This window comes from Scleropages formosus, chromosome 16 (genome assembly GCF_900964775.1).
Source record: "Scleropages formosus chromosome 16, fSclFor1.1, whole genome shotgun sequence".
NCBI classification, from domain to species: domain Eukaryota; kingdom Metazoa; phylum Chordata; class Actinopteri; order Osteoglossiformes; family Osteoglossidae; genus Scleropages; species Scleropages formosus.
Window position 1 is genome coordinate 13081387 of NC_041821.1, and position 143580 is coordinate 13224966.

At 44.7% G+C, this 143580-nt stretch overlaps 5 protein-coding genes across 15 annotated transcripts; 3 read left to right on the forward strand and 2 right to left on the reverse strand.

Annotated features, from left to right (window-relative positions):
• Positions 1 to 1537: 1537 nt before the first annotated feature.
• On the reverse strand, positions 1538 to 25342 carry naa15b (N-alpha-acetyltransferase 15, NatA auxiliary subunit b). 2 transcript variants are annotated; one of them, XM_018737927.2, is made up of 20 exons: positions 24951 to 25342; positions 15821 to 15905; positions 14441 to 14545; positions 13232 to 13389; positions 11814 to 11948; positions 10649 to 10802; positions 10110 to 10229; positions 8262 to 8357; positions 7388 to 7494; positions 7071 to 7143; positions 6820 to 6989; positions 6373 to 6525; positions 5748 to 5876; positions 5438 to 5651; positions 4352 to 4545; positions 4137 to 4245; positions 3913 to 4011; positions 3277 to 3420; positions 3087 to 3184; positions 1538 to 2605 (listed from the first exon to the last, which is right to left on the reverse strand). In XM_018737927.2, the coding sequence occupies exons 1-20, from the start codon at positions 25002 to 25004 to the stop codon at positions 2405 to 2407; spliced, it is 2598 nt and encodes an 865-aa protein (XP_018593443.1). In that variant the 5' UTR covers positions 25005 to 25342; the 3' UTR covers positions 1538 to 2404. The 2 variants fall into 2 exon arrangements, with proteins under 2 accessions (XP_018593443.1, XP_018593444.1); XM_018737928.2 differs by lacking the exon at positions 24951 to 25342 and adding an exon at positions 24739 to 24942.
• A 1746-nt stretch (positions 25343 to 27088) lies between these two features.
• ndufc1 (NADH:ubiquinone oxidoreductase subunit C1) lies at positions 27089 to 29490 on the forward strand. The gene is made up of 4 exons (XM_018737876.2): positions 27089 to 27220; positions 28556 to 28659; positions 28939 to 29011; positions 29202 to 29490. The coding sequence occupies exons 1-3, from the start codon at positions 27175 to 27177 to the stop codon at positions 28996 to 28998; spliced, it is 210 nt and encodes a 69-aa protein (XP_018593392.1). The 5' UTR covers positions 27089 to 27174; the 3' UTR covers positions 28999 to 29011; positions 29202 to 29490.
• A 6948-nt stretch (positions 29491 to 36438) lies between these two features.
• On the forward strand, positions 36439 to 41832 carry LOC108925692 (protein MGARP-like). The gene is made up of 3 exons (XM_018737851.2): positions 36439 to 36525; positions 37679 to 37784; positions 41387 to 41832. Exons 1-3 carry the CDS (start codon positions 36439 to 36441, stop codon positions 41830 to 41832), a joined length of 639 nt encoding a protein of 212 aa, XP_018593367.1.
• Positions 41833 to 49405: 7573 nt separating this feature from the next.
• elf2b (E74-like factor 2b (ets domain transcription factor)) lies at positions 49406 to 76365 on the forward strand. 9 transcript variants are annotated; one of them, XM_018737915.2, is made up of 10 exons: positions 58013 to 58108; positions 58280 to 58386; positions 61903 to 62087; positions 64938 to 65106; positions 72619 to 72732; positions 73043 to 73210; positions 73377 to 73463; positions 73576 to 73768; positions 74078 to 74443; positions 74857 to 76365. In XM_018737915.2, exons 3-10 carry the CDS (start codon positions 62013 to 62015, stop codon positions 75431 to 75433), a joined length of 1749 nt encoding a protein of 582 aa, XP_018593431.1. In that variant the 5' UTR covers positions 58013 to 58108; positions 58280 to 58386; positions 61903 to 62012; the 3' UTR covers positions 75434 to 76365. The 9 variants fall into 9 exon arrangements, with proteins under 9 accessions (XP_018593429.1, XP_018593436.1, XP_018593430.1 ...); XM_018737913.2 differs by lacking the exons at positions 58013 to 58108; positions 58280 to 58386 and adding an exon at positions 49406 to 49849; XM_018737920.2 differs by lacking the exons at positions 58013 to 58108; positions 58280 to 58386 and adding an exon at positions 49406 to 49849 and having other exon boundaries at positions 73380 to 73463.
• Positions 76218 to 86958, reverse strand: LOC108925729 (nocturnin-like). 2 transcript variants are annotated; one of them, XM_018737923.2, is made up of 3 exons: positions 86510 to 86958; positions 78258 to 78512; positions 76218 to 77881 (listed from the first exon to the last, which is right to left on the reverse strand). In XM_018737923.2, the coding sequence occupies exons 1-3, from the start codon at positions 86736 to 86738 to the stop codon at positions 77046 to 77048; spliced, it is 1320 nt and encodes a 439-aa protein (XP_018593439.1). In that variant the 5' UTR covers positions 86739 to 86958; the 3' UTR covers positions 76218 to 77045. The 2 variants fall into 2 exon arrangements, with proteins under 2 accessions (XP_018593439.1, XP_018593440.1); XM_018737924.2 differs by lacking the exon at positions 86510 to 86958 and adding an exon at positions 79975 to 80337.
• Between the last annotated feature and the right edge of the window lie 56622 nt (positions 86959 to 143580).

Below are 143580 nucleotides of genomic sequence, written 5' to 3' on the forward strand. Positions count from 1 at the left end.
TACCAAAAGTCTGCTGCTTCAAGCCCTGGGTGGGGTATTACCAGTATTACCATAGTACCCTAAAGCAGGAAGCATTTACGAAATGGGATATTGTATTGAACCAGACCGATGAAGCATTCTGTTGTCATTAATCTGATTTGAAGAGAAATACCTTTCAAGAAAAATCAGACACAGAGCACTTTGGGAGATACACTTCAGATGCCACCCCAAGCAAGTGTAGGGACAGCTGGTAGTGTAGTAGTTGGAGTGACTGCCTTTGGACCCAAAGGTTGCAGGTTTAAGCCTCACCTCCAGCTGTAGTACCCTTGAGCAAGGTACTTACCCTGAATTGCTCCAGTAAAATTACCCAGCTGTATAAATGGGTAAATAATTGTAACCTTAACATTGTAAGTTGCTTTAGAGGAAAAAAAGTATCAACTAAATGAGTAAGTGTGGGCCAGTAAGAAAGCTACAAAGGTCTTTTCCAGAACAGCTCAATTAAAAATATGAAAACATAGCTCTATAAATCCTCAATGCTGTGGCAGCACTAATGTCAAGTGTGTGCTATCCATTAACAGCATTTTCTTCATTGCGAAACACTTCCACACACGCAGCACCAAACAAGAGCAGCAAGAAAAAAGAATTTAGAGATGAACACCTGCTCTTCACTACTGAGAAGGTTGAACGGGAAGAACAAAATAAGGAAAGAGCTACATACAGAGTCAGCAGTTGATAGTCACAATTTCTGGTTTGTGAAAAAATGATGAACTACAGGGTTTCACGACCCAATCAGAACGCCAACCTGTCCATCGGCATTTTCCATCTGATTTGAGCAATATTAAGGCTTTTTCAGTTAACAGCTCATCTCCATTGCATGCAGATAGACCTTCTTCACTCCAGATCATTACAGCTATTGACAGCCGTGCTGCTGGCTGGGTCTCCAACATGGTCAGACAGTGCTGCAGAGTAGCTCCAGGCTGCTACCACCAGCTGGATCCTTGGCTTCTTTTCCTCACAGTCCACAAGTCACTCAGCAGGCAGCTGCTTTCTCACTTCTTCATTGTAAAACGCACAGGCAGAATGCAGGATGCATTTTTCAAAACAGTTTTATTGCATTTTGTATTTGGTACCTCTTATGTGTTTGACAACATGGGTATTAAAGTTCAGAACTGAAAAGGAACAAGCCGATTCTGCTCTGGAGAGAGAGGAAAAAATATATATATATATTAATTGGCCCCAATTCTGGAAATGTACAAAGGCTGGGGCTCATCTGAAATGTCTGAATGAGGATTTTAATTATTTTTTTTTTAAACATAGGGCTTCTAGAAGTATTACAAAGCCAAGAACAACAACAACAACAAAAAAAAAAAAAAAAACCAACCCTTGGCGCATGTAAAAGATGCAGAGGTATCGCTTCTCAATTATTGTGCAGCCAGGAACAGTGTGCAGAATTAGAGAAAGCAGTCTGCACACAATGGACCGCACACTTCTGTCTTTAACCACTGGGGGGGGACACTACTGTTGCACTCCTGAGGTCTGCACACTTTGTTATTGACCATTGTGTTTGTGTGTGTGTGCGCGCACGCACCTGTGTGGTCAGGAAAGGTTGTCAGTATTAAGAATTCCATATGATTGACATTGCCTGCTTTATTTGAAGACTCAAAGTCTCATCTGAGGACCATTACAGAAAATAAAACCTGGGACCATCTTATTGCTTGTCTCAGTCCAGACAAACACAGAAAAGGAAACCATATACTGAAATCGTAAAGGATGGGTTGACATAGACCACGCTTTACCATAAACCACTGACGCTACTTTCACACAGCAACCCATTAGAGAATTTTAGGGGGGAACCAAGAGCATCTGCTACTCATACCTCACTCCATGCGTTCTTGACCCCACGCTCCCATCTTTGTTGTAGAAGGTCTTCTGCAGCTTTCAGTGGGGCAGTGGGTTACGTGTGTGTGTGGGGCTTCTTCAACACCATACCAAATTAGCTGCCCTCCCTCCCAAGACAACAAGCCCTCATTTCAACTCAGCCAATTGTATATTGGCACACACCTATGTGTTCAGACGGTTTTAAGAATTTTCAGTCTAATTTTTTTTTATATAAATTACTTTAAAAACACAGGAAGTAGATATTAGAACTCTTGTCACCTCCATCAGAATCAATCAGTTGTCCACCATCTCCAGAGATTTTTTACCGTTTGTTTTCAGTTAGAGTTGTCGTCAGCAAGATTAAAAAAGTAAAATGGTCATTTTTCTTTCTCCTTTTTCTTCCCTCTCTGTCTCCTCAACACATCTCATTGTGTTCAGTCCTGGTCGCAGTGCTGCGGGGGCGACAGAAAAAATGCCGGCAGGGTCCCCGCGTCGACTCATAACCCCCACCCCACCCCAAAAACAAACGCCTCGTGTCACCACCCCCTCACATGTCATTGGCCAGCTCCTCGGCCTCTGCGGACACATCGCCGTTGACAGCAATTTTCATATTCTCCTCATAGCCAGGCGGCATGAAGGCCAGTGCGTAGGGGAAGATCTTGTGGCACTCTGCCCGGTAGGCCTCAGCTTTCTCCTTGCAGTCACTCAGGCTTCCATCACGCAAGCTCTCCAGCACTTCAGTACAGATCTAAAAGGAGGGACACAAGTGGGAGACACGAGTCAACAAAGACTACATTCAAATCCACAGCTCTGTGTACAACTCCATAGTGATGTACCATTTGACAAGGTAGAGCATGTGGCCTAGAAGACAAGCAGTTCCTTTTGAAAGTGTTTGTAGCTTTCCTTGAGGAGCTCTGGTTTCCTCCCACAGTCAAAAGGCATGCATTTTTGGTGAACTGGTTACTCTAAGTCACCTGTACTGTGTGTTACCTTACTCACACTGTATATGTGTGAATATCTAACAAGTCACCTTGGATAAAAGGGGTTAACTACACACTAGTACATCATTGTACATCACATTGGACAAAAGCATCTGCTAAATGAATAAATATAAATGTAATTAAAATTTCCAAAGACCAGTGTGAAGACAGAGTAGAAGGTGTAGAAGGTGCCTTGGGCCTGCTGCTCTGGATAAATTTCAATGAAGTCCTAACCTTACTTAGACTTACTTGAATGCTCCGGTTGGAGAGGGATTCATCCAACGCAGTGGCCAGTTCCACTGCCTTCTTTTCCGTGGACGGGTCAAGGTAGAACATCATTTTGGCAGCTGGAAGGTAAAATAAAAAGAACACAATTCACTCCTAAAAGCCACATGGACCAAGTGAAGCCATGTCGCTTTGGAGTGAAGAAGGCACGCACCTGCTAGTCTGTGTGGGATCGAATTGGAGTGCTTATTGAGGAAGGCCTCGTTGAAACTCTTGCCATTGCTGTCGCCAAACAGCCTGGTGATCTCCTGCTTCAGGACGATTCGCACGGCCTCCGGCAGGTCTTTGCTCTCAGACACTGCAAGCAGGAGCACAGATGTGGTGAGGGGTGGAAAAACTTCTGAAAATCACACCGTTGGTCTAATTACACACCATCGTCATCCTGTAAGGATTCTATTTCAGTTACATGTTTTTATTTAGCCAGCGCTTTTCTCCTTAGCGACTTACAATGATTTAGCATTTATACAGCTTAGTACTTACTTACTGGAGGAATTCAGGGTAAATACCTTATTCAAAGCTACTATAACAGGAGGTGGGATTCAGACCTTCCAACTTCAGGTTCAGAGGCAGCAACTCAAAACAGTATTTTACCTGGTGTCCCAATTTGTTCCCAGTTCTGTTAAACCCTGTTTTTTTTTTTTTTTTTTTTTAAAATAAAAAGTATCATATACAAAGAGCATCTCCAGAACAGTTAAGTATACGGTTTAATTACCAGGGTTTTAACCCATGGACAAGGATGTTAAAGCACAGTGATAGGCAGTATTGACACGGGCCGGCAGCCAAGGCTCACCTGCTTTGAAGAAACGCACTAAACACTGGTGGAGCCACGGATGGTCTAGGTCTATGGCGAACGCCCTCTTCACCGACTGCAGCATCAGCAAGAACTTTTCTGTTCGCAAATCAAAGGAGGCCATTTTAGTCAGGGCAGCCTTCCCATTCACAACTCACCTTTGATGACAAAAAAGCAGCTTTCCATATTCTTGCATCACTGTTCTTCAGCTTTGCTCAGCTCACCTTTTCTAAAGTAGATCTCAAATGCCAGAAGATGAGTGTCTATCTTATTTTTCACTAGGTTCTTCAAAGGGGTCAAGAATTTAACAGCTTCTTCCAGTGGATTTTCTACCTGTGGAAGGAGACATTTAGAGGCTTAAATATCATATCACAGCCAGCAGCTCACTGATCATGTGTAATCTTCAGTAATTCTACTCAGTGTGCTCTGTGTGTGTTACCTTTGCCAGTTTCTCTGGTATGAGCTCTTCCTTAGGGCCACCAATCTCCTCGTCATCATCCTCCTTCTTCTTCTTCTGGTTCTTCAGCTGCTTCTCCTTCTCCGCATTCTTCTTCTCCTCCTCCAGTTGAGCCTTCTTCTGTGCACGCCGCTGCTTGTTCCGCAGCTTCTTCAACTCTTTGTCTGACAAGTTGGCTGCATCCGCATGTGTGCGCACAAACACACACACACACACACACATATATATAAATATATAGGCTACTCCTCAGGGAGGTGAAAAAGCCCTGTAGCTTCAACCTATTTTTTTAAGCCACTTGGAGACAGACTGTAATGTAATTTTAAATATATTACACAAAAAAAAAAAAAACTTTAACAATGCACACACACAAAGAATCTAGCTGGAAGGGGTGAGGACCCTCTATATAACAGGGCTGAAGTCCTTGACAACAAACTGAATTTCAGTGTTATGCTGCTAAACAATGGCAGCAAATACAGCTGCAATTGGCTCCATAGTACTGTGAAACATTTAATTTTCAAAATAAAAGTTACTGGAAATTTAAACAATTTTCTATGAATCTGCGGTGCTGGAGTGCTTTTTTCCTTTTTAACAAATTTATTACTCTATGTTACCATTTATTCTTTGCGACTCATTTCTTTATTATGGCTACCATTATTTACTTTTAGCTGTTCTACGATTATTCACCATATAGAGTATTCATGGTAGCATATTAAAGTAATATGGTGTGGCATGGCCTTCTGGTAAATTTCACTTGGAAGGTCTTTGTATCTAGTACAGGGAGAAATTTTCAGGAGTATGAAAAGACACAGTAGAAACATTCAGAGGTGCACATCTGTGACAGATAAAATCTGGTGAGAATCCAACTTTTAAATCTTAATTGTGCCCTATTATTGAAAACTCCAAAGAACCCGGAACTTAAAATTCATCAGTTATAACAGTGGCGAATGAATGTAGAGTGGAGAACCTCCATGCTAACAGTCTAACCACTGATGATGTGGGTGGGGGGTATCAAAGAGAGGTAGAATGCGTGCAAAGACACCCGTCAGAATTATCGTCAGTCCCTCTCACCTGTGTCAGCCTCCAGCTCCTTGTTCTCATCTGTCAGTGGGTTGTCATGTAGCGCCAAGTAGATCTCAATGGCTGTCCTAGAGGCCTTGTAGTAGAAGGGGTGCATGCGCAGTACATCCTCCAGCTTGAGCAGGTCCACATAGGAACGCAGCGTCATCTTCCTCATGCAGTAAGTGTGGAAGTCAAACTGGTCATCTGTGATCTCCACAAAGTGCTGGAAGTGCGCACATTGAAAATGCATGTTGGCAGAGTAGCTTGGTGAGACGAAGGGATGACGGTGCTGCTGAGGAACGGCAGAGGAATAACTTACCCTCTCGATCTCATGGCACTTCTTCAGGGCCTCACCGTACTTGTTCATGGCCTTGTAGGCCAAAGCGCATTCGGTCTGGAACCACATGCACTGCATCTCATTCAAGTTCTCCACTGCCGAGGCTCCTTCCTGGGGCATGGGGAGAGACTCGGATCAGCATAGGCTTTTGTAAACAGTAGAGCTTTAAGCTTTAAAGATGCAAGGAGGCACAGTGTAAAGTCAGTGTTTCAGGCAAGTTTTAGTTAAACCTACAAAGACAAAGTTGGCATCAAGTACTCTGAGTATAATAATTTAAGAAATTTTTTTTTTCTTTTTTTTTTTTTTACAAGTTAAGTTTAGCAACTTACACTGTTATTCTACCTACAATTATTCACCCATTTATACAGCTGGCTAATTTTACTGCAGCAATTCAGGGTAAGTACCTTGCTCAAGGGTACTATAGCCAGAGGTGTGATTTGAACCTTACATGTACATTTGCACACATGTATTCTGGGCTTTTTACAACCACACGGCTGACAACCTGTCTTGGTAGAACCTCTCCCTGTCATAATATGAAAGATTAATGTATAGAAAGTGATACTAAAAGGATCTGTCCATAGGACCATGTAGGCCCTGCATTCCTCACCCGTGTAAACTTTGAGCACATTTCTTCTGCTTCCTTCACCATCCCTGCCTTCAACATGTACTTGGCACACTTGGAGTTGATGAAGCGGTCAGCTGTGTCCAGCGCCTGGGCCTCGTCCATCCACCGCACCGCCTCCCTGATGTTCCCAGCATGCTGCGGAAACAGGCAGAACATTAGATTGAACCACAGGTGCCGTGGGTATATTTGAGCAAAGTTATAAATATTAAGTGATCTTATTCGGTTAAAGCACAGACTGCGTCCTTATGGATGCGAAGAAGCTTTGTAGCAATAAAGAACTTTTTTTTTTTTTTTTTTAAATACCGAATTTGCTCTTCCATAATACCTGGAAGACAGATGAAATTGCACCCTATAAAAATTGAAATATGATGGATCATGTCAAGCAGCAGACACACAGAGAGAAGAGGAAGATTTTCTGCTTGCAGTCACCTTGTAGATCTTGGCTTTGATGAGGAAGAGCTCGATGAGTGTGGGTGTACTGTCAATGGCCACGTTGATGTACTCTAGAGCGAGGCTCGGCTGTCCGATCTGATCGTAGTGCTGCGCCAGGAAGTACTGGACCCACAGCAGGGTGGTGGGCGGCTCCTCCTTCCCATCATCTGCAAAGACCACACCCTCATGCCTGATTTACCAAGGCCAGGACGTAACATGCAAAACTTCAAGGAGAAATCTGTACTTACCATTTGGATTAAACATTCGGCAGCTATTCAAAGACGTTTCATAGCCAACTACTAATTCCTCAATTATCGACACCTGCAGAGACCAAAAGGAAAATGTAATTCATCGCTGCAAATGAATCCCACAGAGTCTCTCGGTGCAAATTAGTCTAACTTATGATAAGCATATAATTACTTGCATAAAAAAAGACAGACACAAATGTGACCGCAATTCTAACGTATACCAAGCAAATCAAACAAATGGGAAAACACACAAAATACATTCAGAAGTCTTCTTAGGAGAGTACAAGGTGGAGATTTTATGGGAACTGAACATTCACCTTCTCCTTGTCGTGATACAGGGACTTCAAGGTGGTGAAAACGGGCGGACAGCCCTTGCTGAAGTTCATTCTTAAATATCTATCCAAACACTCCCGGAATTTTTCACCTGATCGGACAAAGACGTTCGAAGTTCAACAAAAGAATTCAGGTTAAACAGCAGGTGTTTCAACCCATTTTCAGGTGGTTTTGCAGTGCACAGGATGTATGCTCTGCAAATACATTTCTGGACACAGTGAAAAGATAAATTATTGGACTAATTTCATTTTCTTTTTCTTACAGTATGTAAATTAGGTCAGGAAACCCATTCTACCTGGATGTGGCTGGGCAAATATATCACCCTGAACACTAACCTTTGCTGAAAAAGGGTATAAAGAACAGAGGTGAAGGAAAATGCAATGAAGATGGTCACTCACCACACTGGGGTCAAGTCACTGTCACATTTAAAGCATACTGGTCCTATTACATAACCATGTGATTCAATGGCCAATAGTAACCTTGTTCTCAGGCTGATGCAATTCACACAAAATCCTATCATATACTTTAGTTCAATGATAAAGCCAAAAAAAACTGCTGCAAAACATTTTTTTTAGATATTCAACTTTAAGGGAAAAGTACACTATGCAATACATTATACGCTTAAGTGAAGCAGAAACTTGTTGATTTACTTAAGATGCTCATGCCAAGAAGTCTGTCCTCATAACATAACATGGCTTGGTGCATGCCAACCTCAATTTCTTTAATATATACATCATTCTCCAGGCATTAATTTGTTTAAAATACCCACTACACTGCACAGTGATTTGGCACTGCACTTGTATAATTGTACATCAGTAACGGAACAGAAGCACATAGCATTGCAAATGGAAGGCTGACCTGTTAAGAAGTTGAGGGGAAGTCTCCTAGGCACCAGGCCTTTAGGATATCTCTCCCAGGCCTCCTCATAGATCTTCTGCTTCTCTTCTACGCTGGCTGAGAGAGGGGGAAACAGGAAAAGAAAAAAAAACGAGAAGTGTCATAGTGTTGATTGGATATGTGGCACCAAGCGGTGATGAGGGTGGGAGTCTCAGGTTTGTGTTGGGACCACTGATCAATGACAAATCCCGAGCCATTAACATACAGTTGGGACACTCCCAATAAAACAGTTGGTAGCACAGTGGTTAGAGCTACTCCCTTTGGACCCAAAGGTGGCAGGTTCAATCCCCACCTCCGGCTGTAGTACCCTTGAGCAAGGTACTTACCCTAAAATTGCTCCAGTAAATTACCCAGCTGTATAAATGGGTAAATGATTGTAAGCATGTAATAATGGTGACCTTAACATTGTAAGCTGCTTTGGAGAAAAGCATCAGCTAAATGAATAAACGTAAATGTATGTTTGCAAAAAAAAAAACTTTGCACTCACAAAGATCGCACTGTGCCCAGTTTGTCAGAAAGAACGTTACCATGGAACATGCTGAAGCATTTCAACTTAAAACCTTTGTTTTCAAAGAACTTCTTTATAAACCTTGAAGCACTAAAGGGCTGCAGGAACTTTGGTCAAGAAGCCCAGAAGTGAGCTCCCTCTCCACAAAAGCCCACAAGACGTCACAGCAATGGCAACCCGGTACCTGCTGAATGCATCGGAAATGGGCACCAACGCCAAGAGGAAGGCAGGAAGTGTTCTGTGAAAAACCATCAAACGCCCATCACCAACACCGAGAACAAAGACTGCTCTTTTTACAGATTAAAACAGCACGTATAGAACACGAAACAGGGCTAATGAGTATGCCAAAAGACTCTTGGGATACTTACCAATGCTCATCCAAAATTCAAATTTCACACGGAGACTCACCTTAGAATACACTGATATTTATTCATTTACCAGATGCTATTAAGCCAATAAACAAAAACATGTTTATCATGCACTTATGAGATCAGGGGAGAAGTGAGTCTAAAAGAGTTTTGAGACCCTTCTTTAATGTAGAGAGATATTCAAAGAGACTAGAATAAAGGGATAAGGGAGACTGACAAGAACTACTTGAGTTACACAACTGAACGGACCCTAAGCCACATTTTTATTGTGCACAAATGAAAATTTGAACAAGTCACTGAGGAAGTGTAGAAACAAAATAGTGAGTATGAGTGCAAGGTGACCTTGATCTGCTCAGCACCCAAACGACACCCTTCCCCCTGCAACACAAAGCATCTTCGCCAGCCATTGCCATAAAATTAAAGATCCGCACCTCCGAGTTCAAGACAAATTACACAGCCACGATGAAACAATGGAGCCCGGAGTCAATGGTCTAATTAGGCCTATGTGCAGTTTCACCTTTTCCCTGGAAATAAAAAGCCAACTGGGGCTCCAACCAAGTGAAACCTCAAATATATTTTCATTACTTCGCTTGATGTTCTCCTCTCCTCAAGCCCACAGTAACATTCACATTGTGCAGCAGCCTTTCTTTAGTAAGGTCTCACAGCCCAGAACTCACTGCGATCTTCCTGATTTTCTGAATTCAATTCCCAGCCGTAACACAAAAAGATTAACACTGGTATTTCCCATATGATCACATACAATCCCCCTTCTCAGAATGAGACTGAACCCAAATGAGAAGAAACTGCTAAGGTCACAGCCTGAAACTTGTGTTTGGATAGACTGGTGATTTTTTTTCACCTCTTTGGCCAGAAGTGGAAACCTGGGAGAAGAACCTGGTTCCTTCCATTTTCACACGCGTCCCCACCTCGTACCTGGCTTCAGCGCATTCTCTAGGCCGTGGTAGTAGGACCAGTTCTCCGGGTTTCGTTCCTGCAGCTGATGGTACACCTCAGTGGCCTCTTCCATTCGTTCCAGGCTCAGCAGCAGCTCTCCTGCAGACAAAGCCAACAGGGAGTTACAGCAGTACAGATGGTACAATGGCTAGAATACCACCTTCAGGGAGAAACACCTGAATGCCAGGTGAATCAGGTCCTCCAGTGCAAGACTGAGACAGTAAGATCAGTAAGGACAATGAGGAACTGGAGGAGGAAGCATGATGCTTTTTTCTGTTTTTAATGCAAATTGTTACAAGCTAGATTGACACCCCCACAAAGAACAAAACATCCCAATGATACATGAGACTTCAAACATTTTCTGCATCCCGGCTTTTTTTCTCTGAAGCATGGATCAAGTGCTCCTTTTTTTCCTTTACGCATGTCACAGGGCTTCCCCTACAGCTGCACAGGCCTGATGGTTCACCCGGTCTGAGTTTTACAAGCGGACACATGAGGCGAAAAGAAAGAAAAAAAACCTTTGGTCTCCTCCACAGCCAGCTTGTCGCAGATTTGCTTCTCATAAGTGGTGAGGTGCTCCAGGGCTTCTTTGTGGAGGCCGGCTTCCCGGAGGACGCGGTTCTGGTACAGCAGCAGCTCACTGTACTCGTAGTCCACTTTGTCCGGTGAGGTCTACGAAGCAAAGACTCGTGAACCGCGAGAAACAAAGAAGAAACAGCTATGTCACAGGTGAGGGTTTTCAGAACAGCCACGCATAAAAATTATTGAGCTTATAAATTATTACAAAACAAGGGTTCGGACACAGAGAAACTAATCAAGAGCACTGCGGCGCTGCTCACGAATACTAAAAGAACTGAAATTCAGATGTACTGCTTCTTCTAAAACCATCTACTACCAGTAACTCACATAAGGGGCTTTAAGGCACAAGCATTGTTACCAAGAAATTACTTATATAATCACAAACAATTGTGTTTTGGTACCAGCCTACCTGCCTATTTTTGGCTATAATTACAGTGTGCGAAGCAGAAATGAATAACTGGAAGGGACAATTGTAGGAAACGGTTGGTTTTATCAGGGTCTACAAGCAGGGCAGCTCATTCTAGTGGTGAGGGCGCAGCGATGGAGACAGGCTGATTATCACCACTGAGGTGAGGTCATCACAATACCCATTGTACCTACGCTGCTGTGCCGGTTGGCAAATCCTGCTCTCAAACAGCCAACGTGTAATGGGATCACTTTCATATGCGAAAACCCTTCGAATGACGAGGGTTATTTATAAATAAGGAAAAAAATATCTTGTTTTCAAAGGGAAGAGAAACAGAGGCCAATTTAAAAGCGGACCGCGGGAGAGGCCGAGAGGTACGCCAGGGCAGTTGGGGGAATGTGGCAAGTTTCCTTCCCTGCAAGATTAGCTTCTGCCCTTTTGCTACTTCAATAGATAAAACACCCCCCAGTATTTGGGTTCAACACCTCAGTGTGTTGCAGCAGTTAACTACACAGCTGGGGAGCAGGCAGGCGTGAGGAGTAACAACTTGTATGACAGCACCCACGCCTCGCAAAAACATCAACAGAGATTCATAAGTGAATGACAAATACATCATTTCTACTCTGAATTCCAAAGCAAAACACTTGAAATGCAGCAAGATGCCTAGCTAAGAGTCCCACTGAATGGCAAGACATTACCTGTTGGGTTTTCCTAAACTCTTCTATAATTTTGGCCGCCATTTCATAGTCTTCCAGAAGATGATATGCTATTGCATAGCCAATCCAGGAGGCTCTCTGTGCTGGCCGGAGCTGGAGCAGTTGGTACCGGGTCTCCTGCAGAACACGGGTTCAAAATGCACAGCATGGCTTTAACAAACAACATATGGATTACTTGGAAGTTATGGCTAATGAGCTTGACATTATTCAAATTTTGGTTTAATGACATCAGGCCACTGAAACGTCTACATGTGGTTTGGAGGGGAAAGACTTCCATCTTTTTACAGTAAGCTGTTAGGGTCAATATTTTGACTTTTTCCCTCCACAGCTCTGTGAAGCAGAGGGGGCCTGGGTCTTCAGCCACTGCAGTTAATGGGAAGCAGGCATTGGGATGTTCGGAGGGCAGAGGGAGACAGCGGCACATTGCTGAGTCACGATGCTGAGGACTAGGTCCACACGCAGAGGAGAGGTGTTGCAAGCAGGAGCACTGTCCTGCTACTTCTCTCGCGCTTTCCCTCACATACACATGTCACAAAGCCCTACACTCTGGTCTAAATTTCACATTGTGACAGAACAGTCCAGCCACGTCCCACAAATTCCATTGTTCCAATGGATAGTCTGTGCCATGCCTGAACTTCTTTCAATTCTTTTCACAAGTTTTTAACTGACGGCTCAAGCCCAAGAGAAAAGGCTGCATCAGTTTGTGTATAATATTTTAATTGGTAACATATGAAGTTGTCCAACCTTAAATTCCACTCCTATAAAAGGCCACTTCAGAGTAACATTCCTGCAAAAATCAATCAAGCAGTCAATGCCTGGGACTATAAAACACAGCAAATTTAATAGAAATGCATGACACTGAATCAAGCCCACAAGCTTAAGGGCATCCTACAGTTATGAAATTAAAGGCCAATAACACAATACTGTGGGTACTGATACCGATGCACATTAGATAGTATAGCACGAGTAACTTCAATGGTGCTTATGATGAGTAGTTAGTAGATTTCAGGCCAAACAGCCATTGCTGTTGGAATGCAGATATAAGTGCTTCAGTAAAAATAACCCAGCTGTACGAATGGGTAAATGAGTCTAAGTATCTTAACACAACGGGGGCGCAGTGGGTTGGACCACGGTCCTGCTCTCTGGTGGGTCTGGGGTTCGAGTCCCGCTTGGGGTGCCTTGCGACGGACTGGCGTCCCGTCCTGGGTGTGTCCCCTCCCCCTCCGGCCTTACGCCCTGTGTTGCCGGGTAGGCTCCGCGACCCCGTATGGGACAAGCGGTTCTGAAAATGTGTGTGTGTATCTTAACGCAGTATGCCACTTTAAAGAACAGCATCAGCTAAAGAAATAAAGGGTATGTGTTCGGGTTTACATTCTTCTGCAAACATAATCTGCACACACCCTGTAGCCTTCAAGATCCCGCATCTGGATCTGCAGCAGGGAGAGGTCCCTCAAAATCTGGAGATTGTCTTTGTCCCACTTCAGCGCATTTCTGTAGCATTTGATGGCTTCATCGTATTTCTTGTCCGACCTCTGGAGCAGGCCGTAGACGTGCCAGCCTGGAGCCGTGGTTAAGGAGAGCGTTTCAGCCAGCGGGTGCACGATGGATGACGGTTAAAATGGAACCTGGAAAAGCCCAAACTAGCAGAGGCAGCAATCAAGGGGGTCCATGTTAACCTGGCAACTGAAAGTGACAAGTGAAGAGAGCGTAAGCTGGCATCAGCATGTTACTTGCACTTCTTGTCTATGCAACAGGAACTGCTTTGATGCAGCAACGTGTGAACTAGGGAGAGGTGCTCTGGATTGGCCACCATCTGCTCTCTACGGCGCCCGTGGATGAGGGTGGGAGGGAGCTGAAGCTGCTCTGTCAGCAGTTTGCTGTGCCTGTACCATGGAAGCACATGCCTGTGCAAGAGCCCTGGCCGCTCTCCAGCAACGTGAACGTCGCCTCGCCCCCACTCCTGTGCAACCCTACTTGCCCCCCGACCATCCTGAAAATCACTGGCTCTTTTGTGTTCAAACTGCCTGTGGTCTCACTATTAAGGGTAGCTGAGCTCACTCAGTTTAAATAAACCAGTAAACAGTTCTACCTTCCTTTCCACAAAAGTGTCCATATATAGAGGGGTCAGCAGGTAGCATAATGCTTAGAGCTGCAGCTCTTGGACTCAAAGATTATAGGTTCAAATCCTATATCCTGCTGTAATACTCTTTAGCAAAGTACCTACCCCGAATTACTCCACTAAAAATGGGTAAATCATTGTATGTATAACATCGTACGCTACTGTGGAGTAAACTGTCAGCTAAATAAACAAATATTGAAGTGAAACCTACAGTACAGGTGGTCTGCGATTTATGATGGTGAGCTGGTAATAGATATTCAATAGAAACCGTACTTCAAATTTTGATTTTTCTCCCCGGACAAGTGATATGCGAAGCGATACTCTCTCGTGATGCTGGGCAGCGACAGCGGCCCGCATCTCCCATTCTGTCCCGCAGAGGTATGTATTCGGTGTATTAAACGCATTTTCGACTTATGATGGGTTCCGGGGAATACAACCCCATCGTAAATCGGGGACCACCTGTATTTATTTATCCGCAAAAAAAGGATACAGACATGACTTTTGAGGTCGTTGCGCAGGCCCCGTCGAACCAGCTCGTAGGCCTCCTCCTTCTTGCCCAGGCAGTTGAGGGTCAACCCCTTCATTGCCAGTGTTTCTGGAATGGGATGGTTGGAAAGAATGAAACAAGGGGTCGAGTCACAGTGGGGAAAGAGCTGGACATTACTGTGGAAACACAGAGCATGTTATCTTTACCGCATAGAGAATGGGGACAGTACAGTTTAACTATTGTAGAGGTGTAAGCCTTGGTCCACCGCAAACATGGTGTGTATGCTGGAATGCACTGAGAGACACTGTTGGGTATATCCACCACAAAGGAAAACAGATCTATTTTGGCTGCTGCTGTACGGGTGTGGCGTGACGCTGTATGGGTCCCACGGGCAGGGTGCCGCTGTGCTGTGACACAGAGCAGACCAGTGTAATCGCCCGTCAGGTCCTGGGGCTGCGGTGTTGCACTCCAGCAAGGTTGGCGTGCGCATACGCTCACGCACACACACCAGAGAGCCAAGGATGTCACTTAAATGTCCAACAGGAAGGAGCAGTGAATAGTTCAACGATAGGAGCCGTGTGACAAATACAGATGTCACCACAGGAGGCACAGTGTAGTCATACGGAGATCTGAGTCCTGTAGCAAGTCGCTCTCAGGCGCGATCAGCGATCTGCCAGCTCTGCACAGGTCAACAGCAGGGGCTGCAGGGACCAGCACTTTGAGTCTAGGCTTCAGCCGCTACCGTACTCTTAAGCACGGTACTTCAATGGCTCCAACAAAATGTCAAGCTGTTGTGGAGAAAAGTTTGGGATGAACTATATAATAATGTGGGGGATCAGACCACCACAGCAGCACCCGTCAAATTTCAAGGAAATGACAAACATCCGGGTTTATCTGGTTTAAACTACATCAATACTGTAGAGCTGAAATACTGCAGCTTCTGTAATCACTGACATTTAATTCATATTCATTTTCCTCTCCAAAGTATGAGTGAATACAGGGGGAAAAAACTGCACTGCAGGGAGTCATTAGTTCCAGAGAGAAAGGTGGTTTCACATGGCACCGATGGGGTGGGATCACGGTGCGTTGGTTTTCAGTATCATCGCTTGCCATCCATTCACGAGCTCCTGCAGCATCAGCAGTGTGACTTCAGAGCCACTGCGCTGAGCGACAGCCAGGTTGCTGCAGGTACGAGATTCGACGGGGACGTGAGCCGGGACCTGAGTGTGCGTGAAGAGCTTTTTGACCCATGATGCCCTATCGCAGCATGTGAATCCACAGCTCCATAAAAAACTAAAGCCTCCACCTAAACAATAGCTGGATCCAAGCGTTGGGTGGGAGAACTCTTTAAATGGACCAATAGGAGGCGCCGCGCACACTCACCTCCATGCTCGGCAAACTTGGGATTGGAGAGAATCTGTTTGCAGAACTTCAGGCCATTGCGGTACTGCTTGTGTTCGTAACATCTCTGCGGACGGGAAGATTTAGGATAAAGGTAAGTTGCACCTTCGTGAAAAAGCACAGTGAACAACAGACAGAATTCAAATGTATTCATTTGAGCCCACGGACTTCTCCAAGAGTCGTTTACAATGCTTTTTGTCAGTTCTCCAGCAGGATAATTTTTAGTGGGCCAATTCAAGGCAAGTACCTTCCTCGAGGGTTCTACAGCAGGAATTGGGATTCGAGCTTTGCCCTTTCAAGGTGGTCCAAAGGTGGCAGCTCTAACCACTCCATCACCTGCTGCTCCGTAATAATCATTCTTTTTGACCTCAAACTTCCAGTCGCCACCTGCCGCAGGTCACTGCTAAGATTTGAGTGCTGCTCTGATACGCAGAGCCCAAACTAGAAATACACCCCATTTCGTTCGCAAGTTATATTTAGATTATTGCATAACCAGCAGAACAATTTCTTTCAGGTTTAAGCGGATTGCAGAAATACAGCAGATGGCATTTTGTGGCAATGAACGTCACTAATGGCAGTACGCAGAACTCTGCTAGATTTCGTGTGTGTGGCTGCTGTCTCTGAGCACTGCTAGCAGAGCGCCATTTCTCCCCATGGCCCTTTACACAAGAAGAGCTGCATACAACAGAACATGTTGCCCCAGGGTGTGACAGTTGCCCAGGAGAGCGATACACCCCGATCACGCGCAAGCGCAAGGCAGGCCTCCTCAGTGCTGAAAAGGGCCACTTGGAACACATAAAGCAACATCGCGCAGCTCGGAAATCTCAAGTCATGACCATGTGCTCTCCATTGTGAAAGAAAACAAAATGCTGAAAGGGGCAAAAAAAAAAAAAAAAAGGGGTGAGACTATTCCTGGTCCTGGAACCATTAGGCATTTTTCCATATAGCTGACCCTCGCAACACCAGACAAATGTCACCACTCTCCTCACTAAAAGGCCATCCTGGCAGGTAAGGGGTGTTGGAACGGTTTCCATGGCAACAGGCTACAAAGGCAGGGGGGGCACAAGGGTCGGGTGTGGGTGATCTGTGCCCAGGGGGCAGCTAAGCATCCGGGCAAATGGCAGGAAGGGGTCACCGCAGTCTCACAAATGTCACCTTATCAATGACGGCCTAAAGGGCGAACAGAAACGAAAAGCTTCATTGACAGCGACGTCCATTTCATTCCTCATGATCGACAATGGCAAACAAATCAAGGGTTTCTTCTGCCAAAATCAAGAAAGGTAAATTAATTCATAACAATTCAGGCTGAAATCCACACAAATGATGTCTATAAAAGGCCACTCTGCCAAAGGCTGCATACGGGTAAGAGTGAGGGAGAGCAAACTAAATTATTGATATATAACAGGTACTGAGTTTATACACACCTGACAAAGGTAAAGGACCCCATAATTTGGTATCAGTGCGACAATCACGAGACAAAGCACTGAGATAAATGCAGTCTTCTAGCAGCTGGAACAGAAATTACAGAAGCCAAATCTGCACATATCCAGCTTCACCAGATCATTATTCATTCAATGAACTGACACTTTCCTCCAAAGTGACTTACAGGGTTATGCTACTTATAATTATTTAACCATTTATACAACTGGGCAGCTTTTACTGGAACAGGTCAAGGTAAATACCTTAATCAAGGGCAGTACTGCAGGAGAAGGGATTTGAACTTGGCTCCACTGCGTATAAGGTGGTGACTAACCACTACGCCCCCTGCTGCCACCTTGGGTTGCAGCACTGCCATCAGCGCCAAGCACACTTCACAGGTCCCAGCTGTGATGACATTCCTAATTTCTTGTAGGAACTAACAACTGGAGAGGCACAGAAAATAAAGCCGAGAGATGTTTAACATTCAGAAAGGCAGCATAGCAGCTCTGCTGGGGAGCCAATTAGTTTATCCAAGACCTAAAGGGGCTCTGGAGGGACTAAACCTGTACAAACTGATCGCTAAAGACAGCGAGAAGCCTTTGGGCCTAGGAAGAGTCGTAAGAGACAGCGCGACCCGCGCGATACAGGAGGATCTCAAAGCCGCCCGTATGAGAGCTACAACGTTCGCACCCGGGGGACAGTAATCACCCTTCCTGGTATGCATGGCAGTCGGTTACCAAGGCTATCTGTCTCTGCGACGAGCCCTAATTAGGACATGAGATGTCAGACACCCGGTGCAAGGCGGCGTCTGTGCCTCCGCAAACACAACGACACCCTCTGCTACGCTGCCGAGCGCCGGAGTTCCGCAACCCGTTGCAATCGCACGTTACCCCACCGACACACTGCAGGGCGGCCGCTTACCCGCGACCGCACAGGAGTGTAGCGATGGTGGGGAAAGCGCCTCCGCATGGAGCGCATACTCCAACCGTGTGCACTTTCCCCACTGACCGACCGAAATATGTCGGTCCCCACTTATAAACACAGCCGCTAATGAGACCTTTGGGAAACAGTGCGTAAGTGTGTTTGGGCCAACACACCCCAACATCGAACAATACACAACTGGCCTTCACTGCAGCGACACAACTTTGGGGACAACGTTGTCCTTTGTTTGCGAACGGGGTGCGACACCTGAGGTCCCCATACAGGAGGAGCACTCAGAACACCTGCAGGCCAATCTCGTGCCCTGACAAGGCGGCCCCTTCCCGCAACGGCCTTTAGGAGAAACGAATCAACATTTGGTCACCCCGACTGCTTACCCCGTCTTGGTGGGCTGGCTCAAGTAGAACCCCAAACAAGATGGGCCCTGAAAACATACCGGACGTCCAACTCAGTCACCTCTGTCCTGAGCTAAACTCTCTAAAAGGGAGGCGGGACACACACTGCTACTGCTGCAGAATCACATTAAAGCATAACTCGTTTTGGGCAACGGTCCTTAGACCATCATCTGGTGGTACTGGTTAAAGCTGTTGCCTTCCAAACTGAAGAACTAGGGTCTGAACTCCCACCTCCTGCTGTAGTACCCTTGAGGAAGGTTCTTACCCTGAACTGATGTGGTAAATACTACCCAGCTGAATAAATGGGTGAACTAGCGCAAGTAGCTTGCTTTGGAGAGAATGGTCAGCTAAATAAATACATAACAATGAAATGCTGAAGCTTCACTTTCATATTATTTCAGTAACACAAGGCTGGTTTCCATTACTGTGCTGTTTAAGGTAAAAATATATTGTAAAATTAACATCAAGCGACATTAAACCATTTAAAATTCATTCTCTCCAATTTTGGACCAATTCATACTAGGAACATGTACAACATTCCCTGGCATTGATCACCGACCCTTAGAGCACCAGACACGAGCTGTAAACACTGTGGAGACAACGTGAACCAAGATGGTCCAACGCGCCTATTCTATTCGAGTGCGCTTTACTGCCAACTAATGACGACATACTGAAAGTTCAGAAACTGATTAAGAAAATGCAACTAAAGACAAACAAACTGGAAAAAACTGAGAACTTTTGAAAGAATGTTGGAAACACAAGGAACAGCACGTCTCATTTCAGATGTGCGATATGGGATAATCAACTGCAGCTTTCCGCGATTTGGAGCCTCACGCGCCAACCAAAAACACGCGTTTCAACACTTCAACATGCGAGGCTGCCTAGAGGCCAACCACTTTGGCGGGAAGATTCCAACATCTTGTTGACATTTTAAAACTACAGTACTCGGCATAATGACATGCAATTGACACGGAGCCCTCCTCGGTGCCCGGACCCGAGTCCATCCAAGCAGGACTTTCGAACCAAACTGCAAAGACTTGAGCTTCTCCAAAACCCTTCCATTACTCCCCTTCAACCATTTATCGATTTCACGTATTCAGCTGGGGCGACGATGATGTGAAGCCAACGCTGGGAAGCAGAGGGTGGACAAGATGTCGGTCCATCGCAGGGTGCTCGGATACACACTTTGATTAGTTCATAAAGCCTCAGGCAAAGAGCAATTCCAAGTCTTTGGAATGTGGGAGGAAATCAGGGTACCACCCAGAGAAAACTTTGTTCCTTTGCTCTTGTCAGTTAACTCCACACTTGCATAGCTGGAGCCAGATTTGAACCTGCAGCCCTTGATCCATGTAACAACTGTAACAAGTTCCTTTACATTATTGTATACTTTATGCTTCTTCAGACTGCTGGTAGCACGGTGGTACAAGCTGCTGCATTTGGACCCAGAAGTTGCAGGTTCAAATCCCACCTCCAGCTGTTCTACCCTTGCACAAAGAACTTACATTAAATTGCTCCAGTAAAATTACCCAGCTATACAAATGGATAAATAATTTTAAAAAGCGTAATACTGCACGCCACTTTGGAGAAAAGTGCCAGCTAAATGAATAAACGTAAATTTATGTAGCACTTTGCAACAAAGAAAAGCACAATCTGCAGTAAACAAAAGTGCATTACATAACAGGCAAAGTTGTAGACACAGACATGTGACTGGATAAAGTTTATCCAATACTGCTTTTTCATAGTGTACACTGTACAAGTAGCTGCATATAAAATTGATTGGAAACGCAAAGGTGATTCATGACAGATGGCACGATACAAGTCCATGAAGCAGTCGGGAGATTAAAAGGTCTCAGAGAAATGTGTTTTGAGACCCTTCAAAAAGGATTCAGCATCTCTGAGGGACAGAGGAGCTCATCCCACCACATTGGAGCCAAAACCAAGGACGTACTTTTGAATCTCTTGAACCGCGGATTGCCAAGTGGCCAGAGGTGGATAAGCCCAGTGCTCTTCCTTGGGAGTAAGTAGCGATCATGTCTAGCAGGTATTGCGGTGCTGACTAATTGACCCGTCTTGTAGGCCGTAACGAGCGGTGAACTTAATGTGGGCAGCTACAGGAAGCGTATGGAGTCGAGGAGGGGAATGCTTTGACACGACACGTCAAACACAATGAGGAAGCACAAAGGGGAATGCTTTGACACGTTAAAAAACACGCGTTGCGGCATGCTGGCGTTACACGAAATTAATTTTCTATTGACCATTAATGTGTTAAGGCAAAATTATGGGGGTAAAATAAAGATTTCGGTATTGGAAAAATCAGCTGAGCATCTACTGTGGCAAGAACACGACAACAAGTGCCCGGGGGCTCCATTACCCAAAATAAGTTCCAGCTCGCTATGTAGGTGCACTTAAGACTGTACAAGACAAATGGGTCAGAAACACTGCACCTCCCTTTCTCACAATGAAAGTGTGGCTCAGATGGCCCGCTGGATTTTATTCCGGAGAACGTGACTGACGGCCCACAGAGGAGCACACGGAGACAGGAACCGTGGTCACGGAGCACTCGGCTGAACCGGGCCGGACGGACGGTGGTTAAAAACAAGGTTAGCGGAGATGTGCATCTGTAGTCATTAGCGATGTGTCAGAACACAGCGTGTCGCCTGCCAACTGTAAACAATGTTAATGCGGAGAAATCCCCTGCCTGAATTGTCAACACGCTTAGCAAATCCCAGCGAAAACCGTGACGAAATGATCACTTGAGCATTTTGTTTAATGTAGGCACATAACTAAATAACATGCCACTGTCAGCTGACCTGGGGAGTCAGAAATAGAGGATGGAGCCGCCTTCCCCCATCTCCGAGCGCATTCAGCCAGGGCTCACCTCAAATCCGATCACTCCAAATAACAGCCCCGTTAGGGACTAAAAAGAACTAAATGTGTGAAAATATTTTTCCCCTGCCTGGACAAATTTAAACCTCCCTAAAGGGTTGCCTCGATGTGCCACTTACATTGCACATTATGGGACGCTGTCATATATAATACGATGTTCACAGTGACACCAGACCAAAATCCAAATGTTCAATTTCAAGTTTCCTAAACTATCAAGGTTTAACGATCTCTTTCCTCTTGCACATTAAATCTAAGTTCAGCCTCAGACTTTATTTTATTTTTTTTATTCAAATTTGGTCATAATACTTAAGCATTTAATCATTTTCATATCTGCTTTTTTCCCTGTTGTTTTAGCTGTACTTGCTACATCTAATGTATGTGTACACGTGTTGCATATGATTGTCTTTTGCTTTTTTTTAACCTTGAGAATGTGCTCAGACTCTTCAGGATGGAGCGCTATATAAGAATAAATTGTATAGCATATTTTCTTGGTACACATTCTGACTTCTGAAACTGGAATAAGAAATAATACTGGGTGACTACTTTCTACCGGGGGGAATGGGGGTGTAACGGCGGCAGAGTGGCGCAGTGGGTTGGACTGGGTCGGACTGGGTCCTGCTCTCCAGTGGGTTGGGGGTTCAAGCCCCGCTTGGGGTGCCTAGCGACAGACTGGTGTCTCGTCCTGGTTGTGTCCCCTCCCCCTCCAGCTTTACGCCCTGTGTTGCTGGGTTAGGCTCTGGCTTGCTGCAACCCCGCATGGGACAAGCGGTTCAGACAGTGTGTGTGTGTGTGTACTTTCGACATACATACACCTTGCCATATCTTTTAAAATTTTGGTAAATTCTATACTGAGTGTTTCTACATTTTACTTGTCTCTATCAAATACAACAAAAACTGACAAAACTAAAATAGTAACAAAAATAACAAATTAGAAAGACCAAGCATCATACACTAAGACATCATGAAGCTTTACCTTACATGCATTCAACTTATGTGGATTCAGCTTTATAGAAATTTTTTTAAAAAAAAGATTTCCACACATTAACAACACTTCGAAATCAACCCTCTCCTGGGCGACTCATAAAACCGCAAGATACCCCAGCAGCACCTCGGGAAACATAAACTAGTGAACTGTATTAGTCATTAATTGAACTGTACAGTACGTATTAAAAAATCTTGATTGGTTTAATACACAATGCATTTTCATGGACATATTTACTATTATGTGTGCTATTGTTTCGCCGGAGCAGAAACTTAGGGTTGCGTCTCCCACAGGCTTCACAGGGTGAACGGGTTATAAGCGATTCCCCCCAGTCAATCCGGCTCAATCCAATTCAATCCCCCAATCCCCGCGTAAACGGCGCCTCCATTGTGAACCCTTCACATTTCATAAACACGGGAAATTACCGTAACGGTTTATTTAGCTCATGCCGTTCAAGGCGACTTACAAGTGCTTCGTAATCACCTTTACCCTGATCTACCCATTTACACAGCGGGGGCTTCTTGCTGGGCCCCACATCCCACACGATTCACAGGTGAGCACACGGAAGGATGTTAAGGGACAGCTGGGAGCGTAGCGGTTAGCGCTACTGCCTCGGATCCAAAGGTCGCAGGTTCGATCCCCACCGCCGGCTGTAGGACCCTTGAGTAAGGCGGTACCTACCGTAATTGCTTCCGTAATTACCCAGCTGTAGAAGTGGGTAAATGACTGTAACCTTAACACCGTAGGTAGCTTTGGAGAAAAGTGTCAGCTAAATTAATAAGTAACGTTAAGTGCGGAGGCCTGGGCCGCACACGCGAGCCTTTGTCAAAACCCAACTTGCGCCGCACCGGACCGAGAAACCCCCAGGGAAGCGAGCTGATCCGTACCGGCAGGTGGCGCGGCGGTTAGCGCCGTTGCCAGGCTTTAGGCTCACGCAGCCCGGACCGCTCCGCTCTGCTGCGAGTCGCTCTAAAAAGCTGCTTTTCTGTAAACGTGGCCTTGGGCGAAGCGAAGGTGCCACAAAAAGGAAGGTTAAATAGAGCAAAACACACTCATCATGATTATGACGACAAGAAGAAGCCGCGGCTCTGCGAACCGTCCGAGGGAGAACTTTTCCCAACTGACTGATGATCCATCCATCCATCCATCCATCCATCCAGCCAGCGCGAGCACTTCCTCCGCGTGGGAAGAAGACTGAAGAGGCTCTGCGTTCACATTTGAACCATTTAGTATTCAGAGTTTCGGGAGAGGCGCTCGTGACGGCGGCCTACTCAGCTGTCAAACCCTCCGCTCCGCTCCGCAGCGGCGCGCGCGTCCCAATGAATGGGGACACACACACACACACACACACACGCACACACACACGCACACAGGGCGGGCGGGCAAAGCGGCGCAGTTGCAGCGCAAACACGGACATGACTTCCCGCAAGGCGGCCCGGGTCGAGCTCAGTCAATTCAGATGCAGGCAGGGAGCGGAAGTTGGGGAAAGTGCGGCCAAGTAGAAGTTCGCAAACGCGAGACTAGTCTAGTGTAGCTAGGCGGCTAACAGGCTAGCGAGCAGGCCTGAGCATCGCCTTCCTCGAGCTTTCTCCTCTCCTTTCAAGAGTGTCTGACTGAGTGAGTAGCCATGCCATGGTGCCCTGTCCTGTCGTCGTACCATCTTCATCGTAAGCCCGTGTGCGGCGTGCTGCTACACGCACGGGACAATGAGCGATTCGGAGGATGAAAGATATTATTATCGCGGGGAGAGGTTCGCGAGCGCACGGACGGACGGGACGGAGCGCAGAGCTGGAGCGAACGAACCGGCCGAGTGACACTTCTCTCACACAGCCGCGCACCACCAACGGAATTAGCTGCGGCACATACACCGGAGCATCTCAAATGCGACTTTATTTCGATGACAGTTTGCTGAAAAGCAGCGCCGTGACTGACAGCAGTGCCGAAGCCACTTTCGAGGCGAGGCGAGGCGAGGGGCGTCCTGACACAGCAACAAAAGAAAAGCGAACATGCCGAGTCCGCAGTTTGACTGAGTCGAGCCGAAATGTGCGGGGACAGGAGCACAACCCGTTCCCTCGCCCAAGTTACGGCACCCATATTTATCGTGCGAACAAAGAGCTGAACTCCGGCTGCAGTGCAGCGTGGCCTCCGTCCCGCTCCAACTCCAAGTGAGGCGCAGACCGGCGGCTGCTGCTCAGAGCTGGAGGAGCTACGGGACACCGGGACTCGGGTCGGGAGCCACAGGGACTATTTAACCGACGGGTTCCGGCGATGAGCCATACCATAGCATGTTTGCAGGAGCAGGGCGATCGCGGTGCGCGTACACGTGCAGGTACACGTACGGGTAGAGCTAGAGGAGCGGCCTGGCCGCGCTCGTAGAGCTCCGGTGGCGCCTGGCCGGATCCCTGTCACTCGCACCCCCGAAGTGCAGCGCCGTTCCTTCGCGGAGCAGAGCAGAGCAGAGCCGCGCCAGCGTAGGAACGTCTGGACTCACCAGGATCCTCTTGAAGAGGGCGTTCTCCTTGGGCGGCAGGGTGGCTGTCGGCATTGTTCGGGCTGCGGCGCTTCCTGGAGCTCAGCACATGTGACAACGAGCTCCCAAATCCGTCCGCGTGCGCGGCTCTCGGCCCCCTTGTTCTCGGATCTGCGCTCGCTCCCTCGATCGCTCCCCTTTTTCGGGCTCTCCTCTCTCACGTGGTGACTGGGAGACCCCCCCCACCTCCGCCACCTCCGCCGCCGCCGCCGCCACCACCACCTCCGCTGCCGCCGCCGCGTGCCCAAAATGGCCGATTGGCTTCTCCTCCGGGTCACGGCTGCGTCTGCGTGCGGAACCTCCTGTGTGGAAGGGCGCACACGGCAACCTGAGAAACAGGTCGCGCGACTGACCACGCCGGCCACGAGAGGGCGCAGCGCGAGCTTCTTCACTGTACAGGGACTATAGAGCCGGGCGCGTGCGGCCTCTGGGATTAATAAAGTTTCCTTCATTCATTGGTTCAGAATAACAGTTTCACTTATGTACTCAGCCGATGCTTTTTTTTTTTTCCTTTTTAAAAGGGGCTTACAATGTTAAGCTACTTAGAGTTATTCACCCCCAAGGGTGATTTAGGATAAGTGCCTCACTCACAGGTACTACAGCTGGGATTAGAACCTGCAACCTTTGAGTCTAGGGGTAGTAGCACTAACCGCTATGCTGTCAGCTAGCTTGGTACTGAAGGGGTTAACTGCAGTTTGTGCAAGAACATAGAACAAATCGTGCAACCAACACAACATAAAGTAGAGAAACAGTCAACATGCACAAAAAGAACGGGGAACTGTTGACTCGGCTCGCTTGCGGAGTCCGTTCTCCTGTTTGTCATTTTCCTCCATATCCACAGGCCAGCAGAAATGTTTACTTCTGGATCATTTTGCCACGGTTCTGTCCAAAACGGAGAACCCCGAGGGCAGGGAACAGCTCAGCTATAAACAGTCCAGTATGTTTGGCAGCAGTGGCACAGTTTCGGAAATGTAACTCCTTCGCTCCTGGTTTATTTACCTCTAGTATTATTGAGTCTAAAAAAGAATGCTCAAGTATATGAACACCTCTAGTTTAAACAAGTGATCAAGTTAAGCTAATGTTTAGGAGCAATTTTTGTAGATTTATATATAAACACGTTATTTTGTTTGATTATGTTTTCAGTATGTATGCTACTGGGCAAATGCCCTCCCATTCACTTCTAACTAACAGTTTATGAACTAGAACATCAACAGTGATTTTTTTTCCTAGACTGAATTCATGAACTGATCACTTGGGGTTGGAATGGGATTTTTTAGGAAAGAGGGGGGAAAATATTTTTCCGGTGTCAATGTCAGGCTACTTTTGGATACGCTGTAACAACTGGACCAATAAGATTTATTTAAAATTGTATAATAACAAATAACATTATGAAGGGTTTTTTTTTAATCAGTAAACCATAACTGCCTGTGGCAGTATGATTAACCGGAAACAACCAGTTCCCCAAAAATCTTCATATAATACTCTGAACTATTAATTTACAGTCAGTTTGTGTAAACAGTACAAAGCAAAGTTTACATTAAACTTATTTATATATACATTTATTCAATTAGCTGACAATTTTCTCCAATGTCACTTACAATGTTAAGTTACTTAATATTATTTACCCATTGATACAGCTGGGCAATTTCACTGGAGCAATTTCGAGTACCTTGTTCAAAGGTGCTACAGCTGGAGGTGAGAATCAAACCTGCGACCTTTGGGTCCAAAGGCAACAGCAGCAAATAAGCAGCTCTTATTCTTTACATACTTCTTTAAGAATAATCAAACACTAAATTTGTTTTAAAATTATCATATTACATTGCTTAAATTCTTTCCACAAAATGAAAAATAACATTGTGTAAACATGAAAGATGTTAATCATACAGTACTTTAAGATGTGAAATTTTAACTTAAGGCTGCATACAGTGGACCGATTCCTTCATACAGAGAGATTAAAAAATCCAAAAAGTTATGTAATTTATTATGCAACCGCGGCAACAATCCGAATTGATCTTTGGTTCAACACGGCTTAAAATAATCCTTCCCCTAATTTATGGCAATCAGTTGCTCTGCGATCCTTTCTTAATGACTGCCCATCTCTGTTGAGCCGAGCCAGTCTGATTAATCGAGAGCTGATTCTTGCGGAGTGGGTACTAGTAGACGTAAAAACATCAAGTTTGAAACCATGTCTTTAAACCGGGTACTGCTGCAGTCGGCGACTGTTAGCAAGGGTGAGTAGAGCAGAAATATAATAATAAATACATGCTCTTTCAAAGCTACTTGAAGCTTTTGTATTTTTTCAATTAAATGAGGCTTTATTATTTGCACGGTACACCCGCAACACGCACTGCGCGCAGGCCGCCGCCGGCTGTCTCTCTCTGACCTTCGTCTTTTTCAGCACCTTCACCTTAGTTTCACTGCAGAATGATTCAGGTCTTTTCCAAATTTTCCGCATAATAGACAAGACATTGCAAAGTACTAAAAAATGGAATCGCTGACTGTTCATATTGGCCTGGCTAATACCTTCAAGTTAAGCTTTGTGATCATCTGTTATTCATAAATCACGAGTTCTGTAATGAAATCCCAGTTTGTTCAAACGCTTTAACAATTACTAAATGTTAATTTTAGGCTCTGCCTTATGTCTCTGTGTCAAGCTTTGTTATCACATGTTTTCCCGCCCCCCCCCCCGGGAGACCAGACTTTGCTTTCTGGGAATAAACACTTGTTAATAAGTAAATTACCACCCGCGTTATTGTTTTAGGCGGGAAACCTGTTAAATGTAAATAGTTGCATTATGGGGAAAAATGTGAAATGTGGGTGTGCAACCGTGGGTGTACTTCTGGAGGAAATGATGGGGTGACCGTGCTTGCCTGTGGTTTGGAGGAGAGTCTAGGGGCTTTAAGCAGGCTGGGAAGGCTGGCTGTAGGCCTAGGTTTTGAAGGAAACAAGGTCCTTGGATCAAGAGCATTGTTTCTCTGGTGCTGGTGTTCAGATAAACCGCTTGAGATGAACGCTGTCTCTGCGTTCTCTTTCACCCCATCTAAACCCATGACATTGCGGGCCATGGTATCATGGTTATGTCGAAACAAAATTATGCTTTGTGTGATTATATATATTTGATAGGCTAAACCCAGTTCTGTGACACAAAAAAAACATGTACAACCTGTGGTGTTATTGCCCACCTCTTATCCATTTTGATTTACCACACTGAAAAAGCAGACTCGTTTTAGCTAAATAGAATATAAGCCTATAAAAAGTTTTCCCATACACTTATTCTCCCCTCTTTATTTCACACACACTTCCTGAACCGCTTGTCCCATATGGGGTTGCGGAGAACCGGAGCCTAACCCGGCAACTCAGGAGGGGGAGGGGACACACCCAGGACGGGACACCAGTCCATCATAAGGCACCCGAAGCGGGACTCGAACCACAGACCTGCTGGAGAACAGGACCCGGCCCAACCCACTGTGCCACCGCGCCCCCATTCTGTTTATTTCAATTATATTTTAAATTGAAACTTGGAATTAACGTGATGGGAATATGTATTTTCTTTTTTGTTCCCCCAGGCATTACCCGCTGTTTTTTTACTGCAAGAAAACCAGATAACACCAATCCAAACTGGCTTCGTGTGGGCTTGGCATTTGGAAGTACAGCTGCCATCTGGGCACTGGTAATGTCAAACTAATCAAGTGTAATAAATTGATCCTTAAAGTAAGAAATAAGTTGTCATGTGCTGTGAAAATCACTCAATTCACCTAAACAATTAATATATGAATTTTAAAAAAATTACAGTAAAAACATTGTATTGCTCTTTGTAATAGTACCTAACGGTAGCTGATCTTTTGCATAAGGTTGTTTGTACAGCAGAACTTTTTTCCTGTTTTTTTCAGTTTGCAAACAAAGTCAAGATACAGTACTGTGTGAATGCCATTCTTTCTCTCTTTTGTAGCTTTTCAAACAGCACAGCGATGATGTGTCTGAGTACAAGAGAAGGAATGGACTTGAATGAATAACTGGCCTCTGTGAGTATTGTTTCCGTATGTTTTTCTGCTTCCCTTAAAAGTAGATCATATTCTGTTGTAAAATGTTAATGATTCTGTACATAGTAGTTGCTTGGCAGTAACAGAAAATGTATTCAGATATGATCATTTTTATGTTCTTTATAAAAATAAAATTTTCTATTAACCCTTTTTCAACTCCTTATTTTTGCAGGACCAAGACTCGTTAACATCAGAACACTGGGAGTGTTGTGACCATGTTTTCCAGCAATATTTGATTATAGTAGTCCACTGTATATTTAATGGTATAATGAAAAGTCCAGGATATTATGTCCAACATTTGTTTATTAAACAAACTTGTAAATACATTGACTACTTGGTTCTGTAGTTTTGTATCTTTGTGGAATATCATGGAAAGTGTACGAAAGAAGTGCACTAATCAGTTAATTCTGATTTCAGTTTTTTTTAACATTTATTTGGTGAATAAACTTGGCAAGTATGGCAGCCCAATCAGATGGTCAAAGTATTGTTGCCAGTATGAGGTCTTATTTTTCAATAAACTTAACAGTATTCGGTATAGTTCAAATTTTGGTAGTACTAGTGTAAATACAGAAACCTAAGAGTAAACTGACTTTTTTTTTTTTGACTTATGTGCTGCACAAAAAAATTGTACTTTTTATGGTAAATGTGTTTAATTGCTTGCACTATGAGTGCAGTGGTACACTAGATGAAGTCACATGTAAGGGGGGTGGGCGGTAGCGTAGTGGGTTTGACCGAGTCCTGCTTTTTGATGGGTCTGGGGTTCGAGTCCCACTGGGGGTGCCCTGCAACAGACTGGTGTCCCGCCCTGGGTGTGCCCCCTCCAGCCTCACGCCCTGTGTTGCCAGGTTAGGCGTGTGTGTGTGTGTGTGTGTGTGTGTGTGTGAGAGAAGTCACTGTGGGTTTTGATTTCAGTTCAGTATGTGCAGGTTTTGTATGTTTTCCCTGTGTTTTTATGGGTGTTTACTAGTTGCTCCATTTTCCTCCCATAGTTCAAAAGAAGTGTTTCAGGTGAATTTGTCTAAATTACCCTTAGTGTGTGTGTGTCTTTTGTTAGTGAGTGTGTGTTCATTGCTTGGCTCTATAAATAGAAAGGTTGTAGGTAGTTTATTATATTTAGCACTGTAAGTTGCCTTGGCCAAAGGGCATCACCTAAATAATAGCTAAGAATGAATGTATGCTGCTTTGGAGAAAAGCTAAATAAATGCATGGTTCTGGTTTTAAAAAAGGTTAAGAAGTGAACACCATTTTCACTTTTAATTAACATGCTTAGCCAGATACACTCACTGGCCATTTTATTAGGCACCACCGTTCAACTGCTCATGAATGCAAATATCTAATCAGCCAATCACATGGCAGCATCGCAATGCATTTAGGCATGTACACGTGGTCAAGACGATCTGCAGAAGTTCAAACTGAGCATCAGAATGGGGAAGAAAGATGATTTAATTGACTTTGAATGTGGCATGATTGATCGTGCCAGACAGGCTGGTCTGAGTATTTTAGAAACTCCTGATATACTGGGATTTTCATGCAGAACCATCTCTAGAGTTTATGTAGAATGGTCAGAAAAAGAGAAAATATCCAGTGAGTGGAAGTTGTGTGGGTGAAAATGCCTTGTTGATGCCAGAGGTCAGAGGAGAATGGCCAGCTTGGTTAGAGCTGATAGAAAGGCAACAGTAACCACTCGTTACACCTGAGGTGTGCAGAAGAGCATCTCTGAAGGCACAACATGTCGAACCTTGAAGCAGATGGGCTACAACAGCAGAAGACCACACCGGGTGCCGCTCCTGTCAGCTGAGAACAGGAAACTGAGGCTACAATTCACAGGGGATCACCAAAATTGGACAATAGAAGATTAGAAAAATGTTGCCTGGTCTGGTGAGTCTCGATTTCTGCTGAGACATTCAGATGGTAGGGTCAGAATTTGGTGTAAACAACATGAAATCAAGGATCCATTCTGCCTTGTATCAATGGTTCATTGGTGGTGGTAGTGTAATGGTGTGGGGAAAAATTTTCTTGGCACATTTTGGGCTCCTATCTGAGTATTGTTGCTGACCTTGTCCATCTCTTTATGACCACAGTGTACCCATCTTCTGATGGCTACTTCCAGCAGGATAACGCGCCATGTCACAAAACTCAAATCATCTCAAACTGGTTTTTTGAACATGACAATGAGTTAACTATACTCAAATGGCCTCCACAGTCACCAGATCTCAATCCAATAGAGAACCTTTGGGATGTGGTGGAACGGGAGATCCACATCATGGATGTGCAGCCGACAAATCTGCAGCAACTGCGTGAAGCTATCATGTCAGTATGGATCAAAATTCTGAGGAATGTTTCCAGCACCTTGTTGAATCTATGCCATGAGTAATTAAGGTGGTTCTGAAGGTAAAAGGGGGTCCAACCCGGTACTAGCAAGGTGTACCTAATAAAGTGGCCAGTGAGTGTAATTCTATGTTTACACGTAATGAAGTAATATTAAATAGCAATGAACAAATTTTTCTAAGTAGCTTTCGATAGCTCTCTATGGACTTCAACGTGACAAATCCAGTGACTGAGCATTACGAAACATTAATGATGAAGAGATGAATACAGGGGTGACTTTTTATTCTGACATCTGAGACAGCAGGTTGGGTAACATACTGTTAATTATGTTGACGTTACGCAGAATGATATTCTGTAGAAGAATCTGTGCACTCGTATTGATCTCTTAAGCTCACGTAAGGCGTAAATGTTCATGCACTATAACTTCAAGATCAGGCCCAGCTAAACCTTTAAGCAGCTACTCCTGTAATGTAACGTCTCGCTAAAAAAAAAAAAATCTAGGAAGGTGATCAGGAATCACGAATATTCAGATAAAGTTTTATGCAGCTACTCGTGTGATGAACATTGGTTCATATGGTGGAAAGAAAGTAACTAACCGTACTTAAGAATCATGCATCTTCACCTACGTCTCTTTCTCTCCTAATGTAATGCACACCTTGTATTTTCTCCGAGATGTACGTCGCTTTGGAGAAAAGCGTCTGCTAAATGAATAAATGTAAATATCACAGGCCCTTCCCAGTAGTGGTCGGAAGCGTGCAAGTTAATTTCCCACGTTAAAAAGCAAGTATCGTCCAAGAACGGCAACGCACCAAAACTAGTGAAAACGATCTAATGGGATGATGGTGTTTTGTCAGATGTGATGGAGGCCTGTCCTGTCTGAGCAGAAAGGTCACTCAAGCTTGTACCGCTCACAAGTACTTCACTAAGCTCGTTTTGACAACGGTGCCAACTTGGTTTTAAAGTCGAGTCAAATTTAGCAGAGCTCTTGGAGTCACAGCGCAATCGCTGAAACTTAAAACTACCTGTCTGCTCCGCGCTGCAGGTAGAGAAAGACGGCTCTGATCTCCTTAAAGACGCCAGAGGGAAAAGATTTTCCCTCTTCTTTTCCACGCTACTGTCACGCGACATAAAAATCGCTCTCCTTCGTGCACCTCCAGTGGAGTAATTCCAGATACGCGCAGAAAAGTGTCACACGTTCATAGGAAATACATTTTCCGAGATGCATGTATATCACTCTCACAATGTCCAAACAATTTATTGGCAAAAATGATTAATATTTTCAATGAGACTTTTCAATGTCTCGGGGCAGTTCAAGACGATGCAGACCTACATAAGGCCTGAACTGCCATCAGGGCGTGATGCAGGCAAGAGATGACGGTCAGAGCGCTTGTGGTAATCAGTGACACTTGTGAAGAGTTGTGTAACCACGTGTGCGTGTGCGTGTGTGCGTGTGCGTGTGTGCGTGTGCGTGTGTGTGTGTGTGTGGCTTCGGTCCGCAACCTTGACTGATGGAGGAGGGCTGGCGGGGGGCGGGGAACAGGAGCGTGTCCCGCAGCGCTGGGCACTCACTCACTGACTCTGCCCAAGCACACATCTCATCCTTCAGCTGTGGGACCAAGTCAACAGACATGTTTCTCTGCAGGGCCGCCTGGCACAAACTTAGGCCTCTGGCACAGAAGTCTGTCGGAGCGCTGCCTAAAAGCGGTAAGTAAAACAACGTATTGTTTGTTTATTTGTTTGTTTGCTTGTTTTCAGATGATGCTTCTGTCCAAGGTGGCTTACAGTCTCAGCATAAGTACGATTCACTGGTGCTTTTAAAGGTACAAATCTGTATTATTATGAGATTAAAAATGAAGAAGACACATTTTCTGCCAGCTGCCTGCAACGAGTGAAGTTTAGGCGCTGGAATAAATTTACTTTGCTTCTTTATATTATCTTGTACATTGACTCTGGTAGTTCATAGTATGATGGTGTGATACAAAAAACACAACTGAAAGGAATTTATATATCTTTTATCTATGTGAGGCTTTTACCTACGTAAGGATTTTTTGTTATTTTTTTATTTTACAAATACTTGAACAGTTTGACAAGACAAAAGATGTAGCCGAATGTTTAGAAAATAGCCAGCCTTTACTCAGCTTTTCACTTTCCCCAACAAGGAGGGGAACATGGTTATATAACAGTGGAGAACGTACTCTTGAACACATTCGAGATATTTCTTTCCGAAATGTTGCCTGCCCGTTTAATGTTGAAAAGGATGTCTGCATCTTTTTATTGTATTTTTGTTTTTTGATGATCTGAGTGAATGCTGGGCGACGCAATGAGGTCGGGGGCGAATGCAGAAAGCGAACTCAGACATTGTTTCTGATCATTACTCAGAGTAGATACAGTATATATTGTAATTTATTGATTTTTCTTTTTTCCAAAAAAGTAGGTCTGTAAATATATTAAACACATATTTTACATAAGTATATTCAGGATAAATAGATAGATCCTAGGGGGGCGTGGTGGCGCAGTGGGTTGGACCGGGTCCTGCTCTCCAGTGGGTCTGGGGTTCGAGTCTTGTGACAGACTGGTGTCCTGTCCTGGGTGTGTCTCCTCCCCCTCCAGCCTTACGCCCTGTGTTGCCGGGTTAGGCTCCGGTTCCCCGCAACCCCGTATGGGAGAAGTGGTTCCGAAAATGTGTGTGTAGATAGAACCTAATATGAGCTATGTGTTATTTGGACTTTCACTGCAGCATATTTTTTCTGGTATTGATACAAGCTGATGACAGAGGGCTGGAAACTACTGACATAAAATAATACAAGGATTTAGAAATAAAACATTAGACTTATTTTGCAAACAATTTACTTTCCCTGTCTTTTAAAAAGCCATCCTTACACACCATAGGCTTTCTCACCCTCCAGGCACTTGTGTATGGCACACATTTTTAACTAATTACAAGCTCCTAATCAACGTGCTCCATTCATAGGCCTGTTTCTGAAACGTACGTGGTTTCTTCCAGAACCCCAGAAGAACAGGTTAAGCCTCCTAGAAAATGACAGAGCTCTGGTCCCCTTAAAACCCATCTGCTGAAGCTTAATCAATACGCCTGGCTCATGTACTTCTGGTCCTTTACACAAGGAGTTAGAGAGCACACTTGCAGCAATTGTTGGGGGAACTTTTTATCCTTCCTGTACCAAATGCATTTTACAGCATATGGTGTGAATTAGGGGGTGCGGTGGCGCCGTGGGTTGGACCACAGTCCTGCTCTCCGGTGGGTCTGGGGTTTGAGTCCCGCTTGGGGTGCCTTGTGACAGACTGGCGTCCCGTCCTGGGTGTGTCCCCTCCCCCTCCGGCCTTATGCCCTGTGTTACTGGGTTAGGCTCCGTGACCCTGTATGGGACAAGCGGTTCTGAAAATGTGTGTGTGATGTGAATTATTTATGTTGTCAAAAATGCATTTAAAAATTATTTTCTGTTAATAAAACTGAAGTGTGATACCTGGCACTTGCGAAGTGAGGAGCACAAGATTCACAACAGAGGAGCGTATAACCCATTAATGCATTTAAGCATTCATTAATAGTTAGAAATTAAGGTTAATGCCCCTGTACCCACCACAAGGTACCAGAGAACATTAACTTGGTCCAGAGTGGAATTTTACACCAGGCAATATTGGAGCGGAGTTAACTGCAGAGCCGTCTATAGCCGTGCCATTTTCCGTGCTTTAGCACGACACAGGAATTTTGGACGGTGTGCAGAAACCAACCGTGCAGAAGCAGATGAGCTTTGGCAGTTATATTTGTGGATGCCTAAATGCATTTCTCACAATCCACTAAACACCGGGAATCCTTTGGTGGACAAATCAGACGAGCCTTCCAGCGCTGCACTTCCCACCTCTCTTATGTCACTGATTTGGCTCTGTTGTTCTCAGCTTGTTTTCTTTGTTAGAAACGCTCAGGTGTTTGTAAAGGAGTTGGGGGACACGTTTTCATACATTTGGAGGCTTGTTCACCCTGTCGTAGATTTCGGTGGGAAAAAAATAAATAAGTAAAAATCAACCGGATATTGTGTTGCTTTGAGAAATATATTACAGTCTCATCCAGGAAATAACTGTGGTGGCCATGCAGGAACCACCAGGAATGTATGAGAAGTGGAAAGACAAAAAAATATCCTGATTTGCTGTCACATTCTGTCATAGGTAATACTCGGTAACAGAAATATATTAATAGCCACATAGTTATCTCCATAAATGATGATGTATTATGGTGTAATGTAGGCTTAAAAATTAAATCACAGCAGGACCATTTGTTCCTAGAAACAACTGGACATTTGAAAGTATTCAATTGGTCAGAAGGAGCAAAATTCACATATAAATGGAAACCTTATTGAATAGCACAGAAGGACTTTTAAAGCAGTGGTTAGAGCTGCTGCCTTTGGATCCAAAGGTTGCAGGTTTGAGCCCCACCTCTATCTGTAGTACTCCTGAGCAAGGTACTTACCCTAAAATTGTTCCAGTAATACTACCCAGCTGTATGAATGGGTAAATAGTTCTAAAATAGCTTAACATTCTAGGTTGCTTTTGAGAAAAGTGTCAGCTAAATGAGTAAAGGTAGATAAACTAATGTGTTCATTGGTTATAGTGCATTAAGCTATGACTGAGAAAGTAATCAAAATGCAGTTCACTGGGAAACCCTGCTGATTGTAAAATTAAATTTTACAGTAGAGATTTCAGGCAATATCTGCCTGTATTCTTTATTAGATATTATAAAGCAGGTGTTTATTTGAGGGGGGGGGGGGGGGGGGGGTGTGTGGTGGTGCAGTGGGTTTGGCCAGGGCCTCCTCTCAGGTGGGTCTGGGGTTTGAGTCCCGCTGGGGGTGCCTTGTGACGGACTGGTGTCCCATGCTGGGTGTGTCCCCTCCCCCTCCAGCCTTGTGCCCTGTGTTGCTGGGTTAGGCTCTGGTTTGCCATGACTCTGCTTGGGACAAATGGCTTCAGACAGTATGTGTGTATTTGTTTAAATAATCAGCTAGAGTGTGTTTGTGTGCTGGGTTTAGAGCCATGACCTCTTTGTGCATCCCACAGCAGTTCCAGTGCGATCCATGGCCTACGGGCTCCCAGGCGTCTCTGGGCAGAATGTTGCCTATGCTATCCTCTGCGGTGGATCCCTCACTGCAGCCCTCGTCTACGTGAGTGCCGTATTTCTCATCATATGCGCAATTACTTTATTTCCCGTCATCCATGTGAGTGCTTTACTTCTCATAATCTATGTAAGTGCTTTATTCGCCATCATTATCAGTTGCTCGGTGACTGCATCTTCTTTTGATGAAATATTAAAATTGCGGGAAATTGGAAAAACTGGTGACAGAGGTGGTCAGTATTTCTACAAGCACACTCTGGAAACAGCCGCACAGACACATCTGTGTTTCCTGTATTTTACTGGAAAAACACTTGTGCGCTTTCAATCAATTCTGAGCGAGCCAAGCCCATCGATGAGCTCCGCCACGTGACATCAGCTCACGAAGGCTGATGTGAACATTTATTCAAGAGACACAGGAAAAGATGTTACACCCCGTGCATATTTTTCAACGGCTGCACACAAGGACCCAGTTCACTCACCACTCTAAAACCACAGAGAACAACACCCAGCATAGCCAACATACATCTTAACGCCCTAAAACCAAGACACTCAACTGACCTAACCCACCCACCAAACCGAAACTAATCCCACCAACAAAATCCAAACCAATAAACCAGATTTAACACACTAACAAATAACCAAATCGAGCCTAACCAACTAATACGAAACACCAAGCCACACCCACCAACAAAACACCTAAATCAAGCCTAACCCAACAAACCACACCCAGCAAATCCAAACCTACAGGCCACGGCACAACTACCAACAGAAACCAACCAAGCCTACTCCCACCAACACAAAAACTAACCAACAAACCACACAGACCAGGTCTAACATGTCAGCTCAGAAGCATCCACCCATACCACCAGCAAAACCAAGCCAACAAAGCAAGCCCAACAACCAACCATCAAACCACACCCACCAACAAACACCAACCCAACAAACCACATCTGATCCACCACCAAACCAAAGCTAACCACCAAGACAAAAAACACCATCAGCCAACCCCAACAAAGCCAAATCAACAGACCAAGCCTAACCAACATCAGCATCAACCAAACCAACGAACCACACCAGCCGGGCACCAACATGAGTATTTCATTGAGGTTATCAAATGGGCAAATGGGTTATCAAATGGGATGTACTCTGCTGTTCTATCTTTCGAAAGTAGAGATCTGACTTTTCCCCCATTCCTCTTTCAGGCGTACAAGACTATGATATCTGACGGTGAAAGGTTTACTGACAGGTTGGCTGAGATGAACGCCAGGCCGAAAGACCCGTGGGAACCCAAACCATGGCCGGCTACGGGTAACTGCCTCTCATTTTTCACTCATTATATTTTACATGTCTGCTGCTAAGTGAAAACAACACTTGTGGCATCCTTTCTGTCTTTAAGTTGAATTCCACTCTTCTGGAAGAGACACGTTAAAGCTAGCTCTCGTAGCTGGGCCGCCAAGTGCAAGTTGAACCGAGTAACGGCTCGTAGGTGTATGAGGATCTATTGAAAACCAGGCAGATGGAATTAATCGAATGAATTCATGTGAACTGCGCAAGTCACTCTTGTTTTTGGACTGCTACTGCGTGAACTAGCGAGACACCGCAGCGCACAGCTGAGTCTCTTTCGTAAAGAGGTCTTGAGAAAAAAACAGCACAAATCTGTTTTCAGGCAATGCATTTTAAAAATACATTGAATTCACCTGTCACTTTAATATTGTGTTTGTACACCTATTCTGAATACCAGACACACACACACACACACACACACACACACACACACACACACAGTCTACAACTGCTTGTCCCAAGTGAGGGTCACAGTGAACCAGAGCCTAACCTTGCAACACAGGGCCCAAGGCTGGAGGGGGGGACACACACTCAGGACAGGACGCCAGTCTATCACAAGGCACCCCAAGCAGGGCTCGAACCCCAGACCCGCCAGATAGCAGGACCCAGTCAGGCCCACTGCACCACTGTACCCCCCATACCAGATACAGAAGAAAGAAATTATTCATTTAACTCATTCATGGTACTTGTGTGTTTTTTTATGTTATATTGACTTATTTACACAAGACCTTAGTGGCCACTGCATCACCAGTGAGATTTACCTTTGTCCTCTGTCAAGGAAGCATCACTGAATTGTTGTTGGCGTCACTTTCACCCTTCCTTCGTGCCTGATGTGATTTGGCCTTAAGGAGAGTCGCGGCTTGTCATTAATTGCATGTGACGCTCGTCCTTTCAGACAAGCTAAAACCGGCATGACTGCACCGACATCCTGCCTTCCTTAGATCCTCCCTGCTGCGTCTCAGCAGCCTGGCTTTTTTCCACACCACTTTCTCGGTGCTGCTTGTCCTGTAGCTGCATGTCACGCATGGGGCTATAAATTGCATGGGCTGAGACCTGTCTGCAGTCAAGCCAGCAGTGGTTGGCAATGATTTTCCCAAGATGCAATGTGTTCACGGGGCAGGGAAACGGAATGCATGTTGCACCTTATCACTGTGTTCCTACCTGAAGCATAACAGGTGACATTGCCCCCAGGACAATGAGTGTGTGTGTGTGTGTGTGTGTGTGTGTGGAAGCACTGTGAGAGGCTGGCATCCCATCCAGGTGTTTTCTGCCTCTGGACCTATGTGACTGTATGCTCCCCAAAGTTGTTTGAAGGTATAAGAGTAAATTAATTCACTTCAATGTCAACATGGCATGAATGGCATTAATTGTACATGTTTTAAGTGTTTCCAAGACTGGGATAAAGTGTTTTATGTTATGTGGAAAATGTATGATGCAGTATACAGTACTATGCAAAAGTTTTAAGCAGTTGGGGAAAAAGCTGTAAGGTGAGAATGTTTCCAAAAATAATTCTCTTAATTAGTAAACTTCCTACAAATCTTAGTAACCATCCATTATCAACAGCTGCTTGGTGCAGTGGGATTGGCTGGGTCTGCTGTCTGGCGGGTCTGGGGTTCGAGTCCCACTTGGGGTGCCTTGCAATGGACTGGCATCCTGTCCGGGGTGTGTCCCCTCCCCCTTCAGCCTTATGCCCTGTGTTGCCAGGTTAAGCTCCAGTTTGCCACGACCCTGCTCGGGATAAGTGGTTTCTGTGTGTACTTTCTTTTTTTAACAACATACAAATCCCTTACTGTAATAGTGCAAATTTTTACAAAATGAATGCCTGTAAATATAAAATATGCTCTTTTCCATTGACACTAATGCAGAAAACATTAAATAACCATCTAAAACAAATATTTTTGTAAAACATCTAAGTGCCTAAAACTTTTGCACAGTACTGTATGTGGTGAATTTTTGCTGTTCACAGATTTATTTCCGTGCTATTTTTTTCCAGGTGCAGAAGGTGGTGTGTCCACTTTCAGCTTAAAACTCAAACATTATTTTTTTGTTTTTCAAATTCAGCCGCTTTTTCACCATACGCCTCCCTTCACCTCTGTTCAACTTTTAACATAACTTCTCCTTTTCTTCACTTTATATCTGGAGGCAGCTTTTTTAAATCAGTGAACTTTGTCTGGCATTTATCTGCTAATTCTCTCTCACTTGAACCCTTTCCGAAGTAGAGCCCTAAGGTCAGGTCACTCCAGGCAAGTATAAGGTTGATAGTTTGGGTAGAAATTTTTCCTGCTTTAGTAAGCGCAATATTGCTGACTGTAACACTGACTGACATTTCACTTTTACACTGTCATTCGCTTCCATTAATCACTTGTCCAATTCAGGGTCGGGCTGGTCCGGACCCTATCCTGGAAGCACGGGTCGTAAGACTAGATAGAGCACAATCTAAATGGAACACCAGTTCAACACGAGGACACCTTCACTCGCACAGTCACGCACTGAAGCCAATTTATATCCTCTGCTTCACCGGAAACACATCTTTGTTGTGAGAGGAAACCAGAGCACCCAGAGGAAAACCACATGAACAGGGGCAGAACATGTAAACCCACATAGACCGAGCTGTATACAAACCGACGCCCGAACAGCCCATTCACCATGAGGCAGCAGTGCTACCGTGCCATCCATTTTAGTTTTACCATGTTTATTTTTTGAAGAACACAGAGTTAGTAAAGTAAAACTGGCATTTAATGTGGAACAAGACTGTGTTTAATCCTGATGTTTGTTTCAAGGTACGTGAAGGGATTGCAAGGCCTAGTTACTAAAAGCTGGGACTGCACACTTCTCTCTTCACCCGCTGTTTACATACTCCTGGCGTTTTGTTCTCTCAAGGTCTCTGAGTACCTCCCTAAAGTTTGTCTATATCTGTTAACTTTTGCCTATAAAAACTTTAATATTTGGCAAACCGCCTAAAAAAAACTTGAGATTTCAGTTGCGTCAGTAAGCTGCCGTTCAGCCTCATCGCGTCAGGCAGCAGTTTTGTTTTCAGTCCTTTGTGCTATAAATACATAGGATATATGACAGCTATAAAAATGTTTGGGTTAACAGCTGGGAAAGGGTAATACTCTGTGCTTGTGTAGCTTCTTTGGAGACACACACACACTGTCTGAAACTGCTTGTCCCATGTGGGGTGGCGGCGAACCGGAGCCTAACCCGGCAACGCAGGGCATAAGGCTGGGGGGGAGGGGAAGCACCCAGGATGGGACGCCAGTCCGTTGCAGGGCACCCCAAGCGGGACTCGAACCGCAGACCCACCAGAGAACGGGACCCGACCAAACCCTCTGCGCCCCCCTGCTTCTTTGAAAATCTTTTCTTAAAACCTTCCAACACTTTATTTCTTCGGGACTAATGGGCTAGTTCACAGGGTAGCAATGCGTAGTGACGCATGCAGGTACCACGCCACCTTCCTGCCTCACGATGCGCTACAGTGACTTTTTTGCTGAGTAATCGCTTTACCTGGGAGCTGCACCTACAGGGGGAGCTGTTGCTTTATTGGTTTTAATTGGTTACCTTTACAGAAAATGCCCATTCCCTGCCCGTCGCCGAAGAGGCAACCGAAGCTAATGAAGAGACCTCTGTGCTCGCACACACCGAGAGCTTATCGACCGCGGCTGATGTGGCGGAGACGGCTGGGTCTTATGTTACCACGGTAGCCGAGACCGAGAGCACAGAGGTCAGCGCTGTTGCTGAAGTGGCCGAGGCGGAGTCTCCAGGTGTGGCGCCAGAGACTGGGATGCTGTTGGCATCAGAGGTGGCCACAGAGGCCTTGACAGAAGCGGTGTCGGAGGTGGCGGCCGAGGTTGTACTGGCCACGGCCGCGGAGGAGCCGTCGGCGGCCGAAGCGGCTGCTGACCCCATCGAGAACAACGGTACGACTCCAACGCAGGAAGCGGAGCTCCCCTTGGTGGAGGTCGCCCCAGAGGAGGCTTCTAGAGCAGATACTCCCGTTGATGTGGAGGCCTGAGGGTCTCACCTGTCAAAAAAGAACCAAAAACACACCACCCAGCCCATAATACAACATTCTTCCATAAGGTGCAGTAGTTAAACAATTCATACACAATTCATATGGCTCATATATAATTCTTTGGTGTTTTGTCAATCATCCTTAAAGTTATTTCCTGTTTTATAAATAGAGAATTATAAGTAGACTACACTGCTAAATCAGCAAAAAGCTGAATATATACACACACACACATACATTTTCTGAACCGCTTGTCCCATTCGGGGTCGCGGCGAACCGGAGCCTACCCGGCAACACAGGGCGTAAGGCCGGAGGGGGAGGGGACACACCCAGGATGGGACGCCAGTCCGCCGCAAGGCACCCCAAGCAGGACTCGAACCCCAGAGAGCAGGACCCGGTCCAACCCACTGCGCCACCGCGCCCTCCAAGCTGAATATTTAGTTAAAAAAAATTATACCAGTTTTGTTTCTGGATATTAAAAAGTACATCCATACGCCCATAGAATTGATACCATCTTCCCCAAAAGGCTGAAGTTTCTCGTGACTTTAGAATCTAATACCCCATTAAATGTGCTTACACCTCATTTTGAAGAAAATGGGAAAAATTACCCTTTTCTTCATGTCACTGTATAAATGTATATGTAAGTACCGTATACACCAAACAGCCGGCAGAACTGTACTCTTTCAGCCGCTGCACCTTATGGTGAAATGTGTCCAAGTTCCGCTAAAACCCTGTGTACCTCTTTCCTTCGCTGCTCAGCCCTCTCCTGAAGTTTACAGACCCGAGTATGTCTTCTACCTTCATGCGGTACTTGCTAGCCGTGAACATTCACCTGCCTTTATGATCTGTGCACGCTAAAACCTTAGAGTTCAGCTGTTCCGCTGGATATTTTTAGTACTGGTGGAGGCACTACCTGGCTCAGACAGGTAATAAGATTATGAAATGTATTCTGCCTTAAGCATCTTTACTGCCACCATCACTTCTTTCTTTGAGGTTTGTTGAGGCGCCTTGTGACCCTGCCTTATATTTAATTGATTGGATGCGGTTGTAATGTGCCTTTGTGTCTTTACCTCATGTAATGAGACGATCAGCATTAAACTCCACAGCACATGTCCTTTTTTTTGTATTTGCGATGCATCGTTGACTTGCCGAAACACTAGTACAAAGCTGCTGCAGATTTTTGGTTGAAAATGGACATGCCCATTCAATGAACGAGAAAACCTTTGAGTACAAACAAACATGTTGTGTTAATATATCTGAATCCATGGCCACGGACCGGCTCTGCTTTCCGCTCCTCTGTCGTTTTACTCTGACTGGGCATTTGATTAGATATGGACCTATATAGCTTTTAAAAATAATGTTTCAATCATTCTAAATTTTTTCAGTGACGTGTATGTAAAACTGTTCTGGTCTTGTAAAGCATAAACAGTTTCCTTTCTTTACCCTTTCTCCTTTCCCATGTGTTTCATGTGATTTTGCTGCTTCCTACCATGTTGTTTACCACTAGCCTCCTGCCTAAACACCTTGTCTGCATATCAACTTTCACTGTTGTTTTTGCAGTCAACCATTTATTATTTATTTTTCTAACTTATGGCTTTATCCAACAAAAAGAAGAACACAGTGAGAACACATTGAGATACTGACAGTTGACCACAAATACTAACCAGCAAACTCAGGTCTGGATGTTTCTCTGGAATTCAGAAAAAAACTTTTGAGAAACCCAACAAGACAGGCAAAGTTTTCTGTGCTGCAGGACAGGGAACAGCAGCAGGTATCCTATGTCCCATGACTTAAGATGAATATAATATGAAAATTAAATTGTTCTCTGTCGTTTCATTCCATATTTATCAAATATTGCTGTGTAGTTTCATGAGTGTCCCAGAAGCAGGTTTGGATGCTATCCTCAATCACAGATTAACATGATTTACAGCCTTAGTCCCCTTCCCTCCACGAAGTTCCTCCCTGTATTTTCCTCAAATTGGTACCAGGCATGTTTTAGATGTTATTGTCTTTTTGAAGTTGCTTTCATATGCTTGTCATAGCTAAACATGTGAACTACTCAGAGCTCCTCTCCTTGTGTTAATGAAACCGTTATATAACAGCTCTCATATGTAAAGAATCTGACTCAAACTTAAACAGCAGCACTCATTTCATTTTAGCTTTCATGTATGTAAAGAATAACTCGTTTCTGTGTTCATCATCAAGATCATGATCAAATGATCACGAATTTTGAAAAGAGCAGCAAGTCTGCAACATGAGCAGAAATATGTAGTTAATTATATTACTTTGAGTAAGAAATCTCTTAATTTAAACATCTTAATACCAAACCTTAAACCACCTCAAGTCACAGGGAAAGGATTTGTCTTGAACAAGGTTGAAACTGCAATTATTTGGTTAGGTAGCAAAGCAATGGAGCTTTTGTAAGAAAAATGACAAGCAAACTGCAGAAATTGTTGAATCCTGGGTCCTTCTGTTTCAGTGGTGAAGTCTGACTTGTCGAGTGCCATGAAAATAATAGCAGGTTCAACGGTGGAGATAGCGGCTGCCTCTGTCGGGGAGAGCGGGCTGGTGTCATCTGTCAATGTGCTGGAGGACAAGTCACGAAGTGTGAACCTCCCAAAGCCAGTTACCTCGGGGGACTCTGAAGACATGGGCACTGTGCCCCCAGAGGAAATTGATGGCACGGTGCTATACGCAAAGCCGTTGGCAGACTTAAAACGTGAAAACGAAGGAGGGTCAGCAAATCTGGGAGAAGAACAAGAGAAAGTTTCTGTGACAGAAGGGCTGGCAGTGAGAAGTGTGACAGATCACCAAGATGCAGAAGATGCTGTTCTAAAGACCGAACTGCCATGGCAGGGGGTGGGCTCTAGGGTGGATGAAGCCACTTTGGGGACAGATAGACCGGAGAATGACATACTGCAAGAAGCGCCCAATGAGCCTGTGGAGAATCCAGCTACCATCATAGAGGAGAATATCGTTGAACTGGAAGGGGAATTTCATATGGGCTCGGAAATGGAAAAACAGGAGGTGGCAGAACCTCATGGCTGGGAAGAGGACCTGGAGATCAAAGCAATAATGCTGGCAGGAGGAACCACGGAGGGGGAGCTTGAAGCATCAGCAGAACAATCAGCAATGGCTGCAATGGAAGGAGGAGAACTGTCACCGATGCAGACTCCAGCGGAGGGAACACCGCAGCCTGCTGAGATACAGGAAGACAGAGGAGAGGAATCAGGGGGAGACAAAGCCTTCTCCACTACAGACAATAGTAACCCGGACTTGACACACAAACACTGTTAAACTTCATTACATGGAAGATTAGGGCTCCAGTGACTGGTGTAAAACTTTAATTAGAAATAAGGAAATAATGCAGTAATACTGTATCATATTTGTGTGCTCATTCTTTAATTTGATTGCTGCACAACTGTACTATTAGTGAAAATAAACAATTAACCTGAACACATACTGTACTATCGGTGACAATAACATCAGTTTCAGTGGTTTCTGGCTACTTTGAGGAAAGTCATATGTTTAGTGATGTTTGTCCTTTAGAATATATGTCATAATTACAAACAATCTGTAGAGCTTTTAGTTTCAGATGACACAAATGTTTTCAAGTGTTCATATGCATCAGCTTTGTGATACTAAAATGAGTTTGATTGGGTTCAGTGCATGGAATTCTCCAGGAACAATGATCAAATACAATGATCATTGATTTATCAGTTAACTGTGCAGCCTACAATCCGGACAATACTGTAAACACACAAATGTTGATTTATGATTAGAATATGGGCAGCACATCAGCTGGTAAAAGTGGTTTATCTTTACTTCCATCTACAGGCAAAAAGCCTGATAAGGTCATACAAGGTGATCTACAGTAGTAGGAAATAGAACATAACATCATTGTCCACAGAGATAATCATTAAATCACTCTTTATTATTTTACACTTACATTTATTAATTTAGCTAATGCTGTTCTCCAAAGCAACTTACAATGTTAAGGTTACAATTATTTACTCATTTATACAGCTTGGTAATTTTTACCAGAACAATTCAGGGTAAGTACCTTGCTCAAGGGTACTACAGCCAGAGGTGAGGCTCAAACCTGCAACCTTTGGGTTCAAAGGCAGTTACTCTAACCACTGCTACCAGCTGTCCTACATTTTAACACATATTAGTCCACTTTTACACCCAGGTGTTTCACTCAAGTAACTCAGACAAAAACATTAGCTGAAGTTACTACACTCGGGGCTTTCCAGGGACCTGAATCAACAACCTTCATCTTAAAAGCCTGTATGTTACACACCTTCTTTCATTCACTCCTTAGTTGTTACATAAATACAAGTCTCATTTATCTTTCCATAGAACACAGAAGAAAATAAATTGGGAAGCTATTCAGTATTTTCAGGAACTCAGATTTTATTGCCCGATAGCCTTCCGTGTTAGCGTGGTGAATTTCTACATTTACATCTATTATGAAATGTTGATTTCTGAATGTTATTAAACATTTCCCCAGCATTCCATTTTTCTCTTGTTTCCTGCAGTGAGTGAAAAGAGCTCCTTGATGAGGAAAATACTGCTGTAAGAAGTAATGTGCCTTCTGGACATTCTGCCTTGGGCTCAACCACTACTTATGCTTGTTATGATGACCGCTTTATGGATTCCCTGCTTCTATGGCCTGAATCTAAACGAAGCACATGAGGAATTCTCCAGTGAAGAAATTTATATTGTGGCAGAATATGTGTCTAGCCACTAAATTATTTTTACATGAAATTAGAGCACTTTTACAATCCACACACACACACACAGAAATCTGAAATATATAACACTTCTTGTAGAAAAAAAATATTTTGCTTAAAAACACATCACACACTCACACATCAGGAAGGTTACACTTGTGTTTTCACATGACTGCATGAATGTTTTATTAGATCAGTCAGTCAGAACAGGTCAGCAATTCGAAGCTCTCACCCTTGTTCAACGTTGTATTTCTCACGTGCTACACTGTAATTTGGATTGTTTTGAGCAGCAGAATATCAATACTTAGAAGTGTGCTGGAGAAAATTCAGGAAGCATAATCTGCATATTTCCAACAGGAATACGAAGAGGAATTGTATTGTTCACATTACACGTTTTCTCCATAATAACTCAGCATCACTGACCTGTGAAGGTCACATTTTCGTACATATGGTACTCTTTTCAGCTCTTCGTGACAGTTGCTGTCCCCCATGAATACAGGTATTTTTGAAAACTATTGGACATAATAAAAGTTATAATTAGCGATATGTACAATGCATTAATTATGAGACCCTGCATGATATACATAGTCAGAAAGCCAATACAGGCAGTCCCTAGGTTACGAACGTCCGATTTACATACAACCTGTAGTTACGAACCACCCCGTTGCTGACCAGAAACTTCTTGTTACCATTAAGTAACAATCAAATGAAAACTTCATAATTAAGCCTATTATTTGTAATTAATTATTTATTATTTATATGCCAAAATGAGACACCCCTGGGTGATTGCCTAAAATTGCTTAATTCCGAAACCTTAACCTGAATGCTAACCCCAACCCCACTCCTAACTCTGCCCCTAATTCCAACCTTAACCCTAACTCCACTCCTAACCCCAACCCTAATCACAACCCTTGTCCTAACCCCATCTCCAATCCTATCCCCAAACCTCAACCCTAACCTATCCCTAAAATAACCCTAACCTAAACATAACCTAACGCCAACTTATCCCTAATGCAACCCTAACCTAACTGTAATGTAACCCTAACCCTAAAATAACCTAACCCAACTCTAACCTAACCTAACTCTAATCTAATCCTAACCCTAACCTAACCCTACTCCTAACTCTAACCCTAACACAAACCCTAACCCTATCCCCAACTGTAACCCTAACCGGAAGCCTAGCTCTAGCTCTAACCCTAGCCCTATCCTAACCCTAACCCTAGACCATAGATGATTCATATACTCTCAGTTTAAAAAATCTCCCATTCAAAGATTACCCCTGACTCTGAACACAAACCTTCCCTTGATACATAAACCCCAAACACATCACAGCACACACCACAAAAGTTTCAACCCCACCTGCAATTCCACACTAGACCCACAAAGAGGAGACATAACTCCAAAACAAATAAAAAAATCCTCTAACAACACATGGGAATCTCGGTCCACCTCTCTCCCACAACCGGACACCCCATACGCAAACACACACATACACAACGCTTTTATACACCTCCCAGCAACACTTCTTTTACCAGCATCACTCCATCACACACAAACACACTTAAAACAAAAGTGATTGGTTTCCACCTGGAGAACACGGTGTTGCCAGAGCAACTGAAATACCATTGTGTGTACAAAGCCCATAATTTTCCTCAATCTAACCCTAACACTAATTCTAACCTAAACCAAAATCCTAACCCCAGCCCTAACCACAACCATCACCCCAACCCTATCCGAAACCCCATCCCCAACCCTAAACACAATCCTCACCCCAACCTAACTCAAAATCCAACCATAACACCAACCCTAACCCTAAGTGAAATCCTAACCCCATCTCCAACCCTAACCACAACCCTCACACCAACCCTAACCCCAAATCTAGCCGTAACCCCAACCCTAACTGCAACCCTCACCCCATCTCCAACCCAAACCCCAACCCTAACCACAACCACCACTCAAACCCTAACCCATTCTCAAACCCTAAGACCAACCGTAACTCTATCCCCATCCCTAACCCCATCTCTAACCCTTTCCCCAACCCTAACCCCACCCCCAACCACTGGGTCATGTACTGCAAGTTGCTTTGTAAATAAACTGTTTAACTCAATAAGAACTTATTCTGCTAGTAACATGATTTCCCATTCTTCTATGCAAATAGCGGTCAGTAAGATGCTAATTAGCACTGTTGCCAGTCTCACCATCTTATTTTTACCATGCAACCAACCTCCAAATACTATTAAATGGTACAATTGCTCGCTGTGAATGCAGTGCATGTATAATGAATTAAATAATTTTTTTTTCCCACTGAGAATAGGATCTCTAGTGAACATTTCCAAGTAAATCTGAACCGCTTGTTTAGCGTTGTGATGCAGTTTTACCAGTAGATGACGCTAAAACAATGTACTGCAGAGAGAGCCAAACAATAGATACAGTACGAATTGAAAACTAGTAATTAATGTACGTGTCTTCTTCGTTCTTTACATATGTTGCGATGTGTAAGTTGCCGTTTCAGGTGCACCGCACTGCTTGGGGTCGTTCACAGAATCTGTCTCGCACAAACAATATAGCGTATTTTAGTTAGAAATATTTTCGAAGAAATGACTCAGGTATTAATTATCGGCATACTAGTAACAAGCCTGGGCGTACATATAAATGCAACTATATACGAAACGTTCAATTTATTCAGCTGTGGTGAGACGAAACACCAGCGCGTCTGATTTCTGGTAAAGGGGCAGTTGCTGGGCGACGTGACGTCACGGGTCGCGTGCCACTCTGTGGTAGACTGGCAGGCGAACGTGAAGGCGGAAAGGCAGGCTCGCGCTCTCAGTAAGTCAGTCAGTCAGTCAGAAAGACAGACTGACAGAGAAGCAGGCAGGCAAGCAAGCAAGCGAATGCGCAGGGGGGCGGGCAGGCAGAGCTTCGAGAGGGGCTGACCTGGATCCCCAGCTCAGAAACACACACAATCAACACTGTCCTACTGCGCGCTCCTTGCGAGGTACTTACCAAATCTGCAAAAGTGACATTTTCAATAGGAGGAGCAAACGAGAACGCGCAGTGGAGTGGAGGAGGTGCAAGCAACCCGCTCGCCTGCTGCAGCCTCGCTCGCTGGAAGTGCTGCCTGCCGACGCTGTTTTTGCTCTCAGCGGCGGGGAGGTTACAGTCAGTCGGCGTATTAAGGAGAATAACTGCATAGCGGCGGCAGCAGCAGCTGCCATTGTTGTGTAGCTTCCCGGGGCCTGGCGTTGGCCGTTCCGGACAAAGCAGGCACGTAGTCCGAAGCGAAGGTGAGGCGCTCCATCCATTTTCTGGACTGTTTTCTTTGCACGAGACTCGGGCGACATGCGTCCAGGTGTTAAAGCTGAGCTGCGTGGAAGTAGGAATAATATTTAATATTGCACTCGTGGATGGCTGCCAAAACAGCTGAGTGCGGGACGTGATAGTCATGATGATTATGACAGTACATGCATGATGATGTACGGAATAACACACTAGTTAACCAGCTGCGCTTCTTTAAACGGACTGCGGTGCGCGACCGAAAGTAGCGAGAGCACCGCGGAGAGTTTGTTAGCAACTGCATGATTCGCGCGGTCATTCAGCGCTTCGCTTCCACGCGACACATCGATGATCTGAGATCTTCGCACAAACAAAGCAAAGGGGAAGTTCGTTTTTGCTCCGCTTCTTTTATTAGTCCCGTAGGCAATGTCGATCCGCACTACGGTTCGCAGTGCTGCGGATTGTAACTAAACTAGCGCCAAAGGCGTTTAATCGGCTAGGAGCGGCTCGTGATCGCGGACGTGTCGCCGTCACTCTGTGTCGCCCTCGGCCGATATTGACGCGGTTTTAGTGGGAAATTCCGCCGTCCTCCGCCTCAGGCTCGAGCCTAATAGCTGACACTGTCCGCGAGCGGAGGGCCGCGCCGCGCGGGGCTGGAATACGACGGGGCCTCGGACATGGCAGCGAGGCCTGTGCTCTTCGGCACTAGTTTGACACCCGTTCAGCGGCTGCTAGCCAGGCTAGTAGGAGCTAACTGGCTAACTGCGAAGAAAACTTGTAACGCTCGCCAGAGGAACAAATAATATTATCCAGCAGGTAAACATTCGCGGTAAACTTCAGCTTGCACAGTTTAATTTAGTTGTAGCTCCTTGAGTCGAGTTGGGGGAGCTGCCGCCGGGTGAGTAGCGCGAAGCTACATGCTAACTAAGGACACTGTTTGACTGTTATCTTGGGCTCTGTCTGCGAAGTTCTCAAACCGTGGGGGTTGTTATCAAAAATTAGTGAAGAGTGTCTGTCTCTGTCGGGGGGGGGGTCGTCGCCCTAACAGTACATAACCCGCCAACTTCCTCAACGCGAAATATGAACCAGCAGCTATCGAGAATGTTCAGCTATTTTAGCCATATGCGGAGGCAACGCGTTGTGACTTAATAATTCGTTTAACTCTGACTTTTAGTCGCCTGACTTTTCCTTCCAAATGAATTTAATGACTAATGGTAACGGGTAGGGTATAATCTAGAGCTGTTTTACTGTTGTTAGCCCGAGTATTCTGGTTGTATTTCCTAGGGAAGCTAATCGTGTGTTTAAAATAAAAACGTGTAAATGCAAGTGCGTCGCAGTGGGCGTGATGTTGAATGAGTTACTGACACACTTTAGTTGCGTGGAGTGCTGTTTTGAGCGAAGCAAAGCGACGCTTCTGCGCGCGGCCGCCCCGTGCTACTCACTACTGGCGCTGCACGCGCTCAACCCGCGCAAACCTCCGTGACACTCCCTCCGCGTAAATATTTTTTTATTGAACGCTTTTCCCTCAGAAGCGGTTTACAGGCTCAGACAGACAAGCAACTGTAGTTGCCATTTAAACAGACGAACGACGTAGATCAAGGGTGCAGCAGCGGGAGTGGGATTTAAACCTGTAACCTTCGGACAGCCCTTGCCACCACTCCACCTACTGCTGCTGATACTGATTCAGATACAGACCTTCTTATTCCTGATTGTGTCCTAAAGGGCAAAGCTTCTTAGACATTAAGTGACTTAATTTTTAACGGGAACATGACTCTTTCCACTGCGGAGTCTAAAACCCAAACTAATCATGTGCCTGAATGCTTTTTACAAGTGTGACAGTTCACATGCATGCATTGCCTTCCTGCCTTTGTTGACATTGAATATTAGTAACTATTATGTGCAATTTATGTATCATCAAAGTACATAGATGTGAACTTCAGCCGTTTAATCATTGATATAATTTGAAGCTTTAGTGTGCTTATGTTAATGGAGGGGTCAAGATGGAATAGTGGGTAATGTCAGTGCCCCACAGTTCTGAGCTGCTTGGTGGTAGGGGGCTCAAATCCAGCTGAGCGTGTGGCGTCTGTGTTTGCACCCCAGTAAAACATGCATGGAAGAAGGCAATAGCAAACCACTTGCATTCCCTCCTGTGGTATGGAAACCATGTGAATGGTCACTTCACTTGACGTCGAATTGATGGCACGTCCATTGTGCTTAAATAGATACAAGGCAGAAGTGACATTACTTTCGCTGGGAAAGGTGCAGTTGGATCATTAATTTAGTCCTAAGGATAAAGACAGCAGGGTCTCATAAGTTCAAAATGTCATTGATTTAGGTACTGTTTCATTTATTAAAATCAGTATACTCTCAAGCCTTGATTAAAACTGCAGTTTTTGTCATTGTTTCATTGCCTACTTAAATATAGTGCATGTAAGAATTAGTGATCAACCACTACTCATGTAAGGTAGCTATTCATGATTACTTTAATGGGAATGGTATGTGCCATGCGATAGGAACAGATGTGACCCTTCAAAACGTAATATTCACTGTAGTGTTGCTGTGTTGTAATCAGCTGAGTCAGTTAGTTCTGTGTTTGTGGTTGCCTGCTTGCTTGTGAAGTGTGGTGAAAAATGCTTTTGCATGTAGGGTGGTTCATAAAATGATTATGCACCAGAGGTGAATGTCTTATGGTGCCTTTAGTACAAATTACCCGTAGGTCATAGTATATTCACTTCAGGTTCCAAGTGTAGCATAGTTGTAGTTAATTTTAGTTGTCCAGGGGCGCATATATATATATATATATATATATATATATATATATATATATATATATATAATATGTGTGTGTGTGTGTGTGTATGTATGTATGTATATGTAAGATTAGCACAAAAAATATGTAGGAGCGAGGTGCCCCTGGAGATCATATTTCCAGGCTTACCTTTGAGTGCTTCGGCGTCCCCAGGGAGATCTGGAGACTGTTGTTATGGATAGAGAAAAATGGTCTGTCCTGCTTTCCCTGTTGCCACTGTGATCCTTATCAGGACTAATATTTTTGAAGTTAGATGGACGTGTTAGTTTGTTAAATCATTACTCAGATCTCATTGTTCTGCTAACAAACACGTTCATTGTTTCGATGGAGTTTGATATAGAAAATGTTTAAGAGCCAGACCAGTACAACCCATTATTTCCAGTATTGTGGAATGTATTTCCTGTTAGTGAAAAGCTTTTGGATTTGATCAGGAAGGGAGGGTCTGGCCTAGAAGAACCAGGGTCCAATTCACTGTTGTGAAAAGGTTATGGCTAGAGTCTGACCACCTCTCTGGGGCTACCTTGTCGGCTTCATTTAATGTGACACGTTAAATAAACTAGCGATTGAGTCTGATCCAAGTTCTAGAACGTGGTTCTACAATTGCACTATGTCTGTGGTAAAGTTTGCATCCTTCAGTTTCAGTTCAGCGAAGATTTTTGTTTTCTAAAAATGCACTGTCACTTATACTTTATTTACACAAGCTATATATGCCAAGTACTATATGGTTGTGGCACTCTATGGGGTTTTACATAATGAAGTGTACAATTACAGTTTTATGTGTTAGGGATTATGCGTTGTGCAATAAATGTGCTCATTCATTTTTGTAAACACCTTTAGATATGTAAACTGGTTTGTCTGGTAATGCAAGTGGGGATTGTGTGATATTCCTGAGCGTGAGTTATGTTATGAGCTCACCTGATGTGTGATTGTGAGAAGTCCTATTGATTGGCCGAAAGGATGTTTGCTTACTGTGCAGCATACAGTTGGCCTGGTGGACGCCTCTCTCTAATGCCTGGGAAGTTGCCTAACCAGACTCTCCAGGCTACAGGTAGTTGTGTCGATGGGCGAGATGGTGGCAGCATATGCATGGTGGAACATGGAGCTGGAACACTGGGCACAGGTGGGCTGCTTAGTGGTCACTGATGAGTTGACTGCCTCAGTAGATTGCTTTTCCTCTGTGAGTACTGGCGCTGCTGGTTTTTAATATCTGAGCTGATGTTAATTTTGAATCCAGCACTGGTAATAATGGAGATGCTGGTTTCTCTTAGTTTAATTTTGTTTGTCAGTATATCCACTCTATCTTGTCATTATTACAAGAGAGAAGGTTAGAAAATGTTGTTGGGTCATCTACAGCATACGTTTGGGACTATATTCTTATTGCTGCACTGTATTAAATGTTTTGTTCATTTTGGATTGGGGTAATGTGTGGTCAAATGAGGTCTGTTGTATTCTTCATTCCAAATACACATTTTAATTATATGCAGAATTTTACTTGTGTTTTCATTTGTATTGAGAAGCATTTTAAGCATCATCAGTGTCTCTGTAGCAAAAGTTGTCATCTTTCAGCCTGTTGATCAACATGGTATCTAGAGACTTTTCTCTTAGTTGTCATTTAGGAATGAGTTGCACTTAAAGCAGATATTGTTCATTGTATTCAAAAAGGCTTAAATTCCCATGTAAAAGCCACAGAAATGTTATAGCACTTATAAAAGTTTGTGGCTAATTTTTGAAAGTAGCTGGTACAGTAAAGGCTGGAACGAAAGTGTGTATACCCCGTTGACTGCAGGAGGATGGTGGCTGATGCCTGCACTGTTCACCGGAGTTTACACTTCTACCAGCATTTACATTTTTCCACTGAGACATTGAATCAGATTCTTAATATTTTTAAAGGCTTAAGATTTACAGGGTTGTGAAATTAAATGCTTGACAAATGTAAATGTGGGATACCTGGGATCTCATGTTACATTTGGAGTTTTATAAAAGAGCCCAGTTTGACAGTGACTTCTTAGGGAGCTCTTGTGCTGCAAACTTGAACTTTTCAAGGTGGTGCCGCATCCCTGCCTTTTGAGTTCATACTGGGGCAAGAGAAAGTACCAATATTTTAATGGGTAACAACATTTCAGTCTTATGGGTGTTCCATTGGGTAGTGTTCACTGTGCCGTAATGTGTGGTGCAGTTGCTTGGAAATCAAAGATTTAATGTTTTTTTTTTTTCCCTTGTTGCTGCTGTTCTAAATGGTGAGATAATTTGGAGCTTGTCACTGGAGTACATTTTAATCCCTTTTTTAGGCCCTTGGTGTCATTCAGAAACCGAGCAGTTATCTTTAAATTGTTCCCTTTTATGCACCTTCTGTCTGTGTGGTCGTCATTTTACAATTACATTTACATTTATTTATTTAGCAGGTGGTTTTGTCCAAAGCAACGTACATCTCAGCAAAAGTACAATTTATGCATTACATTAAGAGGAGACATACCTGCAGATGTGAAAGTCTCAAGTAAACCTAGTTTATTTTCAGTTGAATCACAATTTAATTTATCGTATTTCTTTTGCTGTTCTTGTTCTTTAATATAAGAATGATTTGGCAAAGAGAATAATTACCCCCACTACCTAAAGTTAGTGTAGACATGTGTTTAAGGGAAGGACCAGAATCAATGGGATGACCTGGATTTATGATTAGCAATTTCTCCTTGGAGTTTTTTCCTTTAGAGATTCTGATATCCTTACTTCTAAAGCAGTGTTTGGATTTGTATTCTGATGACTACAGAAGAGAGAGGTATGCTTTTGTGGATCTTTGCACATGCTCCCTCTGTGTTTGCCTTAGATAACCTTTTCCATGCTAGTAAAATAGTTTAACTTGCTTACATGGAAGACTGTGGTCATGGGTGGCAGGTTCAAAAGGACACACACAACGTGGGAGCTGATTCAGACTGGTTCAGGATGGATGAACATTTGACAACGTGTGGACTTTGCAGTCCCATTGTTATACATCCTGATTCCCTACTTTTTTTCCCCCCAGATGGTTTTAGCTATGGGTTTTGCCCAGGGATGCTTTTCTCTAAAGAGTGTGTGTACATATGTCGAGGGTTGCTGTGACAACAGGAGGTAGACAGACCTTAACAGAAAGGTTGAGCATGGCAGACCTGGGAACAGAGGGCTGCTTTGTTGCTGTGCCCTCTTGCTGCCGTGGTAACCAGCCACACCTTGTAGCTGCTGCTGTTGTGGAAAACCTTGTGCTACTGCATAGACGTGCTTTGTATGCTTTTGCCTACAGTGATCACAATATTTTTAAACAATCAACTTTTTAAAACATATTGGTACATGAGGGAAAAGTGAAATGGGGCCAGCTGAAATTTGTGGCTGCGTGGGAGGCTCATCTTAGAGGAAATGCAAAGATAAACACACCAGGGTTTTGTTGGCATCCTAGTCCCCATATGTGCCACAGGAAAGTCCAGCACTACCCCCTGTATTTGGGGCTTGGTAAGTCTTATATATGTTATAGAAACTGTTTTACTGTGTAATATACCAAATCAGAGATTTTACTCTGTATATCTACTGTATTGCATTGAGGGGCACAATAAAGAATGCAGCAGACAATTAAGCAGCCTAATGCTTTGATGGGTATGGAAGCTTTGGGCTACCTCCCCAAAAGGAGGGAGATAGCTAGCCTAGTGAAGTGAGTCCTAGGTATGACTACTCATAGCCTTTAGAGGGAAATGATTGCTTGTCCCATGTGACCAGTGCACGTTTCCAGAAAGAAATGTACCTCTGCCTGGGAATGCTGTTGGGATTCCCACAGTGATCCATCTTCTGATGTTCCTTATCAGGATCATTTGGTAAAAGCACTTTTCTAAAGAGCTACTGGTCCCTGAAGGACAGTAAATCATGTGGTATTGTTTAAAACAGAGCTGCGACTGTCTTGGAGTTGTCTGGGTTTTCATGAGTGTTTTTATTTTTATTACGTAGAGGGAATTTTTCTTTTAAAAGACTGCATTCAGACTCTGGTTTGGAATCAGTTTGTTCATGAAAAAATAGCATAGTATTGTGTGGTCATCTTTGTGTCACTGAGTGAGTGCATTTGAGAATGTGTGAACAGAGTATTTTGTGTGTGTGATCCTACTTTTTGTTAATATGCAATGAAAAGCAATGTGTTGCAGAGCTGTGGTACTTCAAAGAATACCAGTATAGTTTTATTATGGAAAGAGTTATGAACAAGATTTTCTCTTGGTTATTAGTCTCAGATATAAGAGTTGGACATTGACCTTTTTGCTGGAGATGATGTGACTTCCTTTGAGTGACTGAAGAGTTCTTTTAGTGCTGGTGCAAGTGATACAGTGCTCCAGTGTTTGTGCCCCTGTTGATTGCTATGGCTTATAACTAATGTGTGCTCTGTTCTAATAGCATGGTGAAGAGCTGTACCTTTGGGCCTGACTACTGTACCTCAGAGCCCACTCTACTGTTGTCAGGAGAATTAGCTTCTTATGCTGCCATTGTTTCATTTTTTTTTTTTTTTTAGGTTAACCTTGGAAAAAGGTATGTGCTTAAGTTACTTGTGGTGAATCATTACCTTCCTGCAGATAGACCCCACAAATACAGTGGAATCAAGCCCACTTGTAATACTGGCTGCATTGATGTTCAAAATCAGGAGTGACTGGACACTTCATATTTATTCTTTGTAGTTCATTTTTTTTTAAAAAACTCTTGTTTCCTTTGACTCTGTTGTAGGCCTTCACTGCTGTGTTGTAAAATTTTTAATTTTAGTTTTCTCTCCTTGGACAGTTTCCCAAGATGTCCACAGTCAAGTGTAAAGACTCCAGGGTGTGCATGTGGGGTTTCTCTTGCCTTTTGTAGGAACTAACACCATCTTTATAATCTGGAGAAGAAGGCAGAAGTACCTCTTGTCTGCTGTAATTGGGACAAGGTCATGAAGATGGCTCTGAGGTAGACAAACTCGCTTGGCCCTTTAGCAGGTTGACCTACGGCAATACCTCACCATGTCACAGATGAACATCCTCATTGTTCCAGCCCTTTATGGAGTTGTTATAATTATTTTCAGAGACCTCTGGCAAGGAGTTTTTGGTGTGACTTGTCAGGGATTCAGCATCAGTGGTCTCTGGCTAAGAAAGGGAGAGCAGGTTGGAATGAGGAGGGAAGTGCCCCACCCTGTGGAGGCAGGAGAATGGACAGAGGGGGTTGGACATGGTGCGGTGGGGTGGAGTGGTGATCATGTGAGTGGCAGCTGGCTGCCGCATGTCTCTAGACTGCGAGAAGGAAGCAGCCAATGGGGTGGGCTGTGGGCCAGTCTCTCTCTCTCCCCCCCTCCCTCTCTCTCTCTCACTGCTGAGGAGTGTGAAGGCCACACTTGTTTTGTATCTTACAGCACCATTTCTATGTTAGCTTTCACATTTCTGGTGGAGAGGATTCTGTGATCCGTTCTGAACAGAGGGCTGCTTGGAGCTGCCAGGTGGGGTGACTGGTGTCTTCCGGAGCTGATGGTGCTCTGTGAAGATGGCTGAATGCATCGGATTAGATATCTGCTCACTGGAGGAAGGGGCCCTTATTGGTGCTTGGGCTGCTGTCGATCAGCCATCTGCCTTTAACTTTTCTGCCGATACTCCACTTTGCTCCTCCCTAGGAATCGCGTGCGATGTGCTCAGTTGGCCTGGACACTCTGTACGAAACCACATGTGCAGCTGAGACCTCACTGCCACCGTTTGAATTTGAGAAATGTTTCCGTCTGAGGTAGGTTCCTCTGTAAAGGGGTAAATAGCCAGAACCTGTTGGCTATGTTTAAGTGTTATGAAACAACTATTGAGAAGTGATCTGCTGATCTTAAATTAGTGTAAAATAAAATGGAAACTGCAGCAACGTGTAGTCAGCTATAGATGTCTCATAAGCTTTGTGTCCTGTAAGCAGGGCTGTGAACTGAGCTTGCTAGTGGCTGTCGGTGCAGCAAACCCAGTCAGCTGACCTTGGTGCCCAGGGTGGGGTGGAGTTTTCCAGGAAACGCTCCCTTAATAATTGAATAGATGTCTTCCCACAGTGCTGTAAGGTCTCTCTTCCAGGACAGGCATGGTTTTACACAGTTCTGCAGCAGAGGGCCTTGAGGCTTCTTTCTGTAGATCATGAAAATTATAGGAGCCTCAGTTTCATTTTTGAGCTATGCAATATCTGTCACTAAAAACTTGTAAGGTTCAAATATGGGCTTGAAATGGCAGTTGCATTGTTGTAAGCCCTTTTCTCCATATTTTTTTATTGTAATGATGGATAAATATTAATCCATTTGTTCATATAGAATGATATACAGTCTTTCTGTAATAAAAGTACTTCTATCTCTTTGTAAGGACTTGCAATATAAATTGGTTGTCAAAACAAATGGTTACTCAGGCTGTTAGCCAGGGTATTGTCTCCCTTTAATATGGAAAGATATGCAAAGATAATATTTTCGATGAAATGAATCTGACTTTTTTGGGCAAGCATTCTTGGGCAGCCCTGAAGAAAAATGAATATCAAATTTCTTTAGAATGTGCTTTGACAGTTGTACAGAAATGGTGCATTGGTTGTCCTCCTGTTTTACAAGTGTGAAATTGGACATGGAAAGATTATCTAGAGCATAAAGACCAGCGAGTTACTGAACATACTCATCTGTGCATTTGTCATTGGTTGAAGGATGTTCTGCCAGAAAATCTAATGTCACAGCTGAAATAGCAGCTTCAATACTATCATTATTAATTCACTTAGCTGATAGTTCTCCAAAACAATTCATAACTTATTTTTTTCACAATGATTTTGTTTACTGGAGTAATTCTGTATTAAGTACCTTTCTCATGGGTACTACAGCAGGAAAGGGGAATAGTAATGTTACACAGTGCTATGACAGCATCTACTTGCATTTCGATGGTGAAAGATGTTGGCAGAAATCTTGTAACTTCTTTATATTGTAAGTATTTATGAGCCAAATGATCCTATCCAAGATGTCTTCACGCGTATGCTTGCAGGCTAGATTCCGGACCACCATGACCCTGCACTGGATGAGTTATTGATAATGAATGGAAACATAAATAAGAAAAGCCGGGGGGGGAACTTACAGAACTATTACAGAATGTTATAGTGCATAAAATAGTTTATTCAGATATTTTAATTTTAGTTGACTCTTTCATCTGGGAACCCTTTTCTGCTAGAAATAATGGCCCTTTGAGCCCCTCGAATTGAAAATTTGATTAATGGTGGTTTTTTTTTTTTTTTTTTTAATGGAATGAATAATCTGAGACACGGTATATTTTTGCTATGGTTAATCCCAGAAGCCCTCTGTACTAATATATAGTTGAGTCCAATATCTTAGTTCTTTCCACTAAAGTAGTATCTGGTCACCCTTTTTGAACTTATTACACAGTTCTTTGTGATCATTCTTGATAGAGTTTTTGTTGTAAGTGTTTATTTGTAATTTTTCAATGTACTGTTTCTGTTTTGCTGAAGCCCTGTTAATAAAAAAGGTAAAGTAAATTGAACTGTGCACTGATGGAGTTAAAGTACAAATACAGATTGAATGAGAAATACCTTGGTAAAGCTGTACTTAAGTTGTCAAAATAACTAAGTAAGCATAGAGTTGTCAAATACTGTGCTGATGAGGTAAAACTAAAACATGAAAATATAGTTCATGAAGTGTTTCTTATACTCTATCCATTCTGCCTTTTAACTTCTGCAGAGAGTATCTGTTAGGTCTTTGGTACTAGTGCCTGACTTCATGGGATTTTCCCCCCCAAAACTGGATTGATACGGTACGACACACCTTTTTATGTTTGTTGATGAAACGGTATCTAAAGTGCCCCTGGAAAAAAGCTGAGATGTTGAAAAACTTGGAATAATTTTGTATGTTATTGACAACACTAGTCCATATTAACCTCATATTACGGGGAAAACAGCCCTGATATGCATGTAGCCTCTCTTTTCGGCCCGTACTTACATTATCTGTGTATACATGTAATTTTAAATCTCGTGTTATGTGATACATTTTTAACAATGATTACAAAATTATTATACACTATTTAAATAGTGGAGTGTTTTTTTTTTTTTTTTTTTTTTTTTTTTTTTGCTGGATAAACATGTAAGCTTTTTAAATTCTCTTGTACAAGTACAGCCCACTAAGCAAATAAATGACTCGGCCACTTTTCCGGTCTCGGAGCCGTATTTACTCGTGGCGTTGTTGCAGCCGTTAATCTGTGGTGGTTATTGCGTTACCCTGTTAACTGTTCCATTGTGTTCACCAGACGATCCTCAGCTCCACTGGCCGCACAGTTCACACAAAGTGCTGCTGGGAGAATCATGGCTCACTGTAAAGTTTTTCTTGTTAGAATTGCGGTTCCCGAAGGCAGCTGGTAACATCTTAGCCATCACAACTTTAGAACCATGTTTAATACCAAAGTAGAAAATCTGCATCATTAATTGTAGTTCTGCTTGGATGGCTGTTGAATTTTTTTCCTTGAAATCAATTCAGATAGCCTTACTTGTTTAACTTGGATTGCAAAAGATTTATTGAAGCACTTTTGTGAAATACTTCTGACTGACTTAAGTGGTAGGACTGAATTGGCAACTTTTTTCATGACAAACCCGAGTCACCAAACAGCTGCTGAGTCTGAATCTGTCTCTGGAAAATGTGGGGCTGCCTTAAATAGATCTAAAAGGATGAAGAACAATTTCTCAGTAGGGAAGCTTTCTAACATCAGTGGGGAAATCAGGTATTTCCTAATGTATCTCTGCCGAAGGGCTTTACAGACTATCTTGTGGTGTGGGTGACTCATTCTGCACTCACTTCTCAGGAGATGAGTCCAGCCTGGTGATTTGATGATGTAGATTTGATCCATGCTCAGTCTGTGTGGAGTTTGAATTTTTACCCTCATGTTAGCATGGATTTCCTTACACGGTCCAGAGGTGTGTGTGTTTGAATTGCATATAGTTTGTAAATGTGTCTATCTTATGGCTCAGTTCTGTGAATGGGAATGCAACTGTAACAAGCTTACTGTAGGCAATCTAATTTTAAGTTGCCTTGGACAAAGATGCCATCTGAAAAAAAGAATATATATAATTTCTCAATGACATTTTCTGCAGAAAAGTTGAATTCATTGATTATATTCCTAAAGTTGTGCAGTAATGAAAACTATTACTTTTGAGAGCTTGCGTTTAATCATTCTGTCCTTTATAGTGAATTCCTGCATATATTCCCAAAAGTTTCCACTCTCTCAAATCTGCCTCTCTGTTTAGGTCTTGTGCTTGACGCCATACTGCCAGGGGCAGACACGAGAGGTCATCTGTGTGTGGAGGCCCAGGCCAGCATTTGCTGAGAGCACGACCCACTCCCAAGGGAATGCATCATGACCTCAGTGGTGGTTGTAGACGGTGGAGGATCAGTGGTAGAATACATCACCGTCGAGGAGGACCCACAGCCGGTGAGTGTATCTTTGTCTAAGACAATTTACCAGATCTGTGTAAAATGGTGTCAGTCAACCCGCATGTTCTTGCGATCTGTGATTTCGGAGGCTGGAGATAATATAGTGATTAAGCATATGGATTTGTAACTTGGAAGGTTGCTGTCTCAAGCCTCAGGAGAGGCCTTGGTGCACCTTTAACTATGTACTTGAACTAAATTGCTCCAGTTGAAAACCAGCAATATAGATGAATATGCCATGGTGATTTAAATTATTAGCCAGGAAATTAGAAAAATATTTCACATGTATTTTTCCCCTGGATAAATCTTTTTCCCAGTGGTTGAAGAGTGATTTTTCCTGACAGTCTTAATCTGGTTTTTGAGGAGTAAGTGCTATGGGGGCTGCTCAAATGTAATAGAAAGCATGATTAATGCTTCTTAAATGTTAACATGAAACAAGCCATTGTTAATTATATTTCCCTGCACTCAAAATGGCCAATTAGTGACCTTCAAGGAAATATCTATAAGTAATCTTTACATGAATTGGGCTGTTATGAAACAGGTCTTGGATTTTGCATGCATAGGTTATTAATTATGCAAGTACATTCTGTGACACGGCTGATTATTTTGTACATGTTCATTTTTTGTAAAAATTAGGTGTTTTGTTGGATTTAAGCATTACTAGTTCTTTTACAGGCAACATCCAGGTTATGCTACAAAATTAGAAATAAGAAGAATGTACATTTAAACGTAATTGAATATTACACAGTGGGCCAGGGTCTTGTCGTCATTTCTACATGTAGCTACTATAAAAATGTAAAAAACTGTGGTATTGAATGAGGTGTCAAATTTGAGAACTGTGTGTCAGGTGGTGAAATGCACTTTTGAGTTATTTGTCACTTAAGAGAAAGTTGTTTGCTAAATGAATAAATGTAAATGTCAGCAGCCCACAAACCACACTTTTTTTTGGAAACGGGTCGACACATGGACTCCTCATTCAACAAGGCGGTAAACAGCCTCTGGTGAGCTGGGGCACCTCATGCACGTGCCTGGGCGTTCTCAGTCCCCTGAAAGGAGTATTTATGGCACCATGTAAATCAAGCTGAATAATGAACCCTGATCCAGAGTTAGACCAGGTTACAGTTGTACAGGAGAGATAAGACCTGGTTCCAATACTGAACCCTGCAGAAGTCCTTGTTTAGAGGTGGTGATGGGGAGAGTTCTCAGAAATCTGTACATACTTTGAATGATTTTGTAGAAACGAGGCAACCACTTGTCAGGCTGCCACTGTACTTATGTAACTTCTGACTGGTCTGTAAATTACTTTCTAACTTTGGCTTCTCAATCAAGGTTCTGTCTACAGGCATTGAGGACAAGGCCTGATGAGACTCAAGAGTACCGTATGATTGATGCAAGATGTATAATTCTGGTAATTGTTCCTTTGGGGTTGATATTGGTCATGATTTGTTCAGTCATTCTGCTGGATTTTAGTACATTTCTGGAGGAGAGGTGATTCCAAGTTGAATGAGTTATTTCACACTGCAACTGTTCAGAATATATGCCCAGATGACTTTGTGTAAACAGTTGTAGTAATTTGTCTCCATTAAGAGACACATAAGGTCACCAAAGATATTTAGACCTTGGGAGATGTACATGTACAGTGCAGCAGTTTTCAGTGCTTCTGTAGATACAGGCACAAATGAAATGAAGATACTGGATGTGGCTGAAAATACCCCCCTTGAGTGGTGCCATTGATTGACTTTTTAGCCGCTGAAGCTTTTTTCACCTTCGCAAATGGTTATGTGTAAATGGCCCCATTGACTGTGACTGCGGGCTCTGTGTTGCATGACCACAGCACTAAAAATAATTGTTCTGCTCAAGGGTGGGTGGGCTTGTGGGGGCTGGTGAATCCCCTCCCCACACAGTACCCAGGAGGTGGCCTTCCTTCCTGAATAGACAGGAAGTCCCAGCTCCTCTGGGTTGCTAATGTCCAGAGCAAGGCAGGGCATGTAATCAAGCTTGTCAGCAACAGCCCCTCCCATGGCTCCCCAAGTCTCTTCTCTATACCCTGTATCGCCGTTGAGCAGGCATCCGGGCGATCACATTCCTCAGCCAGCAGTAAAAGTCCTGAGCACACCATAGAGGGAAGTCACTAGCTCTCTGCCGGCCTTCTGCTACCCAGGGCAGCGCTGCCATTCGATTAAGTGCCTCACTATTTTGAATACAGGACGCATCTGCTGAAATGGGCAAGGAGTTGCAAAAAAGGCTTCAATGTGGTTTGTTTGCAGATCCCTCAACGATTTTTCTTTTGTCACTAGCATTTAGTCTTTGAGTAATTGAAAATTGGTCAAACAAATTGTTTACATATTTATCTGTAAACCCAGGGGCTCTGCCAGGTTGGCCTGTATTTCCCCATTCTTCCCTGCAGTACTGCTTGAGCTGGCTGTGTTGAATGGGCCCCATCCAGCTTGCAAGCCCACTGGGTGGAGGAAGAGGCAGAGGCAGGCTGAGCGATGGTGTTAGCAGTCATGCTCTGCTCCCATGGTCCAGCTGCACCCCTCAGGAAATGAGTCATCGCAGAGCAAGAAAACTGCCGGGCAATCAGTTCTCAGGAGTGTGAGCTGACAAGCTGTAACACTGCAAGTTATAAACCTGCTTCCTTAAGGGAGTGAAGGAGAACCATAGATGTTCCGTTCCTGAGCCTGTTTTGCAAATGATGTGTTGAATACAGAGGTGGTTGTGATTTATTTGCTGCCACCTGGATTTGAGTTGTAGTAGTATGGAGCAATAATGCCCTCTGTAGTGTGACTGCTGTTGTCTTCCGTTTTCTGAAGTCCTCTGGCAAGACCTGACATGCGTTTCCTCACTGTAGGACAAGGGCCAGGCTGAGGAGGAGTACCCGGCGGTGATTGTGGAGCCTGTGCCTAGCACCCGTCTGGAGCAGTGCTTTGCTGCGCAGGTGCTGGTGTATGATGACGAGACTTACCTGATGCAGGATGTGGCTGAGGAGCAGGAGGTGGAGACCGAGGTGGTTGAGACAGGTAAGCCCCCAAATATGCTTGTAAAACACCTGTATACTTGTGGAGGCAATGATAAAGGACACAATGTATATCAATTTCACATAAATGGCATACTTTTGAGATCAGGTTTTTTTTATATAGTAATTATTTCTAACCAAAGGAGGGTGCAGTGGGTTGAATCGGGTCCTGCTCTCCGGTGGGTCTGGGGTTCGAGTCCCACTTGGGGTGCCTTGCGGTGGACTGGCATCCCATCCTAGGTGCCCTCCCCACCTCACGCCCTGTGTTGCCAGGTGTTAGGCTCTGGCTCCCGGCGACCCTATATGGGACAAGCGGTTCAGACTCTCTGTGTGTGTGTGTGTGTGTGTGTGTGTGTGTGTGTGTGTGTGTGTGTGTGTGTGTGTGTGTGTGTGTGTGAGAGAGAGAGAGATTTCTAACATGTGAGGCATTATATGCACGTTATAAGGATTTCACAAATCCTTTATTCGCAGTGACTCTGCACTGGGCATGCCGGTTTACTGTTGTACAACTTGCGGCAGCCTAGACTAAACGACGGTCGTCCCATTGACCTTATTATTTTTGAGCCCTGATGTTTGGTTTGTAACATCTGACGACGACCACTTCTGCTTTGTGACAGCATTGGCCGGCTACACTGTGCAAAGCACCGGTATCTGTTATTGACTCAGTGTGTCTATTTTTGTATTATTTACAAAAACATTTTTACAGAATGTTTTGTTTTGTGATTCTAGTGTGTGTTACATTTTTTACAAGGGCTAACAACATGAGTCCTGGTGGTACAGAAAAGAAAATAAGAAAAACAGATTTAGAAATGAGTGACCTATAACAGCACAAAATGAAAATATAACTTCTGTATTTATACTGTTTTACTGGTGTTATGTGAAATCAGTGGAAAAAATACAACAAAGCCCTATTGTACAGTCTAGCATTTATGCATCGTAATTACATATAGTATTTTCTTGTGGTTTATACGAGATGCTGTAAGGAGACTTGGGACTTATGGCAAAACTGACTTGGAATGAGATCGTTGGAACAGAACCCCGCTGTAAATTGATGACCAGCTGTACAATGGAGATGATTAGCCAATCCTGTGGTGCTGCAACCGTGTGGCGGCACGGTGGCACAGCGAGTGGCACTGCTGTCTCAAACCACCTGAGTGGTGCCAGGGGGCATGGCTTCGATCTCCGCTCAGTCTGTGTAGAGTTTACATGTTCCCATGTCTGCATGTTTCCTCCCATAGTCCAGAGACATGCTGTTCAGGTGCATTGGTGACTCTGAGTCACCCATAGTGTGTGAGTGACTGTGTGTTTCACTCATGTATGGATGAGTGACCCATTTTAAGTAGTGTACAGTTCTAGCATTGTAAGTCATCTTGGGTAAATAAGGTATGGGCTGACAACACTACATAGTGTTCAGTGGAAGTCACTTTGGGGGGAAAAAAGCATCTTCTAAATGAAGTAATGTAAATTTTAGCAAGACCCAGTCACCTTATGAAGATGTTCATAATCCACTTCTATAGCTACATTTAAGGAAAGCAATCATATGGGGAATTTCTCTGTGAAACTGATTACTATCCTGTGTTCTAAAAGAAGCTAGTTTCATCAGCATGTTAACTGGAATTGGTTCACTCAAAGCTAACTGCATTTACAGCACTGAGAAGAGTGGCAATTAGCTGTAACAAAGTGGAGTGGATCTTCTGCATGGGGAATGATGCCAGTTCAGGACTTTCGCACATGATGCATTGCTGTGACAGAGGATGTTGGAATCAAAAAGTGAAAGGAAGTGAGGTAAAAAAAAAAAAACTGGTGTGTAGATGAGTAACTCATTGCATGTAATGTATCTAGCATTGTAAGTCACCTTAGATGAAAAGGTATGGGATAAATACTACTACATAGTGTTCGCTTTGAAGAAAAGCATCTGCCAAATGAACAAATACAAATATTATTGAAAGGAACAATAGGTCTTGACCCTTTCTATTTTGCTGAGGGTGATGGATCATAGGCCCCCCAAATGCTTGGTTTCAACCAAGTGTGTGTCATGAGAAGAGGAGAGCAGTCAGGAGCCAGCTGGCTTCACGGGGGCAAACAGTGGAACCCACTGAGAGAACCTGAAACACAGACGGTGTTGATACAGCAACCTTGTCAACAGAACATCTGGACTCCCACTGGCTTTGTGTGTGTGTGTGTGTGTGTGTGTGTGTGTGTGTGTGTGTGTGTGTGTTTTATAACTATTCAGTTGTAAAACACGACTGAAGTGGCAGGAACCAGTATTTTCATAAGTTATCGTGTTCCAGTGAGAGCTTGAATGGAATGGTGTTTGTTATATACCATTCATCTCATACCAGGATGCCTAATGTAAATGCAGCTGATCTGCAGCACTGAAATGTCTGAACCTCAGTGAACTAGGCTAAAAAATACTTTGTTTTACAATGATTCATACAGTGACTTGTTTTCCATTGAAGAATAGTCTTAAGTGATTTTTTTGGCAGTAATTAGTTTCTTGTGTCAAATTTAGTGTTGCAACAAATCATAGAACATATACTTGCCATAGCTTGACATACTGTTCTTGCTAAGACATTTCATCTGCAGCAAAGAAATTATATTGAGGAAATGAAAATGGATACTAGAATATTACAGTATGCTGATTGTATATCTTTTTTGTATAAAGTATTAACAGTGGGAGAAGAATGGAACATTCATGAGAACATTTTTGGTATTATATCTAGATGTTCAGAATAATACCATTGTATAAAAAGGTATATTTTCATAAACTATTGCAGTGGTTTTTCACTGTACAGGACCCCATTATATATTGTCATCACTGAGAGCAACAAGTCAAATTCATCACGCGGTGAGCATGGATTCTAGTATAAATTGGTGAGCCCAAAAGGTGGAGTAAGGTCATAAAGCCGCTGTTTATAAATGAAGGGCTGTGTTGTCTCCCTCTTCTGGGCACTTCTGAAATAGGTGTTTTTTTTTTCCCTTCTTAATTCTCATCTATTCGTTGTCACCGTTATAGAACAGATAACATTCTTTAAGTTGTATGTGTAAAAAAAAATTTTTTTTTTCTTTTTAATTTACTGATCAGGCTAAATTGCTGAACTGAAAAAATGAAAATTTTTCAAAATTCTAAATGAGTGATTGGGGGAGAAGTGGTAAATATACATTATCTGGATGTAATGGAGATGAATGTTTATGAAAAATTGATCTGACAAATACCACTTACAGTATTAAGATGCCTTTGTCTATAAAAATGTCCTGTAAATTATATAGTGTTGGAGTTTTTATCCTTCTCTGTAGCAGTTTTATTTTTTGGATACATTTTCATCTTGAGTGGTCATGGTGATCTTGAAATGGAATGACCAATACTACAGTAAAATGATTCAAATGACTATTACAGGAAAAAGAGAAACAAAAACAAGGGAAACTGTTCCCTGTCTTGGTTTATCCATGTTGTCCAAAGGGACAATGCAATATAGCTGTTAGTTCTGTGAATTACCTGTCGTTTGTTCCCCCACGTACAGAAGCCAGTTGAGAGGGTGAATCTGTCTTCCAGTTTGACAGTTACCATCATCACTGCCAATTTTATTAAGTTTCACAACATTGATACAAGTCTTAGGACAGACTTATAATGGGATATTAATACTATTTTAATACTAAAATTTTTGTTTTAAAAACTGGTTAATCTTTACTTTCAAAGAGCTCAAATTTTTAAGAAATCCTGTATAAACTACTGAATTTTCTACAAAGTTAGATGGCAGAGTCTTAGATCTTATGATATTTAGAACATCCTCCATACATTATGAATCTTATTTAGTTAATACTTCATGGTTAGCCATTATAGATTAAGAACCATTATTTGCAGTGATCAAACAAATTATTTGCAAACTGACTTTGGTTGGTTATTTTACGGTAAATTATGGTTTTCAACCAATATGTACTTAATTATAAAAGGTATTTATTGCCTAATTCTTTTTCCTCCATTTAATTTTAATCCTTGATTTTCTTTGACGCTCATGATTTTTGTCACCGGGTTTTCTCTCATAGAGAGAGCAGCTCTGTGCTCACTTTGTCTACGGGAGACTGACTGTATCAGAGCGCTGCCGGCGCGCACTGGTGGCCACCTGTAGAACGCTGAGAATAGGCAAGAAATGTACAAATTGCTTATTTTTTTACTTTCACGTCCTGAAATTTCCCTATCTGGACGTCTCACGCTCAGCCTCCAATTGACAAACATTGTCGTAAAGGAGCGTCGTCTCCTCCGGAAGCGGCACAGTAGTGCGCACACTACGTTTTCCTCATGGAAAAGCAGCGCCGCTGTTTCTGCGCAGCCCGGGCCGTGATTGAGGAAACGAGCTGTGCCTCGGAGAGCCAAGTCGCGTATTTAGAAACAAGGAAACGTTATCAAGAGAAAAGGTTTCCTAGGCTGAATAAAATGGTGCCCGTCCTCGTCAATATTTCTTTTACGGAGTACACAGTGCGCTTCCTGTTGTAATTCAACGGCAGTTGAGCAGTGCGAATTTTGTGCTCTGACAACCGCTTTATATGAATAATTAAAGTGATGGGGGGGAAGTAGTCAACTACCCACTCTGAAGGTTTACAAAAGGACCCGCTCTTACTGATACTGCTCTAACGGAACGCCAAGTTCAGCGGATTTCCTGTATTTCGTGCGGAAGGATCGCATTTATTGGTGTGCGTTCTGTGTCAGCCCAAGTTTGAGGTTATTTCCTGTGGGGGGCGGAGTGATACTGCGTGCGCGATTCAATGCAAGTCAAGGCGAATGTGCAGCTTCGGGAGAACATGGCGACGTCGCTGCATGAGGGACCCGCTAACCAGCTCGATCTGCTCATTAGAGCTGGTAATGGCTCTGATATACTCTCCGCACGCTTGACTCTGCTTTCCTTTCAGCCTCCTTTTTGTAACTCACTGCCTCGAGATGTCTTGGCGCTGGCATGGTAAAGTAATCTGGAGGGCGAAATCAGGAAGTGATCACCTTGGGTAGCAACCTGCATGGCGTTCTCTGCTTCCCCTCAGCCCGAGATTATTTTTTTAAACAAAAAAAAAAAAAGAAAAAAGAAAAAACGTGTTTGTGGTTGTGCCACTGAGTTGATGCGCGCGGACATTTGCGCGCGATGGGGGCGCATTGGATACGGTTCGAGCTCCAGCGCGAGCTCTGTCGTTGCTGTTTTGTCGGGCGCCGAGCTAGGAGCTGCTGGGAAACCAGGAAGTGTGTGAGATGTTGTCTTTCCTGCGTCTTTGCCACGCTGTCTGTGTCGGAAGGACGCGAAATGCCTTTCCCACGGTTATTCGTTCGATTTTACATAACTTTTCTCTTGCACATGGCAATAAGAGATGTGAGATCTGTTACTCGTAGTATTTTCAGTTGAAATTCAGGGTCTTTTTTTTTTTTTTTTTTCTTTTCTCCCCCTCGACTACACATAACGCCAGTCGGATTACGTGCATCTTGCTATTGAACCTGTTTGGAACTGGTACATTCATTGATACTACATAAGTAGACTAAATACGCTTTGTTTTATATATACAAATATATATATACACACAGATATTGCTTTCTAGCTTTTATTTTTTAAACCAATATTATGTATCTTGATGATATATTGCGCCAAAAATCATGTACTTCATTATGCTTTTATCAGACTGATTCAGAACTTTAACATTTGTGTGTGTTTATTTTGTTCCCTGACCTCACAAATTAAAGGAAAAGTGTGTGGTTTTTTTTTTTTTTCTCCCCCTTTTTCTCCTCCTCTCTTAAACAGTTCACGGTTAATTTGATGGCGGAAGCGCTGATCCGCTCGGGAGGGTATCTTTCCCAGCGAGTGACGGCTCCTCTTGGCCAATGGGCTTGCAGTAATGTTCGAAATCTGCTGGTTAACCAATACCTGCATAGAGATGGAGGGGTGGGGTAAAGAGAACTGCCAATAAGTGCCGGGGCGGGTATGAGTGACGGGCGGCATCGAGAGCGTCTGAAGAGGGAACTGGAGGGAAAGAAGGGAGAGTGTAAACACGGAAGTAATAGGGGACAGACAACATGACTTCTACCGGACCGCTATTCAGTACAGTTATATAGTGCCACTTCTCCCTTATATTAATAATATGTTTAAGAGATTCAGAATTAATGAGAAATTTTAATATTAATTTTTAAATTAATGAAAATTTTAAAACTAGTTATTTTTAATGTTTTTGTTTTTAAAATATAAATTTAGGAGGTTATTTGATTTTATAACATGCCTCTCAGTTTAACTGATATATGTTCCAGAGAATTGTGGTGAGGGGCGCTCATCACTTTCATAGGTATGTCTTGCTCAGTAAAGAAAGTATGCTGGGCTCTTCTGGGTTTGTGCCCTGAATGAGTGTAACCTCCTAAAGATAGACCTCACAGGCATCCCAAACAGATTCCCAAACATGGGCAGGCATGGGATGCGCAGAGCTGCAGACGTGAATGTGGAGATGGAGGACAACAGGTGCCACTTTTACAAGTGGAAGAAGAAGTGGTGGGTGGAGGGGAGTGTGATTCCCATTTTTAGGATTTTAGACTTTTTTTTTTAATCGTTATGGAGGATTTTTAAAAATGGAGAACGGAGCTCTTAACATTTTCTATTTTGTTGCTAACTTCTCTTTTTTATGTAGAAATCATTCTTTAAAGTATAAGTTGACAACATGGAATTTTGTACACATATTGGAAAATCTTAATTTTACAGTAAAATTCCAAAGTACAGCATACTTAACCACATGCAGGGTGCATTAAAGTTAATAGTAAAACAAATTGAAAGTGAAAAGCAGGTTATGTGCCTTATTTGGATATGAAACCAATCTAGTTGTACAAGAAAATGATTATTCAAAATTGGGGGGTAATTATTAATTAAACTCTAACAAGCAATAAATCTAATTTGTTTTTGGGTATCAAAGAAATATTGTCTCCCAGTAATGCATTGGAAATGGAACAAATTTACAAAAAAATATTAAGATGCTCTGTGGAAGTGATCTAATGGTGTCATCTGGTACTGAAAATGAACATTTTGAAGAATGTGAATTTGTGAAAAAAATTTGTACAATTAAAAATATATAGTCCCCCCCTTATCAAAATGTTCTAAGACTAAAGCTCTTGTGGTGGGCACTGTGAGTGTTGTCAGTGACTTGAAGTAAGACATGCATTGAAAGTACTTTTCCAGTGGATATGTACTGTGTTGCTCACACATTCACTTGACCATTGAAGTGTGACACAGTTAATTAGATCTGGAAATTTCCCAACTTTTTTTTTTATGGAGAGAATGAATGTCAGCAATGATCATTCAGACCATCTGTCTCCCCCCCCCCCCCACCCCCAGTGTGCACTTTGCCCCTTCCTTCGTAAGTGTTATGCATTTTAGAATGCCCTATAGTATCAAACCATGCCTGTGTTATTTTGTGTGGAGTTAGTGTTGTTACATATAGCCTGTATTTCTGCATAGCTTGGGTGGCTGGCTGGTGTTGAAGCCCAGCTTCTGGCTCTCTGTTGTAGTGGAAGCGTCGGTCCAGGGCAGCAATGTGCACTGTTCAGACAAGACAATTGAGGCAGCAGAAGCACTGCTGCACATGGACTCTCCCACCAGTCTGAAGGGGGACCGAAGTCCAGGTACGAGCACCTGTCTGCTGTGTCCGCTGACTGTTTAACAAAAACGGCATCTACAGCTGTTCTGCAAAAGCTTTGTGTTCCTGCTCTCATATCACTTTGACATTTGCCACCGAATGCAGGATCTTCATGTATTCCTACTCTTTCATGAAGTAAGCAAAGATGCAGTTAATTCATGATTTTCAGTAATAAGTTTTTCTGATTGGTATTAAGTTTTTATGGATTAAGTAGTGGTGAAAAAAACTTTGCTGCTGGTATGTCTGTGTCTCTGTATTAGACATTAACAGTGTTCTTTTTGCTGTTTGCAAAATAGAGGTTTTTGTTCCACCCTGTGCGAACACACCAGAGTTCATCCATGCTGCCATGCGGCCAGACGTAATCACAGAAACCGTGGTGGAGGTCTCAACGGAGGACAGCGAGCCCATGGAACTGTGCACGGTGCTGGACGAGCCTCTGAGTGAGCCCTCCAAGAAGAAGAGAGGTACGGTCTGGGTGGCAGCTTGCTGAGGACAAGCAAGTACAGTAGAAATTGATCAGTCAACTTTAGCTGAGGAGCTGCTTGTCTCTAGTCAGAGGGGAATACTTCAGCAAAACAAATGGCTCCTTCATAGTGGAATGTTTCACCCCACCCTTTTTTTGGATGGCAGCAGGGCGAAAACCAAAGATGCACCAGCCAGCAGTTTCAAATGGCTCACCTGATTTGGGGATCAAGAAGAAACCCAGAGAGGGCAAGGGTAAGTAAGACTGTTACATGTAGCCCCCAGTGATCTGAGCTGTTTCAGCTCTTAGTCCTACGTGTACAGCTGAGATGCCATCAGAATTTTCATACATGTGGACTTTCGGCAGGCAACACCACATACTTGTGGGAGTTCCTGCTAGATCTCCTTCAGGACAAGAATACCTGTCCCAGGTATATCAAGTGGACACAGAGAGAGAAGGGCATCTTCAAGCTTGTCGACTCCAAAGCAGTATCCAAACTGTGGGGAAAACACAAGAACAAACCTGACATGAATTATGAGACCATGGGCCGCGCCCTGAGGTAAGAACCGCCTTTGGTTACAGTGTTTCTGTAGGCATATTTTTCTCCTGGACACAGGACATTCTTGCAGTACCAGCATTTGTAGTCTAATTACACAATTCTGCTATTTTGCACTGAACTTTCTCAGTTCCTTTTGAAAAGGGACAAGATTAATGCATTTCAACTAATAGTGAAAATGTGATGAAGGGAAATTAGTATGTCATTGATCTAAATCTACTGTGGAAACTGCAATTTTCCTGTAACATGGTCTGTAGTCAGATATTAATGTTAAATAATCCCAGCTAAGTGTTACTTTTGCCATTTTAACAGATATTATTACCAAAGAGGTATCTTGTCTAAGGTGGAAGGACAGCGCCTGGTCTATCAGTTCAAAGACATGCCTAAGAACATTGTGGTGATCGATGATGACAAGTCGGACCCCAGCACTGAGAAGGCATGTGAGCGTGTTCCTCCCTCGTCAGAAACTCTTCTGACGGCGGCCGAGCTGGCCAAGGCCCCCGGCACCCTGCGCAGCAGCAGCCGTCCCCCTGTACATGCCACTCTTCCCAAGGGAAGGGGCTCAGCGCAATCTGCAGCCTCCGTGCCCCAGGTGGTGGCGATCACGGGTGCTACAGAAGCTTCCCAGGGCCAGCAGCAGTCCCAGGGCACCATCATCCCTGCAGCCTCTGGCGCCAGGTACCCAACTCACCTCTGCTGTTATAGCATATACTGCACCGCTCTGGGCACCTAGTGGACACTTTATTCATAGTTTTTCCACACAGTGAATTTTTGTTAACGTTTCGGTAGAATTTATGGCAGAGCCCCAGGTAGTTTAAGTCCCACCCCGTAACCTCTGATGTCTCCTTCTCTTTTTGTCATGTGATGAACAAATGTTTGCAATATCAGTGCATGTGTTCAGAAAACATGGGACTAAAAGTAAAAATGGGACTGGCCTAGAATGTTTCATGTTCTACTTGATAAAAGGATGTGTGCAGCACCTTGAGTCTTTGGGACTCAAGTATTACACAGCTCCAGCTCCACAAGGACTGAACTGGGGGGTGTTGCCATTTGTTGGTTTGTCTCTGACCCTACGTCATCTTTCTGCACAGAACAGTGCGGGTGGCCATGCAAGTTCCCGTCGTGATGACTACATCGTTGGGCCAGAAAATCTCCACGGTGGCGGTACAATCCACTGGCTCGCCCGTCCTCACCAACACCTCTGGGGGAGCAACGCCCAAAGTTGTTCTCCAGACCATCCCCACTGTGATGCCTGCTGTGGCTGAGAATGGTGAAAAAATCACTGTGCAACTGGCAAAGATCATCACCATCCCTGCTGCACAGCTGGCACAATGCCAGCTGCAGGGAAAGTCTGCCTTGAGTAGTACTTCTGGCATCAACCTGGTGGGGGCGCCTATGGCTGTGCGAACGCTCACCCCCGTTTCTGTGGCCCCGGGGGCCCAGGTAGTGAGGCTGGCAATACCTGCACAGTCGCAGCAGCAGGCCTGCGGCAGCCAGGTGGCACAGCTCGTGAGCGCCATTGTGAGACAACCCGAGGTGGCACAGGACAGCGGCGGCCAGATGGTGGTCAGGACACAGGAGGAGCAGGAGAGTAAGACTGTGGAAGGACCAGAGGCAGTGGTCATAGAAGTAAGAAAGGAGGTGAAGGAGGAGCCGCTGGACAGCTGAGGGAGGAGAGACAGTGGTGTCTCAGCCAGACTCTGGCACTCATGCAGCTGGGGAGGGAGTCCCCCCTACCTCGTGAGTGAGGCCAACTGTACATTTGCTTCACGTTTCAACTGTTCATTTTGTATATTACAGTCAGAGTGACTATAAAGACTTGACAAGACCTCCTTTTTTAACTTGTGTATCAGTGTGAAGTAAGAGCCTGCAGGCAACTCCACTTCGATGAGCGCAAGGGACCAAGGCCAACACTACCGTTTTACTGACACTACATGTACAGAACACTAGAGCAGATTTAATCCACATGGTCTTAAGTAAAAAGTTCCTTTGTATAGAGAAATTTTTGTATTAATGAAAACCAGCAATTTGACTATCACTGTGTGCACATTGTTCAATTTCTTGGTGCTAGGTGGGTCTTTAAGAAAACCCTCTGAAGGGTTGAAGAGCTGTTACTGGACAGCAGGAAGCATAAGGGATGTTGTATATATCTGCTATACAATTTGACATTTTGAGTAAGCAGCCTTAGCTTTATCTTTCTCCATCTTTTAAGTAAATGAGCTAAATGCTTTTTGTGTACATTTTGATATACCAAGCACAGTATTACGCTGACCTGAGGAAACAAGTTGGATGGTAGTCTCATGCTCCTGTTGGGATCTAAATTCCAACAGACCTTGCTGTAGTTTGCCTGCTGTGTCACCTTGGTGACAGACATTTTGTTTTCCTAGCCTTTCTGCCAGTAAAAAAAAAAAAACTGCAGCATGAATATGTGCAGCTCCTGCAGCTCTATGCTTTTTTTTAGTCGAGGAAGAGAGATGGTCGTGTTCAGACTGAACTAGTTTGTATATTCAACATTTGAAGTATATTCTATTTTGTTGTACTCTTGTTTCAAAGTGTATTCAAGTAGATTTTACTGAGAAATTAAAGGATTTTGTCTTCAGCATCTGGAGTTCTGTACCGTTTTATTAAAATGTTTGTCCCCTTTCTCTATCCACAGGGCATCAGACTTTTACACATTGGTCAAGCCTCTATACCCCCATGCAGTTTCACTGGGATCAGTGGTTGGTAGTAGCCAGGGGGGGCACTACTCTACCACCTAGGACAGCTCACCATGCATAATTACTCACTGCAGTTGCAGAAAATTCAATATATGACAATGTATTTAATCCTTACCTATACCAAAGTCGTACACCGTACTGACTTCCTGATATCTTACATTGTCATTAGTTATCTAAAAAGTCAAATAGTATTTACTGACTACATACAGACAGAAGTGGGGAAAAATGTATTGCACATTTGAGACCTTCCCTCATAGGGGCAGAGCCATTAGATCACATTTGTCTGTACTATGTTTGGAATAATTTAAACATTTCTATGAAATTGTTGGCATAGAAAAGGTGAAATGATTGAAACCAATAAATAAAATTTAACACAAGGAATGCATGTTTAGTCCATATTCTACCCTCCCACTCAGACATCCCATCAGCCCAGTGGGTTGACTTAGAACCAATTTCCATACATGTTTTTCTCCATTGGAAATTAGAACCATCCAAGAAGTCTGTATTGGCATTGGGGGGGGGGGGGGGGGGGGTTGAACGCCTGGAGGCACTAAGGGTGAGGCCTACTGAAGCCTGTCAGGTTCCCCACAGAAACGGACATCACACACCAGGGAGAGGTGGTCTGACGGGTAGTTGTAGGAAGGCAGGCGGTTGGGGCCAATCTGTTCCTCAGTGGGGAAATCCAGCACAGCATCCACACTAAGGCCATGGCAGGAATACCAGATGTAGTCCAGTGTGTTGCAGCTCTCGCCGCTAAGCCTGATCTTCCACGTGGTGTAGGGTGGCTCCGACTGACTGTCCGGACTCAGCAGCTTGCAGGCGCTGTCCAATCCGAGGTGAGACGTGGCAAAGCGCCGGTACACGTCCTCGCTGGGCTCGGCGTTGAAGTCTCCGCAGACCAGCAGTGGAATGCGTGTGCCCTCAGTGGCCTCTTCTAGGGCACGGAGGAGGTCGGAGCCCTGGGCGCAGCGGAGGTGTTCCCAGCCACTGCACGCCTTCAGGTGGGTAACTGCTATGCAGAGTCGTCGGCCTGTATCGTGGCAGCGCAGCATCTGCACAATGGCCACTTGGTTGGAGAGCGGAGTGGCGGACGCCAGGTGGAGGCATGTACTCTCCTCCAGCAGGAAGCGGCTGTGGCGAACGAAGAGGGCGCAGCCATCGGGCCCATTGTTCTCTTTCACCCCCAGGCAGGGAGAGCGAGGCTTGGGCTGAAAGGTACAGCAGTAGCCCAGGTTGGCCAGCACTGGCCCAAAGGTGTCGTAGTAGTGGTCAACCTCCTGCAAACACAGAATATCGGGCTCGTAGGTGAGGATCTCCTCCAGGATGAGGTACTTGCGCTCGTTCCAGTTGAGAGCGTCAGCAGGGCACTGTACAAAGTTGTCCTTGCCCTCACCCAGTGCTGTTGAGGTAAGAGCGAGAACAGCCTGTGAACAAAAGGTTACCTTACAGATCGAAGGTCCTGCTTTAAAGACGAACCTCTGCATAAGATAAGATTTACATCTTTGGCTAATTGAAAACGTAGATGACAGATGGACTCCACATAGGCACTCTGCTGTACAATCACACACAGTACAAGTTCTCACGAGCAACATGTTTACAATCAAGATTATGAAAGCCTAATATTTTATGTTCTTAGACAAGTATAATATGATGCCCATTTATAGTAAACAAATACTTGGCCGGTTTAACAAGGAAATGAAAGGCTTCAATCCAGGGAGGTAACCCTGGACACCTGCTGGTGTGGGGAAGGGCCCAGGGGGTGACAGGTGCTCTACCTTGAGCTAGGATGTTCCACTGCATGACCCGGATGGGCTGCTGATGCTTGTCAGGCACACGGCCTTTGGGGAACACAAAGGAGCGGTGAAGCCGGGCTGGCCGTCGCCGCAGAGCCTTCTCACACTCCCTCAGGAGAGCCTCTTGGTCACCGGGCTCCTCGTGGTCCATCTGCTCCAGGTACTCGGACTCAGGCAGCGCGTTTCTGCTCAATGTCTGGGCCAGTGCGCTGTACAGTCTGCTGCCCATGGAGCACACTGCAGAGACCACACACACAGTTAAGGTTAGGGTGTCACAAGCACATTGGCAAAGGAAAACAAGTCCATTCACCTGTACAGTACGTGTGTTCATTTAGCTGATGTCTTTCTCCAAAGCAACATACAATGTTACTCAACCTACGGTTATGTAACCATTTATACAGCTGGAGCGATTTAGGGTAAGTACCTTGCTCAAAGGTACTACAGCTGCAGGTGAAATTCAAACCTGCGACCTTTGGGTCCAAAGGCTCTAACCACTCTGCTATCAGCTGCCTTGGTTAGCTGTACTTGTGGGTAAAACTAGTCCCTCTGACTGGAACTGGGAGGCATCTCCATGGAAATTAACTGTAAATCATTTGGCCCCTGATGATACATGCAGATGCTCAGCGTCGGAATGGTGTTTACCAGTTGCTTTCCACCTTACTGAATAATTTTGCTTTACTTTTACAAAATGACTCCATTTACAGGGAAATTATTTTCAGCCAGACATAACTGAGGAAGGTCAACAGAGGAATCACAAGGGATTGTCAGAGATTGGTGGACACATAGCCCATCGCCAAGAAACATGTTTACAGCTGGAAGAAGAGTGTCATTAGTCCACAGGACCTGCTGCTACTGTGAAGGTTGTGGGTTAGAGTCCCAGGAGGGGTTCTACTGTAATACATTTGACCAAGGTACTGCTTCATTTATTAAAAAAAAAAAAAAAAAGCCAGCAGCATTAATAGGCAAAATCTGCATGGAACAAAAGCTATATGACTATTTTCCAGCAGTAAGGTTTCCAGTGACACAGTGGCTGGTGGTTCCCCCCCCCCGGAAAGCGGATCTTCCCAAGCACCGAGACAGGCTGAAAACCAGAAGACTTGTAAGAAAACTGCGAATTACACAGAATAAACATTAAGTGATGGAAAAGCAAGCTATAGTACCATTTCAAAAAAAAAAAAAAAGTTGGATAAAACCTTTTTTGAAAACTACATGATGCTGCAAGAGAAATTCTGTAAGAAGAGATATTAGAAGCGTGAAACTGAAGATGGTTTAAAAATAAATAAAAATGAAAAACCCATTCCTTTCACCCTGTTCTAGCTCAGCATCAGCAGCACTGCAAATTTTTTTTTTTTTGGGGGGGTGGAATTTCACGGAAGTTAACATCGAAATGAACACGAAAACAGTGATGAACACTGAGCCCTGCTAAGAGCCAAGCGTCACAGCTGGCTGCGAACGCAGGCGAAACGGCACAAAGACACTAAAACAGCTTCATTTTGCTCTGGAGTCGTTTGGTACCCGAGGGACTCGTGTGCTGCTTTGCTGTGCACCGGTTAACAAACTGGAGCTGTTTGCCACCCACTGGGTGATGAGTGGGACAGTAAAAGGAGCAATTCTGTTCACCAAACACAACTGAAATGAAAGCAACTTCTGAAAACAGAGAAGCTGAGACTGAAGGGAAGCGAAACGATGCTCAGCTTACCGGTGATATCCATCTTCTAGAAACTTGGCTTGGGCTCTCATGTACGACACGCGACTGGCCAGCACCAACAGCGCTTGAGCACACGTCCCCGTCTTTAAAGTGGCCTGTGACCACGGCCGGTGACGGGTGCGGTCATGCGACAAGGACGTCAGCAAGGCTTGGGGGACATTTGCACAACTTCTGCATAAATGACAGGAAGCGCCATGTGACGCACGTGCGGACAGCACGCAGTCTGCATGCTTTGTCTACTTAAGTCATTCTGTCCGACAATAAATGAAACGTTCTGTCCCTTTACATAAGAATATATGAAATAAAGGGACAGCTGGTCACGTAGTGGATAGAGCTACTGCCTCTCTTTGGATTTAAAGGTCGCAGGATCGATCCCTGCAGTAGCCTTGAGAAGGTACTTACCCTAAATTGCTCATAATAATTGGAACCTTAACATCGTAAGTCGCTTTGGAGAAAAGTGTCAGCTAAACGAATAAATGTAAATATATCAGAAGCTACAGTATTTATCCAAGTCATTTTTGGAGGCGAAGAGCAAACGGGTATTCCGGCCATCCACCTGTCGTCATCCGGAGAAGGACTTCCTGTGATACCGCTGAAGGAAGTGTGCATTTAATAGTAAGCGGAGCGAACGTTTCGTTTCAACTGCATCCCTCTAGTGCAAAGTTCACATGAGGTAGAATAATCCTTTCAGGCAGGAACTCGCATCTTTGCGTTGGTGAAGAGGTGCAATCCTGTTGCCGCAAACTAGCGCGAACTGCCCTGCGCTGGAGATTGTCGCCCGATGAATGAAGATGGGAAGCGAGGCGGGGCGCCTCCCGTCGTGGACGCGCGAAGGGGACAGGAGTGCGGGCGACGAGCTGCCAGACTGGCACTCTTTCGACAGAACTGACCAACGACATACAAAGAGTTGCCCAAGCGCCTTGCATCGTCACGTTTCTTCCGGACATGTTTACAGGATGGTCGGTTCCACAGAACGTCAAACCACTTCTGTCTGCATTGAACAGCCCCCCCCAAAACACACACACACACCTCACTGATAAAATCATACACTGGGAATATATATTTTACCCAAAACCAACTAACACTGCAAGAATGTAAAATACTAAATCCAGACAAAGTTTTTTTTTTTTTTTTTTAATAAAAGCTTTCACTGCCAAGAAGCAGGGGTTGTCTTTGCTTATTTCTTTTGAACCAAAAACAGCATTTGACAGGGTGGAATGATTCTTCTTTTTCTCGGATGTTCCGGAAAAGCTTCAAATGTGTACTTATGAGTAAGTAGTTATTCTGCAAGCCTTGGGCACGACGCAACACGGACGGCTTGTTGTTAGACACACTCCTTTGTAGGAAGAGGCTGTTGGCAGCGGCAACACACTTTTGTACCTGAAAAACCCTGGAAGGTCAGTCCTAACTGTTGTAGAAGTGATACAGTGATAAGTCATACCTCAATTAATCTCTGGATGTCCAGTAATGCAGTTGAACACTCCTAATGCTAAACGGTGCCATCCTTTTCAATGGGCAAACTGAGCTTTTAGGCATCTGGGATTTTTTTTGTCACCTGGGAGATGCCAAATATTTACTGTTAACTGGGAAAGTTAAAGAGGACCTGGCAGATTGGGTCCTTATATATTCATTATTTGGGATAATTGATATCTTATGGATAATCTTCTTTTTTGCTCTGTTTTACCTTTTTCCAAAATTTGTCTCATTTGTCTGCTGCGATGATTAAAAAAAATATTTTCACGATTTATCTAGAACAAACAAGGCTCAGAATTTTCTAGGTTACATGTATTCATTTAGTTGGTACTCTTCAAAGCGACTTACAATATTAAGGTACATACAATCATTTATCCATTTATACAGCTTGATAATTTTACTGGATCAATTCAGGGTAAGTACCTTGCTCAAGGCTAATAATACAGCTGGAGGTGGGATTAGAACCTGTGACCAACGGGGCCAAAGGCAGCAGCTCTAACCGCTTCGCTACCAGCTGTTGCCCCCGTGGGCTCGTACCGCACTTAACCCAGCTCTCCCGCCGACACGGACAAACCGGGCCCCAGAACGGATGTCTTTTGGGGTGGTGAACATACCATGTTTACTTGCAGATCGAATGAATGGTGGTAACTTAACCATGTGAAAATTACACTGGGTTTATCAAATACTGATTTCTATGAATACCACTGTGATATGTTTGTAGTTCCAGAAAAAAAACAATAAATTACATTTAGACTAAAGTGGAAAAAACAGCTCCTGCACCAAGCACTTCCAGAGGCATCGTCTCTGTATTATAGACTGCTTTGCAAGTGTTGCTACCCGTTTGTGTGTGTCGCTCGCTGACACATGGAAACGCTGACTAGACTTGTCTTTTAGCGAGAATGAACCATCATCCGTGTCTGCTCCAGTTTCCCCGCCTGCAGCTCCTCCAGCATCCAGGAGCAAAGGCCGAAGCTCGTTCACAGGCCGTACCTCGCTCCAGCGCACATTCACTGGATGCTCAGCTGTGTTTCCATCAGCAGGCCACTCTGAGCACTTTGTAAAACCACAATCCAAACAAAGCTATGGAACATACGTTGACTATTGTTAGAAGAAAAGCAAACATTTTACTGCTATGGCCCACACGGGGAGCTCCCTCTACCGACATGTGAGGGTTTCAAGTGTCCAACTTTTATAGAAGTTAACATGTGAACTGCATGACGGTTCGAATGAATTTGAGATGTCTGTGGAACCTTTAGGGACTGCTTAGACAGTGCTATGTAATCGTGTGACGGAGATAAAACACAGAAAAGGTGACACAAACAGCCAAAATGTATTAAGTACAATTACTGCTCATTTACGTACTTATTTTGTTTCATTTAGACATTTTCAGCACCTCACACTGCTTTATATGGGAGCAACTTTCTTAAAGGTACTAAAGCAGAAGCCCTCCTGGGTTTTGAACCAGCAGCATTCAGATTAAAATCCCTTTACTAGTGTGCCACCTGCTGCCGTCTACATCTGAATACAACTTTTTTAAACACTTCTTCTTGGTAGAAAACATTGTGTAAAACTAAGACGTAACATTAAGGCACGTGAAGCCTACTAATGTATGCGACTGTGGACTAAACCTCACGGGTTTTCACAGCGGAGCCAGGGAAGAGTCGGCGGTGTCAGTCGAGTTCACTCACCGCGCCGCTTCGACGCGTGCGGGTTACCGTATATTACATCATTCGGTTGCTTGGCAGACACTTTCCGACAAGTGTCTTGAGGGTAACTTCACGCACCCGTCACAAGGTTTCGCTCACCTGACTTGGACAGCCATTGACGGGCTCCAAGATATTTTTAACAAGCCGGTCCTGACGGAAACGTCATCCGGCAGATGTGTCGCTTGGCCTCGGCTCAAAGTAAGGTCCGCACATCCTCTGAAATCACACAACGGGGTCACGCAATTCTGCACCCTAACATGCGTTAGGATCACGCGAACACTGGAACACGGGAACCCTCGCCGAGTTATCGTGCCACCAGCAGGAAAGGTCGCCCTGCCGGTACATGTTCGGCCACCGTCATCGGCAGATGGACAGACGGAGCCTCCTCCCTGGAAACACAGCTAAAGCTACATGGGTTTGTATTGCTGCCAAAGCTGCGCTACACACATTCCCCAAGGTGAATGGAACAGAACACCGTGTTCAAACACGTTAGCGGCCGCTTCAGTCATGCTTAGATCAACACTGCCGCCAAACACATTACGACATGGTTTAGTACCGTGCGCCACGTTAAGGAACGGTCTGAGAAAGGTGCCCGGGGGGCTCCAGCCAGCGTCAGATCGCATCACGCTGCGTCACGATGACGCTCGAAGGGTGGGGTCACGGAGGAAACGAGCAGTCGGGAGAGAACCGAGACGTAGGCGACTGGGCTCGACTCTTCAGGGTACAGCAAGGTCATTCCAAGCGATACCACGGGCAGGCGGACGGCAATCCTTCAAGAGGGGCACCGCGGAGAAGAAACGACACCACAGCTGCACAAAGACACAGCCGCAGTCCGAGAGAGAGCGCTTTTTCGGGAAGCGCACGTCACGCAGAACCACGCACCTCGGCGAAGTTATAATTCGTACGCGTTCGGCCCACAGCACCGCGGAGGGCATGGATTTATGAAAGTTCGCAGAGTGGCTGACATGTCTTCGCACTGTTCTCGACTGAGAGTTTGAAGCCAACACCCGCTTGGTAATGGTACTCGATGTACTCGGCATTTTGGCACAGGCATCTTTCCCGAGAGGGACCGACGCACTGCCAGCTCACCCACTCATAATTCCCGAAGCTACTGGGGGCATCTTGTAAGGGTACGAGAGCAGTACTAGTATGCCTGGTAAAGGTCAGACTTTGCCCCCCTTCTGGCACTGGAAATTCTGAATGATTCCACACTACTGCTGCTTTGGCACGCAATGCTTTAGGGAGGACGCCTGCGTAATCACCACACTAGCTGAACAAGTAGACGAGAAACACGCAGAAAGAGTGTATATTCAGGTCTTGTATGAGATGAGCTCCGGGCACGACTTTCGCTCCCTTACCTGGACGAGATGGGAGCAGATGGAGCTGTCCACCAGTCCCTGCGCCGTCAGGCTACTTAACGCACGTGAAGCCTGAGGGATCCTGACACACCCGGCGAGACACACACATCCACCCAATGAGCGAGTCGAGCATTTCCTGTAACGCGACGTCGTCCGAGAGCGTGAGAAAAAAAATCCAAATCCACCTGCCGGGTAAAGGCAGAAGTGTGTTCGCTCTCCACATTGAGCGAGGATGGAGTTATACAGAACGACCGAGCCCCTCTTGTTTTACGCCCTTCTTACCGATTTGTTCTTCAGCTGACGGACTCATGCGAAGCGACTCGTGGCATCGGACCCATTTATACAAACGAGTACTTTTCGCGGCTTGAGGTTTAGTACCTTTCTCAAGAGAGCTCCATATGTACCGGAATTTAAAAATACAAATTCACAGGAATGTCAAAGACAAACAGAGGCAGACAGAACTCAGTACTGAACTGTTGCTATAGTAGTGCAATGAGAAATACCAGGACAACATTCTTACACATAGGCTGCAGCAAACCAACTGAGAAATAAATAAATATTCAACATATTACCATATTATATACACACAAGACTGTTGAATTTCATGGGTGAATGTCTCTCGAATCAACACATTAGAAGCAGCCACCCCTTAAAAACCTAGAAGGGAAATTAGCTGTAAATATTTTCTACAGAACGCTCTGGTTTCCTCCCACTGTCCAAAGACATGCTGCTCGGGTGGACTGGCAACTCTAAAAATCACTATATGATGTTCACTGGAAGTTGTTTTGGACAAAAGTGTCTGCTAAATGAATGTACGTAAACATAAACAGAGGCCCAGCGGGTTCGGTTTGGGCCAACGGACCCCCACCCAGAAGCCTTACCCCCCTCTGAGCTTCCTGTTCACACTTAAGCTCTGGAATTCAACTCACACCTTTTAAACGTTTTCGTTTACAACATGGAGAATCCGCACTATGCGCGTTTGTCAAGTTTGACTGGTGTCGTTTGCATCCAAATTCCATCCTCGTTACCCAGCATGTCCGAATGCATCGCTGATTTTCGAGAGCAATTCCAGCAAATTCTTGTACGTCGAGTCACAACGATGTCTGTTTTACTGCACAGTTGGTAAAAAAAAACAAAATCAGAACTGTACGGTACTGTACACCTGCAAACACATTTCTGCTGTAATGTTCACCACACCAACAATATTCACAACCCCACACAACCACACACACACACACACACTGAAACCGCTTGTCCTGACCGGGGTCACGGCGAACCCGAGCCTAGCCCGGCAACACAGTGCATAAGGTCGGAGGGGAAGGGGGACGCACCCAGGACGGGACACCAGTCCGTCACAAGGCACCCTAAGCGGGACTCGAACCCCAGACCTACCGGCGAGCAGGCAAACCAAAGGCCAAACCTGCTGTACCACCTCACCCCCCGTATCTTCACACAACTACTTCCCCATTCAAAAAGCATTATTAAGTAACATGTTTTTTTTAAAAAAAAAAAAAAAAAAAAAAAAAAAAAAAAAAAAAAAAAAACTGTCCAGCAGCAAACATTTGCTCTATGAAAGAAACCGCAACAAGGCTTCACTTCAGCAAACCTCAAACTGCCAACTACTACTAGTGCCCACATTCATACTGATTTATAAATATAGACACTTTTGGACAGCTCACAGTGACTTAGGCCTTAGTTTTACTGTAGTTTTCTTAAAGAAACTGGGACCGCCATCCATTATTACTATGAACTTACACAGAACACACACAGTACTCGCAGGGCCTTTGAAGTCCTATGCAGTTTGATACACTTTACAATTAATGGCACGAACTCACCACTAGATGGCGCGCCTTTCCCACAAAAAAAAGCCCGCCAGCGGACAACGAACACGAGCGCAAGCACTCATATGAACTGTCCGCAAACAGGAACCGGACCTGAACAGGTGACCGCGTTGCGGTTATGACTGGCGACCTGTGGCACGGAACTCACCGGTCCTGGCGCCTGGAGACCCCGCCGGTGACGCGGGTGTGGTGGAAGTCCCTCCGGCACACTTCATGGCGACGCTGTCGGCGCAAACGGTGTGGCAGTAAAGAGCGGGCGGAGCAGCAGAGCGCTTCGGGATATCGGTCCTTTTCAGGGAGGACAGCAGCGAAGAGGCGCCGCCCGGCGTCGCCAGGTGCCGGACAGCGGAACAGACTCTGGTCGGAGCTTGAAACATCACGAACTTAACAACAGTTAGTCTCCCACCTAGCGTACAGAGAAAATAAAAATACAACCTTAAATTTAGCTGAGTTGGATACAAGTTAAACCTATTATAATATATACTCAATTTGGCGTCTCATCACAACGTGTCCTTCCTAAAGTTCTCGTACCGGCAAATATTTCATCATTTGTCCGCCACCATCTCTCAGGCGGGGGTGACTGCAACGGAATGAGAAAATTTATTTCCGCCCCACAGAAAGCAGAATCCCATTTATTTGTTTAATTATGGGAAATTGGAGTTTGTTGTGATAGTGCTTGAAATTATTTTGAAATACTGTGCCGGAAATTGTTCAAATTAACGTAGCGGTCAAACTAATCGCCCGGTTTGCTGTCAGAATGGACTGGTCCCGAAAGGAACGGAAACTCGAGGACTTCCTCGTAACGTAACACGTCACGTCATCGGTACGTATGAAGCGCAAGTGGGAGGAAAGATCCAGGAAAAAGTTCCCGTCACGTGCTGTGTTAATGCGCGTGGTTCACGTAACTCGAGAAGCGGTGTTGTTAAAGCTATACACTGGAAACCCGACCGTTTCCATTCGGAGGAGAGAACACCATGTGTACAGGAATTTAAAAATACAAATGGATGAGAACACGGTTCTCATCCATTTGTATTTTTAAATTGCTGAAGCTCGTGCACACTGTGGCTCGAAAATGACTTGGGTAGCATCATCATCCCCACAACAAGAAGGGTACACCGAATTAAAAATATATGTTACCATTTACTTGGGACACAAGTTCTGTTATAGCCCGCTAAGCTTGTTTTTTTTTTTTTTTTAAATCACTTGACCCAATCAATCCCAGCTGCCACGTATTACAGTTTGAGATCCCCCCCACTGACTGGGGAGGGTCATACATTGTAACGTGGAACTGCAAATGATCAGCTTTTGTTAAAAAAAAAAAAAAAAAGAGAAACAAAAGATATGAAGCTACTGTTATATTAGTGTAGTGATTTAGTCACTCTAATGTAGAATATTAAAATGTATTTAATTTAGTCTTCCAATTGATAAAACCGATTGCAAGGTTTGTTTACAGCGCCCTCTATTGGTTCCAAAGCGCAAGCACTCCTCAGGAATATATGTACTGTACTGTACTGTACCTAGGAGTGTTTAAGGCATTAACAGTGGAGGTGAAGCTTGTATTAAGTGTTATGGCACATGGAGCTTTGGGAGGTGACACAGTTGTGTACCGCCTTCCTCAGGATCATTGCCTTTATGACTGATATTTGCGCTGAGTCCTCCCCGAGATTCCATTTTGACCCCTGTGGGACTACAAACTGCTAATAATTTGCTCATGACATGGAAGACAGGTTTCATTTCCAGTTCCCTAATTTAATCTGCGGTTGGGGGATGTGGAGTCTCGCAGATAACACTAGTGATTAATGCTCCTCCTACACGTCGGCCGAATAAAGGTGCAAGGTACCCCGATCGCGCCCCAGCCTGACGAGCACATTTGTATTCCATTCGTTAAGTGCGAGGTGGGAGGGATGAAACGGCGAGGCGGCTCGAGTGGCCCTTTCCCATGTTGCGCGTCTCTGCAGTCGACGCGAAAGCTGGCAGGTCTCCGTGCCGAGCGCACCGAGCGTAATGTGTTGCTCGCTCTGAAATAACGACGTGTTCTTGTTGGAGGTCAGACTACCTGTTCCCCCCATCGCTCCATTACCCAGCGGGCTTTCTGACAGGATGGAATTTACAGGCGTTTATGGTGCAGAAAGAACAAAATCGCAGCAGGAATTGAGAACACCTTTAATGCCTGGGGCTCTAACACATATAAGGGTTGGGAGTTCAACAGTTTTGGGGGTTGTGTTACATTTGAATCATCTCTGGGTTACTCTGCTTTCAGGTGTTACAGTCTAAGTATGTACTTAGCTGAAGCAATTTGTGTGTGTTGAAAACAATACGCGCACACACACACACACACACACACACACACACACACACGCACACTGAAACCATTTGTCCCAAGCGGGGTCACAGTGAACTGGAGCCTCACCTGGCAACACAGGGCACAAGGCTGGAGGACAGGGGAAACACCCAGGATGGGATGCCAGTCCATCTGAAGGCACCCCAAGCGGGACTCAAACCCCAGACCCACCAGAGAGCAGGCACAGGCCAAACCCACTGCGCCCCCCTTGAAAACAGTATTCTGCTCTTTATCGTACACGGACAGCATATGGATTTATGTGCTATCATTTGTTAACATTGATAGACAGAATTCAAATGCCTTGAAGAAATCAGTACTTCTGTAAGACTAGCAGATGTGTTTTTAAGAAGAAATCAGCCTTGCAGTAAAAGTTCTGCTGGCTTGTCGTGGGATCTCTTGTTGTATCTCTGAAATGACTTATTCCACTGTTTCTTATTCCAGTTTATTTCAAGCCCATCCCAAGTTTACCAAAAAAAATCACCTTAAATGATGCCTCTGTTTTTCTTGCATTATGCCTGTGTTAAAGTACTCTGTCACTGCGTGAGAAGAGCGCTCTATAAAAATAAATTGAATTGAAAAAATTGAATTTAATTATATTATCAGGAAAAACTTGCGTAGCACATTAAAACAGAATAAGACATCATTAATAACATTGTGTATAAGATGCATTTTAAGAAATAATTACTTGGTAAAGTAAATGTACTGTGACGTGTACGTGGACTGGCTTGAGGGAGATAGAGATTATATGTCACACAGAAAATTAAAGCACAATGGTGTAAAACGGTTGATGCAAATACAAACCTGAGTATGCAAGCAAGAGTGTAGAGCACGCAGCTGAGAGTGTGGGTACATGGTTCCCACAATGCAGTGCGTCTCTGTCTGTGTCGCACAGCCGCTTGGCACAGTTTCCAAATGCGGTCTCAGTACATCGAACTGAATCGAATGTCTGTGGCTCAGACTGAATGTCGCAGACTGGATAAATGAAATTCTGGACAGGTTACGTTTGCTCATTTAGCTTATGCCTTTCTCCAAAGCAAGTTACAATGTTAAGGTACTTAAATCATTTATCAGTTTATACAGCTAGGTGATTTTTACTGGAGCAATTTAGGGTAAGTACCTTGCTCAAGGGTGCTACAGCTTGAGGTGGGATTCAAACCTATATCCTTTGGGTCTAAAGGCAGCAACCCTAACCACTACATTACCAGCTGTCCCTAATTAAGTAGCATTCATAATACCTCACCAGATAAGTGGAAAAACTGGGTATTTTGAGACTGAATAATGGGTGGTGAGTGTACTGGAGAACGTCGGAGGCAGCTTGCTGGCTGCTGGGAGAGTCCGTGAAGCTTTCCAAGTGAATTGTGGGATAATGAAATAACTCATATTCCTTTTCAGTTGCTCTGCCTGCAGGACAACAGCTTCTGCAGATAGGTAAACATGGGACTGTCTTCTTAGGGTCTTTTTGAGATGTGCTTATCACTGCCTGAGCTTTATCTTCAGTCCAGGGCAACAGCAGGTCCATCCCTTGAGCGTGAGGGAGCCGCGGGTTGGAAGAACTTGACTGAAATCCGGAGCACGGAGTCTGGCAGGAGCGAGCGGATCTGGCAGAGCTGCCTGTCCTCAGAGGACGTTTGACTTGGTCCTCAGACAGAGAGAGAGAGTGGCCAGTCGGAGGTTAAAAGCGCCGACAGCTGCTGCCAATGCACACATGGGGCTCCTGCAGTGGCATTCTGGCATAGGGTTCGAGTCTTCTCACGCTGACTTTGGGTTCCCGCAAAGGAATCTGAGGGCTTTGACCTTGGTATCACACCACACCAGCCTGGCCTTGGGCCAGAGCCTTCCAGGGAAGAAGAGGTGCGCTGTCAGAATCCTGACTTTTGCGTTCAGAGCCATAGATTTTTGCATCTCATGCTTATTGGTAAATTGGTGATTGGCCATTACCGCTGTCAGCCAGAATGGTTCGTGTGGCTCGAGGCATTGACGGGTCGCACTTTATCTGGCCAGAGATCAATGACGTGCAGTGGATTTAGTGCAATGACTGCGGAGCGAAGGGTTGATACACTTGTTCGGGGAGGACACAGCGCTTCTGCTGCTGCTTTGGTTCAACAGGAAAATTCACACACCGTGCAGCAGCATGGGGTAGCGGGTTTTCCCATCTTGACGGGCATCACCTTGGTCGGACTTAGAAGTGCAGGCGGTTAACGAGTTGATCCCTGTGCTCCTTAAGCAGATGCTGAAGGTTTACAAGTAGTTTCTAGATGGCTGACTTTGATGGAGCCATTCACTCCACACCCGGGTAAATAGTGAATATAGTGAAATGCGTATTTCCCTGCTGCAAAAAGCACGCAGACTCCATTGTGTATCATCCAGCCTATAATAATTTTACTAAAAGGCCAGGGACAGAAAATGACTGTAAGTACCTGTGGCTCTATAAGAAGGTGTATTTACTGCTGTTTGGAATATTATTCCGCGATATTCAGTGATCCCGACCATGACATCTGAGTGGAAACTGCAGCCCACTTCCCTCTGGATGGGGATTTGGGGAGGCATTCAACTCCATGACTTTCCGTCCCCGTGAAATGGATTTTTCACAGGGGAGAAGCCATGCGGAAGGCGCCGTGCCCACGCTCTCCCTGCCACCCCCCAGGAGAGAGGATACAGGCCATGGCTGCGCTGATAAAGCTGGGGGCTGAGCGGCCGTCGCTAGCGTGGCAGAAAAGGGACCCTGGCAGGATGTTAGCCGGATCCCCTTGCTCCTGACCTGTCCTTTCTCCTCGAATCAAACACAAATCCACGAGGAGCAGTCGTGGTGTGTTTGAATGTTTCCATTCAGCACACAAGCAGATACCAGACAGAGGTGCATGACACTGCACTGACCTCTAATGTTTTGTTTCGCAGTTTTAATGGTTCCGCTCTTTTGCTTTGCAGACACGGGCTATTAATTCCGGCACTTTTACTCAGGTGAGAAAACCTGTCTTGAAAATCAGATGTGCTCAAGGTGCACGCTGCAGGCTTCGGTAGCGTACCGGTTAAGGGACCGCAGTGCTGCCAGCTCACACTAATATATTCAAATAGATCATTATGCTCACATACGTACATTCAATTCTGAACATTCTACAACCCTCCAGAGGGAGGGAAAAAAAAAAAAACCTCATTTAAACAGAAGTTGGATATTCATGGGTCGTCGTCATTCAAATTTTCTGCAAGTCTTTTAAACCCATAGATTAAACAGCTAATGTCCTTTGGGTTTTAGGCAAAGACCTGAAATATAAAGTTATGTGCGCGTGCCTTCGACTCTGATTTAAAGGGGATCATCTTTTCATGAGGCTGTTGGATAAGAACCACTGTAAATAATGTTCCTCGTCCTCTTCTGAGGATCAGCTCTTTGAAAGAGCAGCTTTGATTAAATATACGAGCAGACGTGTTGTTTGGCTCTCCACCTTTGCCTCAATTACCTTACAGTGTATTGGCTTGTCTGGAAAAAGGCAGAGAATCCCCCTCCCTGCTCAGCCTTTTGCAAAAAGCTGAGTTATGTGACACCCCGTGATGGATAGCCTTTTAAAGCTGGGAATTTACATTTAGCTGAGAGCTGTTGCTGTTGTTGCTTTTTCGTCCTTCGATGGCCAATACATTTTTCTTTTTCTCGTAAATCTGCATCTGGTTTTTGTTGAATGTGGATAATGGTTTTTAAAAAACCATGTGATGTCTCCCCAGATGCTGTTCTTGTCTGATTCCCCCCCCCCTCCACTTCTCATCATGGGCTATTTGTCTAGCGACATGACTTTGCTGTTGAGTTTTTCATTTCCACTCCTTAGAGCAAACAGAAAATTAGTTGAGTCTGCAGAAGTTAAAAAGTAAAGAGACACGTGACGCCAACAGCAGGTAGAATGCTAGCGAAGGATATGTGAGCATTTGCTGGATTAAATCCCAGGAAACACCCAGCTGTAGTGCCCTTGGAGAATGTGGTTTGCTTTGGTCGCTCTTGTAAAATGTACAGTTTAGCTGTATGAATTGGTGAAACGATGAAGTCTCAATAAAGCAACAAAGTAATAATGTTAATAATATGGTGCACTGGCATAGCAGGTAGCACTGGTACCTCACAGCTCATGGGCTCTGGATTTGGACATGTGTTCGAGTCCCTCTCAGTCAGTGCGAAGTTTGCTTGGTCTCCCAGTGTCTGTGTGGCTTTCCTGCGGCTACTCTGGTTTCCTCCCACAGTCCAAAAAACATGTGTTTCAGGTGGACTAATGACTCTGGACTGCCTCTAGTGGGTTTATGAGTGAGCAAATGAATGTGTACCACTGCTCTGTGACTGTCCATGGCGTACACTGCCTCACACCCTGTGCTTCCGGGGTACCCTGTAATGGAGAAGTGGTTATTGATGATGGATGGAATAATACACACACACACACACACACACACACACACACACACCTTCAGAGCCGCTTGCCCCATACGGGGTCACGGGGAACCGGAGCCTACCCGGCAACACAGGGCGTAAGGCCGGAGGGGGAGGGGACACACCCAGGACGGGACGCCAGTCCGCCGCAAGGCACCCCAAGCAGGACTCGAACCCCAGACCCACCGGACAGCAGGACTGTGGTCCAACCCACTGCGCCACCGCACCCCCTGGATGGAATAATAATACCTAAAAAAAACACTTAACATTCTTTAGCATTTAGGGGCAGAGTCTTGTCTTTGATTTGTCTCCTTTGCGGAGTTATCTTCTCCTATGGTTTGCAGCGGTGTGTGCTGGGCCTTCAGAGAAGTAGTTTTCACATGTGGCCAATACTATGTCTATTAACTGGGGACCATTAAATTTTTACTTTGCATAAGGAGAGGAAAATGACTGAATAAAGTTGTGTTATCTCAGTCCAGGGCCCGTCAAAAAAGATAACATAGTACAGCAGGGCTCATTTGCATTTGCTCAGTTCCGACGTCGCAGAACAATAGAAATTGCGACGCCGAGCCGAGATACGTGCGTTAGCGGCGGCCGCAAAGAGCTGTGCTGAGAAATCTGTGAAAATTAGATTTATGTTTTTCTCTCTAGGCATATTGATTATGTCTCAGTGTTAACTGTGGGAATTTGACTAGCGTCCAACTGCATGTGAAGGTGTCCCTCAAGCTTTTAGAAGGGCGTTTGATCAATGTGTTTCGCTTTAATGGGGTCAAGGAGTTAAGTTTAGTTGTTGTAATTTCCTGCCTTGGCGCAGTAGCCCCTCCCTGACCGAATGCCCATAAAATGAGCACCGTGCACGAGAACGATCGCGTGAAGTTTGTTCTCAATAGCCTTGTAGGAATATATGGAAACTCATTAAAAAGCACTGAAGAAAACCACCATTCGGCTGAGACGACCGCGGCTTTGTTCTCGGAGGGGGGGTTTAATGCTGCCTGTCATTAACGCAAGCCGTGCTGAATATAGCCGTCCCACTGTCTTCCTCCGGGGCTAACAGTCCACCTTCGGCTCCAGAGGGCTTCTGTGTAAAGCGAAAGTGTAATTCGGTTAACCTCCATTGCTCAATGTAAACAACATCAGCGGCGAGGCTGTGGAAGTTTAGCGAACGTCGCAGCGAGAGCAGCACCGTCGTGAACTCTTTCAGAAGGGCAGTTGGGGAAAAGAAAGTTATTTCCTCAACATCACGATCTTTGTCGGTAGACGTCGACAAATGTACATTTTAACGCAAAGCGTTTACGTTAACGTTCGCTCATTTAACAGGTGCGTTCCTCCGAAGTGACGTACGACTCGGAGCAAACGCAAGCGCATTTCGCAACAGAGGAAGAGCTGTAGACGCAGACCCGGGACTGCTCGCACTCACTCAGTTTTATTGGCACACATCACGCGGGTAACTGCCTTTACAGCTGATAGGAAATACCAAGGTGATTGTGACAGATGGAGGGGCGCGGTAACGGAGCGGGTTTGGCCGGGTCCTGCTCTCCGGTGGGTCTGGGGTTCGAGTCCCGCTTGGGGTGCCTTGCGGCGGACTGGCGTCCCGTCCTGGGTGTGTCCCCTCCCTCTCCGGCCTTACACCCTGTGTTGCTGGGTTAGGCTCTGGCTCCCCGCGACCCTGTATGGGCCCAGCGGTTTCAGCAAGCGCGCGCGTGTCTGTGTGTGATTGTGACAGATGCCGCGATCCAAGTTTAAGGCGCGATTAGGAGATCAGGTGAGGACTGAAGGAGATGCATTTTGAGACCCTTCTCGAATACTCGAATCCAGCAGGTCAGTCCACAGGGATGTCAATGTGTGCTGGACCACACACAGCTGGTCTTTACTTAGCTCTTTAAGTGTTTAAGACATTGAATTGGATATGTGAATGTGAATGACTGCGAAAATGCATTTGAGTAATGCAACCTATGAATATGTAGTAAAGTTCAACATTTTTATTCATTATCTGTTAATAGCCAGCTGTGCAAATTCTGTTGAATAAATATAAAAAACCTTTTTATTAAATCTACGGGACAAACTGTTTTCCGCAGGCATATGCAGAATTCGCCACTTGGTGCCACTCTTTAGACACCTTTTTCATTTCGAAAGCAGATCGAGAGGAGAGGAGGGCAGAGAAATACTGAAGGAAAAGAGAGAGAGAGAGAGAGGGAGGCAGGCCGATTTGGCCGTTTCTTTGTAGTCTCCTATTGTGCGTTATAAATGTTAGCAATTAGGAGATGGTTTCTGTCACTACAAACACTGTTGCACGTTTTCTCAGCTGCACAAACTCCTTTAATACGAGTGGCTCTTTGTACCTCGGCATGGCCATATTATCTCTGTTCGGGTTATCGACAGGTGTGCCTCCGGCTCGGGAAGCATCTCGTTGGCGCTATCTGCGGCACCCCGAGATGGCGTGCAGGTGGAACACCCGATTACGGTTTAATCTTGGCCCCTGGGAGTGGGTCAGCGGCCCGCGAATGTGGCTGCTTGAAGGGCAAGAGTCTTTCGTTTCGGCATCCTTTCTCGCGAGCTCATCTCCGCTCCGCTCTGCGTTGGAATCCAATAAGCCAGACAGCCAGATACACCCCCGATCGCCCCCCTTCCCGCTACCAGCACCATGCTGTGGTTTTCCATCTGTCAATTTCTAAACATGGCTGACATGGGAGAGGTCTCGTCCTGGGGCTGGACAAGCTGAGATGAAAGCGATCCGTCTGTCAGAAGGGTCCTTCCCCACAGCTGGCCCCCCGCGTGGCCCGCCCACGCACGCGGCGGACGAGCTGCGTGCGGTCCGGCGCACATCGGCATCCCCTGAACTGGCCTGCTGCGCCCAAGATTTTTGCAGCGTTTATTCTCTCTGCTTCTCTTGGTTAATTTGTTTGAAATAATATGATAATTGGTCTGCATTGTGCTCTTCATGTCTCAGATGACTCTCATCACTAAAAACTCTGCTGGAAAAAGTTTTTCTGGGGAGAAATAAAAAAATGTCCCTAAGAAAAGGCGAACATAGCAATGCCTAACGGCAGGAGTTGTTTTCCCCCCTCTGTTTTTCACCGAAAAGTTTCCGTTTTGGACTACAGGGAGGCTGAGGGTACAGCTGCTGTGTTGCTTCCAAATTCACCAAGTCACATGGCACTGTATGCGTGAAGTTGACACAACAGCTTCTGTTCACGAGAGCCACTAATCCATCCATCTATTAGCAATAACCAGCTCTACTAAAGGTGGTGCTCAGGGTCTGAAGCGTATCCCAGAAGCACAGGGTGTGCTACACCTTGGAGCAGCAATCTGACACGCACTCATTGATTCGCATGTATACGCACTATGAGAAATAGAGAGTCACGGATTCACACGAAAAGCAACTTTGGGGAGGAAACTTGCGAGAATGCTGGGCGAACATGCAAGCGTCACACAGCCTGTGCGGGATTTGAACCCACAAGCCAAGAGCTGTGAGACCCTGGCACTACTGACTGGGTCACCATGCAACCTCAAGAGCAACTAATGAGAGCCCAGGTCTACGGAGGTCATACGGCCGAATTCCTCCCAAACCCCTGTCAATGATGACCGCCCGGCACTATGTTCCCACTGTTGTTTGGCTGTGCTGGGAGAAACGTACTTGCAGCGTGTCAAGCGTGCAGGACGTGTCCGGTAGGTGAAAACACTTTATTCACACGTGCGGTGTGTCAGTGAAGGGGAAATATGAATGGCGGAGGGGCGCCGTCCTCTTGTGTTTGTGCCGTGTTGTGCGCTCGGTGCAGGGCGCCCAGATTTTAGGGTCCGAGGTTCGCTCTTCCTCAATCTCGGGTCCGACGTCCGTCTGGAATTCCCAGTCCCGTCTCTCCTACTGTTGGGGAAGACAGGGTAAAATAAGACCAGTTATTACACGCAGGTGTGGTGAAGTCACTCCTCCTCGCCATCCCCCTCTCCCGCAGCCTGAGCGTTCCACGCAGTTCTATCAGTTTCTGTATTTTTTCTTCTGTCTCACGCTTTTCTCCAGAGCGACTTGCGATGCCGCGCTACTTAATGCGACCCATTTATAGAGCCTGGTAACATTCAGACTTATTACAACGTGATTGGGATTCAGCCCTTGTCCTTGCGGTGCAAGGTGGCAGCTCTTAGGACTACACTACTTGTAGGAAACCAGCCAGCGTGCCGAGAGTAGTCATTTTAAAACGAGCAAACAAGGATTCCTGCATAAAGTTTATTTTTATATGCCTTTGACTTTCAAGATGCCTCACTGGAGACAGCTGTAACGTGCTAATCTCCCCAAAGCAGACTTCCTCTGTCTTTGTTCCGCACAGTCCTGCTCCTGGGTTAGTCATCAGAACTGACAGGACGCTCTCCCCATCGCCCATGACCGCATACATGTCCTCCCCCGCTTTCCAAGCCCAGGAGCAGCAGCTGCGCGCTAGAGCAACGTGCTCCCTGCCATCCCCTGCACCCCTCGGGCACGGGATGCCGTGTGCCGACTGGCAGGATGGCGATGGGCGGTGCGAGGTCAAGGGCAGCCCGGTGGACACAGTATGAGACCACTGAGAGGAACATGCCAATGGCCCGGCAGTGACCTTTCAACTCCCGGTAAGGAAAAGCCGTCAGAGTGATGGTCCAGCTCCTGTTCTGCTAACACCCCAAGGTCTCGGTCGTCTTCATCTATCTGCCTGTGTCAAGGATCGCCGCCGCCTTCCCACAAGCCACGGGCACATGGGTGTTTGTGGAGGACTCAGGCCTGCACCCAAACTATTATGATTTATTGCATGTAATGCTGCTCACTTTTGCTTTAAATCCTTGGAAGAGACTCCTCACTCAGTTGTCCACCTGCTGTGGAGTGACTCCACACTGGATCTTTGGGCATCCCCTCGTTGCCACATCCTTCTTCGGTGTATTTAAAGGTAGTTTGGGTGGTTTGAAACCTGTAAAAATATTTGAATTGCATCCTGTACACAACACAGCAAGTGCTGCGACAGCAGAAACTTTCATATATTTCCGTTCTTTTCTTTACTCATTTAGCTCACACTTTTCTCCAAAGCGATGTACGCCTCATAGAATTATTACAAGCTTACCATTATTTACCCATTTATATAACTGGGTAATTTTACAGGAGCAATTGAGGGTAAGTACCTGGCTCAAGAGTACTCCAGCCAGAGGTGGGGATCAAACCTGCCACCGTTGAATCCAAAGGCAGCAGCTCTAACCACTACACTACCAGCTATATTTTGTTTCCTAAGTCCGACTGACTGACTGTTAATATTCTCTAGAATGTTCAGATCAGTATTTTCAGAGTTGTTGGTGAGCAGTGAGTTATGGGCGGCTCGTTGGATTGGGTGTAACGGTCATCCTTTGCAGAAAGAGGACCTCCTCACTGGCCTTTCCCCGCCACCCGTGTCTTCTACATGTAAGGGTATGCTGAACCAAGGTCACTTGAGATGGGGGGTCCATACTAATGAGAGGGTCTACATGAGCCCCCCGCCACGGAACCGGACGGCCAGCTACCGTGAAGACCCAGGCACCCAGGCGACGGGCACTGGCAGTTTGCCGGAACGCGGCTCTGACGGCTCCCGCTGGCTGATTAGCGGCCTGCGCGCCGCCCGTAATCCACCAGCTGGGACTCTTCGCCACCGCGTCATCCTACACCCGTCCGCCCGCCCGCACCTTCTCCAGGACAGATGTTCCCACAAACATTCTGGCCTCATGTTTGTGTAGCGTGTCGCGGGGGAAGGCGCAATGACATGCGAGGGGAGACTGCGCACCTCCTGCTCATCGGGAACGAGATCATTAATGTAAATGTTAGCTTATACGGCTATGCGCTAGGGGAGAACAACATTCGATTTGATTGCAACGAAGGCTGGGTATGAATCACACATCGCACAGGGGTGGTATGTGTGGGAGGAAGAGGTGCACGCAACACGCTGCTTGTTTTTCGACCTACAGCATCTCGCAGGGCTTCACGTTTGGGCTCCTCTGTGGTCCTGTCACTCAGCCCTCCCCTCCGCCTGACAGCCGCTTTGATCTCTAGAGCCGTCCTCCGCTGGTGCCTCGCGCATCTCCTGTTTGCTTCCAACACGTCTCGGCAGCAAACAAATGCTTTTTCACCCTCTTGGTCTCGAGGCCCCGCCACGTTACCGCCCTCTCCGCACGGACGGCCTTTTCTCGCCCGCCCACTGACCTGCTACGTCCGTTTTACCCGGACAAAGCCGTACTTCTGACCAGAGCCTTCCTGCCCCTCTGAGCACCTCCAACAGCCAAACCTCACCGAGCCAGCAGGTCATTAAATCCATATTAGTGGGAGGACTGGGTTTAGTCATGATGATAAATTCAGAGACAGAGCAGCGGCAAGGCTTCCCTGGCAAGTGCAGACTGTAGCTTCCTGTGTCGCCCAGAGCTGATGCAGGTCCAGGGCAGAGTATTAAAAAAAAAAAAAAAACAACTCCATGAATGTTACTAGTACGGTGATTATTAGATTATATGCCAGAGATTTGTATCGTGGCAAATCAGATGTTCATATAAACTACAAACCGAGGTAGTGAAATGATTTTCTTATCCTACTTATAGATGAGCTAAATAAGTGATGCTTAAGCCCTCCAAGGCACCATATCATCTCAGCGCTCCGTTTCCATCAGTCTCATGATGTGAAACATCTAGTTCATGCTGTTGACCCAAATCCTCAATATTACATATAAATCCGATGTTTTCTAAGTTCCAGCACAAATAAAGGGCATCAGTTAAGTCGTAATTCACGGTACAAGAGAAGTCATATTGTGACGAATCATCTCAATGTACCATCGTAGAGATGTTCGATGAATTTTGGTTCAATGTGCCCACAGTGGCTGTAGTTTTACTACAAAGTACTTAAGATGAGGGTAAGAGGATGCGACCCCTGCGGATAAACTCTCTTGCTCGAGCACCACAAGGCCAAGGGTATAAAGACAAATCTCAGAACACACTATCAGAGGAACAGCAGGGGTGAGTGCGACCAGCAGGAGATACCAGCAAACACGGCGCTTAAACAGCAGCCTCTTGACAAATCGAACCCGTTGTCGCAACGCCAGCAACACCATTGGCTGCTCCTTGCCTAATCTCCGGCACATTTCTGCGGTGAAATTTCCACCACAGCGCTCAATTTGCTGTTACACGTCACACAGCGGAGTCACCCTCCGCTGTGATAAAGGACATCGATGAGACAAACGTTCCCTTGCTCAAAAGCTGAATTCAAAACCAGTTAGAGGGAAAAGCACATTTTAAGTGTGTTTGAGCTGCAATATGTTGTTCAGAGGCACTGCAGTGAAGTTACGCTAAGGCATTTTTATGTCTATGGAGAGTTTATTAGCTGCTTATATTATTATATTTCCATGTGCCATAATTTCTGATTTCAGAATGAAGTGGTTTTACGAATGTTGTGCTTCTGAACACTAAACCTGGCATATAAGGCTTGTGTGATGCCACAGATCTCACCATTTGTTATAAATTGAGGAAATGGCAGACATAGGGGCACGTAAGGGCAGTCCTACAGAAGCTGCTGGGTATCCCGGATCCCGGGCAACGCTGTCTCCGTGAGCCCCTACAACCTGAGGATGGCGCTAACTGCGCTCACGTCCCCCCAGACCGCTGCCCCATTGACTGTCCAGTGGAGCAACAAATAGGCGACGATGAGCCAGCGCTGCACTGTCGAAGCATTGAAAAGTCAAAGAAACAAAACATGAACGTAAAGATATTTCGAACCCCGTCGGAAGAAATCCAGCGAGGTCTGCGATCAGGTCGTGCTGTGCTTTCAGCTCACGTGGAGGTGGCAGATCAACAAATAAAAGGGGTGGGGTGGGTGATGGAAACCCGCAGAGGCAGAACCAATTTAGCGAGACTGGGTAATAACAAGCGATGGGGCTTCCAGGTTGTCGGAGGTGTATTTATTGATTAAATGCGCGGCCGCATTGAGAGGGTACGCACAGATGCCAGATCTGCCTGTACAGAATTATGAAGAAAAAAATGTAATTTGGCTTTTAATACATTCCTGTTACTTTTCAACTTTGAAAGCAACAGGAGCATCAGCTCTCTCTAAGACCAGGTGTTGAAAAGCATTGCCATACATCTCTGTGCTTTTGGCCTTGGTCATCATGTGTCATTTACAGATATTGTTTGTGCTATGGAATGTCGGCTATGGCGCGCTGCATTCTGTCAAACCCTTTGTGGATTTATGCTAAAAGCGACATCAGACCTGCGTCCTGGATCGCATAACCAATCGCTTGCTTGAGTTAAAGAATAAAGTGGACATTAATATATTGAAATTGGAAAGAGCCTTTATGCAGCAGAGCAGAAATTCATATTAAGGCAGCAGACGCCAGACCGAACGCGCTGGACCAGCAATGGGCGCAGCGGCCGATCCCGCGCACGCAGTACGCAGGCAAACCCAATAACATAGCAGCCTGCTTCCGGACAGCCTCCTGGGATACCGCGGTCCCGACCAATCGCAGTCTTGGGTGGAAGCCATCGACAAACTCCCACCCCCACCCCCGCTCTTTGTTTTTCACACGTTCTTCTTTCTTGAAGGCTAAGAGTGACCCTGCCCAGCTCCCCAGACATCGTCCTCCTTCCAACCCGGCATGGGAACCTGCCCCAGCCGTTACGGTCACAGGAGTATATGGCTCGCAGGGAGAGCAGGCGCTGGCGCTCCCGGCACGAGTCGTCGCCGCATCACTGAGCTGGCGGCGAGCATCCTTCTCCGCTGCTGTGGCGCCGCACTCTTTTGCGCTATTGCAAATATGAAACAAATATAAAATCCAAAAGCCGAACGTGGTAGACAAGCACGGCACAAAACTCGTACGATGTTATACATCGAGAACGCCCAGACAGCATAACACCTTTATAGCGCAGTTCCTTTGAGGTAATTACATTCTACATTTTAACAGCTGTCCAAGCAAAGTTGTGTCAGTCCCGTTTTATGGTAATAAATCAAATTGGACCAAATATGGTGGAGGAATTAGGGAGGCTGCACATGTGAAGGACTGTGTGCTAAATGTAGGCATTCCTTTTGAAATTGTAAATTTTTTGAACTTTGGAATTGTTTAGGTCTATTTTAATTTTTTTTTGCCCTTTTTCCCCCCGGAATGTTTGCACGGGCTGTGCGTTTTCACGGGGAAGACGTGAGTGAATTGCTGAGAAACAATGAAAAGGACTGCCTTGTCGTCGAGGGGCTTCATTGCTTGTGTGTAAGGCTCTGCATGGAGCTACTTTCTAATTCATGTTCTGGTATTTCATGCACTCCCGCATGTAGACAGGACTGAATCAAATGCAGCCTTGCTCATATATTCATGGAGGCGGTAATGAACCATCACCGGAGGCTACGTCGGGGGGGACGCGGGCTGGCTGCCGTGAGTCCGCTTGGTAATTAAGAGTGCTGAAAGACCCCAGCCATCCCTGGCGAGTAGGTGTTTGACGTCACGCTGTCCTTCAGGACCAAGAAGACTGCAGGTTCACGTTGCCGCTGACGCCCAGATCTTTCCTGAGGACCTAGGACCCCCGCCCCCCTCCACAAACCTGAACCGTCCTTCTAATCTCCTCTTAGGTTCTTCATTTTAGCAAACAAAGGAGGGACCAGAGATAAACGTGTGTTGTATTGATGAACGCGCTCTTGATTCCGGGGGACGGCTCCGCAAGAATACAGTGATGCTCCTCGGTGACAGCAAGAGTGGGTGGTACGGACCGGGGGGGGTCTTCATCCCGCTCTTTATTTGGAAACAAAGCAGGACAACTATTTTCTCACTCTTTTCTTTTTTTTTTTTGGGAGGGGGGAGGAAGATGCAATACAGGCTCAGCTCCCTGGCTCCCTAAAGCATTTCACCTCCCCTGGCGAATGGAGGCTGCTGCTTTTGACAGCCATTCTTTCCATCTCCATCTCATCTGCGCAGCGTTCGTCCGCCGCGACAGCGGCCCCTGCTTCTGCAACTATGAAAATTATAATCAAGTTTTCAGCGAAAGCCTTTTCTTTTTCCAGTTGCGCCACGATGACAGGTTGCTACGCCAGTTGCTACGGTGCCTCTCCCGTCTCTCTCAAAGTGGCGCGCTACGTTTTACGGTGAAAAGAGGTAGAGGGAGATTTTCATCTGGAACCGTATGGCCCCTGTGTGAACTGTGAAACATATGTGCCGTTACGCTTCAAAGTCGAAACAAGGGCGGACAGCATGAATCAATACTGCCATTATAATGATGTCAGACATCCTGGAGTCACAATCGCAGCCACTGCTGTACAGCTGTTTCATATGCGGTATAAGGCGACTAACAAATGTGCCATTCAGGGGCACAACAGACACAGTTAATTTGCATTAACTTCTTTAGCTGACGCTGTTCTCCGAAGTGACTTACAATGATTCGCTCATTAACGCAGATGGGTAATTTTTACTATGTCAACTCAGGGTAAATACCTTGCTCAAGGGTAGCACAGCAGGCGGTGGGATTTGAATGCGGGTCCTTCGGCGGCAGCTCCAACCACTGCGCCACCTGCCGCCTAATTAACCGTAACCGATCTGCTGCTCCTAAAGTGGCACGATGTTCGGCGTGGCTGCTCGCACTTTTTTTTTTTGCCGTTTTGTAAAGAAAACGGTGCTGTTTACGCCAACTTTGGGCCTTCTTGAACGTGCGCCGAGTTTCCGGCGCCGCGCGCAGGGGCGACTGCCCTCTTACTTCGGCACGACGGCGCTGTCTGCACGGTTAAAATAATAAGGGGAAGACAACTGAGTGCAGCAGCTTTCAAAGCAGGAAAACAACAAACAAGATGTGTGGGAATCCGCCGTGCGCTCTTAAGAAGAGAAGAGGTGTTATTTTTAGTGACGCGGGTGCTGTGCTGCCTGAAACGAGCGCCGTTCCCTTTGACGGGGGCCCACAGAGACAAAAATCACAACTTAATGACAACTTTTCCCCCTCTCTTCTCCTCCCGCAGGCTAATTTCACACCCACCTGCACAGTATGCAAACAACAAAAAAAAACTTTCAACGGGGACCAATAATTACCAGGTGTACCGTAACCGGTATGTGTTCTAGATGCCGAAACCCTCTCAGAGGGCGTCTTGCCTTATCGGATCTCGCCGGTGTCTCAAGCCCTCTCTGCCTACGCCTTCTAGCCACGCGGCAAAGCAGCGACATTACGGCTTCAGTCACTTTCCAATTGCAAATCTGAAATGGGTTTCAAATGTCTCCAATCTCCGTCTTCCTCTCCCGGGAGTATCTCCGAAATATCTTCCTTCCTTCGCGCGCAATTATGACCCTCCGCAGCGAAGGCAGAAGACGTTCCGTTTCCCGCGTCGTTTGGCGAACGAGCCCACGGCAGCCGAGATGCCTGCGCGACAGAAGATGGCGCTCTTGCTCTGCGGCCGTCCCCGGACGGGGGGCCCGTTCGTGCGGTTTCCCGCTTTCCACGCATCTCCGGGCTACGTTTGAACTTCGTTGGGAACAAAGCAATCTAGATTGTCGAACAAACACTTATCTGCGTCCCTTGCTTAATTGCAGTGGCTGCAGTACCGCTGTCAGCCCTCTCTTCCTTTCTTCCGCGCTTTTTCGTGTGCCGCTTATCGCTTTCAGTCACTCCGAGGTCCCGCAGGGCCCTTATCCTGTGACACCCTGCCCCCCCTCCCGACACTCGCGCACAATCTTGTAGAGGTCAGACTTTTTTAAACCCCACTCCCTTGGAGAATGGAGACGCACGTAAGCCGGCTGATCGGCGAGGCGGGGGCTTTCGTCTCACGAGGAGGTCGGGTGGCCCCGGACGTGCTCGTCCGCCCGCGGACGCTCTTGGAGCCCGGGGCGACCGAGGGAGCGTCGCTGGGCTGGCGTGTAGGCCGTGTCTCTCTGAAGCGTCTCAATAATTCATCAGAATGCTGCTGGCTCGTGGCAGTGGGAGCTCCGCCAGGATAGATGCCGCCCCTCTGAAGGCAGGCGCTCGGGGGGGGAAGGGGGCTGCCTCTGATAGCTTCTCCATGCCGCTCCTGGAGGATCAGAACAGAGAACCTCTTCAACTGACAGGACAGTCTCTGGACAAGAGCGTTCCCTGCCGCTGTGTCCAGCCAAGAGATCTTCATCTTTGCTCTTTTTATGTCACAGACAGCGTGTGACGGTCCTTTTCTGAGTCGGACATCTGGATTGGCTGTATGGATCCGGTGCCAAACAAAAGCAGCAGCTAGTGGGATGGAAGGAGGCGTGCTTCCTGGAGGGGCCCCCGTTTATACCCTGTAGAAAGTACTTACATTTACAGTGTTAAGATGCTTAAACTTATTTACCAATTTATGCAACCTTTTTTTTTTTTTTTTACTGTAGTAATTGAGGGTAAGTGCTTTGCTCATTATTACAACAGCAGGAGAAAAGGTCTGAACCTGGATCCTTCCTTTCTCTTATCTGCTACCCCATCTACTTCATGTCGATGGCCCCACTACCAATATGCAGGGCTTTGACACGCGTGGAATTGCACGCTACATTAGCTCACACGTTACGTTGCGTTACAGACTGCGAGAACAGTAAAAACTTTATCTTGTCTATGAAAACCAGCGTCAACAGAAACCTCGTTTGCACCTTCAAACTAAACCTTAGAAGAAAACAACTGGTTTGGTGAAATGTGTGTTTTTTGGCTTCATTCATAATTCACAGCAGCCTCTGAAAAGAATATCCAATTTGCAGCTCTGTTTAGCGGAAGCCCGGTTAGATTTCTGCCCTTGCTAAGCCTCTCCTTCTTATCTGCGCAAACTATAGACAGTCGTTTTCAGGACGGGATCCAGAAAGGATTAGCAGGCGGCCAGGCAGCTGCCGTTGGCCTCGCCGTTCTGCCGCTCCGGGCCGAGCGGCAGCCCTACGGCTTTGTTCCAGTTCGGCCCTGAGCTGCCCTCGCCTTCCCGGCGCTTCCCCGCAGGAGCCCGGCTGCTGCCCGGAGAGATGTAAACGGAGAAACCGCTGAACGGCAATGCCCCCGGATCCCCTGTCCTTGCGCTCTTCGGCCTCCTCCCCTCCCCCAGCCAGCCTCGGCCAAAGCCCGGGTTTGACTCCCTCTCCGGAGCTGACGCATCCGGTGTCAGGGGCCGGAACCTAGGAATTACTGCAGTCTGTGCCAGGGGCAGTCTGACGAACGGTCCTTCCTAGCCGTCTCTAGTAAGCAACGCCGAAAAGGAGCACACAGCTCATTTGGTTTGATATCTAACACGTGCGAAGGAGGCTTCCTGTGCACAACAATAATTTTTTTCAAAATGGATTAAGTAATCATTTTCATAATTGCATCTTGGTGTAGCTCTGGAGGGGGAATAAATTCAGGAATTGAGAAGACTGAGATACAGTTTGACAATGCCCCCTTTTGAAAAGCTTAGTAAAGTAATTTGTAATAACCCCAGAGTAAACAGAGAGAAAGTGGTCAATAAATAATTAAAGCTGAATAAATTAATAGCGTAATTCTGCCCGTCTTAACAGGAGGATTCCTGCTCGAAGAGCAAAGCAATCCACCAGGTGGCAGTCCTGTCACACGGATGGTCAAACTTGTGGGGTGTGGGTGTGGGGGTGGGGGTGGGGGTGGGAGGGACACGGAAAACACATCTAAGAAATAACCGAAAGCTGTTTTTGAAAGAAGACTCTCTCTTATCACCGGGATTTCAAATTCTTTCAGTTAAAAAAAAAATAAATAATGAAAGGACCCGGTTCCCTTTTCATGCCCTTTCGCAGCCTCTGGTGTTGTGCGTGAATTGCAAGGTGTTTATCACGCGTCGTAGGAGCTTCTTTAAACACTGGGTGCGATGAGGCAGGAGGTGACCGCCAGGTGACTGACCCCTCAGTGGGGGCGGCGCACGGGATCCTTTATCTGCCGTGTAACGGCTTTTGCCACCTGCCTTTCCGCCCGGAGACATGACACTGCCTCAGGGGCGGCTTCCTCAAAGGCCCGGCTTCCTGGGGAGGGCCGAATGAGAGGGCACGTCTGCCAGAAGGCAGCAAGAGAAAGAGGAGACACGTACCCTGCCACAGAAATGTGGCGGACAGGAGCCTGCTGTATAATTTTACCTTAGAAAGTGCTGGAAGGTGGGGTGTCGTGTGACACTCCGATTATTCGACAGGCCTGCTGTAGCGGGGCGGCGGCGCCTGCTCGATGGACCGCCCCCCCCTCCCCGAAATGGGCTCTTCTTGCACTTGAGCAAAAGGAATGGGCGACGTGAAGAGCTGCGAACATGGAGCCGTTATTCTTTGGATGGGAACGTGTGGCAGTGGAAAGTGAAAACTTTGGCGGTAGGTGGCGACCCGCTCCCCACCCCCCCCCCACACTGGAGACCATTTATCTTCATCGCTGCTGCCTCCGCATCACTCACAGGCTCCTGCTGCCGCGCTGTCAACCCCTCCATCATATTTCATAATTACGGCTCGCCGGTGCTAGGCCGAAGTGTCTGCTGCCTCACCCCCAACACCACCATCAGTCTTCTGTCACGAGCATCGGTTCGCTAGGCTGAGCGACGGCATCAGCGTGGGGGCGTCATGCTGTCCAGGGGCGGTGGCCTTCGACTCCGGCGTCCTCGTCCTGCAGGCGAAGAGGTTTTGCCCGTGATGGACCTCCGTGCCATCAGGCATCGTGCAGCGAGTGTCAATAGGAGTCATCCACGGACAGGGATGGACCGATGCTCCTGGTAATTGATTTAGTGGCAGTCAATAAGTCATCATAAAAAGGGGACAATTAGTGGCACAGCGCAGCCGTCCGTCCACGGTGCTCGTCAGTGATATTTAAGTTACTCGTTATTCATTTTAATTACAGTGCTAATTGCAGCACAGTTGTGTTTATGTATTTGTGATGGAGTTTTGCAAAATTTGTGGAAAAAAAACTCAAAGTTTTTTCAAATAAATAGGCAATTTTAAATTCACCTTCTTAGCGGGGGCAGCCGCAAATGAGCTCTAACATTCCCGAACATTTTAGATAAACAGCGTGAAGAAGTGTGATTGGCAACCAGTTCCTGACACCGGGTTCAATGTGCGAATACCTGCGAACGCAGGAAAGTACAGAACACGAGACAGCGGAGGTGTGGTCGCCAGGTGTGGCACAGGAGAGCTGAGGCGCAGCTGTACGTCTTCCCAGGTCCGAAACGCAAAAGCTCCTTGAACGCGAGCAACTGCAAGACTCCTATTTGCATACGTAGCCTGCGCTCCACAACCCAGAGCAATTAGCATGCATTAATACCTCTCCAAAAATAACTTCTCTCTTTTCCTTCCCGCAAGCGAATGATGACAAGGCATAGAATTTTAATAAATACGTCATGTTACTCTTGTAAAAATTTAATTTAGAAGGAGTGAAAAAAATAGTCACATTAGCCTTACAAAGCGTTGTGTGCAGCAATCAGACAAGCGAGCGTATAGCAGAGTGCCGCAATTTCTTTCAATGCACAATCCTCCAGCGAGGGCCAGAGAAGAAAAAAGCTGTCTGTCAAACCATAACTCTGAAGAAATGGGTACACCAAGCTCTGAGAAGGACGAAGTGTTGGGCTACAGGTCGAACGATCAGCTTCCTGGATGAAGGGAAGAACTTTTTGCATGTGACCTCTTCATCATCATCTGTACGAGCAGCACACAAGTCCTTTGGCCACAGTGCAAGGAAGATGTGGTGTTGACTGACTAGGTTATCAGAGTCACCTACCTAGGTGCGGGAGATCGGAAGAGATACTCCAGAAAACTCGGCCCTGCCCAGCGCTGCCCTGTCCCGAAGTCCTCGGAACACCAGGCTCTCCAGACCCGTGGACCTTGGAGCTCCGACGTGGACGGCCTGGGGACGAGACACGAGAAGGAGATTAAAGCTAAAACAACTATTTGCATTACAATGCAAATGACATCAAATTTGCTTCCAGATTTTTTCTTTCATAAAATGTTCCTTTAGCTAGGCGCTGCTAATTGCGGCTTCAGAGTGAGTTCTAATTGCTTCTGAGAGCAGACAGAATGAGCTCAACGCAATTATCTTTACCTTTTAGTGAAGCAGATTATTCACTATTTCAAGCCAAATTTCAATTAATGCACTTATTGGAGTTAAATATGTCCATGGTTTTGGGTGATAAATAATTCAGCTACTTAGCTGCCGCCATGTTTGACGGTTCAGCCTAACTGCTCGCTTCCCTTCTGCCCCCCTCCACACACCCTCGACTGGCCTGCCTTCCTAGCCTGCGCTGAGCTAGAAGTAATGAATGGCTTTGGCTCTATTGACCCAATTCTGGATTTTAAAAAATTCAATCAGTTCTGCCCGAAGTCCTCTTTTCCCTTTGCAAGATTAAAAGATTCAATTCCCGTGCCGATCCGTAGTTGTCCTCGTCTCCGGAGTGCAAGTTGCGTGTCCTTCTCGGGCGACTTCACAGGGTCTTTCTTAGAGGACACCTTGTGGGCTACGCGTGTTCTCAGAACATGGTAATGATGAGTATGTGTTGCACTTGTATTTTACATGACAGGGTGCTTTTTTGATGTCTTGGCCATTGCTAATTGCCCTCCAATTGTACCTCTACTGCAGCCAGTCCAAAGGGGAAACTGTTGGTATTCCACGGAGCTTAGCTTTATGGCTAATAAAGACAGACAGGACTATTTGCCCCCACTGTGAACAAGGTTTCTCAGAAAGGCATTTTATTGCGGTATAGTCTAATAGCATCTGACATTTGAACATTTGATCTTGTTGTGTGTGGGGAAATTAGAAACAGGGCTAGTGATGAACTTTCAAATGTCAGATTTTTCTCCAGGCCAGTGGTGGCTGTCCTCTCTGTGGTTTTGAGGAGCTGAGGTGATGGCACAGGCACAGATCCCCGTAGCACCAAAGCCTAATGAAAACCTGTTTAAAAAGCAAGAAGAGCCTATGTGTTCACGTGGAGGATGAGAAATTGGAGCTGTAACATACGGTTATTAGTTCAAGCCCTCTTTTCTTCCACTTACCTCTGGTTTCTTAGTAAAGTCCCCAGCTGTACAAATGGGTCAAAAACTGAAGTTTGCTTCAAATAAGTGTCAATTAAGCAACAAATAATAAATTCTCATCTCCTTTGATGAAGCAATATCAAGAGCATGCACATGCCTGCTGTTCAAAGCACTCAAAGTTAAGTAATTAGAGGGAAATTTAGAATAAATAGCAATAAAAGTGTTTCAGGAATATTTCTAAGAAGCCTTTTCTGGTTTCATACACTTCAAGAAACTGTCTGTTTTAGTGCTGCCTGGGGACCTGCTTGAGCCATTTGTTTTTACAACTAAATTTAAAGTGTGTATTATCAATTGCCCTTGTCAATTCATAAAGTGGACAATGCACTTTGAAGAGATGGTATCCATTGCGAGATTGATGGTAAAAGGTGGAAAATAAATCAGATTTATATTGAGCTCACCAATTGCTGTTTCTTTAGAACATCCCTACTCCATCCTCAAAGCACAGATTGCAGGAACAAAGCACAAAAGAGCACCAATTGAACACTTTTTTAACTTGCTTAAAAAGCACTTGTCATCGTTCATTTTAACATCGATTGATTTTGCCCTCACAATCCCTATTGCCCTGCACCCTTACTCTGTCCACAGATACAAATATATATATATATATATTTCCAGAGGAAAAACATCTTGTGGTCCACAAGGCCTCACCTGGGCACTCCACAGAAGCCTAATGGCACTCTGACAAAGCTAGAGGAACCAAGGCGTGTTTGTTGCTTTGTAGTCCTGCAAAAAAAAAAATCAATTCTGAGGAAGGAAAGAGTCTTTGGAGAGCTGAGTCTAAAGAATAGGATGTGTGGATTTCACATTCTGCGCTTTAGTGTCAGAAGTATTTTTAAATCAATTATTGGAGTTTAAATTGTTTCCCAACAAGCGCTGTTTCCAATGGGGGGGGCCGTGGAAGGCACTCGACGGAGAATCAAAAGTGGATTGTGAAGCCTCTTTTATGGGCTTTTGTGTCCTGAGCTTTAGCTGCCATTCCGCTTGTTTCGCTTCTGGATGTGACGGGTCCTGTGCTCCAGTCAGAAGGCCGTTGCTCTCCATTCAGTTGCTCATTGGCGTAAAATGAAATGCTGCTGTGACCCCATTGGGACCCAATGGGAGTGCAGGGATGCTGGCATACTGCGAGGGCCACCGACCTGCTTGAGCAGGTGGGCTGCGGTGACGGGATCTCTTTTTCCATCTCGGGAAAACGACCCCGGAAAACAAGTGATATCCTAAAGGGAAGTTGCTTGAGAAGGGATGCAGGAGAATCCCACATTAATTAAATGGCAAAATTCCCCCTTCTGCGTGAGAAATTGTGGCCACCGGCGGTTTTGAAAGTGCGGTAGCCTGCCCCACTGCTGATACCCTGGGGCCCCTCTAAAAACCGAGCCCATCCTCGAACTGCAAGGTGGGGAAATTGAGGGTAACTCGGAGAGGGGAAAGGAGAGGGAGCCTCAGGGTGGTAATCTCAGCCCACACACCTTGAAGACTGTCAATGCTAATGACAGCTCTGTGAGGCTGTGAACTGCCATAAGCTCCACTCCCCCACCTATTGGCTGGCCTCCACATCACAACCCCAGAGGCAGTCTTAAAGGCAAGGTGCCGGGGGCTGGCATCCTCCTCCTCCTCCCTGGAGTCAGCAGTTGGGGTGGGTGTTCCACTTTGTTCACTTCGCCTCCTTTTATTTATACTTGAGCACATTTTCTGATCACGGGCATGAAGACGCAGCGCGATAAAAAGAGTCGCACAACAGTTGCGCGAATAAAGGGAGATTTCAGGAATTTAGGGTCGCCTGTAGGAGGGGCTGGCGTGAGCCGCCAAAACAAAGCAGAAAGAGACTATGTTTATAAATATATGTGGGATAAGTAATTCTTGCTCTGTGGGAAGACAAAGTCGTAAATAATGCAAGCCGTTTGCGCAGCCATAAGCTGTTATCAAACAAAAATAGCAGAAGTTTCGCTGCTGTCGTCTGAACTGCGGTCCGTTCCCGTCGTCTTCTGAAACACAGGCACTGTGTGTGTACTGTGTAGAGCCATGGCATGTGGTACACACTCTCGGTTGGTGCCGCAGCAGGCTGGGTATCATTCTGTCTCACTAATATCGACATCCATCCCACAGAAGTCACATATAGAAGAGCAGCCAAACTGCAAGAACAGTGGATTCTATTACACTGTGTGCAATGGCAGCTTGAAAAATACACCATGTTGGGGTGGTTTGGAACTTGTTATTAGAGCCTTTTGATGTAGCTGTAAACTTAATGGTCCCTTGTGGCTAATTAAAGCAAGCCACATTCCCTGTTGACAGATATAGAGGACGGGTGGCGCTGCAAAGCGAGGGAAATTAAGGAATATAGAAGCACAGAGTATCACAGAAAGGTAAATGTATATTTATCCCAGCCACAGAGGTAATGTCTGTGCCTCTGGTTGCTGACTTAAAAGTTGCCTGTATTCCACAGGGAGGTAGGAGATATACATACGACATGAGTTTATTCTGCTGAAAGACATAAGCTTTCTTGCTTCTCTCAAGCAGAAACTGCTGGCGGTACTTTGAGCAACTCCGTTATTTCGAGGGAGGATCCCTGGAAACTGGGTGCGATGTTGTTCCTGCTCCTCCGACTGGCTGGCTGGTCAAAAAAACCCCAAAAAAAGTCATGCTGAAGCACATTGCCATAAGCCCACGTTTCGGGAGGAATCCCGGCAACAGTACACCTTGGAGGTAACGCATGGCCTTGTTGCTTGAGCTCTGCGGTGTTACAGGGTTATTGGCACTGAGGACACTGGGTATTCTGCACCAATAAATTGGTGTTTATTTATAATCATTTGGCAGATAGGTCACTGACACACATGGTCTCACCCCGCCTGGAATCCCACGGCAGACGCCGGGTCTCAAAGCAATCGCAAGTGACCTCAGCCAGTCGAGTATGGTAGTCTTTTTCCGTACGCTGCTGCCTCTGCCCCCACCCCCACCCACCGTCGACCCGGTGGGACTTCGCTGGCTGTCACCTCTTTATCTTCGACCTTGAGCAGAACGTATGGCTGGAGTAAAAAGGACTGACAGCGGTTGTGCGTCTGATTTACCAGTGAGCGGTTTTCTTTTCAGACCACTCAGGTCAGATAATGAGTGGCTCAATAAGAGAGGCACGTGCAACCTCGCCTTGTTCCCCTCTCCTTCTAAAGCATGGCGTCCAGGCTATCCTGCTGCTGCACCCACTCCTGGTCATCACAAAGACATCAAATTGATTCCCCCTCTTCCCCTTTGCAGGCCCCTTTACTTCCTATAACTGGCGCTGAAAGACCAGCAGGAGCAAGACGTGGAAGCTGCCAGTCTCCATTGATCACGCCATATTACAATTCCAACCCCCATTCTTGCCGTACCTTGGAAGGGTGCGTCTTCTAAATCTCATTCAACGATTAAACTATTGGGGGTCTTCTGGCAGATAGGTGGTCTGTCAGGCGACAGGCCCAGTGAGCCCAAACAGGATGGCAGCAGTCTAGGAACAGAACTATTGGAGGCTCCAGAGTCAGCGAAAGAAAAAAAAAAACGCACATCTCAAAAAGCTGGCAGCGCTGTCTATCGTGGAGGCGACCATCTGGAAAAATGAGTTTTGTGTGGTTTCAAATAATCATTACCTCCACTGCAAACGGAACGACACTCCCGAGTTTTGCATAATTACAGGTAACGCGTTGTGGTGGATTTGCGGCGCCAAGCAGATGTTTTAACAAACATAGGAGCCCCTCCGATGGCATTGTTTAACAAAACAGAGTGGGGACATGCAATTACGCACATGTGGGGGGGGGGGGGGGGGGTGGTTGGCTGGGTGGTGCTGAACAATCCCCACCTCAGCCCTGGAGAAGCAGCTGCCCTGCATCCTGCTTTGCGGTGGGGGATCAGGCTCCTCGACAAACTGATGGGTAACAGCCGTCCCTATGCTGTCTGTCTGGGCTGCCTTGTTGATGTGCTGCCACGCCGACAGATAAATCAGACAAACTTGCTTAAAGGTCCTGGGGCTGCTAGGGGCCTCCTTCGTTTTGGTGTGGGATGCCAGCAGGCACAGAGGCTGGAGTGAATGTCTAAGTAGCAAGGCACCTAAACGGGAGATGCGTGATGCTGCAGGATGTTCAGTACTCCGTCGGGCGAGAAGGAGAGCGCCTCCTTCCCTTGACGGACCGCCCACCATTCCTTTTAATATGGAAAAGAGTTAGAGAAGAACACCGTTGTTTATGCCACTTGCTGCACGCAGCCCTGTCCTCGTTTCTCAGCAAGCGAGAGAGTGAATCCTGTAAACGGGCTGAAAAAGCCTACTGGGCAAGCGGTGCGAGGAGGGGCCTCTCCTCCTGTTCCACCGAAAAACCATGAAAGCCGTTCCTACTTACAGGCATGTGTTTCTTCCGCTGGCGTGGGCGAGCTGCGTAGTTTTGGGAATAACCCTACTTCACATGTTCCGCTAACGATAAGCCGTATGGTAAATGTTCCTCGTCAGAGGCCAATCTGTCTTAAAGGTGAAATCCGGCCTTCTCCTCCACATTTTGTGTCTCTTTAACTGCTGCGTGAGTAAGATTTAATACATTGGGTGGTTGAATTTTTTATTATTTTATATAATTAATCAAAAATGAGCTGCATTCCACTAAAACTACAAAGGTTTTGCCTGCAATTAATTCTTAAGGACTACACTCCCAAATTAATGTCTCTTTGTTGAAAAATTAATTTCTTGCAACTTTCGTGTCCTCTTTGTTCTTATTTCACAGGAGGTAAGAGGAGGCAGTGTCTCTTCGTAGCCACCTGCCAAGAGTTTTCTATGTGTGCATCTACTAGAGTAGTAACTAGTTTTCCATAACACTAGAAGTAATAGAAGTAAAATGAGCAGCAAGCAAATTTCTGCTGAAATTGGTGTCTGTTGTATAAAGTTGGGGGGGGGGCATGGTGGCTCAGTGGGTTGGACCGGGTCCTGCTCTCTGGTGGGTCTGGGGTTCAAGTCCTGCTTGGGGTGCTTTGTGGCGGACTGGTGTCCTGTCCTGGGTGTGTCCCCTCCCACTCCAGCCTTACGCCCTGTGTTGCCGGGTTAGGCTCCGGCTCTCTGGGACCCTGTATGGGACTAGCGGTTCAGAAAATGTGTGTGTGTATAAAGTTGTAATAATGAGTGAGTGAGTGAGTGAATAATAATTCTGAGTTTTGTACAACTACTCGTGTGATGAACATTGGTTCGTATGGTGGAAAGAAACTAACTGTACTTAAGAATCACATGTCTGCAATTACATCTCTCTTTCTCCTAATGTAATGCACACATTGTATTTCTCTGAGCTGTACGTCGCTTTAGAGAAAAGCGTCTGCTATATGAATAAATGTAAAAGTAAATGTAATTGTCCCTCTTGTACTGGAAGTATCTGAATATTTTCACTCTTTTCTTGTCTGTAATGATTCTTTATGTCAAACATTGTGATTCTTAGATGCAGCAATACCTCCATGGTTCTCAATGGAAAATACACACACAGACACCACCTGTCCCAATCGGGGTCACGGCGAACCGGAGCCTAACCTGGCAACACAGGGCGTAAAGCTGGAGGGGACACACCCAGGATGGGACACCAGTCCATCGCAGGACACCCAAAGGGGGACTTGAACCCCACACCCATCAGAGAGCAGGACCCGGTCAAACCTGCCACGCCACCGTGCCCCCAGCAATGAAAAATAACAAACATTTATATACTGAACTCCCAAAATAATTTATCATAAAAACTGTGCTGAGAATTTCATTAAACTATTTTTTTAGCCATAGCAAGCAGTGAGAAGTATGTGAGGGAAAAAAGATGTTTCTACATTGAATGTGGTTTCTATGGGTAGTGAGGTTGACTTAAGCCTTTTAAATCTATATCTTTGTAAAAGCAACAGATGTAAAAAAGGACTGAGGTATTGAAACATTCTCAGGCAAGTGTTATGAAAGCATTTATTAGATGAAAATTCAACACTGATCTATTCCTATAATGGTATCATCTATTGCTCTTCTGAAGGTGATTAATTAGGCTCGAGACTAAAAGGCTGCAGGATCAAATGCCAGGGGGAACAGCTTTTGTACCCTCGAGCACGTAGCTGGCTTGGATTGCTTCAGTTAAATACCCAGCTGTGTGAATTGGAAATGTGATGTAGCCTGTAAGCAAAATAGCTTTGCATAACAAGGTCCTCTAAGCGAATAAATAAGACCAATTAATAATGCTGTTCTTTTGGACGATGATAGAACGAGTACTGACTCAAAGGGAGATGCTCAATTTTTGGATTTTAGAAAACACATGGACCATGTAATGGGTGCAAACATCCAATGTACGAAATTTCCAGCTTCCAAAAAAGACTAAAGGGTAGAGTTTTTATTTATTAAGAAATCAATCCACTGAAACAAATGCTATAAACAACGGTAAGTGTCTGTCGATACGAGTTCAGTGGTCGCGATGCTGGCTGCGATATATCTTAACATCTGCCAATCAATAGTTTTTGTTGCAGTCAGTTGCAGGTAGCTTCTCAAAAGATCGATAAAAGGGTGTCTGATTAACCAGTGTGGGTGGGGAAATTTAAATAGGATTAAATATGCGTTTCCCACTTTGTTCTTGATAACACAGCATGCTTTTTGTTCGGGCAGGCGGCATCTCTAACTGCATACGGTTGCATCACAAACACTGGTAGACTTTCGTTCTTGAAAACACTTGGGGGAAAAAAAAAAATCAGTCAAGTGTTGCAGCCATTGGATGAATACGCTCCTTCTAGCTCCTTAATAGCTCATGATTGTGATGCAGTAGTAGTCTTTGACACGGCTGACTCCGATGAGTGAGTGATGGCTTATTTGAGCTGAAACACACAGCTGCAAAGAGCAGCACTCTGGCTTCCTGCAGAAGTGTGTGGAACAGTACAAAGTCACCTTTGAATTTATTTACCAGTTCTGAGCGTAAGAGCGCGTGTTGTCTGCCTCCGCTGGCTCAGCTATACGCTCCCTATTGATCACAGATCCAAATGTTTGGCCTACGTACAGTATCACATTAGGAATGCCAATAGCAATTAGGAAAAGACAAATAAATGACTTTTAAGAGGAGAAATTCACCCTGATAAGGTACCACTCCAATACCGGGCTCGAAACGTGCTCCTTTCGTTAAATCTAATCTGAAATCAGCCGTTTTTAGAGTCGTCTTACACTGATTACGTTCACTGTGTATTGTTGCACCAAAACAACGTTTAAATCTTTACACGCCAGTTACACGGACCCCTTCTGTTTTTCACCGATTCCCAGTTTTTCAAGCTATGACTTTTGATGCGGCGCAGTTTAAATTTTGCTTTTGCGAGTTGTGGAAGTTCTGGACCGTATGTCTGCCAAGATTACAGGTGAGACGCTGGACATGGCAAAAATTTCGTTCGCTAACTGTCTGCCGTGTTACAGGCCGGGAGTTTTTCGTATCGGGCTTTGCCTCAGTTCGGCTCAGCTCAGCCGCCGCACATTGTACCGAAGGGGGTGGGACAGAGTTGACACTTTTAGAAGGATAAAGTCATCATTTCTCCAGACCAGGAACAATAATCTCACTTGGAGGGCCTCCAGAATGCTGGGAAGCGACAGAGGGAGTATATTAACACTGCCGGGTGCCGCGCTGGGGGATAAACGGGCCGTGCTTAGAATTCAGTGAGGGAACGAGGGCGGTTAGGTCAGCCCTGATGCGTTTTCAGCTCCCCTCCTGAGTCTAAGAAGTGTGTGTGCTGCCCAGCACAGTACATGACTGAGAGGAAACGAACACCAAGAAGAAAACAAAGCGAAAACAAAACGGAAATGAAAAACAATAAGAAGATGCATTATACCTGGCGGTTCATTTCGTATTTATATATCTGTTTGAATTCCATCCAGCTCCATCTCTTTTGCAATATTGTCTGGTACTGTGTTGTATTGAGAGAATACATTGTAGCTCCAGATCTAGGGTTGACATCTCTGTCTTTGTTCATCTTTTAGTTTTTTTTCCATCTCCGACATTGTTTTTCCCTGGCTTGCAGGGGGAGGGGTGGCGGACATGGTGCATTCTACCACCTGGTCACAGGACCTCTTCCTGCAAAACACTGGCTTGGAGACCTTTCCCATCGCCCTCTCTTGTTCTGGTCACGCATCGACAGCATCGCCATGACTTCAGCAGCCTCGTGCGGCCCTCCAAGTTCTCCCTCCGCGCAGCTGCATTACATCTCACAGCGTTCCAGCAGATCAGTGAATACCATTAAATGGGACTGTTTTTCATGCACGTCTGCGTGATGCGCGACTGTGGGAATACATTCGAAAGACCTGCCATAAACACAGCCTGACCGGGGACCCGCTCATTCTCACTGTCGACTTAGCTGTAGTGCGTGTCCGTCCGAGCCTCCGTAATACCATGGAGTGACAAAGCCGATTTTCTCGTTGTAAACATTCCGCACCCCTGGTTCTGACCTCGTATATCTGATAGCTTTTCATACAACATGATGCACAAGAACTGAGTGAGCTCCGGAGACTACAGAGGGGCAGTATTTTTCTGACAAGCAATGCATTACCGGAGCCGGGGCTATCAATCGCTGTATTACCTTGTGTGGAAATAAAAAAAAAAAAAAAATCCTTCCGGGCAACTGAGCAGGTGGCCTGGGCTGCTGATTAAATATCGATGCCGCCGAAATGAAACACAGTAAATCATGCTGCCCGTTTCCTGTGTGAAAATGAACGCAGAAGCAAGCTGAAGGGGGGCCTTTTTCCAATAGGCACAATTAATACACACAGCAGGCACCTTGTTGCCTCACACGGGGCTCTTAGGAGGGAACCACATTGGATAAAACAGTATGAAGAATACTATATGGTGCAGCCATTTCATTAGGCTCATGAATGAGTAATAAATGAACTGATTTCATTTATCTTACACATGCACTGAGTACAGAGGAAAGATCAACTAAATTTGAACCCTGATTCTCACTTGCATATATAGTGATGGTAGAGCCTTTACATGCATTATGGTTGTTGACAGAGAGACAGCATTGCTGGAATCCTGTTTATTCCTCTTGCAAATGTTGATGTCAGCCCACACGATTCATAGCCCGGAGTGTAAAAGGATGTATACGGCATAGCATAAATTATGTGTTGCATAATATACCACGAGTCAACATTTAAGGCCATGATTTGAAACCCTTCAAGGCTTGGTATGAACTTTGAAAGGACGGCTGGTGCAATTATGAGTGAACACACATCTAATTAAACAAGCTACCCTTCAGCTGGACTGATCTGTTTACCCAATTAGAGCAAGAAAACACCACTTGGCCCATGTGGGATAGAAACTAAAACTTGTTTGTTTGGTCTGAGACAAAGAGACAACATCAACATCAAATCTGATTGTCTGCCCTCCTTTTATTGTCAATAACAGTGAAGTAGTTGCAGAGCGACTTAACTGCTCTCGGAAACTTAGGGCAGGAAGACCTAAGAACGTTCAGGAGAAAACACGTACGAGGAACGCACGTGTCACAGCTCCCCGACAAATGCGTTACCAGTCACCCTCAGATAGGAAAACACCAACTTGTCTATGTTTTGTGTGTTAATTTCTCCTTCCCCCAGGTACTAAAACAAACTAAAAGATAAGGAACAGCAAACCGCTGCAGCGTCCACTGAAGATACGAGGCTTTGCTAATGGGGACTCGGGTTGAGGATGACTCCAGTTCTCCATATTTTTTGACTTCCATTTTAAAAAGCAAGTGAGAAGGAGCTCATTGCAGCCACCTCAACTGTGTTCTATTTCCAATCTAATGACACGCCCATTTTGCTGAGTTTAATTCCTAGATTGGATCCCACCTGGAACTTGAAGAATGTCTAGCCATGGAATTCCTCTGATGCTGGCCTCTGCCTGGAAGGCCTACGATACATGTGTGCCTCACAGCCCATCAGAGACGCAGGTCTAACACCTGTCCTGCCCATTTTCCATATCAAGTTCCTTACTGCCCCCACTCCATGCCTCATTGCTCCAGCTTTCAATGTGCTGAGCTGCGCCGGCAGCCTGCGGACCTCCTGCCCTGACCGGGCCCTACACCGCGGATCAAAGAGCCGGGATAAAAAGAGCAGGAACTGGCAAACGGTTTTATTTCTCTTACTTCTGTCATCTCCACATTGAGTTTCAGGCTGAATGCTGAGGACACGAGTACCACCGTGAGAAACATCTCACTTTTTACTGCAGCAGAATTTGCTTCCAGTGCGACGACTATCTGTTTATTACTAATATAATTATTTAGCAGTTTTTTTTTTTTTTTTTTGCAGGTTAATGTAAACAAAATGGCATCATAAACGGACAAAGAGCACCGCACATTGTGTGGTGCGAATGTATACAAATTAAGAGAGCAGTTTGGAGATTAGAAAGTATGTCTGAAAGGGATGTGTAGAGAGCTGGTAAAATAGTGATTAGCGCTGCTGCCTTTGGACCCAAAAGTTGCAGGTTTGATTCCCACCTCCAGTTGTAGTGCCCTTGAGCTATTGCTATAATAAAAAATTGCCCAGCTGTAAAAATGGGTAAATGATTGTAAGTTGCTTTGGAGAAAAGTGTCAGATAAATAAATATAACATTTTGAGCCCATTCTTGAATGTCTAGAGGGAATCAGCAGTTCTGAGAGAGAGAGGGAGCTAATTCTACCACATGGGAGCTGAAAACGAAGAACCTTTGGGCCTCACATTTTAGACCTCCTGAGAGTGGCACCACCAAGCAGCCAGCGGTGGAGAAGCACAGCACCCTTGCAAGCGTGTGGAGAGTGGTCATGTCCTGCAGGTAGTACATGCAAATTATTTCTGACTGGTAGCTAACAGGTTCATTTTTCTACCAATATGTGTGAAAAAATATTTACCTTGGATACTGAATTATTAACATTGTTTAGCCGACAACTTTCTCCAGGGTGAAGCACATGAATTCATGCTCTGTTGCATTGCGGATATAGGCCGAATACACTGTTCTAAACACGACCAAAGTACAGATAAGGAACCCTACTTAGATGCCTTGAAATTAGCAAACAAGACAGGTGAGTAGCATCCAGCAGGTTTCAGCACACTCATCAAGCCTTCATGGTGAAACATCTGCTTTTCACAATGATAAGGCACCAGAGACTTCCCGGGGAAACACATGTTTACAAGATACAATGTTTATGTCACCGAGAGATCCACGAAGCCCAAGCTGTTTATTTAATCTGTAATAGGGAAGTGGGACAGCATTCTGTGAGCGCCTTTCAGAGGTGTGTTTACGTGTGTGAGGCAGGCTTCCTGTTGAAAGGAACTGTAGGCTGCATGCCGCTGTCTGTATTTATGTTTTATCACTGCGGCCGCACAGCTTGTACATTATCTGTGTTTGCAGTTGTCTTGCCAGGCCTTTGATTCCTTCTCCCTTTCAGCAAAAGCTCTACCCTCCCCTCCTTTTGTAGGCCTTGTGTATTTTTGTCCAAGATTCCCAATTGGGAGACTCAGGAATTCCCAGCAAGACCTCGGTGAAAGAGCCAACGGGCACTTTGAGTCCAGAAGCACCCTCCCTGCCACCCTGTGCTAGGCTGTATGGCTTTGTTGGCAAGGTGCTGTTTTTAGAAGGTGAATGGTGGTGGCCAGGTGGATCCTTGCTGAGATTTGCCTTCTGTGGATGAGGTAGGCTAGCGGCCACGTGCAGGTGTCTCCTTGAGTTGGCATGCAATACAAAATTATATTTCCTAGGACCTCCAGGTACACAATGAGGAATCGATGCTGACTGTTCCTACCCCGTAGCAATGAAATATAGCTGAAGGCGTGATGGTACAGAGGATTTTGATCAAGGTTCACCCACCCTCCCAACTAACCTGCATATATTTTGCCATTGCAGGCCTGCTACTGCCATGGAGAGCAGCCTTGTGGGTGCATGTTTGCGTGAACCTTGTGGTGTCACAGGAAACAAGAGCTAGCTTGCTGGATCCTAACTGATAAACAAGCAAATCTACCCGTGTTTAATAGTGGCCTGTAGTCTCACAAGCCCCCTCCCTAGTCTCCACTCTTGGCTGCACTATGATATTCCAGCAAGGCTTTTGAGTGCCATGCCAACCTCTTAAACAAATTGCACCTTTAGCCTTGGGCTGGCCTTTTGACGGATGGGGTGTGAGCGGCGGATTTCTGTTAACGGAGCAGTCCTGTCAAAACAGCACTCCTTATATTTCACTGTTCCAGTAACTTCGGGGCTGCTTCCTCTCCTGCTCGCCAATTTGTGTGATTTAATTGGAGGATTTACTGCCCCGTGCAAGGTGAAGGGTTGTCTGGTGGACAATTTAAGGCCCGTGTAGCTGTCAGCAGAATCGAACGAGGTGGGCTTTTACCTTTTCCTTTCGGTTGCCCCGGGTTCGACTCCACCCCGCCATCACTCCAGGACTGAATAAAAGTGAGGTGGACGGAAGAAACGGACACTGTCAGAGATTCGCTGGAGTGCAAATGATATCAGTGATGAAGCCTTTCATGGCTTTAAATGTGGGTGTTTAAAGTCGATGTTATAGGAAGGGTAAGGACAAAGTTACATCTGCTGTTTAATTTTGCCTGCCAGAACAAAGTAACACCGTTTCACTTTTCCATCTGGAGAAAAACAGCTGGACGAAAAAGGTGCTTGTGTAGCTTTTGTTGCAGTGCACAGGAAATTCCAGCTGAAGTGTCCTGAAAGCACACAGGTTTCTGTGCGTGGGAGCCACACAGCCACACTCTTAATGTATTTATCCCATTAATCCGCACTGGGGCCCTCCACGGACACCTGCATGGCAAATCAAATCGGCGACTGGATCAAATTTGTTAACCTCGGTGGAAATGCGCTTCTGCAGCCATCAGTCAGGTGATGAACAAGATGGATATCAGTTCCGGACGGATGCGCCCCAAGCTCTCTTATCCAACACCTTTCCTTTACCATTTGTGTTCTGTTAGGACTTTTTCGAAGCTGATCTGCAGGACCGTTGCCCATAACATAATGCCCTGAGGCAACCATGTCAGGAGGGTTTGTATATAAAAATAAATATAACTGGTAGAAGATCTTACTTGAGAAAAATGTTTCCGAAAAAGTTCCTTTCCTTCCCTCCACCAGAGCACCCACAACCGTGAAATCATTCTCACAATTTTTCTTTAAATAATAATGATGGCAATATATTTGTTTGTATTCTATTGCCATTTTTGAAAACTTGCTTACTTGAAAAGGAAAACAGTGTTCTTCACTGTTTATTGGTCAATGGCAGCTGCCTCTTGATCTGCATGGATCAGCAGAAAGAATATCTTCAGTGTGACACAAATTCTTTAATAGCGGTAGTATGCCATTGTTCATGTACTGTCATTAAAACTGGAGTGCATCTTTTTCTCATTTGTCACGGAATGAACCGCAAGAACAATCAGGGAACGGATTTAAGTTTTCTTGCCCGTGCCATGTAGGGTTAATTGAGTGCATGGTTTACCACCATCCATCTAACAACCTGCAACAATTTCGATTGCTCGGTGAATGCTTCACACTTTTCCTCTCTGAAGATTTATTCATTTTGTTTCTCAAGCTGCCCATAGATAAGTGGCTGTTTATCAAATTGCCTGTCAGAAAATACCCAGAGAATTAATCAAAAGCTCTTATCATTCTTAAGAGGAAACTTCCTTCAGCTTTTAATTCAGTGAATTAGATTATCCAGGTCTCCTGGTGAGGCCGATTCAAGAGGAGAAATGGGTTGTTTTAATATAAAACATCCATTTATATTTTCAATGCATTGTGCCCGTGCCCTGTTTGGCCAGGATTCAAAAGCTTTGGGGTTGATGAAATTACGCTCAGCAAAATGTAATGAAAGCTTTGTGAGTGAGGTATATAATATTGAATGTCATGGCTCCTGGTTTCAGTTCCTGAGCAATCTGAGAGTAGCGCTGGCAGCGCAGTGGGGTTATTTAATACTCTGCATTTACATCAGGACGGTAAAAGCCACAGGGCTGCCCCACAAGTGATTGAGGACCTGGATGAAACATTTGAAGGCAGGGAGGACAGAGGCAGGGACGGGGGAGCGGAAGACAAATGGGGAGCGCACACCGAGAAGCGTACCTGCTGGAAGAGCACGTCGCTGCATGGAGCTACCCGGCATATCGAGATCCTACCTGGTGGACACAGTGAAGGGTCTCTTGCACTGACGGGGTGAGCCACTTTGTAAAGTTTCCAAATGGAAATGGAGGAAAAGGTGGGGAAAAACAAGGCAAACAAACAGGAGGGGTGCCGGTTAGCTTGCTCAAACACAAAGATGGTGGGATAAAGGGTCCCGTGTAACACTTTTGTAAGGTATGACGAACCTGGAGCACGAGCAACTGCATCATCAGTAATCCACACGTCCGTGACCAGTAATTAATTATCTGCTGTGGTTTCCTCTAAGAGCTGCGTTCAGTGTCAGCATGATTAGAAAGTAATTTATTAATGACAAACAGGAGTCATATTGAGGGACCCTTAGTCACTGCATTAATCCGACTCAGTGCTGGACTGTAAACGTGTTCTTAAATTGTGTTACTTTAGGGTTAATCAGACAGTTAACTATGCGAAGGCACTAACTGAAATCAAATCAGCAAGGGCAACAGGTGGCGTACAGGTTAGAGCTGCCGCCTTCCACTCACAGGGTGCAAGTCTGTGAATGTCAACTGTGTGGATGAGTGGACTTGTGTCCCCTCCAACGTCCAGGGTGTACCACTCCTTTTGCTCTCTGTGCACCACTGGACCGCTGCAACCTTGAACTGGATAAGCAGTTACCGAAAATTTATGGGTTTTAAACTTATTTCGAATGTTTTTTTTTCAACGTAATACCTTGCGTTATGGTGCTTTAGGCCCCTTATGGTGCCCTACCTTGTCATGCGTTTGTGGATTGAAGGCCCAACTCCTAACAAAAACTATGGCAAAAATGATTTTGTGCAATTGTTTTTTACTTTCAGCTCATTGTCAGTCTTCCCAACGCTAATGACCTTTAGTTGCTAATAAGCTACGAAAGGTTAGGCAAGCAATGACAGATGAACATCGTTTAATTTGAATGCTGTAGTTAATAATTATGTACTGTATATTAACATAAATGTCTGCATTTAGTGAAATATAATTTGGATATCCTCTGCCGCACTGCACTTTGTGGTAAGAAAGATGTCAGGTTGCTACACGTCTCAAATTACAGAGCCTGTTTTCGCCATGTGTGAGTTATGAAGGCTGCTGAAATTTGGAGAAAAGCAAGGGTAAACTTCCAGCATAGAGGCTTCTTCAGCCCGAAGGAGTCCTGCCGGGGGGGGGAGGCAGTGTTGGCTGGGAATGGCTGGAGGCCTGGAACAGTGCTCTTGCCTCTGTCATTGGGGAGCGACCAGGGCTGGCGGAGGCAGCTTGAGGAGCTTGGGTAACTGACAGCACAATGGCGGCAAAAGGACAGGGGAAAATTAGATTGTTTGGCCACACGATCCCGGAGAGCCAACTGGCTAGTATCATGTCCGGGCTGGAGGGGAGGGGGCAGGATGCTGGGGGTGGGCTGGAATGACTGTTGACATCCATCAGAGGTGGGCAAACATTGTGAGAGATGGAAGGGGGTGTGTGCAGGAGGGTGAAAATGCCAAGTACAGAAGTCTAGGAAGCAAGGGGCCACGTGAGAGGAGCTGGCCGGCGCCGGTGGCCGCCACCGCCTGTCTGCCAGGCAGATATTGATGGTGATGGGGAGCGATGGGGAGACGATTCAGTTTAATCCAGTGCCGTCAGCGCTCTAATAGGTTCCCTCGATTAAGTCTGCCTGTCATATTGTGTGTGTTGGCTGCTCTGTGTGGGAAGGAGGCTGACCACTCTGGTGTCTGTCCTGCAGGCGTTCATCCCGATGTCCTCCGTCTCTCTGTCCACGGCTGTGTTAGCCATGTCCTTGGAGTAGAGCAGGGATCTGATGAAAGATTGTAATACGTCAAAATCTACGGGATGTTATTCACTCTTTGCCTTTGACTGTTTATTGACCCTTTTCCATTTTTATAACACCATTACAAAGGCCATTCTATTGCCATGAGACATTTTAAGTGCATGAGTGTGCACGTGTGTAAATTAGCAAAGCTTATTCATGAATGCAGACCCCCGGGTTACTGGATATAAGTTGTTGGTATCAGATTTCAGTTGCAGTTTTTTTTATAAACTGAAATTCAGCATATTTGAGCAAAGTATATTGAACTGTAAAAGGTAAGACAGCAAAAATAAAAATGAAAAACATTAATTAGGCATATTAATTGATGGAGCGCCTACCAAACGCAAAAGCATTTTGTAATCAGTGTAACTCCTAATAAAATTAAAATTTAACTCTCCACATAAGTCATTAAAAAAGCAATTAGATATAAAAAGTAATTAGATGTATTCTGTGTTTGCATCTAATTTATGGTGTCACTTTAAATGTTCTTAATATCCTGTGTCAATAATTTAAATTAAAGAGTGAATCCAGGATCACTGTCTTTGCTCTCCGCCCACCCCCTTCACGACAAAGTAAATCTCATCCGGCCTCCCCCCCTTCTGTGAGTTACCCCAGCGTACCCCGCTGCCCTCAACCCTGCGCCCATTAATCACGCTGCCGTTTTACCTGCATTTTGCTCCTCCGTCAGAGCCGTCTTGCCCAGAACCTAATCCTCCCCAAATATTGCCTGTGCTAACCTCTCAGGCCTCCTCTCCAGTTGCAGAGATAAGGCGTAATGAGGTCCATTCAGTTTCCCAAACACCACTGCTTCCTCTTCTCGCCATTACTCTTCCACCCTGTTTCCCTCCGATTATTAACTCAGGCTCTTCAGCCTCAATTCCTTAATCACGTAGCTTTCTTGTCTCTGGATTTCAGTTTATTCATGTGGCCCTGCCGCACCGTTCTTGCTCTCCTCCCCCGTATTTTGCAGATAAAATGAGGTGTTGTTATTTTTCATGCAGCGGAACTCGAGATTGGCCTGTCATAATCTATGGCGGGGAGTTATAAATGCAAACGGAAATGCGTGCAGGCAATCCCCCCCACAGCCCTGGAGAAAAATAACAGCCTGCGTGGAGCTGCCGGTGCCCCGTGGCTGTGGCGAGCTCGGAAGAGATGTGGTATTGCTTTTGGTGGTGACACGGAGCTGCAGGGCAACCGCTCCCGCATCGCCTCGTGTTGCCATGCACTCTTAAAACCTGATGATTTTGACAAGTTTGTCTTTTGCTTTATCACATGCTGCCCTCTTGGCTCCCTTGTGATATTTACAGTAATTAAGTCTACCAGGAGGGCCACAGCTGGCAACTCTGGATCATCACCAATCCTCCCGTCTCTGACCATTAATAAATTATTTGCCGTGGCTCCTTTGAAGAGTTGCACGTAGTTTGAGCACAAGTAAAAAGTGACTTGTTAATGACTAACAGGAGTCATTTTGACGGCTCCTAATTGACTGTCTTAATTAGCTACTGCACCAGACTGTAAACTCGCGTTTTAAACTCTGTTACTTTAGGGTTAATTGGACGGTTAACTGTGTGAAGACATCATAACTATGCTGAAATCAGATATAAAATCATATTGGCCATTTCTGTCCGTCACTGAGCGACGGAGAAGAACGTCAGATGTGCACCAAAATCAACATTTGACTGGTGTGCCAGCACACTGCTTTGAAAACAGCTAGCTATAAACACTTCAAAGCGGTTTTTAAACCACTTCTTTTTATTTCAGATGTTGGCTTTGCCAAACAGGGCTTCCATTTTTCTCCTGAAAAACCACCAAGTTTCCAACTCATTTAACTTGATCAGTTCATTAAAAAGATGAAGCATGTTATCCTAATGGGCACTTGAACATTAACTGGGTAGAGCAGATTGCCTCACTCACTCCAGAATTAATTGGACTAAGGGAAAAGGGAGAGGGGGGAAAAAACGAAGTAAAACATGAAAAACAACCTTTTGGGCTTCCAGAGACACACTGATTAAAGAAGAAGCTGAATGCTGAGGCCTGCATGAGGGATCATTTGAAAGACCTGCCCCATCTAAGGTCATGTGTGGTCTTTTGAGGACCAAAAGCATATTCTGCACTTCACAGTTAGTATGAGTGGTTGTCATGCTCTTGCCTCAAGTTATCATTGAGCTCCCTCATTTAATGTCTCTCTCAATCTATAGCAGAGGTGACAGCCAATACAATGCATATTTTTCGACTCTTTATGAAGCTTGAGTATGCAAGAGAAAAAAATTGATTTTCCTCGCAGAACTATTTTGGATTCAAGTTAAAAGCAGTAAAAACCTTATTAACACCATTTTTTTTGGCTAACAGTAAAAGACTGCTAAAATCTACCATATGGCTTTGATAAGTGAAATGGATACATTTAAGACTGCTGCCTTTATGTGCAATTATATAAATGCAATGTATGACGAAGGGCGTTAATAGTTATCACCCAACATGGACCACACACGTACACATAATCCACAAAACCATTCAAACTTGAGATGTCGTCCAAAGGGTAACAAGCAGCTCAGGCACTTTTGACACCTGAATTTGACACAGAAATTCTGCTGAAAGAGAGGCAAAATAATTTATAGATGAACAACCTCATGGATAGTTACATTGTATTATTCATAAAACCGGAGATTACAAAAGTTACAAAGTAATAAAATGGGGAAATTTATACAACATAATCTAAACAAAGAAGTGAATGACTGCATTATAAATGTATAAATGTAAAAAAAAAAAAAAAGAAAACAATTACTTGTATGCAGAAAAAGAAACTCAAAGTGGTGGTTCCCAAAATTCGACAGATTCATTATGAGCTCCGTCTTCATGCCAGTCACATGGAAAATGAACATTAATCTAATTTCAGTCAACAGAAGAGAAATAACGTAATTCAAAATGATATTAACAACCGGTAAAGAGGAAAGGGTTTCTGTGTTCATGCTGTTTTTGCCACTTGTGAAAGTTTGTAGGGGGAGTGCCGGGAGCAAAGCCGCGTGCGTCATCTGGACGTCTGATCAGCCCAGCAGTACACCTGGCTTCCAGTCCATAATTAACCACAAAGGTCGTAATTTCACATGAACCAAGCCAGTAATTGTGAAGGATTCCCAAAGCACCACTGCAGCGTTCAACAATAGAAATTATCGAAACACTGTTATTTTAGAGGAGTATTTGTCCTGATGTAAGGCAGATGATGGTATCAGATAATCTTCAGCAGTGTGAACAATGCTTTCTCCAGTCCCCTGAGCTAAATAACATTGCCCCTCTGCTCTGTGCTTGAATCAATACAATGTAGCTGGAGATTAAAGATATCGCAACCAAAAAGATATTTCAGGCTTTCAAAGATACAACCGGTACAACACACTATAATTTGTACCGAACAGCTAAAAGAAAATGGAGTACTTAGTAGATTTATTTCTGATGAGAAGGACATAGGGAAGACTACTAAACTGTGATTTGTCTAGAAGGCATAATTTTACTGCATAAGGCAAATTTTACTGCAAATGATTTTGACTTTAAGTGGCCAAATGGTTCTAAGTAAAGATGCAGCTATAAAATGATTTGTTGTAATAGTACATTTAAATAATACATTTAACAACAAATTTAAACAAATTGCAAGCGTGATACACTTTTGTTTACTCTCAGTTGTATGTAGTGTTGGAGAAAAGTGTCCGCCAAATGAATAAATGCAAAAGCAAATTCAACGGCATTTCCATGTAATAGTTTTTATCTGATTTAACGTGTGAATTCTCTGATATTAGTACCTCCCGAGGTGCTATTGAGTAAATATGTAAATTAGGCAATGGTGGCGCACTGTGTGAAATGTCTGTTGCCTTGTATTTAATTCACATTTTACTTTTTAGAGTTTTGTGCTTTATCACATATGGCCATAAACACTTTTCCTGTAGGATGAAGTCGTTGAGGTGGTTAATCCCTATCACCCTCCCTAGAGCTGCTGAACGATTCCAACACTCTCTATACATTCCTTATGTTCCTCCGCTGTACTTTGATATCCCACTGGCCTTGTGTTCTGTTTGCACTTTCTTCACACCCTCCCTCCTCCAAAGGGGTCCATGAAGTGCAAGGTTGGGCTCCAAATGGCGGGGAGGTGCATGGAAGCAGGGATCTGAGAGGCTTTCTGGGATGCTGGGGTAGGAGCAGTTGGGTAGGAGGAGTGGTGCCCCCTCCCTCCTCCTTCCTGCAGCTCCCACGCTGCACGTCTCACCTCCACGATACAGTATGCTCTGAGGACGCAGCGAGAAACTGGCAGCTCCCCGACGTTCTCCAACATCAAACCTGACAGAGCATCATTTACTTTTGGCACCCACTGCGCTCCAGACAAAATCTACACAAAGAGCAAGTCTATCAGGAAAGGAGTGACTTAGCTCTTTCTATTCACCACGCAGCTGAATCTGGGGAGTTCACTTAGATCTCCTTTTCTATCACCAGGCTTGGCCTGGAGGTGTGAAGAAGTACCATATCTGCCTCAGTACAGATTGGGATTAGGCTGAGCTCTCTGTGAAATTAATGCTTTAGTCTGAGGCTTGTACTCAGGAAGAGAATATATTGCTATGGGCCTGAACACAGAGAAAACTGTCTGCTTGTTAAATTTTTACGTAAAGCAGGATAAGTAGGGAATTTAAAGAAATGAGATTTCTTTTGTAAAACTCCTTCACTGTGAGGCTGATACATTCCTGTTGAGTTAAACTGGTGGGGTATTTTCTTGCGTTGAGCACAAGCACACAATTGATTTTTTTCATACGGATATTGTGAGAGGCTTCAAGTGCATCGAGATTTGACCCGTGTAAGCACCGCTGCCGGAGTTTTGCTGTAATGAGGATACCTGATTATCTGCTGATTAATATGCAAGTCACATTTATTGACTCATAAACTAAGCACAGAAAAACTTGTTCAAACATTGCTACTAGAGCTTTCTGTTTTTAAAATGCAATGATGGCTACTTACAATTAAGTAACTAACGCACAGTGGTGTGCCTATTGGCATTTACAAGCATTAAGAAATTGCATGTCGTTTTGCAGCAATTGGTTTCAACCACTTACCTTTGTTCTCATCTGTGAGACAAAAGTTCGAGATGGACATTCTAAACAGCATCTGTGATGCTTGAGCAAACTTGCATTATTTATTTATTTTCTTAAAAAGTATTTATTGACAGTTAAAATTATCTGAATTCTCAGTGAATTTTCCATTAATTAAGCTAAGTTCTCTCTGAACAACTTTGTTATAAATACTGGTACTATAATTTTTTTTTGTAAGTGTTGATAAGCATACTTGAGTAAATCTGAGTATACTAAAGAATACTTTAACTATGCAAGAAAAATGTGACAGTCACAATATTTGGGTTCTGAATTCAGTTCAATAAGTCATTCACTCACTTGCTCGTTGTCAGTAACTACAGATCCCAAGGCAGGAATGTGGTGGTTCAGAGCCTATCTCAGATGCATAGGCTAGGCAGGGTAGGCACACAGACACTGACTGATGCACAAATACATTTACTGCAGACAATTTAGAGTCTCGGATTTACCTGAGGCATATCTTTGAACTGTGTGAGGAAGCTGGAGCATCTGGTTAAAAGATACAAACTCCACACAGACTGAGTGGGGATCAAACCTACATCCAGTTGTGTAGCCTAGGTTCAGTTTGAAGACATTTTGATAAAAATCTAAATTTGTCCATGGCTACCATCAGTTCAGTTGTATATGTATAAATACATGACATAAAATAGGAGAAAACCAATTGAATTACTTTATGCATATCTCCTTGTAATTTACATTTCGTGGCTTGGATAAAAATGTCTTCACATCCGTCTGCATTCCCCTTTATGACGGGAGACTTACAATCTGTCTCCATGTCATCATTAGCAAAATGTTCATCTGATTCATAATACAAAAACTCAAAGTGCTGTTATATACTATTTTTTCAAAGACCTTCATTTGCAGCATGGATATTTCTACATTAATGTGCCCATTATTATTATTCTATTATCATATTAATGGAAAAATTACAGCAACAGAAGGTAATTATTTTTCCAATATGGCGAGCATCAACATGCCCTTGGTTTTCATTTAACACCTTTCCAAGGATATAAAGATTGATTTGTGGAAAGTTATTACCGATTTTGTTTTATTTTTATAAAAATGAATATTTATATTTATCAGGATATAATTCAGTTTTGTTGTTAATCATTGAAATAAACCTAATTTGCACTGCATTAATTAAAAAAAATACTTTTGTCTCTGGTGGTCATAATGAAAACATTAACAAACTACCACCAAACATATATTTTTAATATTATATTCAACCATGCAGAATATGGACATTTAATATCATGTAATTCTCTCACCCTGCACCAAGTCAGCTTGCCTTAGTATTTTTGAAAGACAAAAAGTTAATGATCCAAGACCAATGTACAGGGGATTGTTACAAATCTGTGAACATTCAAGCTGCATTTTGTATGTATCCAAATTCATTTCAATTTGAAGTCACTGCCTAAATAAAATAATAAATAAATATACTACATATGCCAGTCCTAAATCTTCTGTTATTTACTTTGGCATAATAGTATTTCTGTTTTTTTTTCTAATTTCCTGTAGAAAATTGCAATGCTATGCATGCAAAGCTATGTAGCTGAGATGCAATTTATGTGGGGACTGGTACAGTGACCTAAGTCAAAAATCATATGTAACTGGTTCAACAAATAACCCTTATGGGATTTGCTACACTCAACTTGCCCTCCCACCAAAGGATAGTAGGTATAATAATCAACATACTTGAAAAATACTATTTTTTGAATTACTCACACACCATTATACACTATACCTGAGAGGAATCACATGAACTGAGAAGGAGCAGGATGCTGAAGGGATGCCTGACCGTGAATCACCTGGGCTAAATATTTCAGTTTGCTTGTGGTGCATTCAATGTCCTTTATTATCTTAATTATCCTTGTGTGGAAATCCATTTTTTCACAATTTTTTCCCAACTTTTTCTTTCTTTTTATATCATGTAAAGCTGAGATAGTATAAGCCAAATGGTTAAGAGAGGTCTTGGGCCATCAAGGTTCAACTTGACATGGTGTGGATAGCTTTAGCATTGGTGGTCCTTGGACAGTAGTTTACAGCTCATGGACATGTTGTGATAGATGGCTGTCTGTTTGTAATCTTGCTCAGTTTCCTCCCCCTGTCCCAAAAGGCTTACCTTGTCTGGTCTACACGATCAGCTGGCTAAGAGTAAATTTGACCTGTCCTAGTGAAAGGCTTAAGGTTTCAGCATCACGCTACCAGTGTCTGCAGAATTTTATTATGGAGGGCATGGCCTGTAAACAGCTTCTAATGCTGCCAGCCAGGTTCTGTGCTTCAAATGGTATGTTGTGGCACGATACAGGCTGTGTACCTTTTATGCCGTTCACTGCTAGTATACTATATGATGAATGGTTGTTATTCTAAGATAACAGTTATGCAATGTGTGAAACCTTGACGTGTGTGGACTAATTTTCCCAAAGATAGGATTGTGAAAGGTATTCCTCAGTAGTGATTGTGTAGCTGGTGAAAAAAGTTGACCCAAATCATCTGTCCCCGGTGGTACATTCAAGTCCTCTATTCTAGGCTGGGACCTAGAGTGTAAACCAAAATATAGACCTTCTGAAAATACACAAAATCCCAGGCAACCCCCCTATCCCCTCCTCTACACCCTCAATAAAGCATGCTGCCAGGAAGATTGTACAGACGAGTCAAAGATAACGAGAAAGTCAGTGAAGAACTGTCAGGAGAACCTGTTTCACTTGCAAGAGGAGAGGAGCTGCATGGACAGTTGAGCACCTCACACAAGAGTCAGCTAAATGAAAATCTTGTCCCAGCCTGCTGCATGACACAGCAGCACTTTCACTCATCAATAACGGACTGTGTAAGAGGTTGTCACTGCTTGAGGTTCTAAGCCGTTGCAGAAAAATGTCGGGGTTAGTCTGTTTCTTGTTATGTATCCAGAGAATTGAGAATACTAGTTGAGGAGAGCTGGCCGGGTGACACTCCTGTAACCATGCAAGCTGAATGATGGCCAAGAGAAAAACTGTACTGTATCACCAACAGATCAGGCCTTCAGCTGAAAGCTGTATAGATACAAACTTTCAGTCACTGACAAATAATTGCTTGCTGATAAAAATGTGTTTAGAAACTTCAGATTTTTTAATCTAATCTACACATTTTTACCACAGTAATGATGTACACTGAGTAAATAATTTTCAAACATTGGATAATAACCTCACTTTTGAATCTGAAAATACATTCAAAGTATGAAGACCTTGGTTTACCATGAATGTTACATCTGCTCTCACTAAATAAACAATATCTGACTTTCCTAATGATTCACTTAGCTCCCTAATGATTTGCAGCATTATTATTACTTCATTGAGTTAGTGGTTCCCGACACCGTGAACATTTTTCCATTTCTCCTTTCAGACAAGGCAAAGGCGAGAGACGCAATGAAAAAAAGTATTAATCTTCCTTTTTAGTTCATGTCAGCCTATTAAAAACTTTTTTTCACAACGGAAAACTATCGCAATATCAAAGGGCGTCTTTGATGAGTTGCTTTAATCCATTTGCAGAATCTACCTAAAGAATGCAGATGAGTTGTATTTTGACATTTTTGGAGAATTCCTCTTGACCCTGGGTTAAAAGGGGACGTGGCCTTCCTGTTTGGTTGTTATAGTTCTTTTGTTTTTAAATTTCTTTTATATTTTCTCACTATCATGCTTACCCCGGAGCAGAGGTAGGCATCAGGAGTCATGGCGACGTGCTCTCTATTTGTTGAAAGGCCTGCGATGAGTCCTCCCCCTGGGTCTCATGGCTCCAGCCATTAACTCTGGCACTCTTGTTTATGGGGGCCGCCTTCCTGCGATTCCACTTAAATCAATTAAGGACGAGGGTGCAATCGATTTGCCTGTAGGGCAGAACTGAACCTGGAGCATCCTCAAGTGAACCAATTTTTATGCCTCCATTAGCAGCCAGTGTAGCCCTCAGAAGTCGAGCTGGGGTGCAGAGGGAGGAATTAACTGCCTGTCCCATGCCGAGGCAGGCTTGAGGTCCTTCAGAAAGGTTTTCAGAGGAGTCATGCTACAGACCTAAACCATATCTGAAGACAGGTGAGCCAGGCTGCCAGTCCATAGCAACCTCTAGATGATCTCTCAGACATGATAGAACCACACCCCAGTGCTCTGAGAACCTCACTGTGCCTACTTAGAACACAAAGGTGTAGGAATGAGAGCTCCACTGAAACCCTCAAAAAAGTAATTTTTCTTTTCTTTTGTCTCACATCCCAAACTGAGGAACTGGGAATTTCTCTGAAACATCCCATCATTTTGGATATAGCACTCTGGCTCTGGGATTCAGTAGAAGTAAAGAAGCAAACAGGGGGCTCCAATGTGGAAGCGGGGACAATTCCTAGTGGTTGCCTGTGGTTGGGTTTTTTAAATGGTATTTAAACGATCTCTGTCAACTTGAGACTGAAAAGATGATGCATCAGAATCTGCACAGAGATTGTCGAGACTCACATATGCAACACAAAGATTTTTTTCTCTCTCTCTGAACAGCAATGCCACAGCTCTGTGTTTGTGAAATGTGACTTAAATTTCCACTGAGTACTTGAAATGGATCTTTCATCCAAGGGATAGAAGGAGGCTTTGTTTGTCTGGAGTCAGCCCATGAAGGCATTTGGCTTATTGCTAATTTGATTATAACGCTGTCTTTGTGCACTGTTTGTTTCATTTTTAATTATTGTTTCGAGAAGCAATGCAGGCGCGCCCATGAAAGTACTAAACTGACGTCTACACCGGAACAAGCTAAAGTTCCTCCCTTGCTATGATGATGGGACTTGTGTTACATTTCCTGCAGGACCTCTGAGGGATTTGGACCATTTTTTTGGTTTTCTTGCCCTGTCAGCTTAGTCCCCATGGAAGCCTGCCCTGGTAAACGCCACTGATAATGTCAACACATTGGCTGACAGGGCCCAAGGCTTTTACCTGGCTGTCAAAAAAAAACAGCAGCCATCCTGCAAACAGTAATTGAAGCAAGTGGCCAATGAACCTGGACAAATGGTGGCTCAAATCTTTTTGATGCCATGCTGCTGATGTGTCACAGTGAAGTGCCTGTCAGCTCTGGGCGCTGTGACAGCACTGACTCAGTCCTGTCCCCCCAAGCACAGCGGCTAAACAGATTGTCTACGCGTGGCATGATGCATCAGCATTCAGTGCTCGCTGTATGGGCTGCCAGACAAAACAAAGCTACGTATCTATATCTGACCAGACATTTCCCTGATTAGGTGAAGGGTCTGTTTGTAAATTAGGCTGGACTCTGCTCTGAACCTCAAGATTGTGTGATTGTCGCATGTGACAATTTGGAAAGAAGCGTTTATCCTTATTTAAACAGAAGGACACCAACTTATTCTTCCAAAACGTTATTAAAAGCATCTAGGAGGAAAAGGTGTCGGGGGGGGGGAGACAACATCATGATGGCTTGGCCCAAATTCCGAGACACCCACCTGATCTTTTTTCTCCTTCCAGCTGCCTCTGTGGTGCTACATTCTCCAACCGAGCTGATGGAAGCACCTATGAAGGCTACTGCCTCTCCCTTTTGCGCTCCCAGTTACAAAAAAAAAAAAAAACTAGAAAGCATGGCCAGCCTTGCCTTACTCTTGCTTCATCCAACTGAGGATGCAAGTGATGATGCACTGATGGGCACAGTGAAAGCCAGCGACCTGCCTGTGCAGCCCAGCCGCAATGAATAATTCACAGCCTCATTGTTTTTTACCCTGAAAAGCAGGGACGCATACTGTCACCCCTCACCCCCTGCCACTCCCCATCCACCACCCCTGGCAGGTACAAGGAAGCTGAGGAGCTCAGGGTGGGGGGGGAGGGTGAGTGTGAGGGAAATGGAACATTAAATGTTGTTGTAGTGAGAGAATTCCCAAGGCAGATTAAGGAGGATCTGCATCCAGCCTGAAGCGTCAGAGGCAATCGTGTCCCGCCCGCGGCGGCCAGGCCCCGGCACAGCGGCTCCAGTTGTTGCCTCGATCGATATGCCAAGTAGAGAGGGAGGCTGCTCCCTGAGAAAGCTATTAAACTGAGTGAAAAAAGTACCCACGATATCAAATGAACGTGTAATTGCACCAAAGCAGGAGGAGAGCCCATCGTAGGTGGTTGACAGGGCCCGGGGTCCGATTACCGATGAATTTTCTCCCCACCAGTTCACCAGCTATAGCAGCGCCTGTGAAATTAAAGAGCTGGTGTGGTTGCGACACAAAGACTTCACGGACGGATCCCTCTGTCTTTCCATAATACCGGCATGAATTGCAACAGCGAGGTTGCAGGGCAGGAGGTAGAGCAGAAAATGACTTCGCGGACCGTCTACAGCCGGGTTATTGTGCTTTGAATAATTGAAAATTCTGAGTGCTGGAAGACAGGTTTCAGGAGGACGTACTTAGGGGGGCAGGTTGACTTTGTCCCTTATTTAAAGTTGCTTTTGTTATTATTGCCATACTTTTTTCATGAAAGTAGCTGTCAGTCCAAACCAGAATGCTGCTGAAGTGATTTTGATATATTTCCTCTTCTCAGCCAGGTGTAGAAACCAACAGATTATTTAACATCACAGTTAGCCAAATCATGCTCTCTTTCTTTCTCTCTCTCTATATATATATATATATATATATATATATATATATACACACACACACAGTATATGTTTAATTTTTTTACGTTTTTAATTTTTTTCAGCAAAACATTTAATCTTATCATATTCTGTGGTTAATTTAGTAAAATGTTTGATAATCAGTCTTTACTTCTGGTGCTCATAGGCTGCAGGGTATGATAGTTTTTGTTCCAGCTGAGCTCTTAATTACTCAGGCTTGATTGAGAATTTAGACTGAATGCATCGCATGATTCAAATCATGTTAAACTGAAAGCACTATCTGACAACGCGCTATCATTTTTCAGTCACACGGAACTAAATTTCTGAACTGTTTCATGCGCAGCTATGCTAATAAAATATGCTCCTCTTATTTGCTCATTTGTTAAACGAAATTAGAATGGAATAAATTAGCATTTTATTTAGTGTAAGTTTGAAAAACCTTTGGTACTCAGTTGTTTGACAGCGATAAACAATTAAAGTCATTGTTACAATTAACTGTAATGTAATTGAAAATGTGTGTGTGTGTGTGTGTAATTGAAAGAATTAACATTTTCATCATTTTTAAGGCGTAGAAACGCTTTCAAACATTAATTCTTCTTCCACTGTTTGGCTAGTTATTGGTTGATTAACACAAATTCCATCATAGGTGGAATATTACCAGTAACATGCTACAATGCATTAATAGCCATTACAAGTTTTGACAGTAACAATCACGCAGACCATACGTTTAACATTCACCCAAAAAAAAAGAAAAAAAGAGATAAAGTGAGAGAAGAGCAGGTTTTTTTTTACCGCTCACCCTTTCCTTGTCTGTGTTGCACATGAAAGCAGAGAGCAGGGCTGTCTTTTCCAATTCCTCTACCCCTGAACTCACATTTCCACACACAGCACATACCTGCCTTTTGCAGAGAGCATTGCTAACATCAGGTACAAAACAATCTTTAAAAAAAATAAAAAGAAGGCTTTCCTCTTAAAGCGGGAGGTTAAATGAAGGTTTGAAACCACCAACTGGCAACAAATGTCAGACGTGTCAGTTGTGGGGTTTTCTTTACTTCTCTGAGAGTGTTGGGTTGTTGTCCACAAGGGTGATTTGTTTCGATGTCTGGCTGCAGGTCAGAGGGATGAAATGCTTTGAGTTTACTACAGCAGACAAATATCTTCTGCTTTTGCACTTCTTTCCATATTACAATTATCTGATGTAGAGGTCCACGCTATAAAAATTGCAGAAAAGGGCATCATGTTTTTTTCAGAAGCAGTGCTCCAGGAGAAAAGGACTGAAGCATCAATGCAAACATCTCAATGTCATGATTCTACTGCAGTCTGGTCTGAAGGTTGAAGAGGTGCACAAAAGGAGCATGACAGGTGGGCTCAATCTCCCTGGGTCTAAGCAGTTGGCCCCTCTGCTCTGGACAGCGTCCAAAAGTACCCAATTACAGGCCCAAACAGCCAGCCCATTATACCAGAGAACCACACCACTGAAATGTCAGATTCTACTTTTTAAAGTTCTTTTTTCATAGAGAAAGAGGCAAAAAGCCTTGTCAGCTTGGAAGAGACATATAAAGGTTATTTATAGAGGCAAAACCAGTGTAAAACATTGTATAAGCCTAGGATTTCAGTCTCATATTGCAGTAGGAATAAAATTGCTTAAATGTTAGGAGCTCACCCTTTGTACAAATGTCAGCTTCTTGACTACTTATATATTTATTTTGTGACATTTAATTATAGGTACTCACCTTTCAGGCACCTGTTTTGTGCTTCTGTGTCCAATTATCTAATCATTATCTAGTATTTTTAACAAATGAGAAGAGGGTGTTTTTGTTTATACTAAAGCGCTGTAGAAAAGAGGTACAAGAATCACACATTAACATGGATTCTTTTTTCATAGTGTTAACATTTTGTTAGAATTCCAGGCCTCTAAATTAACACTGATGGTATGTGCATGACACACAAATGATGTATTTTACTTGTATGCCGATCTGTGAAAACAGCACATTTTGGGCACTTTCCATGGGTTCCACTCTGCAGTGTCTGCTGTGCTCTACACCTGGGCTTCTCAGAGTTCCCAGCTTGTCTTCATGCCTCTGATTAAAAACTGGCTGGCTGAGAAGACTTTCATGTCAGGAATCCTTTCCCCAGCGCTGTCCACCGGGTCTAATCCTGCAAACCTTCCCAATACGCCGCGGCACTGGGGGAAGGAGCCACGATCAAACTGGAATACACAAGGCAGATATAATTGCTCTTCCCCTTTCTTCATGCGAAATGTCAAAAAGAAGGCTCCGTCTGGGGGTGATGCATATGACATGAACAAAAGGAATTTCAATACGGGGAAAAAAAAAAAACCCTTCTTTCTCAAAACACACACTTCCCAGTTAAAATATTGCATTGTAAAGACTACAAATCACATTTTTAAAGGAAATGAGTAGATTCTAAACATTTTGTTTGTGTATTACTTTTGTGCTGTGCCAGACTACTCAGTCTCTTGCCTACAGCTACAGCTCCCGTGATACAGCTCTTTCAGCACGGGAGAAGTTTCTATATTCAATACGAAATAGACATGCATTTTTTCCCCTACTGTTATGCATGTTGTTATATATTTTGATGCCAAACATCGTTTAGGTTGCACATATAATTTACTTGATATTCCACATAGGGGCATTTATGCAATTTATACTTAGGGGCAGCTGGACGTGTAGTGGTTCGCACTGCTGTCTTTGGACTCAAAGGTTGCTGGTTTGAATCTTACCTCCAGCTGTAGTACCCCTGAGCAAGGTACTTACCCTGAATTGCTTCAGTGAAATTACCTAGCTGTATAAATAACTATAAGCAGCTTACCATTTTAAGTTGCTTTGGAGATGAAGCATCAGCCAAAAGAAGAGATATAATTTCTAGTTTTTTGTTGAACAAGTTGTTTCAAAAATAATATTTTTTAAATTCCTGTAACTTATGATGATAATGACAAATGACAGCAATGATGATGATGACGATAGTCGTTATTACAGTATTATTATGATTATTATTATTTATCTGATACCTTTGTCCAAAGTGAATTACAGTTTTTATACTATAGTATTTACACTGATTTACCCATTTGTACGATTAGGTAATTGATCATGAATCACTTCAGATCGAGAACCTTGCATGTGTTCTTACGCAATTTCAATAATTAATGGAAAATTGTACAGCCATGAAATAAAACAACAGAGCTGAAAAATGACATAAGTGTTCCCTGAAGATTTCACTTGTTCATTTAAAAGCACTTTGCCACATGACATTGCAACCATATTGAATTTAAGGTTTGCATAAATAACTTTTTGTGGAGAAACTCAGTGCCATTCATTGACAACCACTGTAAAATGCCATGTGATTTAACGTGACCAACTTCACACAAATTTGCATGTCATTGAGGTAAAAGGCTTTATTTTACCATTAAAGGAGGAATGTGCAAATTTACCCAAAGGCATCCCTCACAGCCCACCATGCTCACTCAAAAGCACGCCAACACACTTGACTCCAACTCAAGTTGTCTCTGGGCAACATCCAGGATTACCCCCTGACGTAGTCTTGCCTTGAAGAATAACTGTCCTAGCTGTATCCTTTCCCGTTACACTCCTTCTCTTTGAGCATCGATCCATTACTCTTTTTTTAACATTTTACTTTCCAATTTGGGATTTTTTTCTAAGCTTTCAGTCAAGTTTTTTTTTTCTCAATTTTTTCTCAACAATTAGACTTATTTCCTGCATTTTTTGTCTTCTAAGCACTTTTAATTTCTGAGTTTTAAACTTCAAGGTGACTGCAATATCACTTTTGACAATAGACACAGAGGGTCATTGTTGAATGTAGTTAAAAATGTACTAAATGGGATGTCCTTTCAACACCCTGAAAATTACTGAACAAGGAGAAAATGACATGCATCTCAGCAAACTAATGTTCTTTCTGTTATGGAGTGCACATTTTCAGTAATTCTCCATTTTGGGACTTTTACATTAAACAAAAACCCTGAGAATGTAGCAAGGATTTAAAAAATGCAACAACAATCAGTCTTTGACAACACAATGAAAAGTAACCCTACAGTTAAACCACTCATTAGGTAGCCTGGGGAGATTTTGTTATTCACTTAGTGATCAATCAATCTTTAGTACAGTGAAATTTATAATTCCTTTTTTAAAAAAAAATTAAAATCCCACTAAAGAGTGGAGACTGTTTTTAAGATATTTCACAATCTGGGTTAGGACAAACATAAAAGTTAATCCTTAATGGAGTGGGTATTGTCTTTTTTTAATCATGCCACTGTTTGCAGCTTGATTCCTTCATTGTGTGCAAAATAAAGCACAAAATTCGATTGCTTAAGAACTGAACGTGAAATGACGTTTCCCTGGTGTTTTAAAAGATTCCGTTTTAAGACACAAAAAGGGAAAATGACATGCTACCAGGAAACAGGTCTAACATAGCAAACAATAAAAATTATTCACCTTGAGGAACCTTTTCTCCAACAGGACTTGTGATAACATCCATTTTTTCCCGCTCATTTCTTGTTGGTGGCTTAGTCATCAAAGTCTAATGTATGTACTGAAATCTCCCCTCTAATTTCTCCTAATGTAACTGATTCACCATACTTGGGGCAACATTAATGAAAAAAATGTTTCACGTAAACAATACTTTGTTGTGAATAGGTTAAACATTTAGCTTGAACCTCATGAGAAGTTTTTTTTTTTTCCCTGCCGCAAAGCCACAGAACGAATTCACAAAAGCACAGCAAGTTTTGTTTTGAATGAAAAGCTTAAGGCAACAACTTCATTTCAACGTTCTCTTCCTTTAATTCCAGGATCAGAGCATCTTGGCATTCGATTAAACAGCATTACATGGCTCAAGTTCACCCGTGGTGGATTTTGTTTATGCAAATTTCACATGTGGCCGCCCACTCTGTGCAGACTGGTGGGAAGTGATTTAAGGTAGATTTTGATAGCGTTCCAGCATTTTTTAGGCACAGCCGTGGCAGGGGCCATCCTCATCGCGAGATCTTGGCAACAATAGACAGCTAAGTCAAGATGTCAAACTGGGAAAAGACTTTTGACTGAAACGCTTGTGTGTTTTACTTCCACACTGGTAAGATAGGTGGCACATTTCCATGTAGGAGTAGGAATCTGAATCCCTGTTATCTCATTTCAGTTCAGTTTGCTCACTGAAGAAACTGGGGGTAATATTGTTTTATAAAGAGCTGCTGGTGCACAGTAATTACGTTACAAAATTTGTCGTACTTTACTGGTAAACAGCAGATGTTGGAGCATTTAGTGTTCTGACTTAATAACCTCAATGCAACAGTAAAACTTTGCAAAAAAGTTTTTAAAAAACTAATAAACTTTATTGTTTTCTTTTACGGGCTTGTTCTTAATTGACACAACAGTTTATAAGAATACGAGGCAATCAGAAAACAGAAATATTGTTCCATTCCATCTGTAATAATTTATCCAATTTGTTTTTTCAAACATTGCATGTTTATAGTGGTCAGTCAGTCAGTCATATGGGCTACAGAATGATTGGCATGTTCTCAGGTTGGTCTTTCACAGTAACTTCTTGGAAATCCATTCATTACTTAAAAATGTTTTCATTTTTATACAGAAGTGAAACTGCAGTTGAATGTTTTAGCTGCTCCAGAAAACCACTTCTAGTCAATTTAATACACTTCTACACACACATTTTCAGAACTGCTTGTCCCATACGGGGTCGCAGGGAACCAGAGCCTACCCGGTAACACAGGGCATAAGGCCAGAGGGGACACACCCAGGACAGGACACCAGTCCATCGCAAGGCACCCCAAGCGGGACTTGAACCCCAGACCCACTGGAGAGCAGGACTGTGGTCTAACCCACTGCACCACCACACCCTTGCTACACTTCTTCAATGTAATACATTTAAGCAGTGATGACAGTTATGCAG

Excerpts from the sequence above, each read along its gene's own strand:
- naa15b (XM_018737927.2), bottom strand. The coding sequence starts at position 25,004 with ATGCCGACAGCCACCCTGCCGCCCAAGGAGAACGCCCTCTTCAAGAGG. Across the intron at positions 14,546-15,820 it reads CAAGTTTGCCGAGCATGGAG|AAACACTGGCAATGAAGGGG; the intron begins GTGAGTGTGCGC and ends ATCCCATTCCAG. Across the intron at positions 4,246-4,351 it reads TACCAGAGAAACTGGCAAAG|GTAGAAAATCCACTGGAAGA; the intron begins GTAACACACACA and ends CTCCTTCCACAG.
- ndufc1 (XM_018737876.2), top strand. The coding sequence starts at position 27,175 with ATGTCTTTAAACCGGGTACTGCTGCAGTCGGCGACTGTTAGCAAGG. Across the intron at positions 27,221-28,555 it reads GTCGGCGACTGTTAGCAAGG|GCATTACCCGCTGTTTTTTT; the intron begins GTGAGTAGAGCA and ends TTGTTCCCCCAG. Across the intron at positions 28,660-28,938 it reads CAGCTGCCATCTGGGCACTG|CTTTTCAAACAGCACAGCGA; the intron begins GTAATGTCAAAC and ends TCTCTTTTGTAG.
- LOC108925692 (XM_018737851.2), top strand. The coding sequence starts at position 36,439 with ATGGCCTACGGGCTCCCAGGCGTCTCTGGGCAGAATGTTGCCTATGCT. Across the intron at positions 36,526-37,678 it reads TCACTGCAGCCCTCGTCTAC|GCGTACAAGACTATGATATC; the intron begins GTGAGTGCCGTA and ends TTCCTCTTTCAG. Across the intron at positions 37,785-41,386 it reads CAAACCATGGCCGGCTACGG|AAAATGCCCATTCCCTGCCC; the intron begins GTAACTGCCTCT and ends TTACCTTTACAG.
- elf2b (XM_018737913.2), top strand. The coding sequence starts at position 62,013 with ATGACCTCAGTGGTGGTTGTAGACGGTGGAGGATCAGTGGTAGAATAC. Across the intron at positions 65,107-72,618 it reads GACCGAGGTGGTTGAGACAG|TGGAAGCGTCGGTCCAGGGC; the intron begins GTAAGCCCCCAA and ends TCTCTGTTGTAG. Across the intron at positions 73,769-74,077 it reads ACCATGGGCCGCGCCCTGAG|ATATTATTACCAAAGAGGTA; the intron begins GTAAGAACCGCC and ends CCATTTTAACAG.
- LOC108925729 (XM_018737923.2), bottom strand. The coding sequence starts at position 86,738 with ATGTTTCAAGCTCCGACCAGAGTCTGTTCCGCTGTCCGGCACCTGGCG. Across the intron at positions 78,513-86,509 it reads GTCTCCAGGCGCCAGGACCG|TGTGCTCCATGGGCAGCAGA; the intron begins GTGAGTTCCGTG and ends TGGTCTCTGCAG. Across the intron at positions 77,882-78,257 it reads GTGGAACATCCTAGCTCAAG|CACTGGGTGAGGGCAAGGAC; the intron begins GTAGAGCACCTG and ends TTACCTCAACAG.